Source organism: Salvelinus fontinalis, chromosome 38 (genome assembly GCF_029448725.1).
Source record: "Salvelinus fontinalis isolate EN_2023a chromosome 38, ASM2944872v1, whole genome shotgun sequence".
NCBI classification, from domain to species: Eukaryota; Metazoa; Chordata; class Actinopteri; order Salmoniformes; family Salmonidae; genus Salvelinus; species Salvelinus fontinalis.
The window spans coordinates 19,750,296-19,881,201 of record NC_074702.1 but is presented as its reverse complement, the minus strand read 5'-3'; the positions used below and the strand labels follow the sequence as shown (position 1 = coordinate 19,881,201).

At 43.8% G+C, this 130,906-nt stretch overlaps 5 protein-coding genes and 1 long non-coding RNA gene across 11 annotated transcripts; 4 read left to right on the top strand and 2 right to left on the bottom strand.

The window, feature by feature from the left end:
• Positions 1-11,933: 11,933 nt before the first annotated feature.
• LOC129837216 (uncharacterized) lies at positions 11,934-25,128 on the top strand. The gene is made up of 3 exons (XR_008756692.1): positions 11,934-12,121; positions 12,446-12,649; positions 24,960-25,128. It is a non-coding gene; the product is annotated as an uncharacterized LOC129837216 (long non-coding RNA).
• LOC129837213 (ankyrin repeat domain-containing protein 34A-like) lies at positions 21,113-40,370 on the bottom strand. Of its 2 annotated transcripts, XM_055903196.1 has the most exons (3): positions 40,244-40,370; positions 39,135-39,210; positions 21,113-24,448 (listed from the first exon to the last, which is right to left on the bottom strand). In XM_055903196.1, exon 3 carries the CDS (start codon positions 24,352-24,354, stop codon positions 22,756-22,758), a length of 1,599 nt encoding a protein of 532 aa, XP_055759171.1. In that variant the 5' UTR covers positions 24,355-24,448; positions 39,135-39,210; positions 40,244-40,370; the 3' UTR covers positions 21,113-22,755. The 2 variants fall into 2 exon arrangements, with proteins under 2 accessions (XP_055759171.1, XP_055759170.1); XM_055903195.1 differs by lacking the exons at positions 39,135-39,210; positions 40,244-40,370 and adding an exon at positions 25,119-25,206.
• A 44-nt stretch (positions 40,371-40,414) lies between these two features.
• LOC129837215 (DNA-directed RNA polymerase III subunit RPC7-like) lies at positions 40,415-47,586 on the top strand. 3 transcript variants are annotated; one of them, XM_055903197.1, is made up of 8 exons: positions 40,415-40,523; positions 44,010-44,174; positions 44,440-44,569; positions 44,930-44,998; positions 45,426-45,482; positions 46,053-46,150; positions 46,374-46,481; positions 46,903-47,586. In XM_055903197.1, the coding sequence occupies exons 1-8, from the start codon at positions 40,497-40,499 to the stop codon at positions 46,987-46,989; spliced, it is 741 nt and encodes a 246-aa protein (XP_055759172.1). In that variant the 5' UTR covers positions 40,415-40,496; the 3' UTR covers positions 46,990-47,586. The 3 variants fall into 3 exon arrangements, with proteins under 3 accessions (XP_055759172.1, XP_055759173.1, XP_055759174.1); XM_055903198.1 differs by having other exon boundaries at positions 40,416-40,523; positions 46,053-46,141; XM_055903199.1 differs by lacking the exon at positions 40,415-40,523 and adding an exon at positions 42,245-42,626.
• Positions 47,587-64,901: 17,315 nt separating this feature from the next.
• Positions 64,902-68,422, bottom strand: LOC129838144 (thioredoxin-interacting protein-like). Its single transcript, XM_055904890.1, has 6 exons — positions 67,873-68,422; positions 67,413-67,488; positions 67,155-67,302; positions 66,317-66,676; positions 65,888-66,202; positions 64,902-65,755 (listed from the first exon to the last, which is right to left on the bottom strand). Exons 1-6 carry the CDS (start codon positions 68,126-68,128, stop codon positions 65,696-65,698), a joined length of 1,215 nt encoding a protein of 404 aa, XP_055760865.1. The 5' UTR covers positions 68,129-68,422; the 3' UTR covers positions 64,902-65,695.
• A 15,943-nt stretch (positions 68,423-84,365) lies between these two features.
• LOC129838142 (mothers against decapentaplegic homolog 4-like) lies at positions 84,366-95,585 on the top strand. 3 transcript variants are annotated; one of them, XM_055904888.1, is made up of 11 exons: positions 84,366-85,489; positions 86,523-86,763; positions 90,518-90,692; positions 90,848-90,871; positions 91,920-92,096; positions 92,241-92,444; positions 92,546-92,647; positions 92,752-92,808; positions 92,966-93,149; positions 93,328-93,635; positions 93,735-95,585. In XM_055904888.1, the coding sequence occupies exons 2-11, from the start codon at positions 86,527-86,529 to the stop codon at positions 93,953-93,955; spliced, it is 1,689 nt and encodes a 562-aa protein (XP_055760863.1). In that variant the 5' UTR covers positions 84,366-85,489; positions 86,523-86,526; the 3' UTR covers positions 93,956-95,585. The 3 variants fall into 3 exon arrangements, with proteins under 3 accessions (XP_055760863.1, XP_055760861.1, XP_055760862.1); XM_055904886.1 differs by having other exon boundaries at positions 91,911-92,096; XM_055904887.1 differs by having other exon boundaries at positions 86,483-86,763; positions 91,911-92,096.
• Positions 95,586-96,646: 1,061 nt separating this feature from the next.
• LOC129838143 (synaptotagmin-11-like) lies at positions 96,647-108,119 on the top strand. The gene is made up of 4 exons (XM_055904889.1): positions 96,647-96,952; positions 101,606-102,519; positions 104,295-104,415; positions 104,533-108,119. The coding sequence occupies exons 1-4, from the start codon at positions 96,919-96,921 to the stop codon at positions 104,841-104,843; spliced, it is 1,380 nt and encodes a 459-aa protein (XP_055760864.1). The 5' UTR covers positions 96,647-96,918; the 3' UTR covers positions 104,844-108,119.
• Positions 108,120-130,906: the final 22,787 nt, after the last annotated feature.

Here is a 130,906-nt window from a genome sequence, read left to right as displayed (position 1 = left end):
CATCCGGTCATTATGGTCGACATGATCTACATCACTTGTCTGTAAACAAGAATTATACAAACCTTAAAAAGAAATGTAAAAGAAAGATTATGTCCTAATACTCTCCAGGACAGGCAGCTGTATCCACCTCTCAACCTAAAGAGAAATTGCATCAAAGATCTCTCCTTATAACAATGTTTTCAGCCCCTTCAGTGACTCCAGAACACCTGAGTATTTCCTCTGGAAATGTTATTGTGTGGACATTGAAGTAATGATCCTTTTCAGGACATTCAGCCACATTCATTTGGGCTGTGTTTTAATATTCAATTCTAAAAAGTGATGCCAAATCAACTTTTGTCTTATAACAATCATTGACAAAACTAACATGACAAAACGGTGGTTCCTTTTCTTTGATAAATGTAATATTTTCACACAATTCTGACAGTTATAGAACAAATATAAATCAATTACAAATACATTTAAAAATAATGCAATGATATTAACCATATTTCTAGTTAACATAATTAGAGAAGCTGTGAACAATACTAGACACTATCAATATAATTGTGTGGTCACAGTGATGATAGTGGAGGCAATTTGATGGTCTGGGGGTGCTTTGATGGTGGTAAAGTGGGAGATTTGTACAGAGTAAAAGGGATCTTTAAGAAGGAATTCTATCACTCCATTTTGCAACGTCATGCCATACCCTGTGGACGACGCTTAATTGGAGCCAATTTCCTCCTACAACAGGACAATGACCCCAAGCACAGCTCCAGCCAATTGCCCCGGCTTTCAACGGAAACATAGATAATAAAACAATTTCAACAAGAAAAATAGTGTTTTATTTATGGAGGTCCGTTTTTCAGGGGATGACTGCAGTGTATTGCGGGGGCAGGTGGTTCTGTTGAACCCCAGTACCCATACCTGCTCCCTCTGGACCCTTTGCATAGTTCAGTCTGCAGAAACAACACAGGGAATATTAGGAGATTTATTACTTTGACATACAGTGCTTTTGGAAAGTTGACTTGACCCCTTTACTCAGAACTTTTCTGAAGCACCTTTGGCAGCGATTACAGCCTCGAGTCTTCTTGGGTATGTTGCTACAAGCTTGGCACACCTGTATTTGGGGAGTGTCTCCCATTCCTCTCTGCAGATCCTCAAACTCTTGTCAGGTTGGATGGGGAGTGTCGCTGCACAGCTATTTTCAGGTCTCTCCAGAGACGTTCAAGTCAGGGTTCTGGCTGGGCCACTCAAGAACATTCAGAGACTTGTCCCGGAGCCACTCCTGCGTTGTCTTGGATGTGTGCTTAGAGTCATTGTCCTGTTGGAAGGTGAACCTTCGCCCCAGTCTGAGGTCCTGAGCGCTCTGGAGCAGGTTTTCATCAAGGAGCTCTCTGAGGGAAAGATGAACGGAGCAAAGTACAATCTTGACTAGTCCCCCCAGTCCCTGCTGCTGAAAAACATCCCCACAACACGATGCTGCCATTACCATGCTTCACCGTAGGGATGGTGCCAGGTTTCCTTCAGACATGATGGTTGGCATTCAGGCCAAAGAGTTGAATCTTGGTTTCATCAGACCAGAGAATCTTGTTTCTCATGGTCTGAGAGTCATGTCGGCTGTCATGTGCCTTTTACCGAGGAGTGGCTTCCGTCTGGCCACTACCATAAAGGCCTGATTGGTGGAGTGCTGCAGAGATGGTTGTCCTTCTGGAAGGTTCTCCCATCTCCACATAGGAACTCTGCCACCTCCCTGACTAAGTCCCTTCTCCCCCAATTTCTCAGTTTGACGGGCGGCCAGCTCTAGGAAGAGTCTTGATGGTTACAAACCTCTTCCATTTAAGAAATTACATGTTTTTATTTTCTCTGACATGCACTGTCAACTGTGGGACCTTATATAGACAGGTGTGTGCCTTTCTAAATCATGTCCAATCAATTGAATTTACCACAGGTGGACTCCAATCAAGTTTTAGAAACATCTCATGGATGATCAATGGAAACAGGATGCACCTGAGCTCGATTTCGAGTCTCATAGGAAAGTGTGAATACTTATTGAAATAAGCTATTTCAGTTTAATTTTTTAAAATAAATTAGCAAAAATCTTAGGAGCTCCAACGCACACCAACGGGTTAAACAAGCTTGAAATCATTTGGACATGGGTTGTGCCTGACTCATTGGGGTTTCTGATTTTGATTTCTTTTGATGTGGTACAGGGAAAATGTAATAATACACATCTTGAACCTTATGTATGTTGCCTTGGTGGAGTCATTTACTGTTTCCATTTCATTTAATGCATGGGAAAGCATATCCTTATACAATAACAAAAATCTATCATCATTCTATCTAAAGTTAATCACCCTAGTTGTAATCACCCTAGTTTACAATAGGGATTCTTATTGGAGATGTCCTTCTCACCTAACATCCAATGCTGTTGAGATACTCTACGTAATATCGTGAGAGTCAAATTCGAGCCTGGTGAGAGGGTTACAATGAACATGGACCACACACACCCACACAATTGTGATGAAGGAACAATAGTGCTTCTTCCCCCTCAGGAGGCTGAAAACATTTGTCATGGGCCCTCAGATCTTCAAAAAGTTATTGACTGGATACATCACCGCTTGGTACTGCAACTGCAAGGCCCCCACGACCGTTGACGCTACAGAGGGTGGTGAGTACGACCCAATACATCACTGGGGCCAAGCTCCCTGCCATCCAGGACCTCTATACCAGGCGATGTCTAGTATAGAGGTCAAAGACTCCAGCCACCCAAGCCATAGACTGTTCTCTCCTGCTACCACATTGCAAGCGGTACCAATGCAGCAAGTCTGAAACAAACAGGACCCTGAACAGCTTCTACTGCTAAAGACTGCTAAATAGCAACTCAAATGGCTACCCGGATTGACCATTTTGTGCACTAACTCTCTTGCACTTACTCTATGTACACACACTGGACTCTACCCACACATACTTACACTGACACTCGAACACTCTCTCTCACACACACACACACACACACACACACACACACACACACACACACACACACACACACACACACACACACACACACACACACACACACACACACACACACACACGCACACACTACATACGCCCCTAGCACAGCACGCGCACACATGCATGCCAACGTCACACACACACTCACACAAATGTACACACTTTCACACTCACCATATACACAGCTGCTACTATCTATTATCTATCCTGTTGCCTAGTCACTTTACCCCTACCTATATGTACAGTTGAAGTCGGAAGTTAACATACACCTTAGCCAAATACATTTAAACTCAGTTTTTCACAATTCCTGACATTTAATCCTAGTGAAAATTCCCTGTCTTAGGTCAGTTAGGATCACCATTTTATTTTAAGAATGTGAAAGGTCAGAATAATAGCAGAGAGTGATTTATTTCAGCTTTTATTTCTTTCATCACATTCCCAGTGGGTCAAAAGTTTACATACACTCAATTAGTATTTGGTAGCATTGCCTTTAAATTGTTTAACTTGGGTCAAATGTTTCGGGTGCCTTCCACAAGCTTCCCACAATACGTTGGGTGAATTTTGTCCCATTCCTTCTGACAGAGCTGGTGAACTGAGTCAGGTTTGTAGGCCTCCTTGCTCAAACAACCTTTTTCAGTTCTGCCCACAAATGTTCTCTAGGATTGAGGTCGGGGCTTTGTGATGGCCACTCCAATACCTTGACTTTGTTGTCCTTAAGCCATTTTGACACAACTTTGGAAGTATGCTTGGGGTCATTGTCCATTTGGAAGACCCATTTGCGACCAAGCTTTCACTTCCTGATTGATGTCTTGAGATGTTGCTTCAATATATCCACATAATTTTCCTACCTCATGATGCCATCTATTTTGTGAAGTGCACCAGTCCCTCCTGCAACAAAGCACCCCCACAACATGATGCTGCCACCCCCGTGCGTCACGGTTGGGATGGTGTTCTTCGGCTTGCAAGCCTCACCCTTTTTCCTCCAAACAAAACGATGGTCATTATAGCCAAACAGTTCGATTTTTGTTTCATCAGACCAGAGGACATTTCTCCAAAAAGTACGATCTTTGTCCCCATGTGCAGTTGCAAACCGTAGTCTGGCTTTTTATGGCGGTTTTGAAGCAGTGGCTTCTTCCTTGCTGAGTGGCCTTCCAGGTTATGTTGATATAGGAATCGTTTTATTGTGAATATGGATACTTGTGTACCTGTTTTCCTCCAGAAACTTCACAAGGTCCTTTGCTGTTGTTCTGGGATTGATTTGCACTTTTCGCACCAAAGTACGTTCATCTCTAGGAGACAGAACACGTCTCTTTCCTGAGTGGTATGACGGCTGTGTGGTCCCATGGTGTTTATACTTGCGTACTATTGTTTGTACAGATGAACGTGGTACCTTCAGGCGTTTGGAAATTTTTCCCAAGGATGAACCAGACTTGTGTGGTTCTACAATTCTTTTTCTGAGGTCTTGGCTGATTTCTTTTGATTTTCCCATGATGTCAAGCAAAGAGGCACTGAGTTTGAAAGTAGGTCTTGAAATAAATTCACAGATACACCTCCAATTGACTCAAATTATATCAATTAGCCTATCAGATGCTTCTAAAGCCATGACATAATTTTCTGGAATTTTCCAAGCTGTTTAAAGGCACAGTCAACTTAGTGTATGTAAACTTCTGACCCACTGGAATTGGGATACAGTGAATTATAAGTGAAATAATCTATCTGTAAACAATTGTTGGAAAAATGACTTGTGTCATGCACAAAGAAGATGTCCTAACCGACTTGCCAAAACTATAGTTTGTTAACAAGAAATTTGTTAAGTGGTTGAAAAACGAGTTTTAATGACTTCAACCTAAGTGTATGTAAACTTCCGACTTCAACTGTAGCTACCTCAATTACCTTGTACCACTGCACATCGACTCTGTACTGGTACTCCCTGTAAATAGCCATGTTATTTTTACTCATTGTTATTTGTTATTCATTGTGTTTTATTCCTTTTGTCACTACTTACATTTTTATTTTATTTTGATCTTTAACTGTTGTTTATAAAGAATGTGACAAATAAGATTTTATTTTATTTGACCCCTTAGTTGTTCTGTGGAGGGAAAGGTGCGTTGCTTGGGATCACAATGCTGCCATGAGGTATTTGATTCCCAATGAAGAAGACTTCCTAAAAGTGTAAACGGATGGATTAAAGTAATCTTTTATTCAGCACAATTGTACTCCTTTGCTATTTGAGGTATCATGCCTGCTCAGTGCACTCAGTTGCAATATTACATATGATAAATGCTCGAACTTAGTTGAATGTTTATGATGTTTTACATTATAGTAACACTCAGCTCAGGGGTGGAATAGCAGCAGACAACATTGCAGGCAAATGAGACGAGACGAGACACAGATGACACTTTGAACTCCAGCACGGAGAAAACAGCCAAAACACCTGAAATTCCTTGTGACCTTCTCTATAATAAACATTAAATGTCACAACAGTAACAAGATTATAGGTGATAAATACCCCTTTACCAATTTACAAACATCTCTTGACCAACAAAAGTACAAAAGGAATAATAATTTGGGCATACCCAATACTGTTGACAGACATAGTAGTATGGATAGTCCCAGTTGTAGTTCAACATGATCCCAGCACCATCTAAAGAATGGAGAATAATGCCAGTAAGAGCAGTTACGGTGGCAACTACATCCTGAGGAGACAGAGCAGAGAGAGGTCATGGGAATGGCTATTGGTTGTGGATGAACATTTCTGAAGAATACAATGCAATATAGAATTCAGTATGTTGACAATCGTTATCACAATTTAAATGTACACCCTACATCTTGAGTGAAGCCTAAACTTCATCGAGGGAGAAAAATTGTTTACACTGACCAGACACTTGTTCAGTTTGTTGTCGGCAGAAACCGTGACTGAGCCTGCAATGACGTACAAGGAAGAGATATAATTCAGATTTCTTCTGTATGACCAAAGTTCAAGGTCAAGTTTAATTGCACCCACATAGAAGTCAATGCAAACTGTATTGGGTGTAGTAATAATAATGACTTATTGTACATATGCTTTTCTCCTTTATGGATGAAACACATGAATTCAAGGTGTGTATAGATTGTATAGAACAACAAACAAGAAGCCTTGAATGTTTAATTGCACCAACATAAAGGTCAATGCAAACTAAAATCCATGAGCATATAAATTGCATAGGCCTATCTAAGCACACATACACTGAACCAAAATATAAATGCAACAATTTCAGAGTTTACTGAGTTACAGTTCATATAAGGTAATCTGTCAATTGAAATACATTCATTAGGCCTTAATCTATGGATTTCACATGACTGGGAATACAGATATGCATCTGTTGGTCACAGATACTGTAAAAAGAAAAGTAGGGGCGAGAATCAGAAAACCAGTCATCTCCTTTGCATAGAGTTGATCAGGCTTCTTGACACAATGCCCACAACCCGGAAGCCAGCCGCACGAATGTGTCAGAGGAAACACTGTGCACCTGGCAATCGTGTCAGTGTGCACTGCACCTGGCCTGCCACATGAGTCACTAGTGTGCGATGGGACAAGGACATCCCTGCCTGCCACATGAGTCACTAGTGTGCGATGGGACAAGGACATCCCTGCCTGCCACATGAGTCACTAGTGTGCGATGGGACAAGGACATCTTCCCAGCACGGAGGAGACTGTCTGTCCCTGACAGTGAGGGAGAGAAGTGTCCCTCATTCCATTTCCAGAAGGATGCACATGGGTGATGACAACCACCCCATTAGTGGTTGTTGTTACAGAGCTGGACATCTTCAGAAAGGAGAACAGGATGTTTGTAGTGAGTGGTATATTGTTGAGCCTGGTTATTTGTGCTCTACCTGGAACCTCTGTTAGTCATCCATCTGTGACGAAATTACATAAATGAACAGTGTGTCAGCCAGTCATTCTGCTTACACTTTGAACTCTCTCTTTCGAATATAGGCTATTGGCCTTGTCCTGATGTTTATTAAATATTTTGTCATATTCTTAATTTAGCTGTATTCTATGTTTTGAGGGAAGTTATCTGTCTCTGTGTGTGTGTGTGTGTGCGTGCGTGCGTGCACATACGGAAGTACGTGGATAGTGGCCATGTATTGTGACTGTATTATCTGTTTACTGGAATAACTTTCCTTATATTACTGAGCGACTACTGGATTTGCTTCATAAATCATTTCTGGGTAACAATTAAGTACCTTACTGTGATTGTTTTCAATTAAAATGGTCAAAAATGGTTCTGGGCAAAGAGCAAAGACTGTCTGGTAGTGGTCTGAGTGGGAAGGGGAAAACTATCAGTTATTGGCAGAAGGACTGGAAATGTCTTTCTTATTGGTCTTTTAACTCATTTACCATCTGGTAATGTCACCAGGCAGGCCAAAACTCAATCCCACCAAAACTGGCTGACTTTGCAGGCAGTCTTTTTAAACAGCTCTTACACTAAAAGGGCATTATCATGAAGACAGGCATCGAGGCATTCAGTTACTGTTCGATTGAACTCTAGAAAGGGCAAAATAAGTGAACTAAGCGATTGAGTGTGGATTGATCGTTTTGCCAAAAACGTCCCGGCCTCCTGGGCTTTTTACATAGGACCGTGTCTTTACCGAGAATGGAGGGACAAACAAAAAACATCCAGTCAAAAATAGTCCTGTGTGTGAAAACAGCTTGTGTTGATGAGAAAGGTTGAATTTGAATGGCAAGAATCCTGCAAGCTAACAGTCGGGCCACAAACAAGCAAATAACGGTTCCGTACAACAGTGGTGTGCAGAGCGGCACCTCGGAACGCACAACTCGTCGGTCTTTGACACCGATGGGTTATTGCAGTAGACCACACCAGGTTCCACTCCTGTCAGCTGAAAACAAGAAGAAGCGGCTGCAGTGGGCATGTAATCACGGACACTGGACAACTGAGGAGTGTAAAAACATTGCCTGGTCCGACGAATCCCGGTTCCTGTTGGGTCATGCTGATGGTAGAGTCAGGATTTGGCCTAAGCAGCATGAGTCCATGGCCCCATCCTGCCTGGTGTCAATGGTACAGGCTGGTGGTGGTGGTGTAATGGTGTGGGGAAGGTTTTCCTGGCACACGTTAGGTCCCTTGATAACAATTGAGCAACGTTTGAACACCACAGCGTATCTGAACATTGTTGCTGACCAGGTGCATCCCATCATGGCTACAGAGGGTCCGACCCAGTACTAGATGGGTGTCCTAATAAACTGGCCACTGAGTGTGTATAAAACATAGAAAATCACGTTTTTGACTGCACTGTGCCTTTAAAACAGCAGGCTAGTAATGGATGGACCAATAACTGACATGGTTTGGCAAAGTGACCTGTACATTCCAGGCCTTCATTCATTCTCTGCCATTTTATTGCCCCAAGACTATTGTGTCTCGTCTTATCTCCTCTTGTGGTTTCCATGAACAACTGTGTGATCAATTTCTTATACGACCTAATTCACGGCTAATGCATGAGTTGGAAAAATGTATCTCAAAACGCATGTGTATCAAGGTCCATATGGTGTAACATATCCCAACTGTGAGTACAACCCAACCCATATCCCAACTGTGAGTACAACCCAACCCATATCCCAACTGTGAGTACAACCCAACCCATATCCCAACTGTGAGTACAACCCAACCCATATCCCAACTGTGAGTACAACCCAACCCATATCCCAACTGTGAGTACAACCCAACCCATATCCCAACTGTGAGTACAACCCAACCCATATCCCAACTGTGAGTACAACCCAACCCATATCCCAACTGTGAGTACAACCCAACCCATATCCCAACTGTGAGTACAACACAACACATATCCCAACTGTGAGTACAACCCAACCCATATCCCAACTGTGAGTACAACCCAACACATATCCCAACTGTGAGTACAACCCAACACATATCCCAACTGTGAGTACAACCCAACCCATATCCCAACTGTGAGTACAACCGAACCCATATCCCAACTGTGAGTACAACCCAACCCATATCCCAACCGTGAGTACAACCCAACCCATATCCCAACTGTGAGTACAACCCAACCCATATCCCAACTGTGAGTACAACCAAACCCATATCCCAACTGTGAGTACAACCCAACCCATATCCCAACTGTGAGTACAACCCAACCCATATCCCAACTGTGAGTACAACCCAACACATATCCCAACTGTGAGTACAACCCAACACATATCCCAACTGTGAGTACAACCCAACACATATCCCAACTGTGAGTACAACACAACACATATCCCAACTGAGTACAACCCAACACATATCCCAACTGTGAGTACAACCCAACACATATCCCAACTGTGAGTACAACCCAACCCATATCCCAACTGTGAGTACAACACAACACATATCCCAACTGTGAGTACAACCCAACCCATATCCCAACTGTGAGTACAACCCAACCCATATCCCAACTGTGAGTACAACCCAACCCATATCCCAACTGTGAGTACAACCCAACCCATATCCCAACTGTGAGTACAACCCAACACATATCCCAACTGTGAGTACAACCCAAACCATATCCCAACTGTGAGTACAACCTAACCCATATCCCAACTGTGAGTACAACACAACACATATCCCAACTGTGAGTACAACCCAATCCATATCCCAACTGTGAGTACAACCCAACCCATATCCCAACTGTGAGTACAACCCAACCCATATCCCAACTGTGAGTACAACCCAACACATATCCCAACTGTGAGTACAACCCAAACCATATCCCAACTGTGAGTACAACCTAACCCATATCCCAAATGTGTACCGTCACACATAGGGTGTGGTATAATAAAGGTGTGACTTAAAAAGGTGTCGCTTAATAAAGGTGTGGCATAATAAAGTTGTGGCATAATAAAGGTGTGGCATAATAACAGTGTGGCATAATAAAGGTGTGGCTTAATAAAGGTGTGGTATAGCAAAACAAATCCAGTATAGGCAACATTCTGAATTGAGTAAGAAGGAAGCAAGAAACTGAAATATACTGTTTGTATTGTTGGTTTTTGGCCTATATCTGGTCAGTAACTGGAACACTCATTCACTTTTACAGCAACGTTAAATACCATATCCAACAACTGAATGAAAGTGTTTGAACAAGCTTGATGCTTTTGGCTACAGTGGCTTATATCGTCATCAAACACTCTACTCTGAAGTGAAACAGACTACGCACAAATATCCAATTGTTCACAAGTTTATATGGTTGTCATTACGTTGAGAATCAGGACAGTAATGGCCTATGTAATACATGTTGCCCACCCTCAACTCTATAGTGGCAGGTTTGTCATCCATGTACTTCATATAAATGTGCACTAGAGGACAGTACTGTTTAGCACACATCAAATTGGGGCCACTACACAATAAATAGCATTCACTTGTATATAACAACCTTGACAGCTGGGGTGTGAAAGGGATTTTGTTGATTTTCGCCAGTGTAAAGGTAGTGTCAGATGGTCTTATTCCTTGCAATAAGGGCTTTGGTCTTTTAACACTGACTGTATTATAGTCGTGCAATTTGCAAATCAACTTGATTGGAGGTACACAGCCCACTCCCCGCCTCTTGTCAACCCGGTCTCTGGGGTAGACATAAGATAGTAACATTTAAATCCAGGATACTTATGATATGTTACATTTTGTATGGTATGTCGGAATTTGTGGATGTCCATCATCCATTTTGTATGATATATTACGAATTGCAATTCGTTCAATATGTTACAAATTCTAATTCGTAAAATTGTTTACGAATTTGTTAAACGTATGATATGTTACGAATGACAATTTGTTGTGGCTAACGTTAGCTAGGTGGCGGGGATGCTAGACGTTCCCATGTAACGTTATACGCCCACCCATCCAACTGGACCAACCACCCTACTTCGGTCTTTGCCTTGAGTAACCTTCTGTCTTATGTAACCATACCAAAGGTATATCATATTAATTTGAGTGTTCCTGATATACTTTTACTATATTACGTCTAGTCTATCAACCAGGCTATTATACCGGATTTTTGACAGTTTTCGGCATGATGCCCCATTTACGTCGTGAAGTGTTATTTCATCTTCATGAATTCTTGCCCCGCTACTGAATGGACAAGTGTAACGTTTGTGTTTGTAACACAAGATGGAGGAGAGCTTGTCTCTTGTCAAAGATCACATTTATTTTGGGAGATTGTAAAATATGAACTTTTCATTCAAGACAGGATAAATATATTGTTTCTGGTGATAATAAAACATGTTTAGTTTTTTTGCTTTTTCTTCAACTTGTTTCTCTAACTTTATTGCAAGTCAAGCTAGCTTGCAGTGCAGAGCAGCTAGCTAAAAGCTAGGCTAGGTTGAAGCACCATTGTAGCTAGCAACCTCCACCTAATAATTATCATCAAAAACAAACGTCATTACCATCACAATAAACTTAAACGGGAGGCAACAGTCATATAATATAATTGGCTTAACAGTCAATGTGTATTATTTAACATTACTATTAAAATTGTACTCACTTATAGGAATGGGTTATTGTTTATAAGTTGCTAGCTATCTCATAAACCCACCACCGAAAACCACATATTTTCATCTTCCTCTGAAGACAATGCAAAGTTTAAAAAAATTCTAAGTATGCTGCGTCTGTCTAACAACGGAGCCTTCAACAGCAAGGGGGCGTTGTGTTTCCAATCTGTTGTGGACATCCCCATTGAAATGCAGTACATCTGGCGCAATGTAACAGAGTGCTTATGGGTAATGTAAACTTTAGAGGCTTTAGGGTTGTCAGACAATTTTTGGGCCAAACCTAGCTCAAATTCTACACATCGGAGTAAAACGAGGCTACAGCGTCCATAAGGTAACAATTAAGCCTCGTTCCCATTACCCATAAGCACTCCATTACGCTGTGCTGGATGTCATGCATTTCAATGGGGACATCCACAACAGAGTGGAATTACATCGCCCCCTTGCGGTTGAAGGCGCCGTCGCAAGAAGGACACTACATAATTTGACATTTTCCAAACTTTGCCTTGTCTTCAGTCCAGCCAGAGTCCGGAAGTTACCAAACCACAGAAGAAGATGAAAATATGTGGTTTTCGTTGATGGATGATGGTAGATACCGAAATCAGCTAGATAAAGTTATTTTGCAAGCTATTTTTAAGATAGCTAGCTAGCTTGATTCTGTATGGAGCCATAGCTAGCTAGCTAGCATAATCATTAGAAAATGAATCATTGACCTGCGAAGACCTAGCAACTGACATTAATCCCATGATTTATTGATCACCCAGTTAGATCTGGAGTTTTAGTAGAGCACGACTGAAGTTAGAAAATAATTTGTTTAGCTATGACATTTGCTGCAAACTGAATCTGTACTGCCCTTTGATTAATTAAAAAACATATCTAAATCATTTACAATTGTCTGTCCCCACTCGCCAGGCTGCAACCCACTCCCAGTTAAGCGGGGTCCGTTCAGGCCTCCGTCAGCTCCACAATGCCCTGGGGGATGTGATGGACATCCAGAACTCTCTGCCCGGTAGAAGTCAGCAATGCCTGGAGGCAAAACATTAACACCATTGAGAACCTGAAGTACGTAAAATATGCTGGGACACAACATCAGCAGAGGCTCCTCAGAGGAGGAAGGTGAGGACCATTCTCCTCAGTGAATATATATATATATATATATATATATATATATATATATATACTAAATATATATAAATATATATATATATATATATATATACTAAATATATTCACGTCACTAAATAATTAATTAAAACACACTGTTTTGCAATGAAGGTCTACAGTAGACTCAACAGCACTCTCTGGGGTAGCACAATGGTGTAGCTGGAGAACAGATAGTTTCCGTCCTCCTCTGGCTACATTGACTTCATTACAAAACCTAAGAGGCTCATGGTTCTCACCCCCTTCCATAGACATAGAGTAATTATGACTGAATTAGAGGGTGATGCCTCTGGAATTTATGCACTGATTGAGTAGGTGAAGTTATGGAGATTGTGCTCTTATTAGAGAAATGGTGAGAGAGACAGTTCCTCAGTTTATGGTTATTTAATGTTGATTGGAGATTAACAATGTTTGCAATTCTGTGCCATGTCACTCAGCTGTGATTATCCAATTAACTGTCATTTTATCCATACAAGATGTGTTCTGGAAATAATAATAAACATGAATACAATGGCATCAATATACTAATATTTTTCAACTGTGCTGTGTCACAAAAGTTACATTTTACAGACACAGTATATTTGACATTAGTTTTTTTTTTTTTTTTTTTTTTTATCCCATTTTCTCCCCAATTTTCGTGGTATCCAATCGCTAGTAATTACTACCTTGTCTCTTCGCTACAACTCCCGTACGGGCTCGGGAGAGACGAAGGTCGAAAGCCATGCGTCCTCCGAAGCACAACCCAACCAGCCGTACTGCTTCTTAACACAGCGCGCCTCCAACCCGGAAGCCAGCCGCACCAATGTGTCGGAGGAAACACCGTGTACCTGGCCCCCTTGGCTGGCGCGCACTGCGCCCGGCCCGCCACAGGAGTCGCTGGAGCGCGATGAGACAAGGATATCCCTACCGGCCAAACCCTCCCTACCCCGGACGACGCTATGCCAATTGTGCGTCGCCCCACGGACCTCCCGGTCGCGGACGGCTGCGACAGAGCCTGGGCGCGAACCCAGAGACTCTGGTGGCGCAGTTAGCACTGCGATGCAGTGCCCTAGACCACTGCGCCACCCGGGAGGCCCTATTTTACATTAGTTATCTTGTTATTTTTAGTCCCACCCTTCAGCTCCATGGTTTGACTTTGAAAGTTTTTTTTTGCCTGGTCACCGACAGCCGTTTCCTAAACAGAAGCAAATGGAACTAAACACGGATGGATCTACCTAAATTTGTCCAATAGAAACTCTCGTTTTGGACTAATGATTACACCCTAGAGTAGCCAGATGTAGTCAACGGTGTGCAAGGCGGTATTGAATATGTCACTGTCTGTAACCTTGATTACTCAAAAGCCTATCTAGGGGTTTTTATTTCTATGTTGGCCTGGTATGGTTCCCAATCAGAGGCAGCTGTTTATCGTTGTCTCTGATTGGGGATCATATTTAGGCAGCCATTTCCCTACTGTGTTTTGTGGGATCTTGTTTTGAGTTAGTGCATGTAGCACCTCTTATGTTACGGTTCGTTGTTTGTTTCCTTTTGTTTTTGTAAGTTTCACACAAATAAAGATGTGGAACTCAGAGCATGCTGCATTAAGTGCTGCAGTGCATTTCCTCCTCATGGACTGCACCAGATTTGCCAGTTCTTGCTGTGAGATGTTACCCCACTCTTCCACCAAGGTACCTGCAAATTCCCGGACATTTCTGGGGTGAATGGTCCTAGCCCTCACCCTCCAATCCAACAGGTGCCAGACGTGCTCAATGAGATTGAGATCCGGGCTCTTCGCTGGCCATGGCAGAACACTGACCTTCCTGTCTTGCAGGAAATCACGCACAGAACGAGCAGCATGGCTGGTGGCATTGTCATGCTGGAGGGTCATGTCAGGATGAGCCTGCAGGAATGGTACCACATGAGGGAGGAGGATGTCTTCCCTGTAACGCACAGCGTTGAGATTGCCTGCAATGACAACAAGTTCAGTCCGATGATGCTGTGACACACCGCCCCAGACATTGACGGACCCTCCACCTCCAAATCGATCCCGCTCCAGAGTACAGGCCTCTGTGTAACGCTCATTCCTTCGACGATAAGCCCGAATCCGACCATCACCCCTGGTGAGACAAAACTGCGACTAGTCAGTGAAGAGCACTTTTTGCCAGTCCTGTCTGGTCCAGCAACAGTGGGTTTGTGCCCATAGGCGACGTTGTTGCCGGTGATGTCTGGTGAGGACCTGCCTTACAACAGGCCTACAAGCCCTCAGTTCAGCCTCTCTCAGCCTAATGCGGACAGTCTGAGCACTGATGGAGGGATTGTACATTCCTGGTGTAACTCGGGAAGTTGTTGTTGCCATCCTGTACCTGTCCCGCAGGTGTGATGTTTGGATGTACCGATCCTGTGCACGTGTTGTTACACGTGGTATGCCACTGTGAGGACGATCACCTGTCTGTCCTGTCTCCCTGTAGCGCTGTCTTAGGCGTCTCACAGTACGGACATTGCAATTTATTGCCCTGGCCACATTTGCAGTCCTCATGACTCCTTGCAGCATGCCTAACACGGAACCCAAACCGGCTGTGCACGTGCGCCATTGTGCGCTATCGTGCATAAATGTATTTTGCCCCCCCACACCAAACGCGATTACGACACACAGATTAAAATATCTAAACAAACTCTGAACCAATTACATTAATTTGGGGACAGGTCGAAAAGCATTAAACATGTATGGCAATTTAGCTAGTTAGCTTGCGCTTGCTAACTATTGTTAATTTGTCCTATTTAGCTAGCTTGCTGTTGCTAGATAATTTGTCCTGGGATATAAACATTGAGTTGTTATAACGAAATCAGTCAATTGAAATAAATTCATTAAGCCCTAATCTTGAGATTTCAAAGGGGGAGATTGCCATAGGCAATCAGAATGAATTTTTCCCTCTACGAGAGAGAGAACGCTGTAGATCAGACCCACTGTAAACTGATTCTTCAGATCGTCACAGGAGAGTTATGACATTATCAAGACATTTTGCAGGAGAATGTTAAGCTATCTGTCCGGCAATTGAAGCTCAACAGAAGTTGGGTGATGCAACAGGACAATGACCCAAAACACAGAAGTAAATCAACAACAGAATGGCTTCAACAGAAGAAAATACGCCTTCTGGAGTGGCCCAGTCAGAGTCCTGACCTCAACCTGATTGAGATGCTGTGGCGTGACCTCAAGAGAGCAGTTCACACCAGACATCCCAATAATATTGCTGAACTGAAACCGTTTTGTAAAGAGGAATGGTCCAAAATTCCTCCTGACCGTTGTGCAGGTCTGATCCGCAACTACAGAAAACGTTTGGTTGAGGTTAATGCTGCCAAAGGAGGGTCAACCAGTTACTAAATCCAAGGGTTCACATACTTTTCCCACCCTGCACTGTGAATGTTTACACGGTGTGTTCAATAAAGACATGAAAACGTATATTTGTTTGTGTGATTAGTTTAAGCAGACTGTGCTTGTCTATTGTTGTGACCACATTTTATGTCCAATTTATGCAGAAATCCAGGTATCTCTAAAGGGTTCACATACTTTTTCTTGCCACTGTATATAAGAGACTGAGTCGAACACACCCCCTCTTGTTATGTTGGTATCTACTCAACAAAAGTATGTTTGGAAATATATAGATTTTTCAATGACGTGTGTAGTTTAAGGAAATACAGACAGGCGGCACATTACTACAAGACAAAACAGCTCCCTCAATCAAGCCTAATTGTGTTGTAAGTATAAAACAAAAGCTTGCTTTCATATAATAAAAGAAAAGCTTGAAACAGTAGTGGGATGCGGTACTGTCTTAGTGTGGGGTGGGAAGAATGCAATACATTACCTTGTATGCGGCACAAATCACATTATTGTGGGAGCACCTCTAAGATGATGAATTAGGCTGTTTGTGATAGTTTGAATCCAGTGCAGGCTGCTGTGGTAAGGACGGCTCATAATAATGGCTGGAACGGAGCAAATGGAATGGCATTCAACACCTGGAAACCATGTGTTTGATACCATTCCACTGATTCGGCTCCAGCCATTACCACGGACATATCCTCCCCAATTAAGGTGCCACCAACCTCCTGTGTTTGAATCCTAAGCAACCTGCCATAGACATTGTTGTAGGTACAATAAACCAACATAGATATTGTAGTAGGTCAAAGCTGTGTGCTGGAAAACCTTGGTAGAGCATGGGTGAAGTATGTACTGTGGTGCTCATGTAAATGTCCTTTATTTTTTGGGGCTTCAGACCAATGCCTACTTCTGACTTAAAACTTTGTTTTTTGTTTTTAATATCAATATGGCAAAGGCCTGTTCTGTATGTGCTCTGTGACACACAACAAGAAGTGCACTCAAATAGACTACAAACCGTATTAGGTGAGATCCACAGCTATTGAACAGCCCTATGGGAGCCTCAGCTTGCTATAGTATTTTCTGTATACAAAAGCAGTAAATGTACTTTGGCTGCAGCACACAGCCCATTTGTATCAGCATTCAGCAGTCAGGTCGCTCCCTGGAGCTCACGCCACAATCAAAGAAATGCAGGGGTCACACTGTCTGGTTTCAAATGAAACTGGGATGAGCTGGCCTCGACACTGATAGAATTCCTAATGGGATTTTCCTGAGAGGAATGCAGTCCATGGACACATGCCACATGGTCAGTTGTACAGTGGAGAAACTTAAATTATTACAATTTCTTTGTCTTAGTTGTGTTTGAATGTCACTAAAAATAACAGAAAGGCTGTTTATGTCACCCTGATTTACATACATAGAGGTTTGTGACAGTAAAAAAAATCATGATTAAAAAAAGAATTGCAGCTTTGCACTGTCAGTGCAAATTTGGAAATAATAACCAACGGGAAAGTCCTATTCCCTCATCTTTCTCCTTTGGCAGATTATTACATTCTGTGGTGTCACAGTACAAATTGCTGGCAAATTGATTTTCATCATAACACTTATTCATCAGGGCTGCAAGGAGTATTCTCAGTCCCAAAGGCAACGCATGGAGTAGAGTGTAAATGAGTGTTACACTGCAATGCCAGGGAAAACTTATACTACCATGATGGGATACATACTTTCACGTTGGCTATATAGGCATATAAACAGCAGATCCTTAAACAGGGCGGGAGTAATGTAGGGGCTTACAGGGGCTGCATAATAAAACATATATCAAATATACAGTTGCAAGAAAAAGTATGTGAACCCTTTGGAATGATCTGGATTTCTATATAAATTGGTCAAAAAATGTAATCTGATCTTCCTCTAAATCACAACAATAGACAAACACAGTGTGCTTAAACTAATAACACACAAATTAATTAATACATTTTGTCTGTATTGAATAGATAATTTAAACATTCACAGTGTAGGTTGGAAAAAGTATGTGAACCCCTAGGCTAATGATAATTGGAGTCAGGAGTCAGCTAACCTGGAGTCCAATCAATGAGACGAGATTGGATATGTTAGTTAGAGCTGCCCTACAATATAAAAAACACTCACAAAATATGAGTTTGCTATTCACAAGAAGCATTGCCAGATGTGAACCATGCCTCGAACAAAAGAGATGTCAGAAGACCTAAGATTAAGAATTGTTGACTTGCATAAAGCTGGAAAGGGTTACAAAAGTAGCTCTAAAAGCCTTGATGTTCATCAGTCCACGGTAAGACAAATTGTCTATGAATGGAGAAAGTTCAGCACTGTTGCTACTCTCCCTAGGAGTGGCCGTCCTGCAAAGATGACTGCAAGAGCACAGCGCAGAATGCTCAATGAGGTTAAGAAGAATCCTAGTGTCGTCTCAGCTAAAGACTTACAGAAATCTTTGGAACATGCTAACATCTCTGTTGACGCGTCTACGATACTTAAAACACTAAACAAGAATGGTGTTCATGGGAGGACACCACGGAAGAAGCCACTGCTGTCCAAAAAACCTTGCTGCATGTCTGAAGTTCACAAAATAGCACCTATTCTGTGGACAGATAAACTACAGTTGAGTTGTTTGGAAGGAACACACAACACTAGGTGTGGAGAAAAAAAGGCACAGCACACTAACATCAAAACCTCATCCCAACTGTAAAGTATGGTGGAGGGAGCATCATGGTTTGGGCTGCTTTGCTGCCACAGGGCCTGGACAGCTTGCTATCATCGACGGAAAATGTAATTCTGATGTTTATCAAGACATTTTGCAGGAGAATGTAAGGCTATCTGTCCGCCAATTGAAGCTCAAAACACAGTAGTAATTCAACAGCAGAATGGTTTCAACAAAAGAAAATACGCCTTCTGGAGTGGCTCAGTCAGAGTCCTGACCTCAACCTGATTGAGATGCTGTGGCATGACCTCGAGAATGGTTCACACCAGACATCCCAAGAATATTGCTGAACTGAAACAGTTTTGTAAAGAGGAATGGTCCAAAATTCCTCCTGACCGTTGTGCAGGTCTGATTCGCAACTACAGAAAACGTTTGGTTGAGGTTGTTGCTGCCGCAACCAGTTATTAAATCCAAGGGTTCACATACTTTCCCCATCCTGCATTGTGAATGTTTACATGGTGTGTTCAATAAAGACATGAAAACGTGTAATTGTTTGTGTGTTATTAGATTAAGCAGACGGTTTGTCTACTGTTGTGACTTAGATGAAGATCAGATTAAATTTTATGACCATTTATGCAGAAATCCAGGTAATTCCAAATGGTTCACATATTTTTTCTTGCAACTGTATATTAAATATGTATTACATGTTTTTTAAATTGTTTTACTGCAATCGCCAACCACAGGAGGATTCAATGAGTGTAGACAGCCTGCTGCTGTCTGCTGCCGCTCTGCTAATCATCAGATGGGGGGAGGAGAGGAGGTAGGGATTGGGTAACTGATTAATAAAATAAACTGCATAATTAATACATGTGGCCGGTCAATTGTGGGCTGGGCCCCTGACTCACACAATTGAATAATAAAATAAACTATTTATTTTTTGTATTTTATAAAATAAAATAAATCCTACCACAGGAGCCCGCTCTCAATGTTCAAAATACACCAGAGAGCATAATTAACCACAGAGGATCAATAGTAAAAAAAATATTTAATCACAAGCGCATACAGGTAACTGCCAAAATTAAAGAAACACCAACATGAAGTGTCTTAAGTCTTAATAGGGCGATGGGCCACCACGAGCTGCCAGAACAATGGGCCTTGGCATAGATTCTACAAGTGGACCTAAACCATGCCAGGAAAATGCACCCCACACCATAACATCAACTTTGTATCCCTCATTTACTCAAGTGTTTCCTTTATTTTGGCAGTTACTGGTTGCCTACAGTCGGGAAGGCTGCAATTTGGGCAGCATGTGCGCCAAATTAACTATGATTTCTTAATCCGGCCATGTCCTTAAAGATGCAACCTGATAAATAGTGATATTGTTTGAATAAGTCCCGAAATTGTATTTATTTATATCAAACTCACATCCCTGATCTATGTGTATGTGGGCTAGTCTAGCCATATACTGTGGTGTCCAAAATATTTGGATCCCTTGATAAAGATTAGCATATATGTCTTGGTGAACACATTGGGAGGGATCTTAGACCATTCCTCCATACAGAATCCTTCCCGATCCTTGATATCCTTTGTCTGCACTTATGGACTAACCTCTTCAATTCAAACCACAGGATTTTTGGCCATCTCTGTCCAGAGACAGAGGTGGCCAAAACAGGGGTTCCAAAAATGTTGACCACTATCTTTTTAGATTTTTGTTGTTACTTCTTTCTCTGAGCAATTATATTAGGAAATACTTTTTCCTATTATTTGAGCATACAATATAACTCAGTATATGTATTATTATTATTTGATTTTTTTTCCCATATTTATCAAGGGATCCATTGACTTTGAACCCCACTGTATTAGAAAGTTTGTCACTTTTGTGTCTCACAAAACCTACTTTATTCATTTATTAACCATGTGCTTGCTTTTATGGAGAGGAAGTCTACATCACCAAATTATTCCTTCTTTATCCATTGCAGTGTTAGTGTACGTTATCTCATCTATCTAATGTCCCTCCTCCAGCCCTTTGCCAAAGAAGAAATCTTCCACCTGTGCTGGAGTGCATCTTGTTTAACAGATGAATGTGTGGAGGTCACTTCTGGCTAAAATAAATACTTTGTCTTCCCGTCATGTGCAGCAGAGTCATTCAGACTGGCTGATAGTCTCAAACCGGTACTGAATACCCAATACCTAAGACTAGTATGGAAAATATTTTGCACCCTGTGATTCTTGCCATCACAGAAAATGAAGCACATCATTTTTTTGAAGAAATATCAAAATTTATGGAGATTGGTTGATTCTTGATACTGAAAGTACAGTATTATCAATTTTATGAATACATTTCTTATATCAAATTGACATGACAAATCTCATATTAAAGAGACATGACAACTAAAGGTTGTTTTAATTCACTTATGAACATTTAACAAATATTTATTCCACAATCAAATTACAATCAAGTTCAAACGTGAAAATAGATTACATATTAGAATTTACTTTTCTATTTCCTAACAGGCATACAAAAATATGTATTTTTTGTTTGTATTTCTCTTAAACTTCAAGTAACCTACATACAGTTCAATCAACAGGAGGTCAATATTAAACCTTGTAGCACATTAACATCATTTCATTAAAGACAAATATTTCAAATGGAAGCGGGACAAGCGGTCACATTGTAAGCTTGGTAAACATTTTCTAACTTTTTTTTCTCTTAAATCTTACCCTATACAAATTGAATTATTTAAAAGTGACAATCTAAATGTGTAAGTAACTGTAAATGTTAGTTCTGTGAGCCTCACACTCTCCCTTTCGGCAAATCAGTGTACAGTAAATGTTAAGAAGTGCTTCAGATTGCTTTCAATGTAAATTTGGAAAGACAACTTCACATCCACTATAGATGAAGGAAATTCCTTGACATTACAGTACAGCATATTGCACATGGACATATTTCATAAGCAAATTAGCTTGGTCTTATCTTTACATTATTTACAGTTAATATGTGCTTGGAGCTCTTTCCATATGGAAAGGCATAGCACCAATGTGCAATTATTTGAGGTTAATTATTCTAAAAGCCATCTTGCAGTATTCACACACTCCAATGTAAACACACATGCGTTCATGGGATTTCTTTGGAATGTTGTATGAAGTTGCCATTCAATTGACTTTTTTTTTTTAAATCAATTGATAATAACATTATTACAGTGTGATACTCATAAAGGGTCCCACATGTTGATCCCACTGTAGTTGTCAGGGTAAGTCAAGCATGTGGTTCGACCATTTAGCCAAAATAGCTCTCTAAAACACGAAATCTCAAGTGATTAAAAGGTGAAGGCAAATAAAGTGAAAGTGAAAGTAGATAACAGCAACAATACAATGACAGTGAAATCTTCGGGAACTATGTCTTGAAAACTATTTCATGGAATGCAGCATCATTCTCCTCCAAACATACCCATCAACATAAGAGCATTTTAGTGTTGAAGTTTGACGTTTTAAAGCAGCTAATGCAAGAATTGAAAATCGGGAAGACAGCACATTCAGAATAACAATTCAAGGTAAGCTGTTGCTAGCATCTCTACCGTTGATTTGTTCTTTCGACCTAAAGTGTCATAGATAGATAAGGTGACTGATTTCAGAGGGGACGAAAATGTCTTCAGCACACGGAACAATAGGCATGACATTGGTGCACATTTTGCGGTGTGTAAACATCTAAAAACACAGAAATATGTTTCTATTTCTGTTGACTGCAAATGGTATATTAATAAAAAATTTGAGGAGAAATGAAAAGAACACCTGCTGTAAACCGTATTACTCAATCAACCAGCTTTCTGTGACAGCACAGATAGGAAACACAACAAATTAAAATAGGTCACCTAAAAATAAAAATAACCATCTGCACTTGACACAGAACAAGGATGGGACTGAGGCCTCACTCTGAATGAGCCAAATTAATTTAAGCACTGGTTGAGGAAAACGGTGGACTAACTAGATGGATGTGATCCACCACTGTACCCCCCGACTTGCCCTCACATGTCCTTTTAAGTCTCAGTCCCCGTTGGACTCAATGACCTTCTCTGTCAGGATCTCCTGGAAGGTGGAGAGCTGCTTCATCTGTTCCGTCTGCATGGAGTGCCTCCTCATCAGTTTCTTCTTCATCTTGAAGTCTGGGCCTCTCTTGGGTGAGGCAGGGGCAACTGGAACCAGGATCTTGGGACCAGAGTGGATGGGGGAAGTGGGCTTGCCATTGGCCCGGATGTCTGGGATGGGCCGGTGGGGGTTGACATTGAGTGGGGGCAAGAACCCGGGGCGGGTGTGGGAGATGTGGTCTAAGAGGAGGGTGCCTGAGCCTCTGCGCTCCAGGAGGCCGGGGGGCCGTCTGCGCATGGTGATGGGGGAGACAGAATTGGGGATGCTCTCAAGGGACTCCCGGGAGGAGGTGGTGAGCAGAGAGAGGGGCGAGGCATTGTACTTTCTCCGCTCCACCGACACGCGCCCCGAGTCTGGAGATCCAGGGATGGACTCAGGACACAGGTGTGTGTCTGACTCATAGTGCTCCATACGGGTAAGTTTGGGGTGAGCCAGGGCGCGTAAAGCCACCGCCCCTGGTACGCCTGTATTTTCCTGAGACTCAGGCGCGGTGTTCCTGCGGTACAGGATCTGGTGCTGTTGGACCTTGTCGGCCCAGGAGGAGCTACAAAGGGCTGCACAGTCCTCTGAGCAGGATCGGTCAATGAGTTTGGGTGAGCAGGGGTCGTGTGTTTCGATGCTGTGCCGACGAGACAGGAGAGGCCTGCCAGGACCCGAGATTGACAGACCATTCATCTCAGTGATGATCCTACCCCCACCTTCCTCCTCCAGTCCACCACCAACCCCCTCCTGTGGGACCCTGCTGAGCACTGAGGGTGCTACCAGCCCCCAAGGCTCCGAGTTGAGCCTCTTCAGGAGTTTGCGGGGGGGCGGCCTTTTCTCACCTAGGGTTCTATTGGAGGGTAGGGGTAAAGCTGATGTCAACGCAAAGCTGAAGATACTGTCCTTCTCCTCAGACTTCTCTGCTGCTGGGGAATTGGAGGTCTGGATCACCACCTCTGAGGGCGACATGCAGGCCATGGGCGAGAGCTTGTCCACCACCCCTGGTGATGGGGGGGAGTTGAGGTACTGCTTGGTCTTCTTGGTACCCGAGGGTGACGTGTCGGTGGTGATGATGATCACCTCCTTGCCCTTGGCCTTGCAGGCGTCCAGCAGGACCTGGAGGGTGTCTCGGTCACCTCTGTTGATGGCATGGACCAGGGCGGAGAAGCCTGTGTAGTCCTTGAGGCTGGGGTCAGCTCCATTCTCTAGGAGCAGGGACACCACCTCTTTGCCCGCCTGCTCGACACAGGCATGCATCAGGGCGGTCCGCCCAGCCTTGTCTGGGATGTTGGGATCGGCTCCTTTCTCCAGGAGGTAGCGCACCATCCTCTGGCGGCTCTGGGGGTCCTCGTAGCCCGCCAGGCAGGCAGCAGAGATTGGGGTCTCGCCGCGTTCGTTGCCTTCGTTGATGTAGGCGCCCCCTTCCAGGAGGAGCCGGGTCAGTCGCAGCTTGCCCTGGAAGACGGCTTTGAGAAGGGCGTTCCCCTCCATATGGAGGGCTCCACCATCTCCCATGGTGCCTCTGGCACCTCTTCCTCCAGTCAAACCTGCTACACCCAGCTAATTAGCTTAGCGCTGACTGGCCATCCTGAAGAGGAAGCTGGTGAACCTGTGATGAAAAACAAAGAGTTGTCAAAGAAGACTAATAGTACAATACAGACAGGCAGTGCTGAAAGGTGGTTAAGATGGTTAGTTTGTTAAGTCTGCGCATCTATCTAATGTCTAGTATGCAGCGGTACAACAGTTATACTGCATTACCAATGCAATCTCAGTGACTGCAATTGTCACGAATCCCGCTTCCTGAGTCTGTTTTTGCCTGTGTTCTGTCCTGGAGTGTTTTTCCGGTGTCCTGGAACGCACCCTATCTGGTTGCCGGGCGACGTAGCTAGTTGGGAGATCTCTGATTACCCGCACCTGTATTCCATCAGCTGTCTGCACACCTGGTCCTGATCATCACCCCTCCACTTCATAAGCTCTGACCTGACATCCATTCCCTGCCGGATCGTTAGCCATGAACAGTATGTTGTGCCAGCGTATCAGCCTCCAGTTTAATAGAGTTTGTTTTGTTGTTTTGTACGTCTTGCTTGCCTTGAACTTACCTCCGTTTGTTCTGTCTACAGTCATTCACCCGGAACACTCATCCCATCCCTACCTGGTCGTCGGTGACTTCAGTTACTTCATTGGATCTGCCTATTCACTCCCATCAACTCACCTCCACTGCCCGCTCCGCCACCTGGATCTTTCTACCTCTACGTTTAAACTTGTAAATAAATACTCACCTTCGTCCTACTCTCCTTGTCCTGGTCTGCTTCTGGGTTCTACTTTAGAAAACCGTGACAGCAATTGAAGCTTTTGATATGACACGTGTCTGTAAGAGCAAGACAGGGAGTGTTTGGATAGCCATCTCATGAGGTGAAATGACAAAAAGATGCAGCACCCATCTGGTGTAACAAAAACATTTTAGACAGTCTTTTTCAAAGGGAAAGCACTTTTTCTACTTCAAAATTGACAACATTCATGCCATGATGGGTGTATGCATGATACTGGTCCTTGACTGCACTGTGCTAAGATTGGCTTATTTTACTAACTTTCCTGGTATTCCTAAACTATAACTATGCAGAATTGAATAAAGTATGACTTTGCAGAGAATTAACTATGCATGACTTGGACTTTTTGCCTTCCCATCAGCAAAAGAGCAACTTCCCCCTGCAGAAATATGAACATATTATAAAACATATTAAATAATTCATAATTTGGTGCTTGAAAGTGAGATTATCCAAAGATCTGCAAGTGTGAGATACAGAAAGATGAGGCAATGACTCAAACATTTTTTTTTTATTATTCTGATATCCAACAGGATGTGATAAGGTGAATTGACTTGTCTAGACTTTTACATGACTACTAATACTGATTTAATAAAAATTGTATTTTCTGTGACTGAAAATCAACATAATGATGTTCTTGGAATATTAATTCTACCAAACCTTCCTCTAAGTAATCTATTTGAATGATCTCAAACGATCGATTATTATCCACCAAATAGACAACAACAAAAAATCCAGCCACAGCTTTCACTGTGACCCAAGAGGAGGAGGGACTGGCTGCCTGTGGTTCATCAGTGACTCCCGACCCACCATTTGGGATCTAGTGATCTATTTGGAAGGAGATGCATCTTGTGCAGAGAGAAATAAACAGCTGTCTAGCTATGAATGAGCGTCATCCCAGCTGACATACGGGGGATGTAGCTCTATTCCAAGGTGATTCAACATGCCCTGTTCATGTTAATAAACAACTCTATTTCATAACCCAGGTGAACAGCGAGCACAGGGACAGACAGTGGCTATACAAACCGAAACACAGAGTGTAATCATCTGGGTATAATAGAGAGGTAGTTAGTGGTGGTTGTGGGGAAGGGAGTGGGGGGAGCCAGAATGAAGAGGGAAGATATTATTGGTTTATTGCACAACACTTGATTAAGTGGTGTTACAACACACTGTGCTTTGTTTCAAAACATCTCAGGATGATGTGTTTCAATACTCCTGCAAAGTTAAGGTTCTGTCTCCTTCAAGTTGGTGGCAGCTCAGTTGCCACTAGTTTTGGTTTTACAAAGCGCTTAATTTTAACAGTGCAGCATTCACAAACACAGCTTAATTTGAGTGAGTCGGAGTCAGTCCTTACAATGGCTAGGGTTCGGTCTTTCTTTCATTCAGACTGTGCTCAATATATTCAATTACATTTCATCCATCCACCCCTTTTTATTATGGCCTATCTGCCTAAATAATTCTGTTGAGAATCAATGGCAGTTTATTAACAGTTGTGACTTTGTCATTACTGGCTCGCTGCCAGGGGACTCCGTGGGTGGAGTGGGAAGCAGTTGACAGGTGCTGAGTTGAGATGGGCTGAGGGAGAGGTTCTTTATCCTGAGAATGTGGCTACGAGGCTGCCACCTGCAGCTCTCTCTCTCTCTCTGTGTGTGTGTGTGTGTGTGTGTGTGTGTGTGTGTGTGTGTGTGTGTGTGTGTGTGTGTCTGTGTGTGTCTGTGTGTGCGTGTGTGTGTGTGTGTGTCTGTGTGTGTCTGTGTGTGTCTGTGTGTGCGTGTGCGTGTGTGCGTGGGCATCTGTGGGTCTGACACTAGTCTGCCCATGCTGAAGACCCAATCTGTTGACTGGGGCTGAAGGCAACTTAACAATAAAAAAATGATCTGCATCAAAGTGGATGACGATCCACAATGATCTGCATCAAGGGGATTGATGCCTTTGAAACAACGTAGTAAAGTATTATTACAGTTACTGGATTGACCAACATTGTAGATTATTAGCGTTTCAGAATTACAGAGAGACTCTCTGTAACAGGGTACTGTCACACCCTGACCATAGAGAGCCATTGTTTCTCTATGGTGAAGTGGGTCAGGGCGTGACTGGGGGTGATCTAGTCTATTTATTTCTATGTGGTGTTCTAAGTAAATTTTTCTATGTTGGTGATTTGTATGATTCCCAATTAGAGGCAGCTGGTAATCATTGTCTCTAATTGGGGATCATATTTAAGTAGCTGTTTTTCCCACCTGTGTTTATGGGATATTGTTTTGAGTTATTGCACGTAGCATCTCTGTAGTCATGGTTCGTTGTTAGTTTATTGTGTATTTGTTTTTGTCTTTGCTAAGTTTTACTTTCTAATAAATCATGTGGAACTCAACATCCTCTGTGCTTGGTCCGATCATTATACAAGCGAACGTGACAGGGTCAAACATTTAAGGTAGCCTTCCACAAGTTTCCCACAATAAGTTGGGTCAATTTTGTCCCATTCGTCCTGACAGAGCTGGTGTAACGGAGTCAGGTTTGTAAGCCTCCTTGCTCACACACGCTTTTTCAGTTCTGCCCAAATTTTCTATAGGATTGAGGTCTGTGCTTTCTGATGGCCACTCCAATATCTTGACTTTGTTGTCCTTAGGCCATTTTGCCACAACTTTGGAAGTATGCTTGGGGTCAATGTCCATATGAAAGACCCATTTGCGACCAAGCTTTCACTTCCTGACTGATGTCTTGAGATGTTGCTTCAATATATCCAGATAATTTTCCTACCTCATGATGCCATCTATTTTGTGAAGTGCACCAGTCCCTCCTGCAGCAAAGCACCCCCACAACATGATGCTGCCACCCCCATGCTTCATGGTTGGGATGGTGTTCTTCGGCTTGCAAGCCTCACCCTTTTTCCTCCAAACATAACGATGGTCATTATGGACAAACAGTTCTATTTTTGTTTCATCAGACCAGAGAGCATTTCTCCAAAAAGTACGATCTTTGTCCCCATGTGCAGTTGCAAACCGTAGTCTGACTTTTTATGGTGGTTTTGGAGCAGTGGCTTCTTCCTTGCTGAGTGGCCTTCCAGGTTATGTCGATATAGGACTCGTTTTACTGTAGATATAGATACTTTTGTACCTGTTCCCTCCAGCGTGTTGACAACGTCCTTTGCTGTTGTTCTGGGATTGATTTGCACTTTTCGCACCAAAGTACGTTCATTTCTAGGAGACAGAACGCATCTCCTTCCTGAGCGGTATGATGGCTGTGTGGTCCCATGGTGTTTATACTTGCGTACTATTGCTTGTACAGATGAACGTGGTACCTTCAAGCATTTGGAAATTGCTCTCAAGGATCAACCAGACTTGTGGCGCTCTACAATTCTTTTTCTGAGGTCTTGTCTGATTTCTCTTGATTTTCCCACGATGTCAAGCAAAGAGGCACTGAGTTTGAAGGTAGGCCTTGAAATACATCCACAGGTACACCTCCAATTGACTCAAATTATGTCAATTAGCCTATCAGATGCATCTAAAGCCATGACATAATTTTCTGGAATTTTCCAAGCTGTTTAAAGGCACAGTCAACTTAGTGTATGTAAACTTCTGACCCACTGGAATTGTGACACAGTGAATTATAAGTGAAATAATCTGTCTGTAAACAATTGTTGGAAAAATGACTTGTGTCATGCAGAAACTAGATGTCCTAACCGACTTGTCAAACTATAGTTTGTAAACAAGAAATTTGTGGAGTGGTTGAAAAACGAGTTTTAATGACTCCAACCTAAGTGTATGTAAACTTCCGACTTCAACTGTACATTTTAATATTGTTATTTTGCTCTATTATTGATTTCAATCAAATAAAATGTTATTTGTCACATGCCGAATACAACAGGTGTAGGTAGACCTTACAGTGAGATGCTTACTTACAAGCCCTTAACCAACAATTCAGTTTTAGGAAAATAACTGCTAAGTAAAAAATAGATAAGTAATAAATTAAAATAACAAATAATGAAAGAGCAGCAGTAAAACAACAGTAGCGGGACTATATACAGGGGGTACCGGTACAGAGTCAATGTGCGGGGGTCACAGGTTGGTTGAGGTAATTGAGGTAATATGTGCATGTAGGTAGAGTTAAAGTGACTATGCATAGATAATAAACATAGAATAGCAGTAGTGTAAAAGAGGGGGTGGGGGGTGAACAATGCAAATAGTCTGGGTAGACATTTGATTAGCTGTTCAGGAGTATTATGGCTTGGGGGTATTTTATTATTAATTTAACCTTTATTTAAGTATGCAAGTCAGTTAAGAACAAATTCTTATTTACAAAAACAGCCTACTCCATCCAAACCTGGACAACGCTGGGCCAATTCTGCACCGCCCTATGGGACTCCCAATCACAGCTGGATGTGATACAGCCTGGAATCGAACCCGCAAAACACCAGTCTCAACGTTAACAGTGAAGAGGCAACTCCGGGATGCTGGCCATCTAGGCAGAGTTCCTCTGTCCAGTGTCTGTGTTATTTTTCCATCTTAATATTTAATTTTTATTGCCCAGACTGAGATATGTCTTTTTCTTTACAACTCTGCCGAGAAGGCCAGCATCCCAGAGTCGCCTCTTCACTCTTGACGTTGAGACTGGTGTTTTTTGCGGGTACTATTTAATGAAGCTGCCAGTTGAGGACTTGTGAGGCGTCTGTTTCTCAAACTAGACACTCTAATGTACTTGTCCTCTTGCTCAGTTGTGCACCGGGGCCTCCCACTCCTCTTTCTATTCTGGTTAGGGCCAGTTTGCGCTGTTCTGTGAAGGGAGTAGTCAATCATTTTCAAATAAATGTCATGTTCAATCAATTGAATCATATTTTGTTACTTGTAGGCTACTATCTGTAATGTATCTCAATATATTTCATGATGTGTAGTCTAACATGTGCGCAATGATGTGCCAAATTGGTGATTTAGTGCATTTTTATTGGGTAAGCATTAGAATAAGCCGCCTCAATATTTGCAGTCATAGGTGGTATCTTTATAATAGCTGATCCGTCGTCGGTATTGTAAAATAACTATAATGTTATATTAAGGTAAGAGTTTAATAGAGAAAGCTGACTCGAGAGCAGAGTTCCCTTTCTTTCGATCCAATCAGTATCGACACATGCTCCAACGACGCACTCTGCTTGGTGTTTTGGGAAACGCATGTTACATATTCGGCTGCATCATTAAAACACTCGTACCTAAATGCCATCGCTGTCGGTTAACCGGCCACAGGTGTATTGTGTGGGTCTGGGCAGGTTTTTTCCCACAGTAGACGAGGGAGAGAGAGCTATCTTGTCTAAGATCTATGGACTCCAGCTCAGAGGCACTAGTCATTTCTGCCAAGATGGACCAGGAAAACAGGCACAGCGTGAGCGCTCCAGTCAGATAACGATGCTCAGCGGGTTTCATGGAGCTGCTAATCCAATATAGTTGCAGCATATGACTCCCCGACACAGATTCCTTCCCTGAGATCTCTCAATGATTCACATCAAATGTTGTCTTGAAAAGACAGCTATTTTCTGTTTTCTTTCCTTGTCATACTGTGTTTATCTAGGCATGTCAAATGAGAAGTTTACATTTTTTACAACCAAATCTACAAAAAAAATATGTAAATAGTAGGGTCCAGACAATTTTTTTGTGATTTCACAAAAAACTTACCACAAACAGCAAATCACTTCCTCATCCTTGATGTGTAGTTTTGGGCTCCGAAAAAAACATGAATGCTCCAAAAAAAAAAAAAAAACATAATTTTAGAAACTGCAAAGCGATCAGTCTAGTGACGCAGGTCTTCAGATGTCTTACACATGAAATTGTGTAATTTCGAACTTTATCCACAACGTTAGGCTAGGGGTTATTCCATTTTGTTGCAACTCGAACGATACCTCCAAAGCCTAAATAAAGTAAACACTTGAGTAAATTAGGGATACAATGTATATTGAAAGCATGGCGTTGTCGCCCAAAACCCTATTAAGACACCATATGTTGTTACCTGTAGCAGCAGGCTACACTGAAAATGCAACTGCTTGAGAAGGCCTGAGTCTCAAAAAAGGGAATATAACATTGCGGATACATTTCGGAATGACACAACTTCAGGTGTACAACATCTAAATACCTTCATTACTATACTGAGAGCTTTGCCCGCTCGTGTATTATGGGCCCACATAATACACGAGGGTGAAGAAGTGATTTGCAGTTTGGGGTAAATTCCTCTAAAACATGTGAAATCAAAAAAATAAATTGCATGGACCCTTCTATAACATGCCATTTACATAAAAAATTGAGATTTGGTTGTAAAAAAATATTCAGGTCGAACCTGCTGCAGCTGCAAACACACACACAGGCCAACTCACACAGTGCTGTCATGATTGTCGCCCCCTCTGAGCGTCCCAGTTTGACCCCTAGCTCTGGGCTGTGGAAAGGAGAGGAGCGACAGGGGGGTTGACATCGATCCACCCGCAATTTGCCAACCAGACTCCTCACTTCGCACTCCCACTCTGATAAGGGAGGCAGTAGAAGCTATTTCTGGCTGGGTAGTTTCAGCTGTAGAATGACATTTATCATCCTAGCTGCTTTCTATCACTGCAGCTTCAACTGACGTATTGCCTTAATCTAGGTAGATAGCGCATCCACTAATCCCCTAAAACCTTCTATTGTTCGCGCATTACATCTTGATAATCTATTGGCAAAAACAACATATTTCAAGCACAGTACAACAGCAAAAGGTAATTGATAAGCAGTTGATTTATTTTTTATTTCATACTGTTCTGTTGAGTACCTACAATAGGTATGCAGTAAATATTTATGGATATTCCTCTTAAAACATATTTCAGGCTACTCAGTCTGTTGAGTAGATTGCTTGTAACGGTCCTGACTTGTTTTATGTTGTTTTTTATGTGTTTATGGTCAGGGCATGTGTTTTGGGTGGGCAGTCTATGTTATCTGTTTCTATGTTGGTTTTGGGTTGCCTGGTATGGCTCTTGATTAGAGGCAGGTGGTTTGCGTTTTCCTCTAATTAAGAGTCATATTTAGGTAGGGCGTTCTCACTGTTTGTTTGTGGGTGATTGTCTCCTGTGTCGTGTCGATGTATGTATCATACGGGACTGTTTGGCTGTTCGTTTTCGTTTCGATGTCGTCTGTTTCCTGTCCGTGAGTTTACGTGTAGTTATGTAAGTTTATGTTCAGGTTTCGTCAACGTCGTTTTCTTGTTTTGTAAATTTGAAAGTGTTTTGTGTTTCGTGTTGCCATCGTCGTATTTATAATAAAGATGGCTTATTTCCCTGAAGCTGCATTTTGGTTTGATGATCCTTCTCTCCTCTCCTCGTCTGAGGATGAGGAGAGCGACAGCCGTTACAGAATCACCCACCTCGCTAAGACCAAGCGGCAAGGGAAAAATAAACGGAGTAAGGGACAGGAGAAGAAGGAGCAATGGACATGGGACGATTTATTGGATGGAAAAGGTGTCTACACATGGGAGGAGATCCTGGCTGGTAGAGATCGCCTCCCATGGGAACAGCTGGAGGCACTGAGGAGAGCAGAGGCTACCGGAGAGAGGAACCGGAGCTATGAGGGAACGCGTCTGGCACGGAAGCCCAAAAAGCCCGTAAGTAATTCCCAAAAATTTCTTGGGGGGGGGCTAGGAGGTAGTGGGCCAAGGGCAGGTAGGAGACCTGCGCCCACTTCCCAGGCTTACCGTGGAGAGCGGGAGTACGGGCAGGCGCCGTGTTACGCAGTAGAGCGCACGGTGTCTCCTGTACGAGTGCATAGCCCAGTGCGGGTTATTCCACCTCCCCGCACTGGTAGGGCTAGATTGGGTATTGAGCCAGGTGTCATGAGGCCGGCTCAACGCGTCTGGTCTCCAGTGCGTCTCCTCGGGCCGGCATACATGGCACCGGCCTTACGCATGGTTTCCCCGGTTCGCCTACATAGCCCGGTGCGGGTTATTCCACCTCCCCGCACTGGTCGGGCAACCGGGAGCATTCAACCAGGTAAGGTTGGGCAGGCTCAATGCTCAAGAGAGCCAGTACGCCTCCACGGTCCGGTATTTCCGGCGCCACCTCCCCGCCCCAGCCTAGTACCTACAGTGTCTACACTACGCACTAGGCTACCAGTGCGTATCCTGAGCCCTGTTCCTCCTCCACGCACTCTCTCTGTAGTGCGTGTATCTAGCCCGGTGCCTCCAGTTCCGGCACCACGCACTAAGCCACCTGTGCGTCTCCAGAGCCCTGTACACACTGTATCTTCTCCCCCTACTAATCCTGATGTGCTTGTCTTCAGCCCGGTGTCACCAGTGCCGGTGCCTCGCATCAGTTACAGAGTGGGCTTTGAGAGTACAGTGTGCCCTGTTCCTGCTCCCCGCACTAGTAGGAAGGTGCTTATCCTTAGCCCGGTGCCTCCAGTTCCGGCACCACGCACCAGGTCTACAGTGCGCCGTATCCGGCCAGAGCCATCTGTCTCACCAGCGCCATCTGAGCCATCCGTCTCCCCAGCGCCATCTGAGCCATCCGTCTCCCCAGCGCCGTCTGAGCCATCCGTCTCCCCAGCGCCGTCTGAGTCATCCGTCTGCCAGGAGCCTGCAAAGCCATCCGCCAGACAGGAGCCGCTAGAGCCGTCAGCCAGACAGGAGCCGCTAGAGCCGCCAGCCAGACAGGATCTGCCAGAGCCGCCCGCCAGACAGGATCTGCCAGAGCCGCCCGCCAGACAGGATCTGCCAGAGCCGCCCGCCAGACAGGATCTGCCAGAGCCGCCCGCCAGACAGGATCTGCCAGAGCCGCCCGCCAGACAGGATCTGCCAGAGCCGCCAACCAGACAGGATCTGCCAGAGCCGCCAACCAGACAGGATCTGCCAGAGCCGCCAGCGAGCCATGAGCAGCCGGAGCCGCCAGCGAGCCATGAGCAGCCGGAGCCGCCAGCGAGCCATGAGCAGCCGGAGCCGTCAGAGAGCCATGAGCAGCCGGAGCCGTCAGAGAGCCATGAGCAGCCGGAGCCGTCAGAGAGCCATGAGCAGCCGGAGCCGTCAGAGAGCCATGAGCAGCCGGAGCCGTCAGAGAGCCATGAGCAGCCGGAGCCGTCAGAGAGCCATGAGCAGCCGGAGCCGTCAGAGAGCCATGAGCAGCCGGAGCCGTCAGAGAGCCATGAGCAGCCGGAGCCGTCAGAGAGCCATGAGCAGCCGGAGCCGTCAGAGAGCCATGAGCAGCCGGAGCCGTCAGAGAGCCATGAGCAGCCGGAGCCGTCAGAGAGCCATGAGCAGCCGGAGCCGTCAGAGAGCCATGAGCAGCCGGAGCCGTCAGAGAGCCATGAGCAGCCGGAGCCGTCAGAGAGCCATGAGCAGCCGGAGCCGTCAGAGAGCCATGAGCAGCCGGAGCCGTCAGAGAGCCATGAGCAGCCGGAGCCGTCAGAGAGCCATGAGCAGCCGGAGCCGTCAGAGAGCCATGAGCAGCCGGAGCCGTCAGAGAGCCATGAGCAGCCGGAGCCGTCAGAGAGCCATGAGCAGCCGGAGCCGTCAGAGAGCCATGAGCAGCCGGAGCCGTCAGAGAGCCATGAGCAGCCGGAGCCGTCAGAGAGCCATGAGCAGCCGGAGCCGTCAGAGAGCCATGAGCAGCCGGAGCCGTCAGAGAGCCATGAGCAGCCGGAGCCGTCAGAGAGCCATGAGCAGCCGGAGCCGTCAGAGAGCCATGAGCAGCCGGAGCCGTCAGAGAGCCATGAGCAGCCGGAGCCGTCAGAGAGCCATGAGCAGCCGGAGCCGTCAGAGAGCCATGAGCAGCCGGAGCCGTCAGAGAGCCATGAGCAGCCGGAGCCGTCAGAGAGCCATGAGCAGCCGGAGCCGTCAGAGAGCCATGAGCAGCCGGAGCCGTCAGAGAGCCATGAGCAGCCGGAGCCGTCAGAGAGCCATGAGCAGCCGGAGCCGTCAGAGAGCCATGAGCAGCCGGAGCCGTCAGAGAGCCATGAGCAGCCGGAGCCGTCAGAGAGCCATGAGCAGCCGAGAGCCGTCAGCCTGCCATGAGCGTCGAGAGCCGTCAGCCTGCCATGAGCGTCGAGAGCCGTCAGCCTGCCATGAGCGTCGAGAGCCGTCAGCCTGCCATGAGCGTCGAGAGCCGTCAGCCTGCCATGAGCGTCGAGAGCCGTCAGCCTGCATAGACCTGCCAGAGTCCCTCAGCCGGGATCTGCCAGAGTATTTCAGCCGGGACCTGCCCCTTGTCCCGGTGCTGCCCCTTGTCCCGGTGCTGCCCCTTGTCCCGGTGCTGCCCCTTGTCCCGGTGCTGCCCCTTGTCCCGGTGCTGCCCCTTGTCCCGGTGCTGCCCCTTGTCCCGGTGCTGCCCCTTGTCCCGGTGCTGCCCCTTATCCCGGTGCTGGTCTTTATCCTGGTGCTGCCCCTTGTCCCGGTGCTGCCCCTTGTCCCGGTGCTGCCCCTTGTCCCGGTGCTGCCCCTTGTCCCGGTGCTGCCCCTTGTCCCGGTGCTGCCCCTTCTCCTGGTGCTGGCCGTTTATTTAGGGGATGTGAGTTTTAGGGTGGTCATTGGGAGGGGAAGACAGAAGTGGGGAGTGACTATGGTGGTGTGGGGACAGCGTCCTGAGCCGGAGCCACCACCGTGGTCAACTGCCCACCCAGACCCTCCCCTGGACTTTGTGCTGGTGCGCCCGGCGTTCGCACCTTGAGGGGGGGGGTTCTGTAACGGTCCTGACCTGTTTTATGTTGTTTTTTATGTGTTTATGGTCAGGGCATGTGTTTTGGGTGGGCAGTCTATGTTATCTGTTTCTATGTTGGTTTTGGGTTGCCTGGTATGGCTCTTGATTAGAGGCAGGTGGTTTGCGTTTTCCTCTAATTAAGAGTCATATTTAGGTAGGGCGTTCTCACTGTTTGTTTGTGGGTGATTGTCTCCTGTGTCGTGTCGATGTATGTACCATACGGGACTGTTTGGCTGTTCGTTTTCGTTTCGATGTCGTCTGTTTCCTGTCCGTGAGTTTACGTGTAGTTATGTAAGTTTATGTTCAGGTTTCGTCAACGTCGTTTTCTTGTTTTGTAAATTTGAAAGTGTTTTGTGTTTCGTGTTGCCATCGTCGTATTTATAATAAAGATGGCTTATTTCCCTGAAGCTGCATTTTGGTTTGATGATCCTTCTCTCCTCTCCTCGTCTGAGGATGAGGAGAGCGACAGCCGTTACATTGCTATCCTTTTTGGCCAAGGACTAGTCTTTAGTCCCTAATATACCAGAGTCTGTGCTTTCCATACCCATTTCTTTCCCCATCTCTCGACAGGTCTCTTCATTATTGCTCTTCCTCTCTGACCTTCAGTTTATATCCTCTCTGTTGTTTGGTTTACACACATTTATCTGTGTGACTCTGGAGCAAATGTACCTTCTCAAGGCTGGGTCTGTCTGGGTTTCTAAAACAGAGTGTGCATCTGACTGCATGCAGTGCCTTCGGAAAGTATTCAGACCATTTGACTTTTTCCACATTTTGTCATGTTACAGCCTTATTCTAAAATGTATTAAATAGTTTTTCCCCCTCATCAATCTACACGCAATACTCCATAATGACAAAGCAAAAATCTATTTACATAAGTATTCAGACCCTTTACTCAGTACTTTGTTGAATCACCTTTGGCAGTGATTACAGCCTTGATTCTTCTTGGGTATGACACTACAAGCTTGACATAACAGTATTTGGGGAGTTTCTCTCATTCTTCTCTGCAGATTCTCTCAATTTCTGTTAGGTTGGATGGGGAGCGTCGCTGCACAGCTATTTCCAGGTCTCTCCAGAGATGTTTGATTGTGTTCAAGTCCGGGCTCTGGCTGGGCCACTCAAGGACATTCAAAGACTTGTCCCGAAGCCACTCCTGCGTTGTCTTGGATGTGTGCTTAGGGTCGTTGTCCTATTGGGAAGTGAACCTTCGCCCCAGTCTGAGGTCCTGAGTGCTCTGGAGCAGGTTTCCTTCCATCAAGGATCTCTCTCTGTACTTTGCGCCGTTCATCGTTCCCTCGATCCTGACTAGTCTCCCAGTCCCTGCCGCTGAAAAACATCCCCACAGGATGTTGCTGCCACCACCATGCTTCCCCGTAGGGATGGTGCTAGGTTTCCTCCAGACGTGACGCTTGGCATTCAGGCCAAAGAGTTCAATCTTGGTTTCAGCAGACAAGAGAATCTTGTTTCTCATGGTCTGACAGTCTTTAAGTGCCTTTTGGCAAACTCCAAGTGGGCTGTCATGTGCCTTTTACTGAAGACTGGCTTCTGTCTGGACACTCTACCATAAAGGCCTGATTGATGGAGTGCAGCAGAGATGTTTGTCCTTCTTGAAGGTTCTCCCATCTCCACAGGGGAACTCTAGAGCACTGTCAGAGTGACCATCAGGTTCTTGTTCACCTCCCTGACCAAGGCCCTTCTCCTCCGATTGCTCAGTTTGGCCGGGCAGCCAGCTCTAGGAAGGTGGTTCCAAACTTCTTCCATTTAAAAATGATGGAGGACACTGTGTTCTTGAGGACCTTCAATGTTGCGGAAATGTTTTCGTACCCTTCCCCAGATTTGTGCCTCAACACAATCCTGTCTCTGAGCTTTCCGGACAATTCCTTCTACCTCATGGCTGAGTTTCTTCTCTGACATGCACTGTCAACTGTGGGACCTTATATAAACAGATGTTTTCCTTTCCAAATCATGTCCAATCAATTGTCTTTACCACAGCTGGACTCCAATCAAGTTGTAGAAACATCTCAAGGATGATCAATGGAAACTGGATGCACCTGAGCTCGACTTCGAGTCTCATAGCAAAGGGTCTGAATACTTATGTAAATAAGGTATTTCAGATTTATAACAACCTGTTTTTGCTTTGTAATTATGGGGTATTGTGTGTAGATTGCTGAAGATGTTGTTTTTTTCATCAATTTTAGAATAAGGCTGTAACGTAACAAAATGTGGAAAAAGTCAAGGGGTCTGAATACTTTCCGAAGGCACTGAATGGATGTCTTAGTTAGTGTGTAAAAGCTTATGTGTGAGTATATGTACATCGATCTGTGTGTGTGTGTATTTGTACATGTAGGTGGGCAACATTATTAAAATCCCCCCCACCCCACCCCAAAGAGCTTGTCGTTCATCATCAGACCTCTTTCTCACACACTCTCTCTCGTTCTCTCTCGTTCTCTCTCTTTCTCTCCTTCACTATCAGCTCACTGACTCATTATCAGCAAGTCATGCATATCCATCTGCTCTCAGAAGAGACAGTCTCATGGCGGAGACTTTCAAGACTGAGTACTCTAGAGTAGAATAGAATATTCCTCCTATGACATGTCTTTCCCCTGGTGTGCAGTTGCACCGTGTCAAGAACTGACATCACCCCAACACCCATTATTATAATTGGCACCGTTGTACCCCCTGATCTGCCGTCCTGGTATCCCATCTCGGGTGAGTTGTGCATGTCAGAATGTGCCACACTTCCTGTTAGAAAGATGGATGTGATGGCATACAGCACTGACAGTGCCCTCAATTGGCCCTCTAGACAGATTATTCATAATTCCAGGTTTGTGGGGGTGGATGTGACCTACACCTAACCTTTCCTGTCCTGCACAGGAAGCCTGTAAGAAGCCATCCTCGTGTCATAGTTGTCTTATGCCCTTGTCCCTTAGTGAACCTACTGTTTCTGAGTAGATACTGCAGTGCTCTCTGTAACATTTACAAAACCCATAGTTCAGTAGCTATACATCTAACTGCTACAGTACATATGCTATTAATCAATATCTCTATGTGAAATACATTTAAAGATATATATAATGCAGCAGTATAATGATTATTCTCTGGAACATGAATTACAAGAGAAGTTTCTGCGTAGAATGTACATTCGTAATACAAGCAAACATTGTTTTCAAACGTTTCATATTATTGTTTCCAAGAACCTTAATCAAGTGTAAATGTATACAATTCTACAATATCATACAAGCCTAATAGCAAAAGATTCATTGAAACTCTTCGGTAAAATGTTGCAAAAAACTAACTTCAATCCTTTCCAAACTACGGTCGCTGTCCATGGTGCTGATTCGGTCGTTCTGCCGGACGCCAACCTTCCTAGAACTGAGAAAAGCAATGTAAAGGAATTCATGCTTTCAATTCAAGTTAGTGATGTTGTTGGTAATATTGAATGAAACCGAGACAGCATCCTATGTTATCATATCGGCTCCAAGAAAATCTAATTCAAAACCTGTTTCGGTGACCAATCACTACGTCAATTGGTTTTCTGACGTATTGCTTCTAATATTAAACCAGCAGGGAAGTTATACTATTCCAGGCAATTGGCCAAAAACAGTAACTGCGCCAGTAAAAAAGAAACAGCCGTTTCAACAGTCGGTTGATATAAAACATGTTTCTCCACACTGAATGTAGCCTAGCCTATACATTAGTACAGCAGAGATAATAAAATACGACCTAAGTTACATCGCTGCATGTATTGCCTCTCTCACACACATAACATGTAACTGACTGTCTGCTTCTCTTTTTGCCACATTCCATCATACGGCTGCATCTGATCTTATAGGACCAATAAGCCAAGTGACAGAATTTCATGACAATGCAGATTGGTTCATGATTTAGGTTACAGGTATTGCCTCTCAGGCAATAAATGTGCTGCTTATAATATGGAAAAAATAGTGACAGCAATTCTGAATCAGCTGAATCTATTTGCTTTTTGTAGCAGTTTATTGATTAGTCTTTGCATATAGTGAGGCTCAACAAATCTGATTACAACTGCCAAACGAATCGCGTTCGTTGCTTTGCGGGATTTTAGGCTATAGAGCATCTCTTACCTCTTACTCAAATATGGTAAGAAACAATGAATTGGAAAATCTGAACAAGTTCAGTTGAATTGCATTTTTTAAAATTGTTGATCTTTCATCAAATTCAACTTGTTTATTTTTTTCACATGGACTACCTAAACACTGTTCTCAGTTCATGCCGATATTGCTTTGTCAAGCCATTTGGTCATTGCATTAACCACTCATAGGAAATTATTTAATGGAAACAAATATTTATGTAATCTACAATATGCAAATGTAGCCTTCTATCACCATGCGCTGCAAACACGATTTAAGGAGGAAACATAAATTCTTACCATGGATGAAAGGCGTTTAATTCAGATCCATTTAGCATATGTTTTTCCCGATATAAAAGCCAGACTTTAGTCTCTGTAATATCCCCCAGATATTGTGTTAACGTCGAGCCTCTCCCCCTCCCCCTCTTCCCCCGTATCTCTCCCGCGACCACTAGTTTAGAAGACGCGGAGCGTCGCAGCGGGGGTGGGGAGTGGGTCGCGTGGTGGGAGTGAATAGGAACGCGGTGGATATGTTGCGCCCAAACGATGCGCTATGATGATCCCTGCGCTTGACAGACAGGTAAAGAAACACGAGAGAGGGAGAGCTGCTGTATATAGACATTATGTGCAGGAACGATATGACTGTTGTTCACTCAAACAGTAGCCTATACAATGTCTTTGGTGTCTTGATAGGCCTACACGTTTCCACACAGCCTGTTATAAGAAATATCAACAAAGGATAGACTATATTTAACCCTGATTGAGCTGTAAGTATGGACTCAATATTGTCTGTTTTGTGCTTCTGACACTATTCCTGTCCTGTAACCTCAAGGGAAAATAAATAATTTATACAAGGCTCAATGGCTTGGTTGGCATAGATTTCGCTACACCCGCAATAACATCTGCTAAATATATGTATATGACCAATAAAATGTGATTTGATTTAGATTTATATAGACTAATTCTGTAGAACTCAATGTCTTTTCGCACTTCTGTAGTAAGGGGTTTTGCACCTCTGCAGTAAGCACATCTATTATTTCCACTTGTGATCACAGCTAAAACTAATCTGCACCAGGGCCCCATCTTGTTGCCATATGAGTTCCTGGTTCTTTAATAAGGTCATAAGAGTTCATTGCACATTTGCAGAGGAAGGAAGTGGCCCACCTATCCTTGGTGGTAGCCCATAATTAGTCACCTGCTATATAGATTAGATATTGTTTCAATGCAAAGTCAATGCAAACACCCACTTGGTGTTATAAATAGTATATTAAACTGAAACACACATTAAAGGTGTATCTGAAAAAGATAAGGGTAGGCCATCTTAAAAGCTCAAAATAAATAAGAAGCTTGCATTATTAAAGATGGAGAGGAGTAAATACGTGTACTCCCAGAGTGCATAAAATACTTATTCAGCGACTGTTGCTATTATGGAACACAGTTGCTATGGCAACTGATTTGCTGGATTCCTACAGAAACGTTCCCACGGTGACACACTCACGGAGGCAGGCACGCACACATCCTTGCAGGCAAGTTCACAGACACAGACTGCATGCACGCAGGTACACATAGACAGACAGACAGACAGATACACGCATACACACACACACACACACACACACACACACACACACACACACACACACACACACACACACACACACACACACACACACACACACACACACACACACACACACACACACACACACACACACACACACACACACACACACACACTCACTGTAAGGTTCTATCAGAGTGATGGTGCTCCTATCCACTGATCCCCCAAATGGGAGGGGAAACATCACCAAGTGCTTTGAAATTGTAGTTGGCTTAGGGTGACTTTGTCAAAAGCTTATTTGTCCTCCTTAAATAGATAGAAACAAGAACAACGATTAATAATAAACACCTCTAGGCAGACCAAGATAAACCACCTTTACAATGTCATCAAAATTAAGTATTTTGAGCTAATGCATGCCAACCCAGCTCCCACATCAGGGAACAAATGTGGCTACTTTATGTTGTATCACACTCACTCCCCTTGGAGGTTCCTACTTTGCGCCTCAAACCGTAATGCTCATTGGATTATAACACTTTAGCCATGAAATTTAGCCATGACATTCATCTCATCGAAATGAAAGTATACTACAGCACACACACACGCGCACACAGATATTGATCTCTCAGATGGAAAACAAAAGTATGTGACAATCATTTTTGGGGAGATACTGTATCTCTTTTTCGAGGTTCTGGAATGTATTCAACTCCAATACAGCAGGGGGCAGTGTAGGACAGGCTAGTCGACCCCAAGTCGCAAGAGTTCCGTAAAATGTAAACAAAATAGTGTGTGGTAAACAATAACGCCGCCCGCGTATTTGTAAACCAGCTAGTGTGATCATGTTTTAATATTTTCTTTTATATTTTAAGATTAGTAGCTAGCTATGGCTCAGAAGGTGGGAGGTCATGAATAAGTTGATATGGTTAGTTAGTAAGCACGTTGTCTGGGTGAACGATATTTTGTCATGATAAATCTGACAGCTCTAGCTAACGTCGTTATGTAGCTAATGTAACGTTAGGCGCTATTCGTTTTCTAGCAAGTTTTTACTAGCTACAGCTGTCATGTAGCTACTGTGCAACCAAGTTATCTGAGCAAGCAAGTTAATATCACTGAAGACACTAAAAGGTAAGATGGAGCAAGTCTTTGCAAGCCGCACACAACTAGATAGGTCACTTGCTGGTAGCTGTTAAAGCGGCAATCTGCGTTTCAAACAACAACAAAGCAGAGACCCCGCCATCCAGAGATGTTTAATAGTCACATGTACAGGGTTGCAGGTGTGATTGCAGGGTACAGTGAAAATCTTAGGCTCTGAGCTCCAACATGCAGGACTAAGTGAAATAAAACAATGAAAATTGTAATTTAAAAAATATATATTAATAGAAATATATAGCTGACTAGTGGTGAAATAGCAGGTAGCTGACTAGTAGTGAAATAGCAGGTAGCTGACTAGTAGTGAAATAGCAGGTAGCTGACTAGTGGTGAAATAGCAGGTAGCTGACTAGTGGTGAAATAGCAGGTAGCTGACTAGTAGTGAAATAGCAGGTAGCTGACTAGTAGTGAAATAGCAGGTCCAGCAGGCCTCCCAATCCTCTTTCTATTCTGGTTAGAGACAGTTTGCTGTTCTGTGAAGGGAGTAGTACACAGCGTTGTGCGAGATCTTCAGTTTCTTGGCAATTTTTCGCATGGAATAGCCTTCATTTCTCAGAACAAGAATAGACTGATGAGTTTCAGAAGAAAGTTATTTGTTTCTGGGCTTTTTGAGCCTGTAATCGAACCCACAAATGCTGATGCTACAAATACTCAACTAGTCTAAGGAAGGCCAGTTGTATTGCTTCTTTAATCAGAACTACAGTTTTCAGCTGTGCTAGCATAATTGCAAAAGGGTTTTCTAATGATCAATTAGCCTATTAAAATGATAAACTTGGATTAGCTAACACAACGTGCCATTGGAACACATGAGTGATAGTTGCTGATAATGGGACTCTGTACGTATGTATGTAAGTATTCAATTTCTTTCAAAAACAAGGACATTTCTAAGTGACCCCAAACTTTTGAACGGTAGTGTATATCACTAATTTAACAGTCCGAAATGGCTGTAGCAATCACAGGTTGTCCCTTTAACGCCCCTCACACTTCTCTGATTCAGAGGGGTTGGGTTAAATGTGGAAGACACATTTCAGTTGAATGCATTCAGTTGTGCAACTGACTAGGTATCCTCTTTCCCTAACGCGTTAGCCATTGCTCCCCTTCACAATGTTTTTGTCCTTTTGTTGTGTTGTAGCTATACCCGTTCTTGTTTAGCCCTGGCTATGTGACCTTTGTTATTCACTGCTCGTTAGCTAGAGCTAATAGGGTTAGGGTTATTGTCAAATTACAGTTAACAGCAATCATATAGGTGATCATATATGGGCCAGGAGTAAAAGTAAGCTCATATAGCTTTACACAAATAGTTTGGGAAAATAGAAGTGCTATTACTCATTACTCATTGCATTCTTCCTCCCTTGACAGATTTACCTGCGAACCCCCCCCCCCCAGTGTGCTCACTCCATGGCTGGCCTGGGCCGCGGCCGAGGTCGCGGCAAGGGGTATATGAGCTTCAGTATCGAGGCAGTCGGGATTGGGAAAGGGGAGAACCTGCCCCCTTCAATTCTCCAGCCTACACCTCTGTTTCCTGTGAGTATGAGGTGATGTGACTGACCCTGTAACTGTCTCTCTTCATTTTGGATGCACCTCATTGTTGTCAAATATTGGCTTTATTTAGAGGCTATTCATAGCCTTTTTCCCAGATTTTTCTATTTGTCTAAGCAACATCCAGGGCCGACACATTTTTATGTTCAAATGTATTGAGGCCGTAAGTTATGTGTTTGGTTGGGAGCAAAGAAGCCTTTTGTTGTTATTTTAAAGACTAATGTGTATGATGTTTTTTGTGCACATGTAGCCCATGGAACACAAGCCTGTCCCCTTGGTGATGGGAGAGGAAGCAGAGTACATGTTGGCACTGAAGCAGGAGTTCAGGGGAAACATGAAGACCCTACCATTTTATGTCCGTCCAGCCGTCTCCAAGAAAGGTACCTAAGCCTGGGAAGACACCATCTCTGTGTGTTAGCGATGAAAAGAGTAATTACAGACATCCAAAAGTGGCACAAATTGGACAGTCAATGTCTAGTCACTGTCAGCAGCTCCCAATTGTGTTATTTTATTAAAATGATACAAGGTTTTAGGTGATACAAGGTTTGGCTGACATTACCTAAATCAGGGGTGGAAATATTGTTCAATTATTCAATCAAGCATTCAATTATGCTTCGATAAGAACATTTGGGAGCAGCAAACGAGGCAGATGTTATAATACACAGAGGCTTTCTTTTCAAAGACATGTTTGTTCTTGTACCATGTTTAAGAAATGAAAGAGCTTCTTGTCTGACTTCCAGATGTGGAGCGGTATTCTGATAAATATCAGAACAGTGAGCCGTCAGACAACACCATTGAGTGGAATCCAGGTGGGTCAGCTGCATCATACCTCCTGTTCAAAAAATTTTACTGAAAGGTGATAGAAACTACAGAACATGTATTGGAAGGAGTGCATTGTACGATCTGATTACCAGCATAACTGTTAAACAGGGATTAATAGAATCAAGGATCTAATCCTGAAGCAATATGAAATCACTCGCTACTTCACCCCAGAGATGTCAGCCACAATGGAGTGTGAACGGTCCTGATTGAAACTGTCAGGTGACCTAAAGCGTGTCAAATGGGAGAAATTGAGCTGTCGCTCACAATTAGTCTGCTGAATAGAGGCTGATTGGGAAAACCGGATGTGAACCAACATTCCATCATTTTGACAAGGTAATTGCTGTGTAAAAACAGTATTGTAGCACCTGTGTGTCTACTGATTGGTTTTGTTATATTTTTGTTTTTTAACATCAGACTGGAAAAGGCTACCCAAAGAGCTTCGAATTCGTGTCAAGAAGGCCCTAAAAGAGAGTAAGTGGATGATACAGTGTTGTTTTATACCTCACATTGACTGACTGGACATTTTTGTGAGTAATACAGATTCACTATGAAAACCCACCCACCATGTGATCACAGAAGACTATTGTAATAAATTGTTTTTAAACAAATCCATTCGTTTTGCAGTTCTGTTTAGTTTGCTTCCTGCAGGACTTGTTGACATGTACTGTCTGGCGAATCACCAGTCTCTTTCATAGCATATTGCTCCCACATGATTGTTTTCCTTCCTATTGGCTGGTCGGAGTGCTGAAGAGAGAGGTGTCTTCAGAAGAACACTGTGTCTGACTGCTTGTGTCTCCCTAGAGACATGAATGCATCAATTTGCCCTTCTGCTTTGAACAGAAGGATAAGATAAAGTCACTGCTGGTTACTGACAATGACAATACTGCCTGACTTATACATAAATGATCTGCCCTTTTCTATTATGGGATAAATATAGCTTTTGGTTGAATGGCCTTTTAAATGAAAGGAGAGGAGGGGGAATAGATAGAGGGAGTTGGTTTTCACTAATGATTGGCTTTTGTCCCTTTTCGTCTGTTACAGACACTTCTCTTAGTTTGGATACACCAGTGGACCCCAAACCCAGCAAAAAGACCCGGGTGGACAAAGAGGAGATCATCCATAAACTAGAGGTGGGAATAGTAGGTATTTAGCCAGTACATCAGACATTAACTCCATAGTCTGTATTCTATTGACCTCTACCACATCTATAGGCATGTAACACAACTCAATCTCAGCACACTAGATGAAGGGAAATGTTTCTTGCTGTTAAACCTCAAACTTAATGTAAGCCTGGTGTGTTATTTTACTATCAATGTTCCTTTTCTTTTAGTTTATTTTGTATTAATTTGTGTCATATTTCAGACATTAGAGGAGGAAGTGACCTCAGATGAAGAGGAAGGGGAGAAGAAGAAGCAGGAGGAAGAGCAGCAAGATGGGGAGGAGGAATATGATGAAAAAGAGTTTGAAGAGGTAAACATCTGTAGCCAATGTTAAATGGCTAGCTAGTAAGCGGTGTGCGCTAGTAGCGTTCAATCGGTGACGTCACCCACTCTGAGACCTGAAGTAGTTGTTTCCATTGCTCCGCAGTGACAGGTAACGATGCTTCCTGGGTGGCAGTTGTTGCTTTGTTCAGATGGTCCCAGGTTAGGGCAAGGAGAGGGATGGACGCAAAACTGCTACACATCCAAGCTCTTTCTTACTTTTTTAATCTGGTCCCATGCCCCCCACAACCTCAGTGAGAGAATATCCTTACTAGAGACAATTTCCCTGATACATTTTCCAGTGACACCAATGCATGATTTAACAGAAAGTTAGCGTTGCAAACACATTTCACAAGGTCGGAATGAGCTCATACGTAGCATTTTTTCCCACTCTGATTGTGTTCCCTCAGGAGACAGACTATATCATGTCGTACTTTGACAATGGAGAGGAGTTCGGAGGGGACAGTGATGACAACATGGATGAGGCCATTTACTGATACTTTGAAAAACAACAACGACAGAGCATTGAGCATGCCTAGGACCCAAGAGTCCTGGGAAAATATGTGACACTCCAGAACTGAGAGACACTCCAAAGCTGAGAGAATGCGCTGTTGTTCTGAGGTCCATCTTGTATACATGGCCTGAAATGATCTTAACTCGACACATGAATCTTCAAAATAACCCAGGATTCAGTCAGTTCCTGACTTAAAAAAGAATTTCAGCAGAAGAAGCAGGTTGCACAGTTCAAACCTGCACTAGTTTTAAATGGCTCTTAAGTGTGGTGGTGTTATGGAGAGAGAAGTACGTCAATCTTCATAAGCCGACATCTTTTCTCCTAACACCAATTATAGTATTATTTCTTAGAAGGTTTTTATCCATTTATAGAAATGTTAAAGAACTTTGAAGATATAAAATGAAGGTGTTTAACGCACCAATTTTAATGTTATGTTGTTTTATGTAGTTTATATGTAGTTTTAAAAAGTTATGTTTTGTAAAACTTTTATATCCATGTAATATTCCAATGTTGTTTGTTATGAAAGAGGATTTTACTTAACTTGAAATTCTGAGAGAATAAATGGCAGCTAATTTGTAAACCAGGCAGTTTTATTTTCTATGCTACACAAACCGTTTTCCTACTAGAAGCTGTACTAGTTCACCATATGCCGCATGATAATACTTATTTCACACCAATAGGTGGCGTAGTGCTGAAAGTTGAAGCAGCACACACAAAGTTATCAGCAATATGCCATGCTCAGTCAATACACATATTTACATAACAACTGATATTTTCTGACCTTAATTTTCTATTTTCTGACCGCTATTTGCTGACAAGATTCAAAGCTCGTATATGTACAGTGAGCACATTCTCTCCTGAGTTTCGATATATATACTTATAGTACACAAAATATATACTGTACATTCCCCCACCTTGGTGTTCCAATAGATTTGCAGTGTTCTTTTATTCAGGAATGGCAGGTGGCCAGAGACAGATGCATGTGATGGATTGTTATGGTATGAGAAAGCTTTGGATTTCATGTCGGCAGGCTTGGAAACACAGACAAATCAATGCAGCAGCGTCTGCTTCAAGAGAGCACCTTGCTAATCTGATTTGTTCAGACACATTTTCATGTATCACTGTGCAGGGTGATGCACTAAAAGGTAGAAGCAGTAGGCTGTAAATGCTCAAAAAATGGTGCAGTTTATTAATTCAATACAAAGTAATTTAAAAGATGTGGAAGTGAAGAGGACACACACATTGCTAAGGTTTGCACTGACCCAGCAGTTTCTAAGGGTTTCACTTTATAGATACAGCTATCCTTACTGTAAGCATACTGTAGTTATGCACTCACTGTTTATTAGGTACACCCATCTAGTACCGAGTCGGACCCCTCTTCGCCTCCAAAACATACTGAATTCTTCGGGGAATTCTACAAGGTGTCGGAAACGTTCCACAGGGATGTTGGTCCATGCTGATGCGATGGCATCACACAGTTGCTACAGATTGGACGGCGGTACATTCATGCTGGCAACAAGTCCGTTCCATCTCATCCCAAAGATGCTCTATTGGATTGACAATGGTGACTGTGCAAGCCACTCAAGTAAACTGAACCCGCTGTCATGTTCCAGCAGATGTTTTACCACTCCTCAATTGTTCAGTGTTGGTGATCGCGTGCCCACTGGGACTGCTTCTTGTTCTTAGCTGTGGAACCCGGTGTGGTCGTCTGCTGCAATAGCCCGTCCATTACAAGGATCGACGAGTTGTGAGTTCCGAGATGCCGTTCTGCACACCACTGTTGTACTGTGCCGTTATTTGTCTGGCCCGCCTGTTAGCTTGCATGATTCTTGCCATTCTCCTCCGACCTCTCTCATCAACGAGCTGTTTTCACCCACAGGACTGCCGCTGACTGGATGTTTTTTTGTTTGTCGTACCATTCTCGGTAAACCCTAGACACTGTCGTGCGTGAAAAGCCCAGGAGGGTGGCCGTTTTCAGAGATAATGGGTTCGGCGCGCCTGCCACCGACGATCATTCCACGTTGAAAGTCACATAGGTAACTCTTTTTGCCCATTCTAACATTCAATCGAACAGTAACTGAATGCCTTGATGCCTGTCTGCCTGCTTTATATGACAGGCCCCAGCCACTGAACTCACTGTCTGTAGGAGCGATCCATTTTCATGAACGGGGTGGTCAACATAATAAACTGTCCGGTGAGTGTATAACTTAGCATCTGCTTGTATGTTTATTTTAAACTTTGTTGATCTGGGTCGCTATACTTGGAGTTTGGGGTAGATACTTCTTTGCTGTGCTACTGTTAGTTGGGTTGTATATAATTTCTTGGGGGGCATGGAAATGTTGTGCTTCTGATGATGGCATATGTGACTTTTTGTTGGGTAAATACTTAGTATGGAGTCTCCCTGCTGTAGAGAAGCCTGAAGCACGTTGTCGTCCCTGTGCAGTAAATCTCTCACACACACACACACACACTATGATTCTGTGTGCTGTGCTCAGCTTTCTAAAAGTCAAATGTCTGTTTTCAGACTGGTTACTGCACTATCTTAAGCTTTGGACAGTCATGTACTTGCTTCACTATGCCTGAACAGAGGCCCAATGTGCAGTGAGAGTATTATTCATCTTTCATGACTCCCAATTAGTCAACATAATAACATTTGAGGTTTTATGCCTTCACTGTAAATCTACTGGACCCTGGACATCATCCGTGTGGCAGTGCTTCAGGCAGGGCCTCATCTCCTTATTTGACTTTTACCTTTACACGGCAGGACCAGGTGGTGGGCTCTTCCAGTAGCTTCCTGCCACTGTCCTCAACCAACATCTGCATTCTGTCTCAATGCCACCTGCCTCTCTCATGGCATATGCTATTTTATAGTAATTTCAGGTACTCCTCTATGAATAGTGTGCATCACTGTATAGGCCTTCTTTCTAATGTGTTCATTTCACAACCAATAATGTTCATATCAAGATTGTTACACAGAGGCTCTTGCTCAGTGCCAATATCAATGCATTGAAATAAGAAAGGTATTCCAATGGCATTTGCATGACATTACAGTGGCACAATTTACTTATCAAGTTTGATGTATTATGATTATTCAAGTCAAATGTTTTGTGTCTAGGGTGCAACTCTAGAATGTTGAGCCCAGGCAAGGTGGTATCTGATCTGCTGTTGAACGTCTCACTCACCCATTTCTGCCTATCCCATAGAGGGGCAAAATGATAAGTGATGTGTGGCGACTGTGCTGCCTGTCCTCCAAGGAGCTGGGACTAATATAATCCTTCTCTACAGGAGTACTCATTCAGAAGCACAAATCCATGGGATTGTCACTGAGACAAGCTGTCTATCCAATGAAATAGAATTGAGAGTTGTGTTGGTGGATTCCCATCTGAGCAAAGGATATGTCATCAGTCTCTTTATCTATCGACCCGTTTGATTTTGGGTCGTGCCATTTGGCCTTTAGCATGCTTCTAGTATTTTATGATTCAGGTTCTTGAAATCTGACGGGAGCTACTTGGTAAATGACAGTCATGATACCCTATTCAAAAAGGCCTTTGTCCTGAAGACTGCTTCCTCAAAGGGGTTTGGAACATGTTGTAACCTACTTGACTGGGCTCAAGGAGTCAGCACTCGGCAGCAACTGTGCGATCACTCTGCCATAGGAGTTGGTTCTGAGAAAGGACTGTTGCTTTGATGTGAAGGCTGAAGGATGCTTCTGATGAAAGGGCTATTGTGACAGCACAATGCTATTCAGACAGGGGTGTTCAGATCAAGTTATGGCTTGAATGGGTTTACATCACTAACGGCTGAGGGAGTGCAATTTGAGGACCCTTACAAAAAACAAGTTCCAAGTAGGTCAACAGAAATGGAGAGCAGGAGGAGTGTGAAGAAAAACTTCCCATATTATGGTTACAGAAAACCCTGTTGTCAAAGCTACTTATTTCTGAGAGGTCTGCCTGGAATAGATAGCCTGCGCAATTCATTCCAAGAAACCGAGCTGAGGCTAAGTACTGTGGCAGATTACTCACTGCCACTGAACATGGGCTGAAACCAGAGCTGATGACAAGGAGAGTCCAGGGAAGAGGGGGGATAAAAAGGTTACTGTATTAATGCATCTGGGGTGTTTGACAGTACTCTTGACTTTTATACACTTATCAGGACTTTCCAGAAGCCATTTCAAAGGTTCTCTGTGGCTCTTCCTGGATTTTACTCAATCATTCTCATATTTTTTAACCTGACCATAGTATCATCATGAGTCAAGTCAAACTAGATGATATGTGATGCCTAGTCCATTTAACAAAACTCAACAAAAAAAGAAACGTCCTCTCACTGTCAACTGCATTTATTTTAAGCAAACTTAACAGGTGTAAATATTTGCATGAACATAACAAGATTCAACAACTGAGACATAAACTGAACAAGTTCCACAGACGTGACTAACAAAAATGGAATATTGTGTCCTTGAACAAAGGGGGGTTCAAAATCATTAAGTACTGCAGTGCATCTCCTCATGGACTGCACCAGATTTGCCAGTTCTTGCTGTGAGATGTTACCCCACTCTTCCACCAAGGAACCTGCAAGTTACCAGACATTTCTGGGGGGAATGGCCCCAGCCCTCACCCTCCGATCCAACAGGTCCCAGACGTGCTCAATGAGATTGAGATCCGGGCTCTTCGCTGGCATTGCAGAACACTGATATTCCTGTCTTGCAGGAAATCACTCACAGAACGAGCAGTATGGCTGGTGGCATTGTCATGCTGGAGGGTCATGTCAGGATGAGCCTGCAGGAGGGTACCACATGAGGGGGGAGTATGTCTTCATTGTAACGCACAGTGTTGAGATTGCCTGCAATGACAGAGTACAGGCCTCTGTGTAACGTTCATTCCTTCGACGATAGGCGTGAATCCGACCATCACCCCTGGTGAGACAAAACTGCGACTCGTCAGTGAAGAGCACTTTTTGCCAGTCCTGTCTGGTCCAGCGACGGTGGGTTTGTGCCCATAGGCGACGTTGTTACTGGTGATGTCTGTTGAGGACCTGCCTTACAACAGGCCTACAAGCCCTCAGTCCAGTCTCTCTCAGCCTATTGTGGACAGTCTGAGTAATGATGGAGGGATTGTGCGTTCCTGGTGTAACTCGGGCAGTTGTTGTTGCCATCCTGTACCTGTCCCGCAGGTGTGATGTTCAGATGTACCGATCCTGTGCAGATGTTGTTACACGTGGTCTGCCACTGTGAGGACGATCAGCTGTCCGTCCTGTCTTCCTGTAGCGCTGTCTTGGGTGTCTCACAGTACGGACATTGCAATTTATTGCCCTGGCCACATCTGCAGTCCTCATGCCTCCTTGCATCATGCCTAAGGCACGTTCATGCAGATGAGCAGGGACCCTGGGCATCTTTCTTTTGGTGTTTTTCAGAGTCAGTAGAAAGGCCTCTTTAGTGTCCTAAGGTTTCATGACTGTGACCTTAATTGCCTACCGTCTGTAAGCTGTTAGTGTCTTAACAACCGTTCCACAGGTTCATGTTCAATAATTGTTTATGCTTCATTGAACAAGCATGGGAAACTGTTCAAACGCTTTAGAAGGAAGATCTGTGAAGTTATTTACATTTTAACGAATTATCTTTGAAAGACAGGATCCTGAAAAAGGGACATTTCTTTTTTTGCTGAGTTTATTTCCTGGCTAGCATCATCCTTTTTCGAATCCAAGCAAACATTTCTTTACTAAGAAGAAAAAAGTCACTACAACTTTTTAAAACTTAACAAATAATTAAAGACAGATGGGTTTGACAACGTCCCGACAAAAGTTGCGCTCAACCCTGAGACAAAAGGCTTTGTGTTGTCATTATCATAGGTCAGATAGCTAGCAACAATGACTATGGCTGCTCTGCAGTGAATGTAGATGGCTTGTTTCAGTTAGTTGTATTTCCTTCTTGATACCATCTCTTGGTTGACGTGTTGTGATGCTTGTCACGTCTATACTAATATGGATAGGGTTAGCTAGCTAACGAAAAACTGTATCAATGTATTTGAAAAACAAATGTTTATTGTTTTCAATAAACATTTGCAGACAAAATATAGATAATACGTTGTCAATAATCCTTTGAAAAAATCAACAAAATGTGTTTTGTTGGTAAATCAAATCAAATCAAATGTTATTTGTCACATGCGCCAAATACAACTGGTGTAGACCTTACAGTGAAATGCTTACTTACAAGCCCTTAACCAACAATGCAGTTTTAAGAAAAAAATGTAAGTAACAAATAATTAAAGAGCAGCAGTAAAGTAACAATAGCGAGCGAGGCTATATACAGGGGATACCGGTAGAGTCAATGATGTGCAGGGCACCGGTTAGTCAAGGTAATTGAGGTAATATGTACATGTAGGTAGAGGTAAAGTGACTATGCATAGATAATAAACAGAGAGTAGCAGCAGCGTAAAAGGGGGGGGGGGCAATGCAAATAGTCTGGGTAGCCATTTGATTAGTGTGATAGAAACATTTGGTATTCACCTTATTTGTTGGATATGTAACAATTATTTACTTAACAAACAGTAAGATATTTCTGTCCTGCTAATACTGTGTTTTATGGTCTCCACTCCAGCACCCTGCAGCTTATCTGGGCATATGGCTGTAGCTTTAGCTGGCAATGACTTGGTGATAAAAACCTAAAAGCTGGCATTCCATACACAAGATGTGGTGTGTGTGACCTGAGATAGAGAGAGCCTGGAAGAGTTAAGAACAATGCCTCATTGTCTCATCTTCCTGGCATTTGGGAAACTATGCCGGGTTGGGGGTAAAACACCATTCTGTGTAGATAACAAAGGTGGCTTATGGGAGATTTTTTAAGCATTTTTAGGTCCAATATAATATCCGTAGACTCTCAGTCTAGCAGTCAAGACTGTTGGGCTGACGGTTTCATTATTGCAATAATTCATCGATATTAAATAAAGATGATTGTTTGAAGAAATGACCAAGTTTCTCTCAGTACTACATTTCCACGAAATTAGCTGTTCAGGAGTCTTATGGCTTGGGGGTAGAATAAGTCTTTTGGACCCAGACTTGGTGCTCCGGTACCGCTTGCTGTGCGGTAGCAGAGAGAACAGTCTATGACTAGGGTGGCTAGAGTCTTTGACAAGTTTTAGGGCCTTCCTCTGACACCGCCTGGTATCGAGGTTCTGGATGGCGGGAAGCTTGGCCCCAGTGATGTACTGGGCCATACACACTACCCTCTGTAGCAGTGTCAGTTGCCATACCAGGCAGTGATGCAACCAGTGAGGATGCTCTCGATGGTGCATCTATTTAACTTTTTGAGGAGCTGAGGACCCATGCCAATTCTTTTCAGTCTCCTGAAGGGGAATAGGCATTGTCGTGTCCTCTTCACGAGCTTCTTGGTGTGTTTGGACCATGATAGTTTGTTGTTGATGTGGACACCAAGGAACTTGAAGCTTCTCAACCTTCTCCACTACAGCCCTGTCAATGAGAATGGGGGCATGCTCAGTCCTCCTTTTCTTGTAGTCCACAATCATCTCCTCTGTCTTGATCACATTGAGGGAGAGGTTGTTGTCCTGGCACCACACGGCCAGGTCTCTCACCTCCTCCCTATAGGCTGTCTCATCGTTGTCCGTGATCAGGCCTACCACTGTTGTGCCATCGGCAAACTTAATGATGGTGTTGAAGTCGTGCCTGGCCATGCAGTCATGAGTGAACAGGGAGTACAGGAGGGGACTGAGCACGCACCCCTGCGGGGCGCCCTGTGTTGAGAATCAGCGTGGTGGATGTGTTTTTACCTACCCTTACCACCTGGGGGCGGCCCGTCAGGAAGTCCAGGATCCAGTTGCAGAGGGAGGTGTTTAGTCCCAGGGTCCTTAGCTTAGTGATGAGCTTTGAGGGCACTATGGTGTTGAACGCTGAGCTGTAGTCAATGAATAGCACTCTCACAGGTGTTCCTTTTGTGCAGGTGGGAAAGGGCAGTGTTGAGTGCAATAGAGATTGCATCATCTGTGGATCTGTTGGGACGGTATACAAATTGGAAAGGGTCTAGGTTTTCTGGGATTATGGTGTTGATGTGAGCCATGACCAGCCTTTCAAAGCACTTCATATCTTCAGACGTGAGTGCTATGGGTCAGTAGTCATTTAGGCAGGTTACCTTAGTGTCCGTCGGCACAGGGACTATGGTGGTCTGCTTGAAACATGTTGATATTACAAACTCAGTTAGGGAGAGGTTGAAAATGTCAGTGAAGACACTTGCCAGTTGGTCAGCGCATGCTCAGAGTACACGTCCTGATAATCCGTCTGGCCCTGCAGCCTTGTGAATGTTCACCTGTTTAAAGGTCTTACTCACATCGGCTATGGAGAGTGTGATCACACAGTCTCTCTGAACAGTTGATGCTCTCATGCATGTTTCAGTGTTACTTGCCTCGAAACGAGCATAGAAGTCATTTAGCTTGTCTGGCAGGCTCATGTCACTGGGCAGCTTGCGGCTGTGCTTCCCTTTGTAGTCTGTAATAGTTTGCAAGCCCTACCACATCCAACGAGCATCAGAGCCGGTGTAGTACGATTCAATCTTAGTCCTGTATTGACACTTTGTCTGTTTGATGGTTTGTTGGAGGGCATAGCGGGATTTCTTATAAGCTTCCGTGTTAGAGTCCCGCTCCTTGAAAGCGGCAGCTCTACCCTTTAGCTCAGTGCGGAAGTTGCCTGTAATCTATGGCTTCTGGTTGGGATATGTGTGTACAGTCACTGTGGGGACGACATCATCGATGCACTTATTGATGAAGCCAGTGACTGATGTTGTGTACTCCCCAATGCCATCGGAAGAATCCCGGAACATATTCTAGTCTGTGATAGCAAAACAGTCCTGTAGCTTAGTATCTGCTTCAGCTGACCACTTTTTTATTGACCGAGTCACTGGTGCTTCCTGCTTTAGTTTTTGCTTGTAAGCAGGAGGATAGAATTATGGTCAGGTTAGCCAAACGGAGGGTGAGGGAGAGCTTTGTATGCGTCTCTGTGTGTGGAGTAAAGGTGGTCTAGAGTTTTCCCCCTCTGGTTGCACATGTAACATGCTGGTAGAAATGAGGTAAAACAGATTTAAGTTTCCCTGCATTACAGTTCCCGGCCACTAGGAGCGCCACCTCTGGATGAGAGTCTTCCTGTTTGCTTATGGCCGTATGCAGCTCATTGAGTGTGGTCTTAGTGCCAGCATCGGTTTGTGGTGGTAAATAGTGTGGTCTACAGCTTATCATGAGATATTCTACCTCAGGCGAGCAAAACCTCAAGACTTCCTTAGATTTCGTGCACCAGCTGTTGTTTATAAATATACATAGACCGCCACCCCTTGTCTTACCAGAGGCAGCTGTTCTATCCTGCCCAAAAAGTGTAAAACCCGCCAGCTGTATGTTATTCATGTCGTCGTTCAGCCACAGCTCGGTTTTTGAAGGAACTCGGCAGGTAGGTTGGCCCAAACATCTTGGAGAACTAACCACAGTTCTTCTGTGGATTTAGGAAGCCTCATGTGCTTCTCTCGCTTCATGTCATCCCAGACAGACTCGATGATGTTGAGATCACGGCTCTGTGGGGGCCATACCATCACCCCAACTCCATTTGCAGAAATGCAGCCCCAAACTTGCAAGGAACCTTCACTATGCTTCACTGTTGCCTGCAGACCCTCAATCGTGTACCGCTCTCCAGCCCTTCGACGAACAAACGTCCTTCTGCTACAGCCAAATATTTCACATTTTGACTCATCAGTCCAGAGCACTTGTTGTCATTTTTCTGCACCCTAGTTCCTGTGTTTCCGTACATAGTTGAGTCTCTTGGCCTTGTTTCCACGTCGGAGGTATGGCTTTTTGGCCACAAGTCTTCCATGAAGGCAACTTCTGACCAGACTTCTCCGGACAATAGATGGATGTACCAGGGTTCCACTGGTAAGCATGAAGTGTCTCTCATCTGCTGCAGTAAGTTTCCTTGGCCGACCACTGCGTCTACGGTCCTCAACATTACCCGTTTCTTAGTGCTTCTTCAAAAGAGCTTAGACAGCACATCTGGAAACCCCTGTCTGCCTTGAAATTTCTGTCTGGGAGAGACCTTGCTGAGGCAGTATAACAACCTTGTGTCTTGTTGCTGTGCTCAGTCTTGCCATGGTGTATGACTTTTGACAGTAAACTGTCTTCAGCACTCGCAGTCGGATCCTTACAAGGCACCCAGACCTACGTCCCCGATATCTCCGTCTCTTTCTCCTGCCGAATGACTGGGATGAGGGCCTTGTTGGGTGTCTGAAGTAAATCCTTTGCGTCCGACTCGTTAAATAAAAAATCTTCTTCCAATACGGGGTGAGTAATCGCTGTCCTGATATTTAGAAGCTCTTTTACGTCATAAGAGACGGTGGCAGAAACATTATGTACAAAATAAGTTACAAATAACACAAGAAAAACATGCACAATTGGTTAGCGGACCGTAAAACGGCAGCCACCTCCTCCGGTGCTATTATCAAACACCCCACTTGTCTATTGTACATTCAACATATTCTTTCAAACCTTAGTGGTGATGGTGAATGTGCCGTGTAAAGAACGTGTTGCCCATATGAGACAGACGCTAGAGCCACAGTTCCATGGCACGAACTGTGTGTTATATGAGCTCATGACTAGTACATTGGGACTTCACTGACCTGTTAAATATGGCATATATACTGAGTGTCTCAGTTTCACTGCTTGGGGTCATGACCCTGCCCCAAATGCTGTAGCTCAGTAATTACAACACAACATTGGTACAGAATGATTGTGACAAGTAAAGTATTACGCTCATAACATTCGAATGATAGGTACGGTTATTGAAACCAATCAGCATGCAGTTCTTGCTTGCTTGAGTAGAGTGAGATTGTCCTTGTCAAGAAATAAAGAAAATTCACAGGGATCCGATGATCAACTACAATACGTTTAGAGTAGACCCTGGCAAGCTATGGCAGTATTTGTAGATGTTTATGGCAACACCTACAGGTTGGTACGTCACGGTAAACCCTGTTAGCCTGTGGTGGTTCTTATGAAGTTGATTTGAGCTATATGAATGTTCTCATACCCTCAAGGTCACAGAATCGAAAAACCAAAACACTCAAATAAGAGGTCAGACTCAAGTATTGTTTTCATCGTTTGGGTTTTCCAGACAAAGTCATTTCTCAATAACCCCACAAAGGACAAACACTCCACTATTTCCTGATATCGCTGACTTACCAACTGCCCAATATCATTTCACCACTATCAGCACAACTGCTGTTGATATAATAACCCTGTTGACATTATCAGGATAATAGAAAGACCATGTACAACAGGGTAAGCTGAAGAGTATGTTTAACAAATAGGTTTTATTGTCATGGATTTGAATTAAACTAGACTAACTTTATGAGGACATCATGTTGTGGACGGTGTAAATTGCATTAAATGTTCACATAGTCAAGTAACAACATTGTAAATGTGTACACGTAGACTGAGCACATCTTGAATGGTGTCTATCCTGACCTTGCATGTCTGCTATTGTTTCTGGTTTTGGCACTCACAATTCAGTGTTTATTCCAAACTTCAAGGCTTCCCTGATGTCCTCTGTGTGTGTGTGTGTGTGTGTGTGTGTGTGTGTGTGTGTGTGTGTGTGTGTGTGTGTGTGTGTGTGTGTGTGTGTGTGTGTGTGTGTGTGTGTGTGCGTGCCATTCTTGATATCCTGTTTTGACTGAGATTGTATTATTCAAATTTAGTTTCTTGCAATGTGTTGTAATTTCAGGGGGGGGGGGGGGGGAGTGAGTTAGTTATAAACTGTGTCTCATAAAATGATGCTATAAAAGGAGTATGCAGCATAGACAGGGTCACCGCCATCTGCCAAATGTGAAGCAGCAGTGTGAAGAGTAGCCAGGATGTAGGGAATACACCCTCACCCACACAAAAATGAACATGCATGCCCTAGTGACTGTACTCATGAACACTATGCCACATCCAATGGCAGTAGAGGTCAACTTTTGAAGAATATTGGCTGTGAGTGGTTGTAATATTCCTGAAAACATGAGATGAGTGCATGTTCAGTTCATGGAGGAAAATGAAAAGTGTGCCAACTTGAAGACAGGGGGGGGGGGGGGGGACAGTTGGTGTTTATCCCCAGTTGAGTAGCTTTGTGTCCTTGATATCACTATTACTGCATTGTAGTTATTGGTTTACTAAACTCAGTATTATGAAATCTTTCAGTGCTGTTCACAAATATCTCCTAGGTCATAGCCATTCTGATGTACCACCATTCATCATACGACATGTTTTTCCTCTGGTGTTGAATTCAAGCTGAGTAAATCTGGGCTCAGGAAGGACTGGTGGTGCAGGATAGTCAGCGACCCCCAACATGGATAGGTAGGTAGTCACTCTTAATGTCACCAGCCCAAGATACTCGTGACTTTAAACAAACAACTACATCAGTCAGTCGCTAACTGGATGGCTATGAGAAACAACCTTCGCATAACCTTTTGTCCTAAATGACTAAATGAGAATTATGTCATAGCTGCACATTGTAATGTATCAACAACCAAATACAGATGTGCTTTGCAATTCAGTAATATGTCATTCAGGGACGATTGCATCACTTCATTATAAGTGATATTGTAAATCTATTATAGTTGACAGTATATTTTATTAATCTACAGTATATAGCTCCATTGATTATGTTGTGACTTGTAATGATTGTGGTAAGTGGTTGTTTCACTGTCCATTCTGCTAAATTACTCAGATGTCAAATTTTCTAAGAGAAACCATGGGCTATGTAATATTTGCTAATGGTACATACCTATCTTGCTCTTATCAAAATGAATGCTAAAAAAGCGACCAGGTACATTATTACAGTAATGTATGTGAAAATGCATATATACAGTATACAGTACCAGTCAAAAGTTTGGACACACCTACTCATTCAAGGGTTTTTCTTTATTTTTAATATTATTTGTACTATTGTGCAAAGCTGTCAAGGCAAAGGGTGGCTACTTTGAAGAATCTAAAATACATATTGATTTGTTTAACACTTTTTTGGTTAGTACATGATTCCATGTGTGTTATTTCATAGTTTTGATGTCTTCACTATTATTCTACAATGTAAATGTATCAGAAATACAGTGTAGACATTGTTAATGTTGTAAATTACTATTGTAGCTGGAAACGTCTGATGTTTAATGGAATATCTACATAGGCGTACAGATGCCCATTATCGGCAACCATAACTCCTGTGTTCCAATGGCACGTTGTGTTAGCTAATCCAAGTTTATAATTTTAAAAGGCTAATTGATCATTAGAAAAACCTTTTGTAATTATGGTAGCACAGCTGAAAACTGTTGTTCTGATTAAAGAAGCAATAAAACTGGCGTTCTTTAGACTAGTTGAGTATTTGGAGCATCAGCATTTGTGGGTTCGATTACAGGCTCATAATGGCCAGAAACAAAGACCTTTCTTCTGAAACTCGTCAATCTATTCTTGTTCTGAGAATTGATGGCTATTCCATGCGAGAAATTGCCAATAAACTGAAGATCTGGTACAACGCTGTGTACTACTCCTTTCACAGAACAGCGCAAACTGGCTCTAACCAGAATAGAAAGAGGAGTGGGAGGCCGCGGTGCACAACTGAGCAAGAGGACAAGCACATTAGTGTCTCAAACAGACGCCTCACATGTCCTCAACTGGCAGCTTCATTAAATAGTACCCGCAAAACACCAGTCTCAACGTTAACAGAGAAGAGGCGATGCAGGGATGCAACTAAGAGTTGTGAAATTTTACCACATACTTGTGAAAATAGTACCAAAGCGATAAAAAAACAGTAAAAGCCCTTATCTCTAATTCGCATGGCATGGCATGTCATCATCATCACACACTGAATTCATGTAAATTAGATGTCCACCAACCACAGACTACGTGACTGGCACTATTGACCAATAGGGTAGTGAGGATGGCTCATTATCACAGAAAGGTGATATCATGAGTGAGGGGGAAATAGTGTGCTTGAAAAGAGGGTGAGGGGCATTGTACGAAGGCAAAGTCAGGTCAAAGCAAAATCAACCCAACTCTCGCAAAGGGACCCTGAATGAAATGGTTGGCCTTTAAAGAGCCATTTATTTTTTTCCCGAAGTTCATGTTTAACCTTTGGAAGAAGTTGTAGCAATTAGCCTATATTTAGCGGGTTTGTTGACCATCTCTTTCTTATCTTAATATCCTTTGCTGCAGGATTTGCTTTCAAGGTAGCTATTGGGACATCTTGGGGTGGGTTACCTATAGTACCCTTTTAGGCCAGCACATTTAGGTGAGGAGCATAGATGGGTATATGTGTTACCTTCTTTATAACAGTAGCTGAAACAGAAGTATGATAGAATGCATGCACACTGTCCTATAACTGTAACAAGTCAAAACCTTTAAATCATATAGGGCAGATGCTAAGTGTGAAGTGTGAGTGAATAAGTCAAACCCACTTAAAATACAAAATGGACGTAAGGTTGATTACCGGCCATATAGACTGCAACAGTACTGAAGGACAATGATACAATATATATGTGAGATTAAAAGGACATAAATTCAAGCGTTTCAACAAGCTGTCTTTGTCAGAGCAACTGATTTTCATTGTGTTGCACAGTACAGCTATGCTTGAGCAGTGGTTCAAATGGGCAACATGTACGACCCGGGAGACGTCAGTCACAATCTCGAGGAAAGTTCAAAGCTTAGCTGGTTATATAAACACACATTGTTGAAACACAATGTCCAACGAACCCCAGAGGACTTTTTCACGATGGGACCAAAAGATTAGCACGATATTATTAGACCCCAACGAAGTTTGATCTTCTATGCTTGTGCCATATCGAGAGGTGTCAGCTTATAATGTTATCACAGTGGGATATACTCTTTGATATGAGAAGTGTGTCATTGTACTACAACACATTAACTGTTCTAGGGATATAAAATATTGGGTTATTTTTGAGTACTTGTGTGTGTCTCTCTGTGTGTAATATAATTGTTTTGATGCATACAGGTTAACAAAAAGAATGTAGTTCTATGTTTGGTCAAAAGGCGGCTTGTGCCAAATCATGCCTTGAGATTCCTAGTTGGGTAGGGTTTAGGTGGGCATCAGCCATACTCTAGAGGTAGATGGGGTGTAGTGACAACGACTTACTTGCCAAGATCCTTTGGGATAGCATTGAGTTGGTGGGTTCTCAACAGACAGCTAGCAGGGCAACTAGGAAAGAGAGAGCGAGAGAGGCTTTTTTGAGAGGGGTTGCTCTTTGCGAACAGCTGTAGAAGTGAGTAAACAACAGCATAGGGTTTCTGGTGGCTTGCTGCCAGCTATCCAACTTGGTGTGGTTGTCATTAACCACCACCCCAGCCCTCTGCTCTGTAGGCTAATGCATGCATAGAGAGTGCTACATGAATGCCACTTTACAATCCTGTATGTAATGGGAGCAGCGGTAACCTCGATGGGAGGGGGGAGTGAGCCGGCAACTTACTGCTGATATTCCCTTGAGCAAGGAACTTAACCCCCTAAACTGCTCATTGGGAACTGCACTGTGGCTATCCTCTGCTCCAGCCTCTCCAACCTAATGTGTGTGTGTGTGTGTGTGTGTGTGTGTGTGTGTGTGTGTGTGTGTGTGTGTGTGTGTGTGTGTGAGCGAAAGAGCGCGAGAGAGACAGATTGATGCACTGGGTTATTTTGGTCAGCCTATCTGTTAATTTCCATCACTCTCCTTTATATATAGTGTATGCTGATTAACCTTTCCCCTAATTCTTCTTGAGATCTTTATTTTCAAACACTATATATACAAAAGTATGTGGACACTCCTTAAAATTAGTGGATTCGTCTATTTCAGCCACACCCGTTGCTGACAGGTGTTTAAAATCGAGCACACAGCCATGTAATCTCCATAGACAAACATTGGCAGTAGAATGGCTTTACTGAAGAGCTCTGTGACTTTCAATGTGGTACATTGACTTTCCAAAAAGTCAGTATGTCAAATTTCTGCCCTGGTCAACTGTAAGTGCTGTTAATGTTAAGTGGAAACGTCTAGGAGCAACAACGGCTCAACCGTGAAGTGGTAGGCCACACAAGCTCACAGAACAGGACCGTCGAGTGCTGAAGCGCAGAGTGTAAAAATCATCTGTCCTCGGTTGCAACACTCACTACCAGGTCCAAATTGCTTCTGGAAGCAACGTCAGCACAAGAGCTGTTCGTCGGGAGCTTCATGAAATGGGTTCCCATGGCCGAACAGCCGCACACAAGGCTAAGATCACCATGCGCAATGCCAAGCGTCGGCTGGAGTGGTATAAAGCTCGCCGCCATTGTACTCTGGAGCAGTGGAAACACGTTCTCTGGAGAAATGAATCATGCTTCACCATCTGGCAGTCCAAAGGACGAATCTGGGTTTGGCGGATGCCAGGAGAATGCTACCTGCCTCAATGCATAGTGCCAACTGTAAAGTTTGGTGGAGGAAGAATAATGGTGTGGGGCTGTTTTTCATGGTTCGGGCCAGGCCCCTTAGTTCCAGTGAAGGGAAATCTTAACACTACAGCATACAATGACATTCTAGATGATTATGTGCTTCCAACTCTGTGGCATCAGTTTGGGGAAGGCCCTTTCCTGTTTCAGCATGACAATGCCCCCGTGCACAAAGCAACGTCCATACAGAAATGGTTTGTCGAGATCGGTGTGGAAGAACCCTGACCTCAACCCCACCGAACACCTTTTGGATGAATTGGAATGCCGACTGTGAGCCAGGCCTAATCGCCCAACATCAGTGCTCGACCTCACTAATGCCCCTGTGGCTGAATGGATGTAAGTCCCTGCAGTAATGTTCTCACATCTAGTGGAAAGCCTACAACAGCCTCCAGAAGAGTGGAGGCTGTTGTAGCATTAAAGGAGGGACCAACTCCATATTAATGCCCATGATTTTCAAATGAGATGTTTGACAAGGAGGTGTACATATATTTTGGTCTTATAGTGCACTTATTCTTCCTTTATATTTTCTGGGGTATTTGAATAATCCTAATTTATATTCTCTTGCTCTTTGATATTTACAGAAACTGTGTGAACAACTTTATGGGAATAAAAAGGGTTCTATCATTTGAATGTTTTTCTATGTAGTCAATAATAATAAAGCCATGTTTGTTTTCCGTGTGAAAAACATCTGAGCAGTTTGAATTTATGACATTTCATTGGTATCAATGTTTGTAATTTGGTCATGAGTTACAGTTCATGGTCAGTGAACTACAACAATAACATCTCAACATTTCATTCTGCTGATGAACGGTGGTTCACCTAACCTAACATGTCATTCACAGCAGGTATGTTAGTATCATCTGATTCCCTGTTGTCTGCTGTCAGCTCCATAATTATATCATTTTCCATGAGTTACTGTTTAGTAAGGATGAATAAGTGACTTAATTACTAAAGTGTTGCTCTACGCTTCCTATTGTTTCAATGACAGTGTCAATATGCAGCCCCTCTGCTGAGAGGTAATTTATGAAGGGCCATTGGTAAAATGCAGTGACATTGTGGTTAGTGTCCACTCTGACATTGAAGGTTGGGGGTTTGAGTCTTACCAAAGACGAGAACAATGGGACCTGATGCCTCCCTGCTTGGCACTCAGCATTAAGGAGATGGATTTGGCTTAAGGCCCTGTTAACAGACTAGCGTCCTCTCCAATATGTACTTGTACATCAAGCTGCCTCATGCTACAGAAACAAGAGATAGGCTCCTGCCGTTCTGGCTTGGACAAGGGTTACTTACTGTTCAAATGCATTGACAACCTTGCTGGAATAGAACCCAAACACATTCCAATTTGTCACATCTAGAATGGAGACAAATATTTGTCATTCCTTGAAAGGAAGCAAATATAATAAAAGCAAAGAGAGAAGGAAACAATTCAGAATGTAATATATATTTGTTCTTTGCATAGAAAACCAACCCATAGGTTCTCCTCATATAAAATACTTCTCGCATTTTCACATACCCAAATTCAAAACATAATGTAGATCACCCATTTAGTCATTCCCATTCTGCAAGCTTGGTCGTTACCATGAAAAGTCACTCTCTTCTACCATAAACCACTGAGTTAACATTCATGTAAAATGACCTAGTATAATCTGGAAGACTTTTATGAATACAAAAATATGTCATTTTTTATTATCTAATTACAGAGCCATTGATATTAATATAAAGTGGAATAGAATATAACATTAAAACACTTTCTATCCCTTCACTACTTTTGCATGGTCACAGCATCGTATCTGTCTGACCTAAAATGATAGCTGTGCACACTCAATGTATGGATGTGAATTCTAACATTGTTTCATTCCTCTGAGAGAATATGGCAACTGTCAAAATGGTCGAACACACTGAAGTACAGAACTACCGTGGAATGGCAAGAGGGTTACAGACAGACATAGAACAATCAGTTTCTGAAGACTGCAATGGTGATAGTGAACGTGGACACCAACATCTACAATCCATATTCATTCAGCCTGAATAATTTCACTTAAACTTGACTCTCAAGTCCACATCTCAGTTCTGGTTCTTGAAAGAATCTTCAGGGCTAGGGTCCCCCACTCTTTCTGCTTCACAGCTGTGATGCTCCTTAACCAGTCACCAGTCCGTTCCCTGATCTCACTCAGGCTAACCACCAATGCTTAGACTACAACGGGGATTAATTGCAACTCTTACTCATGGTTCAGCAGACCTGAAGAACATGGCCCTTGCTGTTTGAGATCCTCGTCGACCTGAGAGAAAGTTGGAAAGAAAATAATTAGACTACATTTGCAACGGTGCAAATTCAGTGCTATCTGCTTCACCTTTCGCTAGTAAGTGACTATATCTGTTAAATCTCCATCTTCTATTCTCCATCTCCTTACCTCGGAGTAGGCAGGGGGAGGAGGGTACCAAAGCTCGGGGGCGTGCATGAACAGTCCTTCATCCTCATCTGCGTCGTAGTCCACCAGCAGCGGTGTGAGGGGGGAGTCGATACGGCAGTCGCGGGAGATGTTGCTGTAGCTGGGGGGTTGTGACGGGAGGCGCAGTGACCCAAAGCTACTGGAGGGGGTGTTCAGGGACTCTGCCTGGCTGCTCATGCTGTTGGTGCGGCTGCCAAAGCCATTGAAGGGGATGTTCCCGATGACCAGGGGCAACTCTAGGACCACCTTGTCACTGCCGGGAATGTGGACATAGATCTGATGGATAGATAGATATATGTCATTCCTAGGTCACAAGTCCTTTCAATCATTTTCAATGTGAGGTTTATGGTATTAAATCAAGAAACAAGTTGTCTCAAGTTTATGACTCACCCTGAGGGCATAGTCCACGTGAATGATGTCGCACCCCAGGAGTGAAGGCTTGAGCCTAGGCACTCGGATGGTCTTGCCCTGCCACATATCACACATGCCCGAGATGATATGGTTGCCCCTCACGACTGAGAGCTTCTGCCCTAGGACCTTGGTTCGGCCATTGGCCTGGTAGGTGTGCTTGACCATGATGGCTGCCTTGGGCACAACGATGCGTGAGCAGGTGTTTTCAAACTTGGCATTGATGCAGATGTCCTCGCCCTCGCAGAAGCCTTTGCGGTCAATCTTGGCACTGATGGACACATGTCCATCTGGGATGAACACGCAGGTGAGCTTCTTCTCCTTCATACTTGCAACTGGAGCCTGGATGAGAAACAATGAGAAACATTAACATGAGTTAAACATAAATCACCAAGCATGTTGATTCCAAGTCAACCATGAAGCCTAACACCAACCACCCAGACCTCAAAATCTCTCATGTATAGCTAGTTATGGCAAAGTTATACAATTGTCATTAACATTATTAATTTTAATATTTAACCTTTATTTAACAAGGCAAGTCAGTTAAGAACAAATTCTTATTTACAATGACGGCCTAAGAACAGTGGGTCAACTGCCTTGTTCAGGGGCAGAATGACAGATTTTTACTTTGTCAGTTCGGGGGATTCGATCTAGCAACATTTCAGTTACTGGCCCAACGCTCTAACCACTAGGCTACCTGCCGCCATGCATCATCATTACATGGCTCATTCAGGAGAACAAGGTGTATAATGTAATAACTATCAAGTGGCATATATTCCTTGTGGAGATAATTATGATGATGTGATGAGCTGTTATGTACCAGGAGGTCAGGGGTGTTGACGTCCAAGGGCTCCTCCACCTCAAAGTGTTTCTCGCACTGCAAGGCAGGCTGGGAAGGCCTCTCCATCACGGCCCTGACATAATACTGTACACAGCCAAACTTCCCCTTGTAAGACGACACCAGTTGCCTGTGACAAAAGCAGGAGGAATTGTCTATTGTGGGATGCTATCATTATTACATAATGCTATGCCTTTATCGGTAACAAACAACAAGGTTTTTACAGTCCTTGATGCTTACCCAGCATGTGGCAGCTCAAAGCCAAACATGTACTCATATCTGTTCCCTGGTCTGAGAGTTACAAAGCCATTGGAATCTGAGGATGAGAGAAATACATTATGGTCCATTCATTAAACTATGAACAGGTTCATATATTTTAGTCTATTTGTGCAATCCACTGTAGACCACAGGACACCCTTGGTCCACTTCTAGTGCTTATGGGCCAATAAAAATCACCACTGGTGCATTTGATCACCCATAAACATAGACGTATGCAAATAAAACATATACCGAGTCTATAAAGCAGAATTTCTCATGCTCCATCTTTGCGTACTGTACTCGCAGAATTCAGTAGCCAACTAGTGGCAGTGCATAAATCCTGAATGACACATGGTGTAGCCTGCCGACTGCAGTGAATGTCTATATTCACATTCGATACAAAGACATTTACTTGTGTTTATATTTTAGTTTATAATATTACCTCTAGTCTGTTGGTCCAGATAAACGGTATCTTCGTATTTCAGATATTCAATGTCTTCACGGCATCTGTGCTTTCCTTTCGCGTACTCTACTTTTGCGCATCCAATTCCTAACACTCTTATGGAGGAAACCTTGGTCACCTCGGACACCTCAACCACAATATTCCCGGCTACCTTGTCACCACTGGAGTAGAAAGCCTTAGTAGGATCATGGAAAACGATCTCAAATATCTTCAATTTCTTTGTAATGATTACCATTTTAATATTCGTTTAGTGTGCCAGTGGGTAAGAAAATATAAGTGGAAAATAGCCGACCACTATTATTAGCTAGTTAAGCCTATTGAATTCCACGGATGAACAAATGTCCAACAGTTTGATTGCAATCCAAATAACTATACTGTCACAATGTTAGCTACTTATTGTCATCAACCGTACCATTGGGAGCTGACTGTAAACAGCAAGTCTCCGCTTTGGTTTTATATGGATGCCGAATAGACATCCCAACCCATTCTCGCCCGCTGCATACTCACTATCCCGTTACCGGACTGTGCATGCTGTCGGTGAATGCACAGTCTGAACTGCTGCATGTACAGCGCTCTCATTGGTAAAAATATATTGTTTGTGCCCCTCCTTGCCAATCAGCACACAGAAAGACCGCGTGAACACCTCATGGTAAAGTAACGAAGAAGAGTAGCTCTATCGCATGTATAGGCGTGGTTCAGGGGTTAGATCCATCTAGATCTTGTCCCCCAAAATGAGTCAACCAATCATTATACTCAACATACACGTGTTAATAGAAAATGTTCTCTCAATCTCTAATAATAAAATGTTGATTGAACGCAAGCATGAACAAGTTTGTTACTTCCAACAAACACCTTTCATTTGGGTAGGTAGCCAAATGTGTCTCTGATGGCAGGCTATGCTTGCTGACTGTCAACAACACTCAAAAGGTAGGTAGCCAATAGGGTAGAGAGTCGGGTTCAAATCCCAAATCTGACAGGAAGATCTGGTGGTATGTGACAGGATATTGCAACATGGTCTCAGAGCATTTCACATTTCGTATTGTAGCGACCAGCACAGACAGCTGTGTGTTATGAGTTATGCTGTTCGTTTGTTGTGTTATACTTACCAGTACCCAGTATTCCGACATGCCAGTCAACCTGCTATCTGCCAGCCTGGAATGTTCCGGTGCGGGCATCCTTGTGGGGGGTGGAGCACTGCAAGTTTAAGACCATGCTTAGCCATTGTTCTCTCTCTTAAGTTTTGTCTTAAAACTTCTTCGGGATCGGTGTCAAGTCCACGGGATGGTTGAGCTAATGTAGGCTAATGCGATTAGCATGAGGTTGTAAGTAACAAGAACATTTCCCAGGGAATAGACATATCTGATACTGGCAGAAAGCTTAAATTCTTGTTTATCTATCTGCACATTCCAATTTACAGTAGTTATTATGGCCTTTCTCTTGCATTTCAAAGTTGGTACAAATAAAATACAAAAGAACGGTTGGTTTTTTCTTTGCATTATCTTTTACCAGATCTATTTTGTTATATTCTCCTACATTCCTATCACATTTCTACAAACCTCAAAGTGTTTCCTTTCAAATGGTACCAAGAATATGCATATCCTTGCTTCAGGGCCTGAGTTACAGGCAGTTAGATTTGGGTATGTAATTTTGGGCGAATATTGAAAAAAAGATCCTGAAGAGGTTTTAACAAGAGATGGTCACTGTACTGTGATTCTTGATTTATTTGGCGTGGGCTACGGCCAAACATTAGCCTGTGTTGAGTTGGGTTAATAAACCGGGAATTCGTCAACTCAATCCTCTGTCTAGACATTTGTTCATTTATGATCTAGCCAGGTCATTACATTGGTGTCAGTAGTAAAAACAAAAAAAGTTTGCATGCTGGTTGGAGGATCTTCAGTCGTACAACTTCATAGTGGTGCACAGGGCAGGGGCACGCCACTCCAACGATATGTCCTATTGGCTCTGTACTGCAGACGAGTGCCGCCACTGTGAGTGGAGAGATGCCTGTGAGAGAGCTGCGTGTGGAGGAGGGGGTCTGGGCCCACAGTGTGTCGGGCGAGCGGGCCTGTCTGCTCTGAGCCGCAGTCTGTCGACGTGGCTGAATGGGGGCAGTAGCAGGGATGGGACAGACCTACAGGCAGTGCTACAGTGGGAAGAGGTGGCAGTGCTCTCACTCGCGACCAAAGGGTTGTGGTCAAAGTTTGAGAGACTGCGGCTGGCTGATGGTGTGCTACAGCGGGCATTGAAGGAGCCAGATACGAGAGAGGTGAGGTGGCGGGTGGTGGTCCCAAAAGCACTGCGGTAGGCTGTGCTCCATGGCATTCATGGGGGGGTGGGGACTGGACACTTTGGGGTCACAAAAACCCTCCACCACCTCCGTCAGGGCTTTTACTAGGGGCAGCACAAGAGGGATGTGGAGGACTTTTATCGTTCTCATGTTCGGCTCCAACAGTTCCCAATTGGGGCTCCCATGGAGAGGGTGGGAGTGGATGTGGTTGGGCCATTCCCCACCACAGACAGTGGAAACTGCTGGGTGCTCACAGCCATGGACTATTAACAAAATGTCCAGAGGCCTATGCTCTGCCCGACCAGGAGGCAGAGACCATCGTTGATGGGGAATAAAGGTGGCACTGCACCGGGACAGGTTAGCCCCATCTTCTTCCCAAACCCCAGGGACCCCCACAATCCCCCCCTCTGGCAATGACATTCCCCAAGCACCAGCACCCAGACAAGGCTCCAGACAGCCCACTCATCAAATCTTCCTCCCTGTGTCACCGAGTGGTTCCCCGGAGCCACGGACTGCATCTCCTGTTCCCTCATCCTTGTCCCCCATGTCCCTCCCTTCATCCCGAGCCCCAGAGGGGCTGCCCCCTACCATGGACTGAGCACCCTGTTCCACATCTGGACACTCTGCTCCCATCATGGCCACGCAGGCAATGGAGACATCCGGGTCGCTTCAGAGACTTTGTTTGTTCCCTCGGGCACGAGGGACTTTGTGGTGGGGGGGCTGTGTAGCAACCCGCACAGACAGCTGTGTGTTATGAGTTATGCTGTTCTTTTGTTGTGTTGTACTTACCAGTACCCAGTGTTCGCGGGGTCTGACATGCCAGTCAACCTGCTATCTGCCAGCCTGGAATGTTTCGGTGCTGTGCATCCTTGTGGTTGTTGGAGCGGAGGGGGGGTTTGGCAGGGGGGTGGAGCACCACAAGTTTAAGACCATGCTTAGCCATTGTTCTCTCTCTTACGTTTTGTCTTAACAAGAGATGGTCACTGTTGTTTTATACTGTGATCCTTGATTTATTTGTTGTGGGCTACGGCCAAACAGTAACCTGTGTTGTGTTGGGTTAATAAACCCGGAATTCGTAAACTCAAGCCTCTGACTGAACATTTGTTCATTTATGATCTAGCCAGGTCATTACAGTATTATTCTGTAAGTTTATCTGAGACACTCCGTTTTGTATGATATGTTACGTTTCGTATGTTATGTATTCATTTCTGGATGTCCATCATCCATTTCTTATGATATGTTACGAATTACAATTCATATGATACTCTACGAATTGCAATTTGTACAATATGTTACATATTTGCAAAATGTACAATATGTTACGAATTTGCAAAACATGTTAGGAATTCCAATTTGTTATGGCTAATGTTAGCTAGGTGGCTAACACTAACGTTTTCTAGCTCTAGGGCACAGGTGTCAAACTCATTCCACGGAGGGCCGAGTGTCTGCGGGTTTTCGCTCCTCCCTTGTACTTGATTGATGAATTAACATCACTAATTAGTTAGGAACTCCCCACACCTGGTTGTCTAGGGCTTTATTGAAAGGAAAAACCAAAAACCTGCAGACACTAGGCCCTCCGTGGAATGAGTTTGACACCCCTGCTCTAGGGGTTAGGGTTAGGAGTTAGGTTAAAAGGTTAAGGCTAGGGTTAGGGTTAGCTAAAAAGGTTTGGGTTAGGGGAAGGGTTAGCTAAAACGGTTATGGGATAGCTAACATGCTAAGGAGTTGCAAAGTAGCTAAAAAGTAGAAAGTAGCTGCAAATTAGCTCAAATTGTCCGTAATGAGATTCGAACAAATAACCTTTAGGTTGCTAGACATTCTTGTTATACGCCCACCCCGAACAACCACCCTCCTTTTAACTTTTTAACCATACCAAACCAAACGTATATCCTACTAATTTGAGTGTCCCGGATGTACATTTACTATGTTATGTCTAGTCTATAAGACCAGTCTGGATAAGGAGGGGGTTGTTGCTGGTTTAAATCTTTTAATGCATTCATAAAGCTCCTGTGGTTCTCTTTGCAAGGCATGGTCGCCTGGTTGCTATCTGGAACAGTGAAATACTATTTTTCACTACACCATCAGAGGTTAAACATATGCATAATCATTTCACAGCACTGAGGTAACAAGTAACAACCTTCAAAGGCATGGACACACCTGTAGCGTTTGCCGGCAGAGTGTACTTGACAGAGAGTTGGCTACTTGGCACCTTTGGAACAGAGTGCAGGCTGTAATGTGCAAACCAAGAGCAAACCCATTGTACATTTTAGAAACGGGCGAAAATGTTAGCAGTCAGACACCTATCTAGATTTGTTTAAGGAGAAAACACATCGCACTGAATGACAGGCTGCCTTGCCTAGAACATTTTCTCCTGAATCCCCTTACAAAAAAGATTGCAGCCAGAGAGCAGTATAACTGCAGTATGCTGCAAATACTGCATCCAAAATAACATCGTTTTTTTAACTGTAGTAATTTTGCAGTGTAACTGCAGTTAGAGTGCAGTTTAACTGTAGTTCACCTGCAGTACACTGCAGTTATTCTGCAAATACTAGGTCCAAAATACCACAGTTAAATCAAATATTGAATCAAATTTTATTTGTCACATGCGTCGAATACAACAGGTGTAGGTAGACCTTACTGTGAAATGCTTACTTACAAGCCCTTAATCAACAATGTTTTAAGCATTTAAGAAGAAAAGATAGATAAGTAAAAGAAAAAAAAGAAAAAAACGTAACAAATAATTAAACAGCAGCAGTAAAATAGCAAAAGTGAGGATATATACAGGGGGTACCAGTACAGTCAATGTGCGGGGGCACCATTTACTCGAGGTAATTGAGGTAATATGTACATGTAGGTAGAGTTAAAGTGACCATACATAGATAACAAACAGAGAGTAGCAGCAGCGTAAAACAGGGTCTGGGTAGCCATTTGATTAGCTGTTCAGGACTCTTATGGCTTGGGATAGAAGCTGTTAAGAAGTATTTGAACCTAGACTTTGCACTCCGGTACCGTGCGGTAGCAAGGAGATTAGGGTGGCTGGAGTCTTTGACCATTTTTAGGGCCTTCCTCTGACACCGCCTGGTATAGAGATCCTGGATGGCGGGAAGCTTGGCCCCAGTGATGTACTGGGCCGTACGCACTACCCTCTGTAGTGCCTTGCGGTCAGAGTTCGAGCATTTGCCATACCAGGCAGTGATGCTACCCGTCAGGATGCTTTGATGGTGCAGCTCTAAAACCTTTTGAGGATCTGAGGACCCATGCCAAATCTTTTCAGTCTCCTGAGGAGGAATAGGCTTTGTTGAGCCCTCTTCATGACTGTCTTAGAGTGTTTGGACCATGATAGTTTGTTGGTGATGTGGACACCAAGGAACTTGACGTTCTTAACTTGCTCCACTGCAGCCTCGTCAATGAGAATGGGGGCGTGCTCGGTTCTCCTTTTCCTGTAGTCCACAATCCTCTCCTTTGTCTTGATCACATTGAGGGAGAGGTTGTTGTCCTGGCACCACACGGCCAGGTCTCTGACCTGGCCGGTCTCTGTCAGTTCAGCGTCTAGTTTTGATTTACATCAGTTTCACATTGATTCAACGTCATCACATACATTTCTGGGGTTGAAATGGAGTGGAAACAACGTTAATTCAACCAGTTTGTGCCTAGTGGGATGGCTTCTGTTCAAATTCCTGCCAATTCAATCAAAACTTGCCAGTAGCTGTCTATGGCCCAGTCCTTTCTGTGGTTTTTGAGAGTAGACTACTGGAGAGTGGTGGTCTCTATGGATGTATAATGTTCTGAAACCACTTGTGTCTGCTGCATAAAATTTGTCAGACCAAGTAACGAATGACTGCTGAGGTAGAGGAAATGGGCTTGTTACGGTATGGCGCCATCTAATGGTTAGATTAATTGGGGTTTGGTGTTCAGAATGAATGTTCAGAGCTCGACTTGTCAGTTAAAGCAGCCACACAATTACCACAACTGTCTGTCTGTGCACCTACTGCAGTTATTTTTGAAATTCAAATACTATTACTTTGGCTATCCGTCCTAAATATATACCCCCTAGGGCAGGGCATCCTCATCCTGAGCCTATAACGCCCGATTCATACCCGCTACATTCACCCCCCTTGTACCTCCTCCCCCACGAGAGACTGCCCCACGTTGGGTGCCATTGTAACGGGCCGGATCTAAACCCTGGTCTCCCATGGGAGAAACTAACATCTTGACCATTAGACCAAGAGGAGATTCCCTTTGGGCTGAGGGTGACACTGATTTTGAAGTCGCAGCCAGGGCTACCTCATAACGAGACCATGAGCCTGACTCGTGTCCACTACATAGACATTTTGTACACATACATGTTGGTTGGTGTAATACCGGTAAAAAGCAATAAAGATTCAAACAAATTGGTTTGGTGACATCAGAGACTCTGACCATGAAGGGTATTGCCTGGGTCACACATCAGCTGGGCCAAAACATGTAACCCCCTCAAGGAAGGCCCCAGTGATAATTGAACTTGCGAACCCTGATTAATAAGACCAGTGTTCATCTCCCGGGTGGCGCAGTGGTCTAAGGCACATCAAGATCTTCAAGGAGAGCAGTTCAATAGTTGTGAAGAAGGCTTCGGGGCGCCCAAGAAAGTCTAGCAAGCGCCAGGACCCTCTCCTAAAGTTGATTCAGCTGCAGGATCGGGGCACCACCAGTACAGAGCTTGCTCAGGAATGGCAGCAGGCAGGTGTGAGTGCATCTGCATGCACAGTGAGGCCAAGACTTTTGGAGGATGGCCTGGTGTCAAGAAGGGCAGCAAAGAAACCACTTCTCTCCAGGAAAAACATCAGGGACAGACTGATATTCTGCAAAAGGTACAGGTATTGGACTGCTGAGGACTGGGGTAAAGTCATTTTCTCTGATGAATCCCCTTTCCGATTATTTGGGGCATCCGGAAAAAAGCTTGTCCAGAGAAGACAAGGTGAGCGCTACCATCAGTCCTGTTGTCATGCCAACAGTAAAGCATCCTGAGACCATTCATGTGTGTGGTTGCTTCTCAGCCAAGGGAGTGGGCTCACTCACAATTTTGCCTAAGAACACAGCCATGAATAAAGAATGGTACCAACACATCCTCCGAGAGCAACTTCTCCCAACCATCCAGGAACAGTTTGGTGATGAACAATGCCTTTTCCCGCATGATGGAGCACCTTGCCATAAGGCAAAAGTGATAACTAAGTGGCTCGGGGAACAAAACATTGATATTTTGGGTCCATGGCCAGGAAACTCCCCAGACCTTAATCCCATTGAGAACTTGTGGTCAATCCTCAAGAGGCGGGTGGACAAACAAAAACCGACAAATTCTGACAAAATCCAAGCATTGGTTATGCAAGAATGGGCTGCCATCAGCCAGGATGTGGCCCAGAAGTTAATTGACAGCATGCCAGGGCGGATTGCAGAGGTCTTGAAAAAGAAGGGTCAACATGGCAAATATTGACTCTTTGCATCAACTTCATGTAATTGTCAATAAAAAGCCTTTGACACTTATGAAATGCTTGTAATTATACATCAGTATTACATAGTAACATCTGACAAAAATATCTAAAGACACTGAGGCAGCAGACTTTGTGAAAATTAACATTTGTGTCATTCTCAAAACTATCGGCCACGACTGTACATTCAAGACAACTGGGAACTCTGAAAAAAACAAGCTCAAACTGGGACAAAATGTTTGAACGGTCATCCAACTTGGAATTCCAACCTAAAAATCACTGAGGTCATGATTCAACCTTGTTTTTCCCCCCCAGAGTTCCCAGTTTACCACAAGTGGAACAATTTAACAGACACAATCGCTGTCACCATGCAATCCTTAGGCTATACATTTCTGTGGAAATGTTTTATGGTTAAAAGCAGGGCTTGAATTGAGGGGGTATGTGAGGATATAGGCCAAACCCTTGTTATAGAGATGGAAAAAAAGCATATGCTACCCCTTGTTTGTTTAGCCTTAGAAAAAACAACGGTCCAGATTATATAATGTGATCTAGGCTGTAACAATGATTAACTCCACGATTATTTCTGCATAGTCTACTAGCCTATCGTAGGTCTTGCTCAGCCTCAGCTTAACAGATAAACACTTTTCTGTTAAGGAGAATCACATTGAATCAGGCTATTCATTTCAGTGCAATTGCATTCTTACGCATGACCTTAGCCTAAACGGAACCGAAAACACCCCAGGCTATTTTGATCACAGATCATGAAGCCTGAACATTTCAGCTGTTTGTCATTGATTTAGCCCAAAATTATCTACAGATTTGATACACATGAAGACCTATATTTAATCTGGATTTGACAAACAATAGCTTGACTAGGATCCTGACTTTTCCCCACGTCATATTTATTACCAATTAGTCTAAATGTATTCCTATTAATTTGCATAGGCTAACCATTGCGATTAATGTTATTTACCATCTTCCACTTTTTATGAATAAACAGGCATGATATAAAAACATTTTTTATATCATTTCGATGCCACCCCCACACACATTATTACTTGCCTTACAGATCACAAAGTCAGGTAATTTCCACTACATTCATATGCATATACATTTGATTCGTACACTGGCTTGTCTGGCTGACATATTTTCATTTAAAACTGGCCTTCCCTTATCTACACTGAAATAATATTATTTCAGTAGTCCTCTATTATGAATTAAATATGTTTTTAGTACACCCTTGTGGTTGAATATATATCTATCGTAGGTCCTAGGATACACCAATGCATAATGTTGAACTAACAAATACCATCAACGGATACCTTACAATTTACAATAATAAACACCTTGTGAAACAGCTGTGAAAACCAATCTGGCAATATTTAAGGGATTTTTTTGGTACATGTGTGTCAATTGACTTTCACAGATTCTTTGTACACTCACATGGCAATCATAGACAATTATGGCGTGTGGAATAGAGAGGAGGTGCGTGCTGTGTGGATGGGAGGTTCTGCCTGTCACTTGTTCTCAACAGGCAGTCAGTCTTCGAAGGGGGACTCAAAGATAGAGACTGCAAAGTCCAGGCACTGCTGCTCTCTTTGTTCTGAGTGTTTGTATTGCATATTATGTGCCCAGTATGATAGTTTTCTTGCTCTGTCTTTCCTCCACATCCTTCTCAGCCCGTGCCTGAAGGCGTTCTGATCTGGTTCGACAACTTCCACCACATCAGGTGGAGTTTCTGTGATCTCAAAGCACTTTATACAAAAATAACAAAAGACAAACACTAAGTCAATCATACATATTTTATACTACATTATATGGAATAATTGGTTATACAACTACATTGTTTACATTAGTAAACAGCTGCGGCTCCCGTCCGTACATCAGGTGATAGGGTGAGTACTATGGAGTCCTGGACGCTGCTGTTGTGTGCAAAGATAATTACCTTCAGGTGGTCCTCCCACCATTCCTGGTACCCTTCAAGGGATTTGCCAGTCTTGAGGGTCTGGTTGGTCTGCTCATCCAAACCTGGAGTCACCATACATCTACACATTATATATAACTCACTATACTATCAGTGTCATTTTCGAGAGAAAATAACTATACATTACTGGAGGCCTATGTGAAACAATGCTACAACCATTACATTATTAACCACTAACATGTAACAATGACTGAAACCAACTAGCCTAGAGCTAACTAATGTTAGCGTTTAGCCAAGCTAAATTTCGTTAGCATCAAGTAGCGAACTGTTAAATGCTATTTTTGTACAAATATTAACACTAGAATATTTTATCGTGACATCACATATTTACATACATAGTTGAAGTCGGAAGTTTACATACACTTAGGTTGGAGTCATTACAACTCGTTTTTCAACCGCTCCACAAATTTCTTGTTAACAAACTAGTTTTGGCAAGTCGGTTAGGACATCTACTTTGTGCATGACAAGTCATTTTTCCAACAATTGTTTCCATACACTTATAATTCACTGTATCACAATTCCAGTGGGTCAGAAGTTTACATACACTATGTTGACTGTGCCTTTAAACAGCGTGGAAAATTCCAGAAAATTATGTCATGGCTTTAGAAGCTTCTGATAGGCGAATTGACATCATTTGAGTCAATTGGAGGTGTACCTGTGGATGACCTACCTTCAAACTCAGTGCCTCTTTGCTTGACATCATGGGAAAATCAAAAGAAATCAGCCAAGACCTCAGAAAATCATTTGCAGACCTCCACAAGTCTGGTTGATCCTTGGGAGCAATTTCCAAATGCCTGAAGGTACCACGCGCATCTGTACAAACAATAGTACGCAAGTATAAACACCATGGGACCACGCAGCCGTCAAACCGCTCAGGAAGGAGGCGCGTTCTGTCTCCTAGAGATTAATGTACTTTGGTGTGAAAAGTGCAAATGAATCACAGAACAGCAGCAAAGGACCCTGTGAAGATGCTGGAGGAAACAGGTATAAAAGTATCTATATCCTTAGTAAAACGAGTCCTATATCGACATAACGTGAAAGGCCGCTCAGCAAGGAAGAAGCCACTGCTCCAAAACCACCATAAAAAAGCCAGACTACAGTTTACAACTGCACATGGGGACAAATATCATACTTTTTGGAGAAATGTCCTCTGGTCTGATGAAACAAAAATAGAACTGTTTGGCCATAATGGCCATCATTATGTTTGGAGGAAAAAGGTGGATGCTTGCACGCCGAAGAACACCATCCCAACTGTGAAGCACGGGGTGGCAGCATCATGTTGTGGGGGTGCTTTGCTGCAGGAGGGACTGATGCGCTTCACAAAATAGATGGCATCATGAGGAATGAAAATTATGTGGATATATTGAAGCAACATCTCAAGACATCAGTCAGGAAGTTAAAGCTTGGTCGCAAATGGGTCTTCCAAATGGACAATGACCCCAAGCATACTTCCAAAGTTGTGGCAAAATGGCTTATGGACAAGAAAGTCAAGGTATTGGAGTGGCCATCACAAAGCCCTGACCTCAATCCCATAGAAAATTTGTGGGGAGGACTGAAAAAGCGTGAGTGCGCAAGGAGGCCTACAAACCTGACTCCGTTACACCAGCTCTGTCAGGACAAATGGGCCAAAATTCACCCAACATTGTGGGAAGCTTGTGGAAGGCTACCCGAAACATTTGACCCAAGTTAAACAAACAATTTAAAGGCAATGCTACCAAATACTAATTGACTGTATGTAAACTTCTGACCCACTGGGAATATGATGAAAAAAATAAAAGCTGAAATAAATCATTCTCTACTATTATTCTGACATTTCACATTCTTAAAATAATGTGGTGATCCTAACTGACCTAAGACAGGGCATTTTTACAAGGATTAAATGTCAGGAATTGTTAAAAACTGAGTTTAAATGTATTTGGCTAAGGTGTATGTAAACTTCCGACTTCAACTGTATATATAGCACCATGTGTATATTTTCATTTACAATTTAATTTATCCATGAAATAAATAATACTAGCACATCAACTTACTTTATTATTGTACATTAGCCTACTTCCCTATCGACACCGTAAATAATATTGCCTACGTGCTTTCGACAATACGTTATCAACTTGTGTAGTTGATCACTATGTGTTCTCTCCCAGGTGCTTGTAAGGGCGCAGATGACAGATAGGTAGGATTCAAATCAAATCAAATTTTATTGGTCACATACACGTATTTAGCAGATGTTATTGCGGGTGTAGAGAAATGCTTGTGTTCCTAGCCCTAACAGTTCAGTAGTATCTAACAATTCACAACATTACACACAATTCCAGTTGAGGTAGTTTAATGACGCTGATTCACATAGAGCAGGAACAGTACAGTGTATGGCTTGACAATTGTGTTATCCAAGAGTGTGTGTGGTTCTGAAAAGGGGGAATTTAAATACAATAGTAAATGGCAGGTATAAACTTAATACAACCTCCATTTTTATAAGCTATAAATAATATGGCTACAATAGGTTCTGCTACACAGAGCAATACAACCTAACATGGCTGTGACTTCACTAATGAAAGATCAGAGTGCAACTACACAACCCTACCAAGCAGCACCATCATCCTCACACAACTGGATGAACTTGAATGTAATAGCTACATCCACAAGGCTCATTGCTAACAAAATACCCACATAATATATACAGTATATCAGGTAAGACCCAAGTGCAGACAGTGTTGAAGTAACAATGTTTATTGCAACAACAGGGGCAGGCAAACGACAGGTCAAGGCAGGCAGGGGTCGATAATCCAGAGTAGTGGCGCCAAGGTACAGGACGGCAGGCAGGCCCAGGTCAGGCAGAGGTCGGTAATCCAGAGTAGGGGCAAAGGCACAGGATGGCAGGCAGGCTCAGAGTCGTGACAGGCAAGGGTCAAAACAGGAGACAGGAGACAAAGGGCTGTGAGACATGGGTTTAGATCTAGACTCATGAAAAGGAGGAAGTATACAGAGGGTACGGAGCAACAGAGGACGAACAGCACAGAGGCTATTGATTTTGGAGCAGGGGGGAAAAGGTCTCGGCTTCCGGGGATGCAGTCGCAGGGCTATAGCGGTGTGCCAGCGCATCCGGCTTAACCTCCTTGGGTACCGATCAGTGATGTGGAAGCGAAGGGGCCCGGGCCTTACTGAACCCATCCCGGAGGTCCTGGTACTCTGCGGGAATGGCGGAGTAGTTCAGGGCAATTTCCAAGCCCCCAAGACGATGTCCCAGGGCAGGCAGAGCTGATTTTAGGCAATGGGTGTGGCAGAACGGGCTCCAGCCCACAATGGCATCAGTAGACGAGTAGATCGAGGGATTGTTTTGCTGGAGCCAAGATAATCCAATACCACAGGAACCTGCGGAGACTCAATTAGCAGGAATTGGATCGTCTCGCTGTGGTTCCCCGACACTCGTAGGTTGATGGGGGTGGTATGGTGGGGGACCTGGCCTATAGAGCGCCTGTCCAGCACTCTAACATCCATGGGAATGGAGAGGGGTTGAGTGGGGATGCCCAGCTCGTACGCCAGGGTAACGTCCATAAGACTCATATCGGCCCCTGAGTCGATGAGTATCTGGAGAAACTTGGACTGGTCGCCCCACAGCAGGGTGGCATGGGTCGGGGGTGAGTAGGGGGAGAAGCAACATTATCCTTAAGACCCACCAGAGTACTCATTCCTACCAATGAGCTAGGTCTCTTGAAGGGAAAGGTAGACACATAATTACCGTCAGTACCACAATACAGACAGCTCTGGGTGTTAAGTCTGCGTACACGTTCGGCTGGAGACAGCCTAGCCCTGCCGAGCTGCATCGGCTCGGGAAGGGGCAAATCGGCAGTCTTCGGAGGCTCTTGGAGGAACTCGGGTAACCTCGGATCCTCTTGGGGACGAAGACGCCGGGGACTTCCGGAGTTCATCAGATAAAAGGTGGGATCCTTGAGTGAGCGATTGGGACCACAATCAGACCTCTTCTCCCTCCTACGTTCCCGTAGCCGACCATCGATCCAGATGGATAAAGTGATGAGTGAGTCGAGATCTGTCGGTAGTTCCCGGGCTGCAAGCTCGTCCTTTACTTCCTCCGATAGTCCGTGCAGGAACGTGTCGAACAGCGCTTCCGGGTTCCAGGCACCCTCCGCTGCTAGAGTGCGGAAATCCACTGCATTGTCTGCCACACTGAGGGAGTTCTGCTGAAGCAACGTCCGGGCAGCCTCTCTCCCTTGACACCGAAGCCTCAAACTTTTCTCACCTCCCCACGAATACCTCCAAACTGAGGCAGACGGCGGATTGTCGCTCCCACACCGCCGTGGCCCAGGCGAGTGTCCTCCCGGACATCAGCGTAATAATGTACGCTATCTTTGAGTGGTCTGAGGGGAGCGAAGAAGGTTGCAGCTCGAAAACGAGGGGGTACTGGGAGAGAAAAGCCCGGCAGGTTTGTTCTGGAATCTCCATCGTAGCGCTCCAGGGGAGGTAAGCGGGGTTCCCAGGAAACCGGGGTGACAGCGCTGCTACCAGCCGGGTTACTGAGGGGCTGGGAGATTACTGTCGTGGTAGGCTGCATAGTAGGCAACCCACGGAATTGCTTCCACAAAGTGTCCAATGCTAGGTTGTGACGTTCGGCCACGTCCTGGAACCCTTCCATCAGATCACGAAGCAACTCCTCGTGTCTACCAATGAGGGCTCCTTGGGAGGAAATGGCATTGCAGACCTGGTCCAAGTCTGCTGGGTCAGTCATGGCCAGTTCGTACTATCAGGTTTCAGGTAAGACCCAAGTGCAGACTGTGTTGAAGTAATAATGTTTATTGCAACAGGGGCAGGCAAACGACAGGTCAGGGCTGGCAGGGGTCGATAATCCAGAGTAGTGGGGCCAGGGTACAGGACGACAGGCAGGCCCAGGTCAGTAATCCAGAGTAGGGCAAAGGCACAGGACGGCAGGCAGGCTCAGAGTCAGAACAGGCAAGGGTCAAAACCAGAGGGACGAGAAAAAGAAAGACGGGAAAAGCAGGAGCTGAGACAAAACGCTGGTTGACTTGAACAAACAAGACGAACTGGCACAGACAGACAGAAAACACAAATATAAATACCCACGGGAAAAGGGGGGAAGGGGGGTGGAGACAAGCACAAGGATTGGTGAAACAGATCAGGGCGTGACACAGTATACATCCATACAACCACAGCACATATTAGACTAGACACTGGTGGACATTATACAATACACTGAAATGCTAAATGTCTGAAATGAGAACAGAAACAACAGGGTTAGCAAGCTTACAGTTGCTAGCTTGCGGTAAATATGCTAATTAGCATAACAAAGTGGCGTGTGTCCACAATACATGAATAGTAAGAAATATGAACTCACATTTTTGAAGGATGCACACTGGCCTTGGCTAAAATAAAGAATGCTAACTAAAGGTAATCACAGAAGATGGCTGGAACTTATCACTTGGCTTGTGTACTTTCTCTAGTTACTTCTTTCTCCTTAGTTAGAGATCGCCTAGAGATCTCTGCTCCACATCACCGGAACTACAGCTCTCCTATGATGAACTTTTATTTACTCTCAATAGTCTTTCGTACAACTCGTTATCAACAAAAAGTAATTATCAACACAGTAGGACTAAATATTTCCTAACAATATCACAACTTAAATATTGCGTATTTACTCCTCAGATCAGATCAAGGACATTTTGGTAATTATTTTCATCGTCTCCACGGAAACTATCTGGGGCAGACACTCTCGAAAAATCGCATCTGCCGCTTGTAAACAAATGTATGTCTGTGTCGCTGCCGAGCTCTCAAATATCGTGCCCGTCTCGCACTCTATGAACGGTCACTGCTATCCAGATTCTATCCAGATATCCAGCTATCCAGATTCCTTGTTACGTCCCTATATTGAACACTAAACTATAACCCTTAACTAACACTAAACTTAACTATTTTACATTTATACTTGATTGAGGTATGGAACACGAATAGCACGGACCTTTTGGGAATGCCTATGAACTCCTCTATTTGACTGAAAGGCCACTGACAAAACTCTTATTGGTTGTCTGATACTGGGAACTGGTAACAACATTTAGATCTGTATACAGCGAGATAAGATAACATACCATTCCATGAGGTGTTGAGGGAAAGACAGACCTATAGATTACCATAATATTTCCATTAGCGATAACATGAAATACAAAAGCCGTAGGCTACACTATAGCTCAAGGTGGATACATCGGAATGTCGGCTTGCACGGGAAAAATTTCTAACATTTATGGTTGAGATTTAATTAATATAAATATAAACTATGCACCTTATGGCTTTCATTAACACGTAGATGTTAGTAAGGTGTTGGTATCATGTCATGTCAATCAGACGTTAAATGGTAGGCGACAGCCACATGGTGGTATGGTTGTCTAGGTTTAATTCTGGCACTTATCACCCCCCATAAGACCGTAAGGCCACACCTCATGACACTCACTCACCTTACTCAGCTGTTAGTGTAGTCTGCCCAAAGCAGCTAAACAGGCTGTTAGCAAAGTCAACTACTCTAGGCTTGAGTGTCTGCTGGTTTTCAGTCTTTCCATTACATACAAATGTGATTCAGACCTAATACTTTTTTAAAAATCGCAATTTGATCAGAAAACACACACAAGCGCGCATCTCCGTGGTACTGGCAGGACTAGCCACTAGGGAGCAGCAACAGACCATAAGATGCAGAGCCATTGATATACAGAAAACAAACACATACAGGTGATGGGTCCATACTTACGACATATGCCTATACTGCTATCTGGCAGTTGCCCTCCAGCGGAAATGGCCGTCAATGACAAGTCCTTTGTAAACTGGAATCAGGTAGAGAATTCAGGACCACACCGCACGATCTGATGGACAGACAACACCATTGAAATTCACAAGAGTACTTGTCCCTGTACCACCTCTGGGTAGTTAAGAAAACCATATGGGTTTGTTGGGCATACAGGGTGGCAGGTAGTCTAGCGGTTAGAGAGGCGAGCAAGCAACTGGAAACATTTGATAGCTTTATAAATGATGTGTGTCTTTTTGGAGTGGTTAGGTTAAAAGTCAAATTTCAGTTGCATAATTTACCGATAAAATCATGTTAATTTTAATAATTGCGATGAGTGTTGGCGGAGTGTACCATCGAGTCACTCAGTCGATACTTGAAAAATGTCCATTCGTTAATGCTTACCTTGAACCTATGTTTGTCCTGTTAACTGTGTTTTTTTGGGGGGGGGTGCTGCAATCAGTAGTTTTAGTTAGACACTTCATTTGTTCTGTGCCGCAATCCGTAGTGTTTGTTAAAAATGTAATTCTACACACGGTTGTTTAGCTATCGGGAAACGGCGTCCAGAGTTTGGTCCCACAGGCACTGCGTTTTTCTTCACAGAGAGGAGATCCACTGGAGTTGGTGGGACTAGAGGGGAGCGAGAATGGGCGGGGTAATCTCACCGGCGCCACTTTAAAAAAAAAATCAGCCGCACAGACCTGTCAATCAACAAGCAACCCAGACAGACATCAGCCCCCGGTGGCTGGCTGTTAGCTGTAAGAGAGCAGCGTCATAGTTGGCGGAGAGCCCCACCGTCTGGAATGAAACGGGCGCAGCGATTGGCTCCAATTTTTGCCCGAGACAACTCACGCGTACGATGTTCTCTCTCTCCCCCTTTTGTTATTGCAAGCAAACTAGAGAAGAGCCGAGGGAGCAGCAGGATGAACGAAGGGAGCGAGAGAGCGTGATAGACTGACAATAGTCCAGACAGACAGCTCAACAGAGAGAGGGGTAAAGGGGGAAATACATTTGGAATACTGCTTCAGAGCTCCCTCTACATATTTGTCCAGTTCTCCTGTTGATTGGTAAGTAAACTAAATTTTGGTATTGATTATTCCCATAGGGATTTTTTAGCTGACCAAACCAGTCTGAGTCACATGGATTGTTGACAGACCTATAGCCTACAGTTAGTGAGACAGACAGCCAAGACAGAGCCACCCCCCCATCCAACTACTCTCAAGTCAATGTATCTATCCTCTGTCAAAGTACTGTGTAAACTGTAGCCTACAAGTAGCCTACACATAGCGTTGCTTTGCTTGTAGAGGTGATTGTGTTTTCCCCCAGTAGGCCTACATGCTTTTGTAAACATGTAAACAAATTACTTTTGACCTCCTAAATGCTCTTAGAATTTCTTGAGTGGAGCATGTATGTTTATTATAGTTTATTAAAGTTATATTAATGTTATCAAAGTGGATTGTTATATAGCCTACTTTAGGAAATCACACATTTTCTGCATTATTGCTTTTTTCAGACTAGTTGTGCAAAGCAAAACAAGTTCAACTTCATCACTAGTATGACACACATGGAGGGATGTTTGTAAACAACATATGTCACACTCAGTCACCTACATTTACATCATTTAGCAGACTCTTATCCAGAGCGACTTACAAGAGCAGTTAGGGTTAAGTGCCTTGCTCAAGGGCACATCGACAGATGTTTCACCTGGTCGGCTTGGGGATCAATCCAGTGCCCGTTTGGTTACTGGCCATACGCTCTTAACCGCTAGGCTACCTGCCGCCCTACACTTCACATGGATCATAAGAATGTCCATTTTCTTTAGGTTAATGTACCTATTTAAGCATAAAGTCATTTTGGCCTACTCAATTCTGTGTTTACATGGCCTGTTTTGTATCTTCTGCTCTGTAAAAGTCCCATACATTTTGTGTTGTTAATACTGGTAAAGTTGTTATTGGATTGTTATAAGGACCTGAGTACCATCTCAGGTCCAGACTTCAGTGTTGTGTCAGTGATCAAACAACAATCAAATAAATCAATTGCATTTGGTTGCTTCATCATAGTGGACTCTCACCTCCTCCTCTGCAACCCCCCTCAACCCAGGGAGATGTCAGTGAACCCCCCCAACAGTAACGATGCCTGCCTGAGCATCGTGCACAGCCTCATGTGCCACCGACAGGGCGGTGAGAACGAGGGCTTTGCCAAGCGTGCCATAGAGAGCCTGGTAAAGAAGCTGAAGGAGAAGAAGGATGAGCTGGACTCGCTCATCACCGCCATCACCACTAACGGAGTTCACCCCAGCAAGTGTGTCACCATCCAGAGGACGCTTGATGGACGCCTGCAGGTAGGCTACTGTTATGTTGGATTGAATGAGGCCTAGGCCGGTATGGTATCACTGATTATAGAGGGACTGTAGAGGGACTGTTTATGAAATCAGTGGCTCTCATTAATTAATTACTCACTGATTAATTGTTATTGGTGGTATGGCACAAAGACTCTGTCAACTCAGTGACCAATAGCTGGTCGCTTTTGATGACTGACTAATACACCTTTCAGGTACTGCCAGCAACAAAGCCTATACTTTTATTTCAGCCAGTCATGATTGTGGTAATACACTACATGACCAAAAGTAGGTGGACATCTGCTTGTCGAACATCTCATTCCAAAATCATGGACATTAAAATGGAGTTGGTTCCCCCTTCGCTGCTATAACAGCCGCTACTTCTGGGAAGGCTTTCCCACTGGAACATTGCTACGGGGACTTGCTTCCATTCAGCCTCAAGAGCATTAGTGAGGTCAGGCACTGATGTTGGGCGATTAGGCCTGGCTCGCATTCGGCGTTCCAATGCATCCCAAAGGTGTTCGATGGGGTTTATGGTCAGGGCTCTGTGCAGGCCAGTGAAGTTTTTCCACACCAATCTCGGCAAACCATTTCTGCTAATAACCTCGCTTTGTGCACAGGGGCATTGTCATGCTGAAACAGGTAAGGGCCTCCCCAAACTGTTGCCACAAAGTTGGAAGCACAGAAATGTCTAGAATGTCATTGTATGCTGTAGAATTAATATTACCCTTCACTGGAACTAAGGGGCGTAGCCCGAACCATGAAAAACAGCCCCAGACCATTATTCCTCCTCCACCAAACTTTACAGTTGGCACTGCATCGGCTGAGCCGTTGTTGCTCCTAGACGTTTCCACTTCACAATAACAGCACTTACAGTTGACTGTGGCAGCTCTAGCAGGGCAGGTATTTGACGAACTGAACACGTTGAAAGTCACTGAGCTCTTCAGTAAGGCCATTCTACTGCCAATGTTTGTTTATGGCTGTGTGATTTTATACACCTGTAAGCAATGGGTGTGGCTGAAATAGCCAAACACTCATTTGAAGGTGTGTCCACATACTTTTGTATACATAGTGTATGTTTAAAAGTCCCGCCAACCCCTCAGTAAACGTCCCTTATCATCTTACCTGTTTTGGCACGCGTTAAATCATGAACATTCTATTGTTGTTCTCAGACATCAAACTTGTCCTTGTCATAATGAAAAAGTATAAACAAAACATCAGTCTGCATGCAGCAACGTTACCTGCTCTTATGTTTTGCACCAAAAAAAACATTCGTTAAAAAATGTATTTAGGATATGTAAATCTAGCAAGCCAGGAACTAAAAGCAACTTTCTGACAATGTTTTGGTTTGTTGCTAGCTTGTTAGCTAGCTAACTTAGCTAGCTAGCTATCGATCTGGCTAGCCAGCTAATATAATTTAGGGTGTCCACCCACTCTTTGGTGATGAAATTCACTTCCTTATGTTATAAAATACATTTTACCAAGACAAATATGATTATTCATGTTTTGAATCGTTCAGTGGGGTCTTTCTCTAACATTTCATTAACAGTAACCTAATACATCCGATAATAAGCACTGAGCTTTTTTGACATAGCGGTGCATGTTTCTCGTAACAACTTTTGAGGATTTTACATTTTGAGGTCGTTGTCTTCAAAGTTGTTTCTGCTGGTCGCAAAAAGCAAAGTTATCATGACACAAGATGAATTAAATGTAAAATGCTTTGAAAATAAAAAGCTTGTTATACGCTCAGTGCTCCGTTGACATTTCACAGAGACACGCTTGTTTGGGCAATTATCCGGTGTTTCTATGTCAAACGGTTTTATTACATCTTCTGTGATGTATATAAAGTGTAATATTGTGACGAAAAATCTAAACTGAATACATTTCAACACTATATCTGACATGGTACAGGTGTCTTCCTTTTTTTTAAGCCCATACCATGTGTGTGCAACCTGGTGTCAGAGCATTTCATATTATTCTGTACGTAAATCCGAGACACTTCATTTAGTATGATATGTTACATTTCGCATGGTATATATTCATTTGTGGATATCTATCAGCCATTCCGTATGATATTTTACGAATTACAATTCGTATTATATGTTATGAATTTGCAAAACGTACAATATATTATGAATTTTCTAAACTTATGATATGTTACGAATTCTAGCTACGTGGCTGTTAGGGTTAAGTTTAGGGGAAGAGTTAGCTAAAAGGGTTAAGGTTAGGGGAAGGGTTAGCTAATGTGCTAAGTAGGTAAAAAGTAGAAAAATAGTAGTAAGTAGTTGAAAAGTTACTAATTAGCTAAGTTGTCCGTGATGAGATTGGAACTCAACAAGTGAATCATTCAACACGTGGGTTACTTACACACTTCAGGGAGGAGGAACAGGAGAAAGAGGTCAAGGGGTTTAGGTCTCCCTATAGGCTAACTTCTAGAGAATGAACATACTATTGAATATGTAGAAGTCTAACCCACAAGTTGCTTACAGAGAGAGCAAGGGAATTAGAGAGAAGGAGACAGAGGGAGTTCCCCTCCCCCAGCTCTTGTGAGGGAGAGAGAGGGAGGGAGTACTGGAGGGGTAGAGCGGGTTGTTTTGTCTGAGACACAGGAAAGGGGCAGGGTTAAATTAAGCCTGTCTGTCTCTGGTGTGTGTGTGTGTGTGTGCGTACGTGTGTGTGTTTTTGCCTGGAGTTTTTCAATGTTAAAGTTTGTGGGAGTATATTTGTAATCTCAGACATACCACAGTATTTTCTGTGTGTGTGTGAGATTGTGATTATATGAGAGAGAGAGAGAGAGAGAGAGACAGAGAGAGAGAGAAAAGTGTTAATTATTGAATGCAGGTTTTGACTTACATCAACAGTTTCTACAATTGAGATTGCCTGTGGATATACGGATGTTAGTGACACTTATTAATGTGATGTGTGAGAACTAGATATGAGAATGTACTGTATTATTCTCTGTTCAGGACTGTAGGCTGTGTGTGTGTTTGTCAGTCTGCTGGCTGGAATTGGGCTGGCACTCTGCCAGCTCTGACTCTTTGTCTGAGGAAGGTCACTTTGGTTTTCAAGAAGAAAGAATAATAAAAATGAAAAGGTAAAAGTTTACGGAGTCCATTTTGGCTTTCTCTTTATGTTAGTGGAGAAAGGGTATGTTGATCCCAAAATACTGATCTCTCTCTCTCTGCCTGTCACACACACACACACACACACAGCAAAGGTGAGACAATGTCATTCCTCTCCAGCTCAGCTTGTTGAGTTAACCCTATACCAGCTCCCTCTTTTGTCACACTCACACTCTTCCTCAATAGCAAATACTCAGATAGTCACTATTTGTGCTATTCATCTCAGTCTGGGATGTTTTAATGGCTCCAAGGCTATTCCTCCCCACCCAGAGTGTGTGCCTGGAGAGAGTGTGTGTGTATGAGAGTGTGTTTAACATTGATGTAAATTTCCATTCATGACCTGTTTCCTCGACCACTCCCTGTCTACCAGCTCCCTCTTGCTCTCCTCCTTCTCATTCTCCCTCTCCCGTCTTTTCTCTCCGTTTCTTTCCCTTGTTCCCCTCCACTTAGATTCCCCACAGTTACACTCCCTTCATGCTCAATTTCTAACACCGTCAAAGCCTCCATACTGTCCCCATTCCCTTTCTGAGACCCACCATCCTATTGTAAATAATCACCCTAAAATTCCTGAATGGATGTTGGAAAGGAATACCTCCATGCCCTCATTCTCCATTCTCTCTCCTCTCTCGATCCAGGTAGCTGGGAGGAAAGGGTTCCCCCATGTGATCTACGCTAGGCTCTGGCGCTGGCCAGACCTCCACAAGAATGAACTGAAGCACGTCAAGTTCTGCCAGTTCGCCTTTGACCTCAAGTATGACAACGTGTGTGTCAACCCCTACCACTACGAGAGAGTGGTATCGCCAGGCATTGGTGCGTCTGTTCACAATTTCACTTCCTCTAATGAAACAGAAGCACAAATGGGGAAGGAGAATATGAAGTTGTTAACAGGCTCTTTGGGTCACAGGCTTTTTCAGCACTACCCTGCTGTTTCTAACTTTGTTACACTTTCTGTCCCTCTCCTCAAGGTGGTCTCAGCATTCAAAATGCAGGTGAGGAGGAAAACACTATTTTCAGCATCATCAAACATCAAAATGGTAATAAGCAATAGCGAGTCATTCTAACAAATCTGTTTTTATCGCATTTCCCAAAGTGCACAGGCAATACTACTATACAGATATACTGTAGATGTGCTCTTGGCAATCTGACGAAAAATATGGAATGCAGAGCTTCTAAACCAGCCAGATTCATACCTGTCTGAGCTAGTCTACACTACAAGTAGGACACCTCAATCAAATTGCAACAAGGTGTCACAGGCTGCATGACAGGGCAAAAATCACTCCCAGATAGAGGCAACAATAAATACCATCCATCAATTTGATCTACTTTACAGTAAATTCCGGAATTTATTCAAAATGCATTCATGAATCGAAAATATAATAATTATCAGGTATGAAGATAAGACCCAGATGCAGACAATGTCAAATTAACAATGGTTTAATAATTCAACAGGGGCAGGCAATAGACAGGTCAAGGCAGGCAGGGGTCAGTAAACCAGAGGTGAGGCAACGGTACCAGACGGCAGGCAGGCTCAGGGTCAGGGTAGGCAGAGGTCAATAAACCAGAGGTGGGGAAAAGGTACAGGTCCACAGGCAGGGGCAGGGGCAGGCAGAGTGGTCAGGCAGGCGGGCCCAGAGTCAGGACAGGCAAGGGTCAAAGCCAGGAGGGCGAGAAATAGAGAGACTGGGAAAAGCAGGAGCTGAGACAAAAACGCTGGTTGACTTGACAAACAAGACGAACTGGCAACAGACAAACGGAGAACACAGGTATAAATACACAGGGGATAATGGGGAAGATGGGTGACACCTGGAATGGGGTGGAGACAATCACAAAGACAGGTGAAACAGATCAGGGTGTGACAATAATAACATGACATGACTCATGCCTGATTTCTGCCAGTCTCTGTCTATCTCTATCTCTCTCTCTCTCTTGCTTTCTGTTTCTCTCTCTGTTTCTCTCCTTATCCATCCCTCCCTCTCTCTCCCTCCCACTCCGTCTCTCTCTCTTTCTCCCCCCTCCCTTCATTACAAGGTCCTCCAGGTCGGCTGATCAAAGAGGAGTACATCCATGACTGTTTTGAGATGGACCTCCCCTCCAGGATGCCCCCCCAGCCCGAGCACTACAACCAGCCCCTCCCCCCTCTGCAGATGCCACCTGAGCTGCCCCGCGCCCCATCCTCCGTCAACCTCTACCCCAGCATGCCCCTCTCTCCGCCAGGTGAGATAAACTGAACCTGGTAATAAGAAGTACTACCATACAAGCAATTCAGCTGAGAAGAACTAGACTCTTTTGCTTTCATGTCTAACTCTATCCCTTACAATTTCCATCCTTTATTCCTCTTCCCCCATCTCCCTCCTCCAGTGAGCAGCTCCATGATGGGGCCCATGTCTGGGGGCCACGGCGAGGGCCTGCTCCAGATCGCCTCTCCCCAGATCCAGGGCATGCCCCAGACGCCGCCCCCCACCACCCCCACACACGGACCACCCTCCCAGCCCCCTACCCCTCACAGCCAGAGTGACTACAGCAGCAGCTCCAAACACACACAGACACAGAGCTCCTATCACAGTGAGTTACTAACAAACCAGGTTGGCAGTGTCACAGAGATGGTGTCAATTCCATGGTGTCAGTTTCAACTCTGTTTGTTCTCTTCATTCACAATCTTCCAGCGACCTGGACAGGCACCAGCACGGCCTCCTATACCCCTGTAGGACCCCAGCAGAATGGGCGTGGCCACCAGCAACCACCACTGCACCACCCCAACCACTTCTGTATGTCAATCACCTGTCAATCAATCTTTCTGTCAGAAATGCAGGACTGTTACTATATGTATATGGTAGCGTTGTTATATTTGCTAATTAATTTCTCTTAAAAGGGTCTCAGCAACATCACAGCGCACCCGCCTTTCCTCAGCCAGTCTCCAACCATCCAGGTACACACACAACGTTTACCAACTCACACACACTTACCTACACATGGTGTTGGGCATCTCACCCCATCCACCACCAATGTACAGTACCCACATGAGGGACACATGGCAGCCATTTAGCAATGTTTCATATTATATTTCATGCTGTGTGTGTTGCCAGGTCCAGAGTTCTGGTGCTCCATTTCCTACTTTGAGATGGACATCCAGGTTGGGGAGATGTTCAAGGTCCTGGCTAACTGCCCCGTGGTGACAGTGGATGGATACGTGGACCCCTCGGGGGGCGACCGCTTCTGTCTGGGCCAGCTCAGCAACGTGCACCGCACCGACGCCAGCGAGAGAGCCAGGTCTATCAGCGTGCCCCTAATATACCCACCTTGCCTAACTGCTAGCTATTGGAGAACTTTGTTGGGTTGCAGAATACACAGGGCAAACATGTATTTATCGCCTGTATAGAAATAAATACAATCCCCAGTGTCTGTGATTTTCTCTTCACTAGTGTGAACTCCTATCTCCATTTCACAGGTTGCACATTGGGAAGGGTGTGCAGTTAGAGTGTCGTGGTGAGGGGGATGTGTGGATGCGTTGCCTTAGCGACCATGCAGTGTTCGTACAGAGCTACTACCTGGACCGGGAGGCGGGGCGAGCCCCGGGAGACGCAGTTCACAAGATCTACCCTGGGGCCTACATGAAGGTGTTTGACCTGCGTCAGTGCCACAGGCAGATGCAGCAGCAGGCAGCCACGGCCCAGGCTGCAGCAGCAGCACAGGCTGCAGCAGTGGCAGGCAACATCCCAGGGCCTGGCAGTGTGGGGGGAATCGCCCCTGCAGTCAGTGAGTGCTTCTGTCCTTCTCTCTCACTCTCTTTCTTTCTCTCTTTCTTTTTTTCCTCTTTCGCTCTCTTAATCACTCAGTAAATCTCTCTTCTCCCAGGTCTGTCGGCGGCAGCTGGCATAGGTGTGGACGACCTGCGGCGGCTGTGTATCCTGCGGCTCAGCTTTGTGAAGGGCTGGGGGCCCGACTACCCCCGGCAGAGCATCAAGCACACCCCCTGCTGGGTGGAGGTCCACCTGCACCGTGCCCTGCAGCTGCTGGATGAGGTGCTGCACACCATGCCTCTGGCTGACCTAGGAGGACACGGACATGTCAACTAAGCAGTGTGGGTGTATGTGAGAGAGAGGTGGCGGTGTCTCAGTTGCTTGGTTTGGATGATAACCTTCATGAACACTACAGTACGTTTTGGATTGGATATCTTTTTCCTCAGCACCTGAAACAAAGATTGTAGACTTTAATAGAAACTTCTATCGAAAAGGTATTTTAATGCTTTTATATATTTTCTTGTTTGAATCGCCTGATTTTCCTGAAGCAGTTTAGACTCCAAAATGTACTTGCTCAACAGCCAATCTTTTCACAGCGACTGGAACTTGCACTAAAGGCATCAATGCTTTTTAGTAGTGGTAGAGACTGTAAGGGATGGACTGTGTCACAACAATGGAAACTGGCCTCGCACCGCCAATGACCTGGTAACCTGCCTGGATAAAACACTTTGGGAATTGTTCAGAAAGTCAGAATGATAGCACATGTGCTGCAGTGGATTCTCACTTAAGCAGTGTTAGAATGATGCCTTGATTACAGGGCAGCAGACTCAGACAGGTATATTGCATCTGGAGAATGCTGCTGTCCTTTAACTGCCTTCAGTAGGGTCTGTTTGTTCTTCAGGGAGAAATTGAAATAATAGTCACCACAATCTCCATCAACCTTTTCTCTTATCAGTATTTTTCATTAACCTGCATCATGTGACTCAGTTATATTTATACTGAACAAAAATATAAAACGCAACATGTAAAGTGTTGGTCCCGTGTTTCATGAAATCCCAGAAATGTTCTATACGCACAAAAAGCTTATTTTTCTCAAATTTTGTGCACAAATTTGTTTACATTCATGTTGGTGGGCATTTTAGCCTTTGTCAAGATAATCCATCCACCTAAGAAGTGTGTCATATCAAGAAGCTGAGGACAGCATGATCATTACACAGGTGCACCTTGTGCTGAGGACAATTAAAGGATACTCTGAAATGTGCAGTTGTCAGACAACACAATGCCACAGATGTCTCAAGTTTTGAGGGAGTGTGCAATTGTCATGATAACTGCAGGAATGTCCACCAGAGCTGTTGCCAGAGAATTCAATTCTCTGCCATAAGCAACCTCCAATGTCGTTTTCGAGAATTTGGCAGTACGTCCAACCAGCCTCACAACCGCAGTTCGCATGTAACCATGCCAGCCCAGGACCTCCACATCCGGCTTCTTCACCTGCGGGATATTCTGGGAGTGGGGTATTTCTGTCTGTAATAAAGCCCTTCTTGTGGGAAAAACAAATTCTGATTGTCTGGGTCTGGCTTCCCATTGGTTGAGCCTGGCTCCTAAGTGGGTGGGCCTATGTGCTCCTAGGCCCACCCATGGCTGCTCCCCTGCCCAGTCATGTGAAATCCATAGATTAGGGCCTAATGAATTTATTTCAATTGACTGATTTCCTTATATGAACTGTGGCTCAGAAAAATCTTTGAAATTGTTGCATGTTGCGTTTATATTTGTGTTCAGTATAGCTACCAAAAACAAGAAATGGAATATCAAGAATCTCATTGATTATATTTATTGATGGAAGGTTCTACACAGGATTTGTAACGTTTTGTTCGTTCAGATAAATAGACCAAAGTTGTCAGGAAGTGAAAGATTTTTCACTGCTAATTTATGGCCATAAAACCTTTGCTGAATGTGCCTATCTTAATTTTGTGTCCTGCCTTTGTTCAACCAAAGCATGTATTTGTGTTGATGTATGCCAAGATATGCCTTTAACTAAAGTACTTCTAGGCCTAATTAAAGAATAGGTAATTCATTAAATTGGTGCCTTAATTTTGAAGTACTGACAAAGATTACAAACCCCACAGAAAAAAACGGCTTTCATTTGTTGGTTTTCTCAGTACATTCCTGCTTCAATGCGCCTCTTGTCAGCCAAAGTGATGTATCTATTGCAATTTAAGATTGTGTGTTAGTAAAGTGAGAAAACAAAAAGCCTCATGCTCATGCAAAAAGCCTCATGTCACACAGGATGACTTCATTGGCTGTATTAAATGTGTCCAGTAGGACACCTAGTGAACTTTCTGGGTACTACGTGCATTTGCAGTCCATCCATGTTGATGTAGGGCCTGTAACTGGTTTACTTCACCAAATGATATATCCAGAATATAGCGGTTTATAAAACAAATGTGTTGTTTTATATGTTTATTTATGTCTAATTTGGGACACTTATAAAACACACATGAGGGTCTCTGCTTCTCCTCAAGCTCCTAATGGTAATCATGTGATGGTTAAAGATGAGAACATATCTATAATATTAAATTATTTGTTATGTATTCACCTTGTAAATCATAACATTAGCAGCAGTCATTGTTTTTTACAGTATACTTTCAGCTGTCTGTAGTCAGCTTGTTTCAGTCTCTAGTAGATATCAATAAGATTTATTATTGAGTTAGAATTTACCAAAATATACTATTTTTGCATTAGTCTTGAACATAGCTTTATAATGGTTGTTTTAGTGGGGGGGGGGTTATGTAAAATGATGTGCTTTCTAAATGCTGTATGTATGTTATAACTATTACAAAGTTTGCCAAGAATTAAACCGTTTTTATAAAATCTGTATGGTCCTTAGACCTATTGTATGATGTTGCCAAGCAACTATTTGAATGAAAGTGTGCTACCCATCCACCGGTAGTTGGTCATTTACATACATACACTATCATACAAGAAAAAAATGACATTCTGACGCCACCCGGGGGCGGGTATAAACCCTCCTGCGAGTCCGTGAGTACCAGTCTCGAGCCCCACGCAGCATCCGAGATATAATAGCATCATTGAGTTTGGCGTATAGAGAGCGAATAGACCATATGAAAAGAGGAAGACAATCATTATTTATTAACCTGTGAGCTCATTTACTGGATATTTGGTTGAAGTATCGTTACTCATTCTCTATGGATATAAAATAGGGACAAACCATCTTTATAGTCTTTCATTTACCCTTTTTATCTGGGCGGCCAGTAAAGCATCCTGCGTTAATTCTCAAAATGGCTGAGATTACAGAATTACGACCTGCATATGGTAAGTAGCAGACATTTTCCGGAATTATTTGGCATTTTATTTATTGTGTCGTCAGATGTTAACGTTATATGATGTCTTGTATTTACATTACGCAAAATGTTAAAATAATGCCCATTCGTTTTAGAAATAAGGCCATATGAGAGTGAACACACCCAAATAGCATGATTAAGTTTATTGCTATCATCAAAGATTGCCAAATGTAAATTTGAAATTTATTCATTACCATGGCCTATATTAATGTAAATAGCATCGAATGTAATTTGGAAATTGAACGAAACTGATTACACAGGCCTGTTCAACAGAGATAGTAACATTACTAGGCACAGACGTCAATCAATTCAACGTCTATTCCACGTTGGTTCAATTTAATTTCATTGAAATGACGTGAAAACAACGTTGATTCAACCAGTGTGTGCCCAGTGAGAGCCTATTATTACAGTATTTGCTATTATGAAATTATTTGTTTTCAATCAGTGAGTAATTTGGTCCAACATCATAATAATTGTAGGCCTATTCTATCAAAATATATTGAGTACTGCGGCCCATTCGCAACATTGTCACTTCTCCCCGTGGTCTTCAATGTGCGCGAAGGATGGGGTGGATAGGATGACGTGATGTCTATTCCTGCATAAGCATCGCCAGCCCCCGTTCCTTTGTTTTTGTTAAAGCAAGCATCCCGGAACTAGGAGCTTGGCCAAATGGACATATTTTCATTGGATCAGACCTCGAGCTTTAAATGAAGATCCCGGAACAGTAGTTTAATGCCACATTTCCATAATAAGACGTGTAGTGCTCTGAAGGCAGGGGGTGTTGGTGACCCAAACAGTGCCAGACCCTCTCAGCAAGTGACATGAATAGGTGATGGGGAATGGGGAGGGTTATGGATATTATATCATCAGAAGAATAGGACAACCCAAGTGCAGAAACAAAACGGATTGTTCTAAACCCTAAAAACCAAGGAAATATAAAGCAATAAGCATATTAAGCATATTAACACTGCCAAGAATGGGCCTGTAACCTATTGGAGTTGATTAATGTCCATGCGGAAGAGGAGGCTTTTGTTAATAAATGCATTCTCACATTTCTTGGTTGATTTAAGATTAAACCATCAAGAGCATCTAAACATTGAACTGCTTGAAGAACCTCATTACAACAAGCAGTTGGCCTTTCGTCTCAAACAGGCTCAAGATAAACAGTTGTGCAATCAAGGCTTGAGTGTTAGAGAAGTGTTATTGCAAACAGAATGTTGGCCCTGAGCCTGCCGGATGCAGCAGAACATTTCGTGGCAGCAAAGAAACAAGAGAGTATTGGAGTTGGATATCTGCAATTCAGCCTAACAGGCTCCAGAAACCCAGATTACAGCCAGTGATCTAATCTGGGTCACTCATCAGGATTAAGACACATCTGGTCCACATCACAATCTGAGTTCTGCAAATCAACTGAATCTTATTTTCACAGGCAGTATACAATAAGACATGTTGCCAGTGCAGACAGATTGTCTCTCAGTGCTCCATGGTCACTCAGCACTGTTTCCCAGGCTGGTGGATGATGGGGTTTATGCTGTACCAATCAGTGCCAGGCAGAAAGAAAGACAGTCAGTTGGTCAGAAGTTGGATAATTTTGCATTCTTCAAACACCAGAAACAGCTTTTTCTTGCAATCTAGAGCCATAGTCATTATGACTAATTATATGTCAAAACTATGTCTATTTTTCTGCATAAATTATCTAAGCATATCTTCTTACCTCCTTATCTCCTTATCTAAGCATATCTCCTTACCTCCTTATCTCCTTATCTAAGCATATCTCCTTACCTGTTCAATTGTCATTTTAATTAAGGATGCACATTGATTCTTTAAGAACCGTTTTGCCTTAGAAGTTTAGTACAACTGCCACACGGGCATATAGTATAATAACCCAATAATTAAAGCAATTTTAGTCAGTTATGTATCTATTTATTGTCATTTGAGTTTTGAAAAGAACAATCAAAACGTCTGTCAATCTTTGCATGCATAACTGTCTATGAACAGTGGTTACATTTCCCCAGCCCCATTACTCAGTTTATCAAACAAAGTGGCAGGGTCAGGCACTGGAAATGGCTAAAATCAAATAAAACGCTGTGTGTGTCACTCTACACTCTCTCCTCCTCCACTGACGATACCTCACACACTAGAGTATCTAGCGTCCTGCCGAGGCATCTCTTTGCTCTGTGCACCTTGGAAGGAACCACTTACTAGGGGAGAATAGGTAGGAGGGTACACTTTGCCTCATCCAGTCAGTGTGACCCCTGCGCAAAGTACCGCTAACATATTTTTTTTAAATAATTTTTAAACATGACAAATCTTAGGGGGCACATCCCTTTGTGTCCCCTATAGGCATGTTGCCACTGACAGTAGCTGTGCATATTTATACAAGAAGGATATCTTGAACTCAGCATGTGTGTTGTTCATATTTAGATTGGCAAACTACCTATACAGTAGTGTGGTCTGATCTGTAATCTATGGTTAGATATAATTGCATAATTCCTTGCAAATCAACCTGAGCTCTTTTTCTTGATGAAGGATCTGAAATGGGTTATGCAGAAGGCTAAAAGATGGAACCCACAGAAAAAAAATCTCTTTAAAGTTACCCACAGAAAAAACAACTGAACTGAGGAGATTGGCATTGTGTCTAATTAAGTAGAGGGTATTTTTGGTTCTGTTAATCAGCACACTCAATTTATGCTTTTACTTAACACAATTTGTGGACAATGCCTGGACCCACTGAAGTGGAAGATTTGAGAGCTCACTACTGCCATCCCCCTGGGGTATGTTTCCGGGGCAACGGGCTCAGCTGGCATTAAGCTCCTTCCAAAATCTGACATCATCCTCCTGGTATCCCTACCCAGAATGCCAATGAACAACAACAGGAAGGAAGGGCACAGTATTTTGTTGAGACAGACAGTTGAAGGAGGGAGAGGAGAGACAGACAGACAAAGACAGATGAAAATGGAGACGGGAGAGAGATAGAGAAAGACAGACGTAATATAAATATAGTTCGACAGCTGAGGTAAAGAGGGTGAAAGATAGAGTGTGTGCGTGTGTGTGTGCATGCATGTGTGCCTCGCGCATCACATATGTGCATGCTCATGCACACTCACTGTATAGACCGACAAGTTTACCAATTGGAGTATGGTGACATGCTCTGAAGGCCAGCGCAGCTAGGGAAATGTTCCCTGTGGTGGGGTGAAGGGGGGGGGGGGGGGGGAGGCAACAATGCGTCTCTTTTCAGGGGCTTGGCCAAACAAAGGGCCCTCTCCCGCCCCGCTGCAGCAGGCTCTGTCCACTGAGTCCCATTACAGCTGGGATCAGCACAGTCAGCCTTACAATGTGCGCACAGCACATAGTCACAGTCTCTCACTCACCACTAGCATCAAATGAGTTGGTGGGGGCTCACACACACAGTCACACATAGATTCATGCATACCTGCATGTGCACAGACACTTAGACTCTCACCCCTCGCACATACACATACACAGAGACACACACACAGAGACAGGGTATGGGGCTATACCTCCCAGACACATTGAGACAGACAATACACGACCTAGTCTGGTGTAATGACCAGCCCTGGAACATGGTCTGTCTGCTAGATAAAGCACACCGGATCAATTAAGGGAGGCAAATGACTACTGACTTAAATAAAGAGGTGGACTGTGTGTGTGGATGTGTTTAACTATAGTAAATTAACAGTAAAACATTTTTTATCAACTGGGGACATTTTGTTGGTCCCCACAAGGTCAAATGCTATTTCTAGGGGGTTTAGGGTTAAGGTTAGAATTAGTTTTATGGTTAGAATTAGGTTTAGGTTTAGGGTTAGGAGCTAGGGTTAGGGTTAAGGTTTTTGTTTTAGGGTTAAGGTTAGGTTTTAGGGTTAGGGTTAAGGTTAGGGTTAGTGTAAGGGTTCGGGTTAGGGAAAATAGGATTTTGAATGGGACTGAATTGTGTGTCCCCACAAGGTTAGTTGTACAAGTCTCTGTGTCTGTGTGTGTGTGTATGCAGCCTGACCTGGCTGTGTGTGTTTCCACAGACTGCTCCCCATGCTCCTTTTTACCCTCCAGAGTCAGACAGCCATAGTTGCACTTGCATGCAGTGCATGTATGTGTGTGTGTGTGTGTGTGTGTGTGTGTGTGTGTGTGTGTGTGTGTGTGTGTGTGTGTGTGTGTGTGTGTGTGTGTGTGGTGTGGGCGGCTGACATTTAAGCAGCCTGGTGACACCTGGTTGAATGACGTCCATATTGCTCATGTCTTTCCCACTCACACCTTGCCTTGTGCTCTGTGACACTGTAGTGAAGTCACTCCTGCTGTATGGCACAGTCACAGTGTTGAGTCACAGTGGAGTGGAGTCACCCTGGGTGGTGTGGTCACACGACTTACATTATTTAGCCTACCTGACAATAATGAGCCACTGGAGGGCAGTTACATGATTTCCTATTTGATGTTCAGTACTGCATCACTTGGTTTCAGTTCAAGGCTGAGCTAAATGCAACCGACAGTTTGACTATCCACTTTATTTAGAGACTCCAGTATGAATATTTCTTACACCAGACATTGCAAACACATCCCAGTCTAGACTGTGCAAAGGCGTTACCTCATTCTATCTTCCCCTCTCTTTTAGACATGTCACCGGTGCTGGCCGGTTTTATCGGTGCAGCGGCTCTGGTGGTTGCCGTGGTGATCCTGGTTCTCCTGTGGTCCTTCTGCCAGCGTCGCAACCTCCGGGTGATGGGCCGCTACAAGCTCCATGGCGATCAGTACACCGACTCGGCTGAAGACCCGCCCTACAAGTTCATCCACATGCTGAAGGGCATCAGTATCTACCCAGAGTCCCTCAGCAGCAGCAAGAGGATAGTACGGGTGGCCAGGCGTGCTGGGTGGCAGGGGGAGAGAGACAGAGAGAGGGGTGGTGGACGCGGGATGGTCCTGGTGGATGCTGAGAACAACATCCTGGATGCTCCTACCCATCTCCAGATGAGCCACCTGGTGCCCCCTACTGGCCAGCCCAGGATGGAGCGGGCACTGCCCGTCAGGGCCGACTACTGCTGCCTGGATAGCTCAGCTACCAGTAGCGAGAACAGCAGTAAGACCGTTTCACCTTTCACCCCTGCGTCCTCCGACCCAGAATCAGAGCCTGAAGCCAGCCTGGGCTCCCTCAGCCTGGCTTTAGACTACAACTTCCCTAAGAAGGCCTTGGTGGTGACCATCGTTGGAGCCCATGGCCTGCCTGCAGTAGACGAACAGGGGAACAGCTCCGACCCCTACGTGAAGATGACCATCCTCCCTGAGAAGAAGCACCGGGTGAAGACCAGAGTCCTGAGGAAGACACTGGAGCCGGTGTTTGACGAGACATTCACGTTCTATGGCGTGGCCTACAGCTCGCTGCCCGAGCTCACGCTGCACTTCCTGGTGCTCAGCTTCGACCGCTTCGCCCGCGATGATGTCATAGGGGAGGTGGTGGTCCCACTGACAGAGTTGGAACCCAGCACGGGGCGGGTGCACATCACCCAGCAAATCAGCAAGAGGAACATGCAGGTGAGGAAGGGGGGGGGGGGGGGGGCGACCTACACATGTTTAAAAGCATGAACAGACAATTCCGAAATATCAATCATTCTTAGAAGTAGGGGCCCGGCTCACACACACACACACACACACACACACACACACACACACACACACACACACACACACACACACACACACACACACACACACACACACACACACACACACACACACACACACACACACACACACACACACACATGGAATTGAGCGCAGTGCAGTACACAGAGGGGGTTGTCTGACAGGAAGGTCAATGTGTCTCTATTGATTCGGTCCCCATTCAAGTCTTAACTGCAGCCAAACTGAGGAGGCAGAAACAACGCCTCCATGTAATCTCTCAATGCAGCCATCCATCAGGCTCCATCACAGCCACACGTTAGCATGTGAGTGTGTACCCAACTCGGACTCACCAAGAACTTGTTTTGTTTTCTGTTCTTACATGTACCTGTGGCACTAGTCCTCACTGTGTGGCCATTGTGTATAACCCATCTGCTGTTCAATATAAGAAGGGATTGATATGTTTTGTATGGATGCAATGCAGGGGTTATTACTTCCTCATTGAAAGAAGACTTCTGATCGTAAAAACGGATAGTGTTCCTCAGTACTCATTGTGGAGGGCAAGGTATTGCAGTAGCATGGGGGAAGTCGATACACCATGCATGGGAATCAACCTCATAAGTGACTAGGATACTAAGTTGCAGGTGTATTAAAACTACACTAGAATGAGAAGAGAACTTTGGCTCACTGTAGTGGTGTCAGGGCAAATTTGTGTGGCTAAGCTTTCAGTCAAACAACCTTCATCAAAGCAATGTCATTTTCTTGCTTATTGAAATAAACCATCATAAGCATACCAATCACCAGGACACTCACCTAGGGATTTTTCTCAGCAAATCCTCATTTTATAATCATTAGATTAGAAAATGCCCTTTTAGTGATGGGTTGGAATAATATGAAATCAATTGCAAGTCAGTGAATATGAGAAAGTGCATGTGTGTGCTGTTCTGTAGCATCATACATCATGTCTACCTACTGTCACCTGTATTAATGTATACAGTACCAATATCTGATTTACATACATATGGATATACAGTGTAAAGGCCAGACATGACAGATTTTGTTCAGAGTTTATCTGATTCATTGTTTCATTTCCTTGCTCTTACTATGCAGAACACCTAGATTATACAAACCGCTATACTGTATACGTTGTGCTGTTTCTCACAGAAACACTAAAAGATCCACACTAGTCTGTTTCCACACGCAGATATGTATGGTATATTTAAGCAATAAGGCCTGAGTGGGTGTGGTATATGGCCAATATACCACGGCTAAGGGCTGTTCTTAGGCAAGCCGCAATGTGCCTGGATGCAGCCCTTAGCCGAGGTATAATGGCCGTATACCACAAACCACAAATACCACAAACTTATTGCTATAATAAACTGGTTAACAACGTAATTAGAGCAGTAAAAATAAAGGTTTTGACATACAGCCAATCAGCATTCAGGGCTTGAACCACCCAGTTTATAATTGTGCATGTAGAACAAGGTTGGCAAATAGATAATTCCAAAGACTGCTGAGTTTTATTGTCTTGGCAGTTGGTGCCCAATTACTCTTTTAATCTATGACTGTACGATTATGGCTGCTTCATTGTTGTATTGTGTCTTAAAGGCTGAGTAGGTGGGTTTGATGATTGTTCCTTTTGAATGAGTCAATAGTTAAATCCTCTATGTGTCTGTCTCTTCCTGCAGTGCGAGAGCCGTGGGGAGCTGTTGGTGTCTCTGTCCTACCAGCCTGTCTCCCACCGCCTCAGTGTGGTGGTGCTGAAGGCCAAACACCTGCCCAAGATGGACATCTCTGGCCTGTCTGGAAGTGAGTTCAACCACTGTGTATGTCAGTGTGTGCCTGTGGACAATTTAAAAAAGCGGAGCTTGTGCAGATGTCCCCTTTACATATGACAATATTCCAAAATGTCCTTCTCTCCCTTAGACCCATATGTGAAGGTCAATGTGTTCTACGGACGCAAGCGCATCGCCAAGAAAAAGACGCACGTGAAGAAGTGCACGTTAAACCCCGTCTTCAACGAGTCCTTCATCTACGACGTGCCCCCCGAGCTGCTCCCTGAGATCTCCGTGGAGTTTGTGGTGGTCGACTTTGACCGTACCACTAAGAACGAGGTGGTGGGGCGTCTGCCCCTCGGCCTGCACAGCCCCTGTCCCTCTGGCGCCGCCCACTGGCGGGAGGTCTGCGAAAACCCCCGTCGGCAGATCTCAAAGTGGCACAATCTCAGTGAATACTAACTCCTCACACCACCTAATGCATATAGTTCTACCTGTGTATATGGGGAGGTGGAGGAGGGGAAGAGAGGGACTTCTTGCCGAGAGAGTGGCTTTTCCTCATGCCATACTTTCTCTTGTGAATAATACCAACAAAAAATGAACAACATTCCTGGTGGGACTTGTACAGTGGACTTTACAGTGGTTAAGGTTCAATTACAGGATCGAATCAAAGTAACAAACATGCATACAGATAAACATACACATATATAACCCACACCACTACAGAATGATAGAGACACTCAGTCTCAGCATTTGGGTAAGAGTAATGAAAAAAAAAAAGTTGTTTGTTAACCAGAATCTGACTAGGATCACACATTCAAGGCTGTTATGAATTATTGTCTGGCCATGTTGTATGAAGTTTAGGCGACAGGATACATGCAAATGCTTTAAAAAAAAGAATTGTCAGACTTCAAAATCCTCCCCTTGCCATTATTGTACTTCAATTCATCGCATGTCTGAATTAAACAGAAATATCATCAAATCAAATGTAGTAAGGAAACAGAAGTATTGCTTATATTGATAGTGAGAATTTTTTTCTCTCTTAAAATGAGAACATCTCATGCAACTGACTCTGTTGCAGTTTCTCTAAAGGTAGCAACAAATAGGACAGCTAGAAATTTCTACCCATGAAATGTTTTGGGGCCTAACTGTTGTCGTTTAGTGGCATTACCATATTTGATGACAAGCTCTGTATCTAACATGAAAACCATCAAGGTTTCAAACTAATTGATGCTTTGTTGTAAAGACAAATGTGATTTCACTGCAAATATATTTATTTGGGGTCCATTTTTACAACAAATTTGGTCTGAAAATATGAATGTAATAAACAACCACAACATTATTACATGGATACATGTGATCACAAGAAATAGGACATCTTCTCACACTGTGGCATTAAAAAAGCATTCACCACAGTATAAGCAAATTACTGAAATATCACTGCAGCAGGTTAGTCTTAGTACTGTAATAACTAGGTAATAACACATGCTAGTTAGGAGCTTGTAGTGCCAGAAGATGAAAAAAGTCACTGATATTATTGTGAAAATTGGTTTTGACATGAAGAGTTGTAAAGGGTCATGTTTTGCTGTGTGGTTTCCAAAAGGTTTATACAGTATGTTCCACTATTTTGGCCTTTGCTGACATGCTCATCTTTTAGGACTCGATTCAATCCGAATCACCGAAGTTCTGCGCTATAGCGCGCTTGAAATGTAAACGTCATTTTTTACTGAGCTGACATATGCAGCATTTACCGTGAATGCAGTCTTCGCGAACTTGGGAACATTGCCTTTACATTTCAATAGCGCTGAACTTGAGCGATACGGATTGAATCGAGCCCTTCGTGTATTTTTATCTCTTTCATTTGGCTAATTTCAAGAATATATTGTATAAAATAACAGTACTTTATATCTTGAAGGCAACAATTTTCTATAGTGAATAGCCTCACAGGTTGAAGCTCCTGTATGTTGTTGGTGATACTCTGTGTGTGTGTGTGAAGACTGCAGAGCCCAGGTGCACTGTTTAGAACAATGTAAGTGGTGATGGGGTTCAGAGCAGGACATGGCAGTGGGGTGGCTACTGCTAGCTTCTGGCTTGGCTAGGCTTTTGACCTGAAGGATGAGACAGGTGGGCAAACCCACTGTCACTAACCACTCCATCCTGTCTTCATCCTCTTTTTCTCTCCTTCTCTCACTCTCTGACCCTCCTTCGCACTTTCTTTCTAGCTCTCTCTTTAGTCCCTTATTTCCTCAATCTCCTTCGTTCTCCCCTGTCTCCTCTCTCTAATTCTTTCTTTGCACCTTCTTTCTTTGTCTTTTTATTTGGATCACTAATATCTCAAATTCTTTTTAATGCTTCATTTCTCATAATGAGAGGTCACAGTATTTGACAGATTAGTGAACACATCATAACACCTATCACACCCTGTGAGGATTTGGCTGTATGACTGTGATGCTCTGTCATCATTGTACCCCGTAGGCCAGGGGTGTCAAACTCATTCCATGGAGGGCCTAGTGTCTGCAGGTTTTTGTTTTTTCCTTTCAATGAAGCCCTAGACAACAAGTTGTGGGGAGTTCCTTACTAATTAGTGACCATAATTCATCAATCAAGTACAAGGGAGGAGCGAAAACCTGCAGACACTCGGCCCTCCGTGGAATGAGTTTGACACCTGTGCTGTAGGCCTACTCAATGGAGACATGGGGAGCGGTAAGTCTAGCTGCAATGGCTTTACATCACACTGTGTAACATTTACTGCAGTGCTGTCTGGCAAATTGACTGTGCGAAACTCTGGGAGAACAGTAATCTCAGTGAAGCCAAGGTGAAAATACTTAAGTAAGACTGCAGGTTTGTGTCTTGGCAGGGCAAGGGGAAGGCATACAATTGTGTTGCAATACATATGAGCTGCCTTGTTTGCTTTTGACAGCAAACTCCTGCGATCAGAACCCCTACCATTTTGATTGTCTATAGCCCCGTTTATACCTGGTGCTAACATGGGTCCTTTGTCCTGATCTTGTCTACATTCTGATTGTGCCCACATTTCCAGAAGTGTGTCTACACATGGTATTAAAATTAGTCTGTTATCTGTCCACTGTGTCTGCATTGTGACCAGAGTTCCTGGTCCCTTCCTTTATGCAAATCATTTCACACCTATAATATTTGTATATGTATTTACTGTAAGACACATATTGATGTAATCAGCCACCTGTCAATGATTTTAGAGGCCAGAATAATGATGATTTAAATGGTTTCTCTGTCCAGATCTGTCTACACTTGTAAAATGTCCAGACACAAAAAGATCACAATCAGATCACAATGTGTCTTTTGATTGTCAACACCTGTCTAAAAATGTGGGCACAATCAGAATGTGGACAAGATTAGGACAAAGGACGCAAGTTAGAACAAGGTATAAAAGGTGCTTACTTCACCTCGTCTCTCCACATTTGACCTTCAGCGTAGCTATTTCTTTTGTTGAAATATCCTTGTTAACTAATTTGGAATAAAATATGAAACGTAATGTAAACAAACTGTAATAATGAATGATCGTGGACTGGTACAAATTATTATTTCAAGGTATCTTCTGTCCAAATACATGGAGTTAAACTATGTAATGAAATACTTGTCAGTAATGCAAACTGTGTCTAAAACTTTAATTTTCCTATATGCTGAGTATATTACGCGGATGCTAACTTGTGTTTTTTTCATTAACAGTCATTCAACGTGCAAATAAAAAGTTATACTCCAGTGTTTGCAGCTCATTTTTTTTAAACAGCTTTACATCACCAGAATCTTGACACACATGCATGGAGGCATGCGCACACACAGGCTTGTAAGCGTGTACACACACTCACACACTCCTCATAACTGAGCTACATTAAGCACAATATGCAACATGAAAATATTGAAAATATCATGACAATCAACACCCTCTTCTGGTGTAATCTAGTTCTAAATCCTGTGACTGAAGTAACACTAGTCGTCTGTAATTTATGAAAGTTGTCACATACATAGATCAGTGGAATAAAAGTGTTGATCATTGGTCCGTAACGATTTTTCATTTGAACTGTTACAAACAACAACAAAAAACAAGCAACAATATTCATACAACTGTAATAGAGTAGCAACAAGGATAACTTCAATAATCATCGAAGTAGACATCAAGGTCAAATTTAGCAACAAAAGAATCATGTAGAAACAAGATGTGAATTATTATGTGGATTATAATTAATGGACATTTTTGTAGGGGTTATAACATTTTTCATTTGTGCAAATCAAGTCTGAAATTTTTAAGTGGAAATGACAAACTTAAGAAGTGTTACACCCTGATCTGTTTCACCTGTCCTTGTGCTTGTCGCCACCCCCCTCCAGGTGTCGCCCATCTTCCCCATTATCCCCTGTGTATTTATACCTGTGTTTTCTGTCTATCTGTTGTCAGATCGTCTTGTTTGTTCAAGCCTACCAGTGGTTTGTCTCAGAGCCTGGGTTTCCATAGTCTCTCTTTTCCTCGTCCTCCTGGGTTTTGACCACTGCCTGTCTCTGAGCCTGCCTGCCGTCCTGTACCTTTGCGCCACCTCTGGATTACTGACCTCTGCTGACCTGGGCCTGCCTGCCGCCCTGTACCTTGGCCTCTGCTCTGGATTATCAACCCCTACCTGCCTTGACCTGTCATTTGCCTGCTCCTGTGGGTACAATAAACATTATTACTTCACACAGTCTACACTTGGGTCTTACCTTGATTCCTGATAAGAAGCCTTTTTAAAAGTTGAATACACTGCTGTGCAGGAAAATGTTCTGTTACAACAGAGATTCGGTACCCGTAAGAGGCATGGGGTGGATCACCTGGAAAGATGGCAGAAGTAGATGCTGATGTGATTGTGAATCTAATGGCAGTAGACTCAAGGAGAATTGGAATATTATCCCAAAAATTTGATATTATCTTGTAGGAGCATTGTTCCTTAATGGAGGAGAAGCTGATCAGATTACCAATCTTGAAGAATCCATTTGAGATATCCAAACTGTTGGAGAGAGCACTGGGTAAAGTTAAGGCTGTGAGGATCACGAGAGGCGGGCTTGTTTTGATTTTTTTTTGTACTTCTGAGGATCAGAAGGAACGTGTGTTGCGTCTCACCCGATTTGAGAAGTTTGACGTGTTGTGTGTGTCTCGAGGGAAGTCAATGTTGAAGAGATGAAAAATATTCCTGGAGTGATTGATTGCACGTCGGATGAATTGTGTGGTGAAAAAGTGAAGAGTCTCTGTTCTTTTGTTTTTTGATATGGAGTCTCTTGCTACTCAAGAGCAGTTGGGGTATATTAACTACAGAGTCAGAGCATTTATCCCAAAACCAATGATCACTGTAAAGCTTTTGGACATGTTTCAAGTGTTTGTAGAAGGGAGAAGCCAATATGTCCAAGTTGTGGAAAAGATCATGTTGTGTTTAAAGGGGATAAAAATGTGACAAGTTGCAATTGTGGTTGGAATCATGAAGCCATGTCTTTGGAATGCCCGACAAGGGTGAAAAAGAATGAGGTGGCCAAAGTGTCACGTTCCTGACCGGTTTTATGTGTTTGACGGTCAGGGCGTGAGTTTGGGTGGGTAGTCTATGTTGTGTGTTTCTATGTTTGTTAAGGGTGACCTGATATGGCTCTCAATTAGAGGCAGGTGGTTTTCATTTCCTCTGATTGAGAGCCATATTTAGGTAGGTGTTTTCACACTGTTTGTTTGTGGGTGGTTGTCTCCTGTGTCAGTGTCTGTATGTTACGCCACATGGGACTGTTTCGGGTTCGTTCGTTCGTTCGTTTTGTATGTAGTCTGTTTCCTGTTCATGCGTTCTTCACGTTATATGTAAGTTCGTGTCCAGGTCTGTCTACATCGTTTATTTGTTTTTGTAGTTTATCAAGTATAGTTCGTTTTGTGTCTTGTTTAAATAAATTATGTCATTTCACAACGCTGCGTTTTGGTCGAATCCCTGCTCCTCCTCTTCAGAGGAGGAGGAAAGCCGTTACACAAAGTCAGGGCTGTCCAAAGCATTTCATATGCAGCGGCTGTTAAAAGGGTTGAGGGTTCGAATGGTGCTCCTGAAGAGTCCATGGTGGTGGATAGGCCTTCACTGCAGACTGCAGGGGTTGCCTTTCACCAGTAGAACCCAGATATTTTAAAGGTTAAGAAGGTGGACTTTGGCCTATATACACTATATATACAAAAGTATGTGCACACCCCTTCAAATTAGTGGATTCGGCTATTTCAGCCACACCCATTGTTGACAGGTGTATAAAATCGAACACACAGCCATTCAATTTCCATAGACAAACATTGGCAGTAGAATGGCCTTAATGAAGAGCTCAGTGACTTTCAACGTGGCACCGTCATAGGAGGCCACCTTTCCAACAAGTCAGTATGTCAAATTTTTGTCCTGCTATAGCTTCCCCGGTCAAAGGTAAATGCTGTTATTGTGAAGTCTAGGAGCAACAATGTCTCAGCCGCGAAGTGGTAGGCCACACAAGCTCTCAGAATGGGACCACCAAGTGTTGAAGTGTGTTTTACTCACTACCAAGTTCCAAACTGCCTCTCGAAGCAACAGCACAATAACTATTCGTCGAGAGCTTCATGAAATGGGTTTCCATGGCTGAGCAGCCATACACAAGCCTAAGATCACCATTCGTAATGCCAAGCGTCGGCTGGAGTGGTGTAAAGCTGGTCGCCATTGGACTCTGGAGCAGTGGAAATTAGTTTTATGGAATGATGAATCATGCTTCACCATCTGGCAGTCCGACGGAAGAATCTGGGTTTGATGGATGCCAAGAGAATACTATCTGCCCCAAGCATAGTGCCATCTGTAAAAGTTTGGTGGAGGAGGAATAATGGTCTGGGGCTGTTTTTCATGGTTCTGGCCAGACCCCTTAGTTCCAGTGAAGGGAAATCTTAATGCTACAGCATACAATGACATTATAGACGATTCTGTGCTTTGTGGCAACAGTTTGGGGAAGGCCATTTCCTGTTTCAGCATGACAATGACCCCGTGCACAAAGTGAAGTCCATACAGAAATGGTTTGTTGAGATTGGTGAGGAAGAACTTGACCCCTGACCTCAAGCCCATCGAACACCTTTGAGATTAAATGGAACGCCGACCGAATCGCCCAACATCAGTGCCTAATGCTCTTGTGACTGAATGGAAGCAAGTCCCCACAGCAATGTTCCATCTACATCTAGTGGAAAGCCTTCCCAGAAGAGTGGAGGCTGTTATAGCAGTAAAGGGGCGACCAACTCCATATTAATGCCCATGATTTTGGAATGGGATGTTCGACGAGCAGGCGCCCACATACTTTTGGTCATGTAGTGTAGCTATGGTGATTAATGGCACTGCCAAGATGGAGAGGAGGTCCAGGAAAATTGATTTAATTGTGGATGCGAAGGAGCGGTTCTTGGGACTGAAAGATTTCTCTGTGGAGGAGTTGCATGGAATATTGTCACAAGCCGTACCACCCTCTCAGGCCCTAGAGACTGAGAAGGGAGATATGGAGATTTGAAGGAAGGAAGAAGTGTTTTTTTCATTTCGTTTTTTTCAATGTACAATTTTTTTGGGGGGGTGATTGAGTTAGTTTCCATATCACGCATGGATTTTCTTTTAATCTTGTATTTTCTCAATCCGTCCAGTTAGTGGTGGCAATACACCTTTTTGGGTTGTAGTCTACCATAAAACCCACAGAAGAAGGAGAAGGAGGAGGAGGTATGGGGTGTGATTTTCTTGTTGGCAGAGCGCATTGGAGTAGGATTCTATTGCATTGACAGGCACGACCGGTGCGCCTTAACCAATCAGAGCTGCAGTAGCCATCTTTGAAAAGCTAGTCAGGTAAAGAGCTTTCTTATGTCTTAAAAGGATGTGTGGTATTTTTAGATGGTCTCGAATAAGCTAAGTAGCCAATTAGCACAGCGTAGCATAATTTGTCTGATTCTCTGTAATAATGGTACGGGAATAATAATGTATTTTATTTTTGAAAGTAGTTTCTTGCATCAAACACAACATTTCAGTCACTTCAATGTCTGAAGAACAAGTGGAAAAACAGGTTAATGTCAAGCACTGCATGTTTTTTTTCAAAAGTCTCATGGAATGTAGGCATTGAACACTACTCATTGGCTGCTACTGTAGGCTGAATGATAGAACAGCTATTTTCATGTTAAAATGTTATGGGAAGCGTTTTTCTTCATTATGATCAAATAGCCAAAGTAGCCTGCTTGACCACTGTTAAAATTGTAACTTAAAGCAGGTCAGCCTCAGTGTTCACAGTAAATGTGTACTGGAAGTTGCACAGAAGTTTCACAACATTCAAGTTTGCGCTCAGCAGACCTGAAATTTGCTCAGTGCTTAAATTCTTTTGAGGGAACATTGGATGTGAGTAGCTCCATTTTGTACAGACAAAACTGTGGTTATAGGGCCACTAGAGATCCTGGTTCAAGTCCAGGCTCTGCCGCAGCCAGCCGCGACCGGGAGACCCATGGGGCTGCGCACAAATGGCCCAGCGTCGTCCGGGTTAGTGGAGAGTTTGACTGACCAGGATGTCCTTGTCCCATCGCGCACCAGCGACTCCTGTGGTGTGCCAGGCACAGTGCATGCTGACACTGTCGCCAGGTGTACGGTGTTTCCTCCGACACATTGGTGCGGCTGGCTTCCGGGTTAAGCGTGCATTGTGTCAAGGCGTCTTGGCTGGGTCGTGTTTCAGAGCATGCACGGCTCTTGACCTTCGCCTCTCCCGAGTCCATACGGGAGTTGCAGCGATGGGACAGGACTGTAACTACCAATTGGGGATAAAAAAGGATAAAAAAACTGTGGTTATATGTAGAAACCAGACAACAAAGTTTTTCAATTAAGCCTCTAAAATAATAAATAAACATACAGTATCCCCAAGCAACTAGGAGAGAATGAGCGGTCAGTTATGTACAAAAGCGAACCAATCAGTTGGTAAAGCGCGGCTGCGACACAAATCCAACAAGCCATGGTTTGCCCCAGAGGAAAAGACAAGGAGCAACAAGCAGATGCAAATGAGAGTATTGAACAATTAAAGGATATCCAGGAAAACATAGATAAAAGCATCTCAATGCTCACCAAAACAAACTGACTGCTACAATAAAAGTAGAGGCTATCGTGTCAGACACACACAATCAAGGCATGTGCGTGAGCAAACACAACAACAAAATGCGCCTTTTGGAAACAAAGTTGCAAACTTTAGAAGATTAATTGGACCAGCAAGATAACCAAAACAACATGAGAATATTGTCCTTACCGGAAGATGAGGTGTGCCAGGCACAGTGCATGCTGACACTGTCGCCAGGTGTACGGTGTTTCCTCCGACACATTGGTGCGGCTGGCTTCCGGGTTAAGCGTGCATTGTGTCAAGAAGTAGTGCGTCTTGGCTGGGTCGTGTTTCAGAGCATGCACGGCTCTTGACCTTCGCCTCTCCCGAGTCCATACGGGAGTTGCAGCGATGGGACAGGACTGTAACTACCAATTGGGGATAAAAAAGGATAAAAAAACTGTGGTTATATGTAGAAACCAGACAACAAAGTTTTTCAATTAAGCCTCTAAAATAATAAATAAACATACTGTATCCCCAAGCAACTAGGAGAGAATGAGCGGTCAGTTATGTACAAAAGCGAACCAATCAGTTGGTAAAGCGCGGCTGCGACACAAATCCAACAAGCCATGGTTGGATGGCAAGGAAAAGACAAGGAGCAACAAGCAGATGCAAATGAGAGTATTGAACAATTAAAGGATATCCAGGAAAACATAGATAAAAGCATCTCAATGCTCACCAAAACAAACTGACTGCTACAATAAAAGTAGAGGCTATCGTGTCAGACACACACAAACAAGGCATGTGCGTGAGCAAACAACACAACAAAATGCGCCTTTTGGAAACAAAGTTGCAAACTTTAGAAGATTAATTGGACCAGCAAGATAACCAAAACAACATGAGAATATTGTCCTTACCGGAAGATGAGGATAAAGGAGACCTTTCCAGCTAAGTGGTCAAACTGATATCAGAGAAACTTGGCATGGGTGTATCACCAGACAATCTGGAATGATGCCATAGGATCAGAGTGAAACAGAAGAATGCATGGGGGGAAAGGAGATCAAAATCCACAGTCAATCCATTCAATTCACCCAGGACCTGTCTGCTAGGCTGAGAATAAAACACAAGGAATACATTCCGATCAGACAATCATTGGAGGAAAAGGGGATCAAGTCTCAGCTCCGATTCCCGGCAGTGCTGTGAGTATGGAAGGAAGCGCAGAGGATGGAATTCACAAGCGCCGATGAAGCCCTATTCAAACTGCAAGAAACCTTTCTAGTTGAAGAGGAGAGCCCCCCATACTGAAGTGATAAAAAAAAGTGATAAACACACTAGGCTAAATACAGTGATGCCTGATACCAGTTTATCGTAAATTGAGACAATATTATTTCCCCCTCTCTCCAATACAATCTACTGTATACTCTACTTTCCCCAAGTAACTGTCATTTTCTATGAAGTAACAATAGAAGTAGCCGATGCCAATATGTCTCACAGTCTCATGTCAGAATTATACATTCCTCCATGTTTCTCAAACGCCAAATTTTGAAGTGTTCAAGATTAAGTTCAGGCATTTTTTCGGTTAGGGTTAAGTTTAGGCATTAACTCTGAAATCTTAAGGTTAGGCATAAACTCTGAATGGGTAAGGGTCAAGGTTTGGGATAGGCTTAAAACAAAAATAATTTTATATTGCTGGATTCAAACTTGAAACCTTTGAAATCAAAGGCAGATACTTACACCCATCCACCATCCCCGTCGACAACGCGCTACCAAAACGGAAACCTACTTGAAGTTAACAGCGCTCACTGTTGCCCATAGTGGCAGGTTTCCACGTCATCTCCTGATGCCCTCAGACATGGATGGACGTCGAACACTGACTTGTATCACGGGTGACCTGGCTGGAAATATAGCACGTATGTCAATAACTCTTGTGTGTGTGTATGTGTGTTTGTGTGTGTGTGTGCGTGTGTGCGTGTGTGCGTGCGTGCGTGCGTGCATGAATGGGAGTGTGAGGGATGGTGAATATGAATATGTGTAGGAGGGTGGGCGGGAGAGAATGGGTGTGTGGTTGCATAGAGTGAGTATATGTTGTGTGAGAATGGATTAGTTTGTAGATGGATAGGTGGGTGTGAGTGTATCTGAGAGGAAGGGAGTGTGTGAAAGATGGGAGGTTGGGACAAGCTTGGCTTGGTTGAGTAAGGATGGGAGGTAGGGACAAGCTTAGCTTGGGTGGGCAAGAGTGGGCAAAGATGGAAGGTTGGGACAAGCTTGGCTTGGGTGGGGTAAAGGTGGAAACTGGGAGGGAGAGGGGAGAGGGATACATTTGCATTGGGAGAGAGGGAAGGAAGGAATGATTTATCTATACTGCAAAATATTTGTATTTATTTTTGTGACTTGAAAACCTGCTGTAAAATGAATACGAGGTTTGGACAGATTGAAGAGGATGTCAAGTCATTTATTTTTATTTTTATGTTTTAATTTAATATTTATTTAACTAGGCAAGTCAGTTCAAGACAAATTCTTATTTACAATGACGGCCTACCCCGGCCAAACCTGGACGACGCTAGGCCAATTATTTGTATTCCTTGTTTGCCTTCATAGCTTAGTTTCAATGGTGGTTATTGGTTATTTGGTGGAGATTGGGACGGGGAGGCTAGGAGGGCATCAGATACTTCTTTGAAGTATGTGGTGCCGCCCTCCACTCATCTCACTTCGGTCTCTTGGTGGACCCACTCTCCCCAAGTAGAGCCCACCAGCCACTATACTTTAATTAAATTCACAAGGTATTACAAACTGAACTAAGGACTTAAGTGGCAGTCTTTCTCCAATGTATTTACAATGACATACAGTTGAAGTCGGAAGTTTACATACACTTAAGTTGGAGTCATTAAAACTAGTTTTTCAACCACTCCACAAATGTCTTGTTAACAAACTATAGTTTTGGCAAGTCGGTTAGGACATCTACTTTGTGCATGACACAAGTAATTTTTCCAACAATTGCTTACAGACAGATTATTTCACTTATAATTTACTGTATCACAAATCCAGTGGGTCAGAAGTTTACATACACTATGTTGACTGTGCCTTTAAACAGCTTGGGAAATTCCAGAAAATTATGTCATGGCTTTAGGAGCTTCTGATAGGCTAATTGACATCATTTGAGTCAATTGGAGGTGTACCTGTGGATGTATTTCAAGGCCTACCTTCAAACTCAGTGCCTCTTTGCTTGACATCATGGGAAAATCAAAAGAAATCAGCCAAGACCGCAGAAAAATAATTGTAGACCTCCACAAGTCTGGTTCATCCTTGGGAGCAATTTCCAAATGCCTGAAGGTATCACGTTCATCTGGACAAACAATAGTACGCAAGTATAAACACCATGGGACAGCACAGCCGTCATACCGCTCAGGAAGGAGACGTGTTCTGTCTCCTAGAGATGATTGTACTTTGGTGTGAAAAGTGCAAATCAATCCCAGAACAACAGCAAAGGACGTTGTGAAGATGCTGGAGGAAACAGGTACAAAAGTATCTATTCCACAGTCAAACGAGTTCTATATCGACATAACCTGAAAGGCTGCTCAGCAAGGAAGAAGCCACTGCTCCAAAACCACCATAAAAAGCCAGACTACGGTTTGCAACTGCACATGGGGACAAAGATCGTACATTTTGGAGAAATGTCCTCTAGTCTGATGAAACAAAAATAGAACTGTTTGGCCATAATGACCATCATTATTGTTTGGAGGAAAAAGGGTGAGGCTTGCAAGCCAAATAACACCATCCCAACTGTGAAGCACGGGGATGGCAGCATCATGTTGTGGCGGTGCTTTGCTACAGGAGGGACTGGTGCACTTCACAAAATAGATGCCATCATGAGGAATGAAAATTATGTGGATTTATTGAAGCAACATCTCAAGACATCAGTCAGGAAGTTAAAGCTTGGTCGCAAATGGGTCTTCAAAATGGACAACGACCCCAAGCATACTTCCAAAGTTGTGGCAAAATGGGTTAAGCACAACAAAGTCAAGGTATTGGAGTGGCCATCACAAAGCCCTGACCTCAATCCTATAGAACATTTGTTGGCAGAACTGAAAAAGCATGTGCGAGCAAGGAGGCCTACAAACTGACTCAGTTACACCAGCTCTGTCAGAAGGAATGGGCCAAAATTCACCCAACGTATTGTGGGAAGCTTGTGGAAGGCTACCCAAAAAGTTTGACCCAAGTTAAACAATTTAAAGGCAATGCTACCAAATAGTAATTGACTGTATGTAAACTTCTGACCCACTGGGAATGTGATGAAAGAAATAAAAGCTGAAATAAATAATTCTCTCTACTATTATTCTGACATTTCACATTCTTAAAATAAAGTGGTGATCCTAACTGACCTAAGACAAGGAATTTTTACTAGGATTAAATGTCAGGAATTGTGAAACTGAGTTTAAATGTATTTGGCTAAGGTGTATGTAAACTTCTGACTTCAACTGTACATATGAGATGAGTAATGCAAAATATGTAAACATTAAGTGACTAAGATACAGTAGAATAGTATAGAGTACAGTATATACATATGAGAGGAGTAATGCAAGATATATAAACATTATTAAGTGACTAATAAACCTAATAAAAACTAATAAAACTAATAAACTAATAAAGAATAGTATAAAATACAGTATATCAAATCAAATGTATTTATATAGCCCTTCTTACATCAGCTGATATCTCAAAGTGCTGTACAGAAACCCAGCCTAAAACCCCAAATGGCAAGCAATGCAGGTGTAGAAGCACGGTGGCTAGGAAAAACTCCCTAGAAAGGCCAAAACCTAGGAAGAAACCTAGAGAGGAACCAGGCTATGAGGGGTGGCCAGTCCTCTTCTGGCTGTGCTGGGTGGAGATTATAACAGAACATGGCCAAGATGTTCAAATGTTCATAAATGACCAGCATGGTCAAATAATAATAATCACAGTAGTTGTCGAGGGTGCAACAAGTCAGCACCTCAGGAGTAAATGTCAGTTGGCTTTTCATAGCCGATCATTAAGAGTATCTCTACCGCTCTTGGTGTCTCTAGAGAGTTGAAAACAGCAGGTCTGGGACAGGTAGCACGTCCAGTAAACAGGTCAGGGTTCCATAGCCGCAGGCAGAACAGTTGAAACTGGAGTAGCAGCACGGCCAGGTGGACTGGGGACAGCAAGGAGTCATCATGCCAGGTAGTCCTGAGGCATGGTCCTAGGCCTTAGGTCCTTCGAGAGAGAGAAAGAAAGAAAGAGAGAATTAGAGAGAGCATACTTAAATTCACTCAGGACACCGGATAAGACAGGAGAAATACTCCAGATATAACAGACTGACCCTAGTAAATACATATGAGATGAGTAATGCCAGATATGTAACCATTATTAAAGTGACTAGTGTTCCATTCCTTAAAGTGGCCAGTGATTTCTAGTCTATGCCCATAGGCAGCAGCCTCTATTGTGCCAGTGATGGCTCTTTAACTGTCTGATGGCCTTGAGATAGAAGCTGTTTTTCAGTCTCTCGGTCAGAGCTTTGATGCACCTGTACTGAGCTTGCCTTCTGGATGTTGGCGGGGTGAACAGGCAGTGGCTCGGGTGATGGATGTCCTTGATGATCTTTTTGGTCTTCCTGTGACGTCGGGTGTTATAGGTGTCCTGGAGGGCGGGTAGTTTGCCCCCAGTAATGCGTTGTGCAGACTGCACCACCCTCTGGAGAGCCTTGCGGTTGCGGGTGGTGCAGTTGCTGTACCAGGCAGTGATACAGCCCGACAGGATGCTTTCAATTGTGCTTTCAATTGTTTTCATCTGTAAAGGTTTGTGAGGGTTTTAGGTGACAAGCCAAATTTATTTAGCCTCCTGAGGTTGAAGAGGCTCTGTTGTGCCTTCTTCACCACACTGTCTGTGTGGTCCATTTCAGTTTGTCCGTGATGTGTACGCCAAGGAACTTGAAGCTTTCCACCTTCTCCACTGCGATGTAGATAGGGGGTTGCACCCTCTGCTTTTTGCTGAAGTCCACGATCATCTCCTTTGTTTTGTTGACTTTGAGTGAGAGGTTGTTTTCCAGGCACCACACTCCCAGAGCCCTCACCTCCTCCCTGTAGGCTGTCCCGTCATCGTTGGTAATCAAGCCTACTAATGTTGTGTCGTCTGCAAACTTGATGATTGAGTTGGAGGTGTGCTTGGCCACGCAGTCATTGGTGAACAGAGAGTACAGGAGGGGGCTGAGCACGCACCCTTGTGGGGCCCCAGCGTTGAGGATCAACTCTTCCGGGCGCCGAGCGAGATGGCTGCCTCGCTTCGCGTTCCTTGGAAAATATGCAGTATTCTGTTTTTTTATGTGTTATTTCTTACATTGGTACCCCAGGTGATCTTAGATGTCATTACATACAGTCGGGAGGAACTACTGAATATACGATTAACGTCAACTGACCACCGTTCCTACCAGGAATATGACTTTCCCGAAACGGATCCAGTGTTTTGCCTTCCACCCAATACAATGGACCTGATCCCAGCCGGCGAAGCTACTCGACGCCGTAAAAGGGGAAAACGTAGCGGTCTCCTGGTCAGGCTTCGGAGACGGGCACATCGCGCTCCACTCCCTAGTATACTACTCGCCAATGTCCAGTCTCTTGACAATAAGGTCGATGAAATCCGAGCACGGGTAACTTTCCAGAGAGACATCAGGGATTGCAACGTGCTCTGCTTCACGGAAACATGGCTAACTCAAAAGACGCTAACGGAGTCGGTGCAGCCAGCTGGTTTCTTCACGCATCGCGCAGACAGAAACAAACATCTTTCTGGTAAGAAGAGGGGCGGGGGGGTATGCCTCATGATTAACGAGACGTGGTGTGACCATCATAACAACACTCAGGAACTCAAGTCATTCTGTTCACCTGATCTAGAACTCCTCACAATCAAATGTCGACCGCATTATCTACCAAGGGAATTCTCTTCGGTCATAATCACAGCCGTATATATTCCCCCCCAAGCAGACACATCGATGGCCCTGAACGAACTCTATCTGACTCTCTGTAAACTGGAAACCACACACCCTGAGGCTGCATTCATCGTAGCTGGGGATTTTAACAAGGCTAATCTAAAAACAAAACTCCCTAAATTCTATCAGCACATCGATTGTCCTACCAGGGCTGGCAAAACTCTGGACCATTGTTATACTAACTTCCGCGACGCATATAAGGCCCTCCCCCGCACTCCTTTCGGAAAAGCTGACCACGACTCCATTTTGTTGATTCCAGCCTACAAACAGAAATTAAAACTACAAGCTCCCGCGCTCAGGTCTGTTCAACGCTGGTCCGACCAATCTGATTCCACGCTTCAAGACTGCTTCGATCACGCTGATTGGAATATGTTCCGCACCGCGTCCAACAACAACATTGAAGAATATGCTGATTCGGTGAGCGAGTTCATTAGGAAGTGCATTGACGATGTCGTACCCACAGCAACGATTAAAACATTCCCAAACCAGAAACCGTGGATTGACGGCAGCATTCGCGTGAAACTGAAAGCGCGAACCACTGCTTTTAACCAGGGCAAGGTGACCGGAAACATGACCGAATACACACAGTGTAGCTATTCTCTCCGCAAGGCTATCAAACAGGCTAAGTCCCAGTACAGAGACAAAATTGAATCGCAATTCAACAGCTCAGACACAAGAGGTATGTGGCAGGGTCTACAGTCTATCACGGATTACAAAAAGAAAACCAGCCCCGTCGCGGACCAGGATGTCTTGCTCCCAGACAGGCTAAATACCTTTTTTGCCCGCTTTGAGGACAATACAGTGCCACTGACACGGCCCGCTACCAAAACCTGCGGGCTCTCCTTCACTGCAGCCGAGGTGAGTAAAACATTTAAACGTGTTAACCCTCGCAAGGCTGCAGGCCCAGACGGCATTCCCAGCCGCGTCCTCAGAGCATGCGCAGACCAGCTGGCTGGTGTGTTTACGGACATATTCAATCAATCCTTATCCCAGTCTGCTGTTCCCACATGCTTCAAGAGGGCCACCATTGTTCCTGTTCCCAAGAAAGCTAAGGTAACTGAGCTAAACGACTACCGCCCCGTAGCACTCACTTCCGTCATCATGAAGTGCTTTGAGAGACTAGTCAAGGACCATATCACCTCCACCCTACCGGACACCCTAGACCCACTCCAATTTGCTTACCGACCCAATAGGTCCACAGACGACGCAATCGCAACCACACTGCACACTGCCCTAACCCATCTGGACAAGAGGAATACCTATGTGAGAATGCTGTTCATCGACTACAGCTCAGCATTTAACACCATAGTACCCTCCAAACTCGTCATCAAGCTCGAGACCCTGGGTCTCGACCCCGCCCTGTGCAACTGGGTCCTGGACTTCCTGACGGGCCGCCCCCAGGTGGTGAGGGTAGGTAACAACATCTCCACCCCGCTGATCCTCAACACTGGGGCCCCACAAGGGTGCGTTCTGAGCCCTCTCCTGTACTCCCTGTTCACCCACGACTGCGTGGCCATGCACGCCTCCAACTCAATCATCAAGTTTGCGGACGACACTACAGTGGTAGGCTTGATTACCAACAACGACGAGACGGCCTACAGGGAGGAGGTGAGGGCCCTCGGAGTGTGGTGTCAGGAAAATAACCTCACACTCAACGTCAACAAAACAAAGGAGATGATTGTGGACTTCAGGAAACAGCAGAGGGAGCACCCCCCTATCCACATCGACGGGTCAGTAGTGGAGAAGGTGGAAAGTTTTAAGTTCCTCGGTGTACACATCACGGACAAACTGAATTGGTCCACCCACACAGACAGCGTTGTGAAGAAGGCGCAGCAGCGCCTCTTCAACCTCAGGAGGCTGAAGAAATTCGGCTTGTCACCAAAAGCACTCACAAACTTCTACAGATGCACAATCGAGAGCATCCTGTCGGGCTGTATCACCGCCTGGTACGGCAACTGCTCCGCACACAACCGTAAGGCTCTCCAGAGGGTAGTGAGGTCGGCAGAACGCATCACCCGGGGCAAACTACCTGCCCTCCAGGACACCTACACCACCCGATGTCACAGGAAGGCCATAAAGATCATCAAGGACAACAACCACCCAAGCCACTGCCTGTTCACCCCGCTATCATCCAGAAGGCGAGGTCAGTACAGGTGCATCCAAGCAGGGACCGAGAGACTGAAAAACAGCTTCTATCTCAAGGCCATCAGACTGTTAAACAGCCACCACTAACATTTAGCGGCCGCTGCCAACATACTGACTCAACTCCAGCCACTTTAAAATGGGAATTGATGGAAATTATGTAAAAATGCACCACCAGCCACTTTAAACAATGCCACCTAATATAATGTCTACATACCCTACATTACACATCTCTTATGTATATGTATATACTGTACTCTATATCATCTACTGCATCTTGCCATCTTATGTAATACATGGACCACTAGCCACTTTAAACTATGCCACTTTATGCTTACATACCCTACAGTACTCATCTCATAGGTATATACCGTACTCTATACCATGTACTGCACCATTGCCTATGCCGTTCTGTACCATCACTCATTCATATATCTCTATGTACATATTCTTTATCCCTTTACACTTGCGTGTATAAGGCAGTAGTTGCGGAATTGTTAGGTTAGATTACTTGTTGTTATTACTGCATTGTCGGAACTAGAAGCACAAGCATTTCGCTACACTCGCATTAACATCTGCTAACCATGTGTATGTGACTAATAAAATTTGATTTGATTTGATTTGGAGTGGAGGTGATATTCTCTACCTTCACCACATGGGGGCGGCCCGTCAGGAAGTCCAGGACCCAGTTTCACAGGGCGGGGTTCAGACCCAGGGCCTCAAGCTTAATGATGAGCTTGGAGGGTACTATGGTGTTGAATGCTGAGCGATTGCATCGTCTGTGGATCTATTGGGGCGGTAAGAAAATTGAAGTGGGTCTAGGGTGGCAGGTAAGGTAGAGGTGATATGATCCTTGACTAGTCTCTCAAAGAACGTCATGATGACAGTGGTGAGTGCTATGGGAAGATAGTCTGGGCCGGCAGCTTTGCGAGGGTTAACACGTTTAAATGTTTTACTCACGTTGGCTATGGAGAAGGAGAGCCCACAGTCCTTGGTAGTGGGCTGCGTCGGGCGGCACAGTCTTACCCTCAAAGCGTGCGAAGAATAAACTTAATGATGGTGTTGGAGTCGTGTCTGGCCGTGCAGTCATGAGTGAACAGGGAGTACAAAAGTGGACTGTGCAGGCATCCCTGAGGGATCAACGTGGTGGATGTGTTGTTACCTACCCTTACCACCTATGTTTAGTCCCAGGGTCCTTAGCTTAGTGATGAGCTTTGAAGGCACTATGGTGTTGAACGCTGAGCTGTAGTCAATGAATAGCATTCTCACATAGGTGTTCCTTAAGTCCAGGTCTGAAAGGGCAGTGTGGACTGCAATAGAGATGGCATCATCTCTGAGTCTGTTGGGGCGGTATGCAAATTGGAGTGGGTCTAGGGTTTCTGGGATTATGGTGTTGATGTGAGCCATGACCAGCCTTTCAAAGCACTTCATGGCTGCAGACGTGAGTGTTACGGGTCGGTAGTAATTTAGGCAAGTTACCTTAGTGTTCTTAGGCATAGGGACTATGGTGGTCTGCTTGAAACATGTTGGTATTACAGACTCAGATAGGGAGAGGTTGAAAATGTCAGTGAAGACACTTGCCAGTTGGTCAGCGCATGCTCGGAGTACACGTCCTGGTAATCCGTCTGGCTCTGCGGCCTTGTGAATGTTGACCTGTTTAAAGGTCTTACTCACATCGGCTGCGGAGAACGATATCACACAGTTGTCGGGAACAGCTGATGTTCTCATGCATGTTTCAGTGTTACTTGCCTCGAAGCGAGCATATAAGTAATTTAGCTTGTCTGGTAGGCTCGTGTCAATGAGCAGCTCTCGGCTGTGCTTCCCTTTGTAGTCTGTAATAGTTTGCAAGCCCTGCCACATCTGACAAGTGTCGGAGCCAGTGTAGTACAATTCAATCTTAGTATTGTATTGAAACTTTGACTGTTTGTTGGTTTGTTGGAGGGCATAACGGGATTTATTATAAGCTTCCAGGTTAGAGTACCGCTCCTTGAAAGCGGCAGCTCTACCCTTTAGCTCAGTGTGGATGTTGCCTGTAATCCATGGTTCTGGCATGTACGTACAGTCACTGTGGGGACGATGTCATCTATGCACTTATTGATGAAACCAGTGACTGATGTGGTGTACTCCTCAATGCCATCAGAATAATCCCGGAACAAATTCCAGTCTGTGCTAGCAAAACAGTCCTGTAGCTTAGCATCTGCTTCATCTAACCACTTTGTTATTGACAGAGCGCTGCTGCTTCCTGCTTTCATTTTTGCTTGTAATCAGGAATCATGAGGATAGAATTATGGTCAGATTTGCCATGGAGTCATCTGAGAAATTCAGCAGGGTTTCTGGGAACTTCCACTATACAGATGTCCATTCATGTCAAGTGTATTCAACTCCTTGGAAATTGAAATGATCCAAATTTCAGATTTGGCTTGAAATAAGAGAAAGTATATTATGTGAATAACTTTTGCCTTAAGCTAGCATCTTGCCCTCTAAACTAAGAATCAGCCTTCAACTGTGATAGGATTCTTTTATTAGAAAGAAAACATGAAAATGTTCTTGAATGTGGGAATGAAGTTCAATAAAGATGCCTCCTTTGCTCTATAATAGATGAGACTGGGGAAATTGCAGTAACAGTGTTGAAAATAAAACAAGTTTTACCACATTAGGCCTTCTTTGTTCAGGTCAAGTAGTTAGGCCTAATCAAATCAAATCCAATTTTTTTTGTCCCATGCGCCGAATACAACAGGTAACTTACCCATAAAATGCTTACTTACGAGCCCTTAACCAACAATGCAGAGTATTTAAAAAGTAAGTAAGAAAAACTTGTTAAATAAACGAAAGGAAAAATAGTAACACAATAAAAATAACAATAACAAGGCTATGTACAAGAGGTACTGGTACCGAGTCAATGTGCAGGGTTACGGTGTAATTGAGGTAATTAAGGTAATATGTACATGTAGGTAGGGGTAAAGTTACTATGCATAGATAATAAACAGAGAGTAGCAGCAGCGTGAGTGAAGAGTGTGAAGGATGTGTGTGTGTGTGTGTGTGTGTGTGTGTGTGTGTGTGTGTGTGTGTGTGTGTGTGTGTGTGTGTGTGTGTGTGTGTGTGTGTGTGTGTGTGTGTGTGTGTGTGTGTGTGTGTGTGTGTGTGTGTGTTTGTTGGAGTGTCAGTGTAGAATGTGTGGGTGTGTGGTTATGTGTGTGTGTGTGTGTGTGCGTGTGTGTGTGTGTGTGTGTGTTTGTTGGAGTGTCAGTGTAGAATGTGTGTGTGTGTGTGTGTGTGTGTGTGTGTGTGTGTGTGTGTGTGTGTGTGTGTGTGTGTGTGTGTGTGTGTGTGTGTGTGTGTGTGTGTGCGCGTGCGCGTGCGCGTGCTTGTGTGTGTGTGTGTGTGTGTGTGTGTGTGTGTTTGTTGGAGTGTCAGTGTAGAATGTGTGGGTGTGTGGTTATGTGTGGGTGTGTGGTTAGAGTCCAGTGAGTGTACATCAATCCTGTGCAAGAGGACAAAATCCTGTATCATTGCAACAAATAATAATAGATAAGGATAAAACAAGGGGGTCAATGCAAATAGTCAGGGTAGCCATTTGATGAACTGTTCAGTAGTCTTATGGCTTGTGGGTAGAAGCTGTTAATGTCAGGGAAACTCTGTTTAACGATATCTGTGGCATTTCAATTAAATTAGCTTTGGGCAACTAAGAACATTTAAAGAATGTAGGTTTCACAGAATGTATCCTCTGTTAAAATTTGGAAAATGTCCAGAGTTTAGTTAACCAGAAAGGTTCTTGGGTTGTTTTTCCCATATCATCACACGTCATTTCTAAACTGGTTCACATAATTGAGTCATTAGAGCTGACCAACTTTAATAGCCTCCTCAAGTGGAGCTCTGTGTACATTGATGGTGCTGTTTTCTATTTTGTTACTTAACCTTTATTAAACTAGGCAAGTCAGTTAAGAACAAATTCTTATTTACAATGACGGCCTACACCAGCCAAACCCAGACAAACTGGGCCAACTGTGCACTGCCCAATGGGACTCCCAATCACAGCTGGTTGTGATACAGCCTGGAATCGAACCGAGGTGTCTGTAGTGACACCTCAAGCACTGATATGGAGCACCTTAGACCACTGCGCCACTCAGGAGCCCATGTTATGTTAGCCTACCTACCAGCACCACTAAGTCTTGGAGTTAAGCGGCATAGCTATAGTTGGCCATGTTTAGCTAGACACTAATCAATGTATTAGTCTACCTAGACAACTAATAAGTTTGTAGTAAGCTTTCAGATACTTTTAAAATCTTTCAAAAAGTGGTAACATCATCTACTATGTCAAGGTCAAGCTCTCTTAAGCACTTGAGCAACTTCATCTCTAAATAATTTCAGTAGTCATAGAATGTTGACTCAATCTTGTGCCTGTAGGCCTATTTATATTTTCTGGTTGAACCGGTGTATGGTGTTTCCAATGATGCTTTGGAAATCAAATCACTTATGCATGTTAAATGTATTTATTCAGTGACTGTTGCAAGGGATAGGACATTAAAATCCCCTACTTCAACATTACGTTTCTAGTACAGTTTTTGAAGGGCTAAGTAGTAGACCTAGGCTTTAATTTAGACTTATCGCTCAGGCTTTAGAATCCTGTTCAGCCATCTTGGAATACCTGATGTTCAAATGCTGACCCTTCACATAATGTCTACCTCCAGAGGGAGTTTTCAGCTGTTATCGTGACTGTTGTAGACATTCCACCACAGAACAAGAAGAATAACAAGATGGCACTTAACAAACTGTACAAGGCTATAAACAAGCAACAACAAAAAAATACATCCAGAGGCTGCTTTTGTGGTGGAGTAAAGCCTAATGCATGAAATATCAATGCAGAAGCATCGTATCTGTCAATTTGCTATGCTCCTCTAATTGCTGAGAGCAAAACTGTGATTCGCAGTTTGATCACATGCGCATCCTTTCCAAATTGCAAAGATGTCATAACCTGCGTACTTCAGCAGTGATACTTATTTGGTGCTAAACGGCTCTGAAAGCTCGGGAGTTGATAGGCCGAATTGAAAGTTGTGCAAGCCAGACCTGCAATAAAACTTGGAGAAGAGTTTGTTAAATTTCATTTTATACTTCAAATCTTTAAAACTACACTTTTCTGAGGTAAGAATGTTATTCCATCATTTTTATCAGCCTTCAAGAAATGTTTCCTTATTTGCCTAGGCGAGGCTACCTAGTTGGTCAATCTTGAGGCAGAGGGAGTCATTAGCCTGGGCTACAACAAGGTGTTAGTGGTAGCCTATGTTGGCATATAGTTTTTATATATATCATTGACAGTAATTCTATCGAAAGCTCTGCTTACTTGATCTTATTCCAAGCATATAATTGTCTTGTCTTTCAATATTTTCCTTTAAATTTGATAGTCTGAGCAGACCTGCTTTCTGTGTTTATGTTTCTGGTCAATGCCACTAGACTGTGGCTTAATATTGGATCATACTAAAACCTTGATGTAAGGATGGATGACCTCTGGTTTATGTCAATATTTATTGAGTTCCTTATTGTTGCTTAAATTAATTACAGAATGGTTTGAAATTGTTTCTTCATTACAGCACTTCTGAACAGTTCATTCCCTTTCATGACTCCCATTGTTCACTGTCATCCTCCTTGGGTATGGTCAGCGCCCATTGAAGGGATAACTAGATTTCCATGCTAGGAGCATAGAACAGCTGTTATCATTGTGGCACCCTAGCAGCTGACATTACCATGTAAGCGGGATGTTAGATTCAAGATAAGGAAGTCATTATGAAACAGATGTGGGAAAGAGCACTTGGGGTATTCTGCTTTGCCCCCTGTTTCCCTATGAGGTGTTTGCCTGACAGTCACTAAGGTAATTCACTCTTTCTGCATATTCTGTTTTACAGGATTGGTGAAAAGGACATGTCGTACACAAATAATCATCACATTGAGGTGAGCTGGAAAATATCTAAAAACAATAACCAGGGGTTAAACGCTTGATTTCAAGGGAGTAAATTGTCCTTCTTTCTCCAGGCCAACGTCGTGCAACGGGTGGCTAGTCTGCCTCTCTTCGACTCCGCCCTAAAATCTGTTGTTTCAGTTTACACGGATGTAAAGGGCCGTTACCCGCTCCTGGGTGTGGTGGGGGGCGTGGCTGAGATTGGGGTGCGTAATGTGTCCCAGGTTGCCATTCTCCGTGCCACCCCTCTCCTACTTAGTCTGGAGCCCCAGAGTGAGTCCACTGAATACTGAAAACTCTACTGATTTATTCTACCCTATTGCCTTATAACTCTCATCTGCCATCAAATATAAAATGTCAAATGTAAATAACTTTAACATGGATGCCATCGCTGCAACCAAATAGCTTTTGGTTCTCATCCCTCACCATTGCTTCCCTCCTCCATATTGCAGTTGAGGTCGTCAATAACTATGCTTGTATGGGCTTGGACCAGCTGGAAAAGAACTTTCCCGTCCTGCACCAGTCTACAGAGGAGGTGGGTGTCTCCTCTCTCTGTGTCTGTTCTGCCTGGCCCCATGGGTGATGATGCAGTGTGTGAGCCTGACTGACTGGTCTGTTATCGTAGACACATTCTGTTTGTTCCAGCATTAATGGACCTTTCACACCACTTTATAGTCTATTAGATGCATTACCAGAGTTTCAATAGTTGACATTGACATTAAGTTTGCATGGTGTTAGACTATGTGGAAGGATACTGCTACTGACCATTAATCATGTTGGATGGATTCCATTTATAATATCCTACTATTGCTCTGACTGACTATTTCTCCCTTTTTCTAAATTACAAACTGCCTCTGTCCCTTTCTTTCTGCCTTATCATCTACAACTATTCTACCACTCCCACCTCCCCCTTTTTCTTCACTCGCTATCTTTCATTTCTTTCCTTATCTTAACACCATGCTACTTCTTATCACCCTATTCCCTACAACCCTCCTCTCCTCCACCCCCCCATCCTCCCCACAGGTATTGGGTAGCCTGAAGGATGCCTTTTTCCTGACCCTGGATGACGTGCAGCTGCGTGTGAATGATGAGCTGGACGGGATACAGGGGCGCTGGGACAAGCTGACCGATGCCACCTGGTACTACCTCCTAGCTCTGCAGGAGTCACAGCTGGGTCAGATGGCCACCTCGGGCCTGGACGACATCCTCACACGCTCAGAGGAGGCCATGGCCAAGTACATGCCTCTGACGGCTACACTGCGTGAGTTTGGGTGGAGGGTAGTGGAGGGGCTAGTGCACTTTACACAGTCTTTGCCGAATGGTGGATTGGGAGGCTGTCTTTCCGCTGAAGTGTATTCATGAATGCTTTATGAGGTCTTTGGTCTAAAGTCAGATTGCAGTATACAGTGTACACCACAATCTGCATGGTCATCCTATTGCTGCTTTCTGAACTTTACCACAGGGGGGCGGTAATACTCTTCAAGTGTTTGATAATGTCCCTGCTAATTTGCTTTGAGGCTGTTCTAATACACAATGATATCCATAATAACAGATTTGAGAATAAAATGTATTGTCAACTATTTATATTATTTTGTTTTGTAAATATTTTAATCATAGGAAAAATATAATAAATAACTCATTAAAATAGAGTAGAATTGATATCCTGCTGTCTGTAAAGGAGATCAAATCAACATGAAAACCAGATTGATGTGATGCACTGTTGTCTTGGTAACATTGCAGTACATTATCAAATCATACTGACTCATATCCTCACTTGAAATATAAAGTATGCTTGGAAATTCAATTTTATTTCATCATTCATTAACTTGTAAACAATCAAGCATGTTTTTAGATGATGGTGTGTAATTGTAGAGTGCGTAGACTGTGTTGATCAGACAGTGTGTCACGCTGATGACGCTCGGTGTGTGTGGGAAGAGGTGTTTGGAAGGGGTGATAGGAGTTGTGTTGTCTGTGTGAAAGAAATGACACATAGCCTACCGTGCAAATACAACCAACTACTAGTAACCCATTGGGCACAGACGTCAATTCAACATCTACTCCACATTCGTCATTTCATTGAAATGACGTGTAAACAACGTTGATTCAACCAGTGTGTGCCCGGTGGGAAGTACTAATACCTCGCTCTGTCTATATGGCTATGTCCAGTCAGCTTCGAATATTGGACACTACAGTTACGAGGGCAAGTTTTGGCAACAAAGACACATCTACATCTTGCTGTTGAGTTGACCACGCCATATTTATACTTTGACTTGCCTCTGTGTGTTCCCCAGGCCTAGAGTGGGAGAGGAGGACACAGCAGTATGAGGATGAAGATGGGGAGGATGAGCCTGGGTTGTGGACGCGGTTCCGAGGCCT

Bases quoted from the DNA above. Each gene is read 5' to 3' on its own strand.
- LOC129837213 (XM_055903196.1), bottom strand. From the start codon at position 24,354: ATGGGAGATGGTGGAGCCCTCCATATGGAGGGGAACGCCCTTCTCAAA.
- LOC129837215 (XM_055903197.1), top strand. From the start codon at position 40,497: ATGATGATCCCTGCGCTTGACAGACAG. The intron at 40,524-44,009 runs GTAAAGAAACAC...CTCCCTTGACAG, and splicing joins TCCCTGCGCTTGACAGACAG to ATTTACCTGCGAACCCCCCC. The intron at 46,151-46,373 runs GTAGGTATTTAG...GTCATATTTCAG, and splicing joins ATAAACTAGAGGTGGGAATA to ACATTAGAGGAGGAAGTGAC.
- LOC129838144 (XM_055904890.1), bottom strand. From the start codon at position 68,128: ATGGTAATCATTACAAAGAAATTGAAGATATTTGAGATCGTTTTCCAT. The intron at 66,677-67,154 runs GTACATAACAGC...TTTCTCATCCAG, and splicing joins TCAACACCCCTGACCTCCTG to GCTCCAGTTGCAAGTATGAA. The intron at 66,203-66,316 runs GTGAGTCATAAA...TCTATCCATCAG, and splicing joins ACGTGGACTATGCCCTCAGG to ATCTATGTCCACATTCCCGG.
- LOC129838142 (XM_055904886.1), top strand. From the start codon at position 86,527: ATGTCAGTGAACCCCCCCAACAGTAACGATGCCTGCCTGAGCATCGTG. The intron at 86,764-90,517 runs GTAGGCTACTGT...CTCTCGATCCAG, and splicing joins CGCTTGATGGACGCCTGCAG to GTAGCTGGGAGGAAAGGGTT. The intron at 92,648-92,751 runs GTATGTCAATCA...TTCTCTTAAAAG, and splicing joins GCACCACCCCAACCACTTCT to GGTCTCAGCAACATCACAGC.
- LOC129838143 (XM_055904889.1), top strand. From the start codon at position 96,919: ATGGCTGAGATTACAGAATTACGACCTGCATATG. The intron at 96,953-101,605 runs GTAAGTAGCAGA...CCTCTCTTTTAG, and splicing joins AGAATTACGACCTGCATATG to ACATGTCACCGGTGCTGGCC. The intron at 104,416-104,532 runs GTGAGTTCAACC...TCTCTCCCTTAG, and splicing joins CATCTCTGGCCTGTCTGGAA to ACCCATATGTGAAGGTCAAT.